At 44.4% G+C, this 142,473-nt stretch overlaps 5 protein-coding genes across 7 annotated transcripts; 2 read left to right on the top strand and 3 right to left on the bottom strand.

Annotated features, from left to right (window-relative positions):
- The first annotated feature begins 1,141 nt into the window (after positions 1–1,141).
- On the top strand, positions 1,142–23,156 carry PCBP2 (poly(rC) binding protein 2). Its single transcript, XM_044915392.1, has 15 exons — positions 1,142–1,219; positions 3,569–3,711; positions 4,291–4,314; positions 4,406–4,438; positions 4,798–4,914; positions 6,896–7,027; positions 8,229–8,393; positions 9,414–9,476; positions 11,330–11,422; positions 12,577–12,618; positions 13,868–13,940; positions 14,441–14,479; positions 15,416–15,471; positions 16,375–16,544; positions 22,736–23,156. Exons 2-15 carry the CDS (start codon positions 3,643–3,645, stop codon positions 22,770–22,772), a joined length of 1,113 nt encoding a protein of 370 aa, XP_044771327.1. The 5' UTR covers positions 1,142–1,219; positions 3,569–3,642; the 3' UTR covers positions 22,773–23,156.
- Positions 23,157–24,447: 1,291 nt separating this feature from the next.
- MAP3K12 (mitogen-activated protein kinase kinase kinase 12) lies at positions 24,448–30,121 on the bottom strand. Of its 2 annotated transcripts, XM_021686720.2 has the most exons (14): positions 29,985–30,121; positions 29,677–29,885; positions 29,184–29,367; positions 28,807–28,998; positions 28,373–28,531; positions 28,101–28,259; positions 27,365–27,473; positions 27,045–27,154; positions 26,798–26,914; positions 26,514–26,651; positions 25,679–26,303; positions 25,416–25,486; positions 25,053–25,326; positions 24,508–24,618 (listed from the first exon to the last, which is right to left on the bottom strand). In XM_021686720.2, exons 1-14 carry the CDS (start codon positions 30,119–30,121, stop codon positions 24,520–24,522), a joined length of 2,583 nt encoding a protein of 860 aa, XP_021542395.1. In that variant the 3' UTR covers positions 24,508–24,519. The 2 variants fall into 2 exon arrangements, with proteins under 2 accessions (XP_021542394.1, XP_021542395.1); XM_021686719.1 differs by having other exon boundaries at positions 24,448–24,618; positions 29,677–30,121.
- A 10,704-nt stretch (positions 30,122–40,825) lies between these two features.
- On the top strand, positions 40,826–46,113 carry TARBP2 (TARBP2 subunit of RISC loading complex). The gene is made up of 9 exons (XM_021686774.1): positions 40,826–41,166; positions 41,726–41,895; positions 42,710–42,812; positions 43,390–43,485; positions 44,058–44,130; positions 44,349–44,466; positions 44,773–44,900; positions 45,318–45,519; positions 45,681–46,113. Exons 1-9 carry the CDS (start codon positions 41,114–41,116, stop codon positions 45,836–45,838), a joined length of 1,101 nt encoding a protein of 366 aa, XP_021542449.1. The 5' UTR covers positions 40,826–41,113; the 3' UTR covers positions 45,839–46,113.
- A 257-nt stretch (positions 46,114–46,370) lies between these two features.
- Positions 46,371–47,271, bottom strand: NPFF (neuropeptide FF-amide peptide precursor). Its single transcript, XM_021686775.2, is given in 4 exon segments — positions 46,371–46,561; positions 46,563–46,575; positions 46,682–46,803; positions 47,252–47,271. Coding segments are annotated over 4 exon segments (243 nt in total). The 5' UTR covers positions 47,255–47,271; the 3' UTR covers positions 46,371–46,456.
- A 4,256-nt stretch (positions 47,272–51,527) lies between these two features.
- LOC110577398 (cyclic AMP-dependent transcription factor ATF-7) lies at positions 51,528–141,802 on the bottom strand. 2 transcript variants are annotated; one of them, XM_021686721.2, is made up of 12 exons: positions 141,684–141,802; positions 120,400–120,468; positions 78,306–78,402; positions 73,413–73,531; positions 70,440–70,577; positions 67,379–67,536; positions 66,236–66,335; positions 65,593–65,706; positions 64,827–64,979; positions 62,339–62,536; positions 60,816–60,924; positions 51,528–57,388 (listed from the first exon to the last, which is right to left on the bottom strand). In XM_021686721.2, exons 2-12 carry the CDS (start codon positions 120,445–120,447, stop codon positions 57,171–57,173), a joined length of 1,452 nt encoding a protein of 483 aa, XP_021542396.1. In that variant the 5' UTR covers positions 120,448–120,468; positions 141,684–141,802; the 3' UTR covers positions 51,528–57,170. The 2 variants fall into 2 exon arrangements, with proteins under 2 accessions (XP_021542396.1, XP_044771326.1); XM_044915391.1 differs by lacking the exon at positions 141,684–141,802 and having other exon boundaries at positions 70,503–70,577; positions 120,400–120,469.
- Positions 141,803–142,473: the final 671 nt, after the last annotated feature.

The following is a 142,473-nucleotide window of genomic DNA, read 5'->3' as shown; positions in this document are numbered from 1 at the left end:
AGGTCTAAAGGTTGATAAGATTAAGATTAAACACTTTTGACAAGAATACTTAATAGACAATGCTATGTATTTATTTTATCTCATCAGGGACCACATAATGTCAAACTTGTCCTGCTATTAGTGTTGCAACGTTTGATCACTTGGGTACGGTGGTGATTATCAGATCTCTCCATTTTAGATTACCTTTTTTTTTTTCCTGTGCAATTTGCCAGTAATGTGTGTGGTGATATTTGGCCCTATGATAATATCCTCTCCCCCATCAACCTTTCACTTAAAGCTTTGATGACTGATGCCACCGGCCTGAATGAATTATTTCATTTTGGATTGCAGAATGGATGGTGATTTTCTCACTCTTTCATTCTTTTTACATTTATTAGATGGAAATCTTTTAAAAAAGAGTTTTCCTTTAACGGATGAACTACGGTTCTTCCTAAGAGGAGTAAATGCTTAATTCTTTCCTTTTGATCACTAATTTTCAGAGTAAGGAGTTGGTGTAAAAGTTGCCTTCAATGTGGCAAATTAGGTTTTTTTATCTTTCTTTCTTTCTTTTATTTTTTTATGAGTATTACTATAGACTACTGGGTTTTTCCCGTTTCTTTTCTTCTCACCCATCCCTTTTCCCTCTTGTCTCCTTTATCCATGGCGACTGCCAACTCTCTCCGCACTCACGCCTGATCTTTCCAATCAGCCCGCTAGGGGCCACTAGCTTCTTCCCTGTCCCCACGCTGCCGCTCTATCTTAAGACTTGGCCATTCGCTACCAGGTGTTGTCTCATTGGTGCCGACGCTGTCCATGGAGCCGCTCTAGGCTGTTGGGAGGCCGTCCGCATTGCGTGGGGAAGGTTTGGGCGACGCAGTCGCCTCGCCGGCCCCCGGGGCGGTTAGCGCTTCCGGGGTCGGAGGGTGCGCGGGGTTGAAAGCGGGCCGCTCCGCCCCGTCCCCCTCCCAGACCAGCAGAGGCAGCAGCCGGAGCAGCCGCAGCCTGCGCCCTCTCCCGCCCGCCCGCCCTCCGCCCGCCCGCCCGCCCTCCGCCGCCCTCCACCCGCCCCGGGGTCTCTTTCCCCCTTCCTCCTCCTCCTCCTCCACCCCCCCCTTCCTCCTCCGCCCGCCCGCGGGGCCCCCCTCGCCTTCCCGCCCGCCCCTATTGTTCCGCCCCCGGCCTCCCGCCCTTCCCCTTCCCGCCCGCTCCCCTTTTCCCCTCAGTCGCCTCGCGCCTGCAGGTAAGCTTCAAAATTCTCCCTCCGCCCCCAGCTATAGCTCTGTTTCCACTCTTGCCATCTTTCTCAGCGTGCTCCGGTTCTCGTCACGAGCCCCGGCCTTGCGTAGTACCGCGTGAGGGCCTACCCCCTCACTCTGGCTCGCCGGCCATTCACGCGAGGCCCTGGCTCAGGCGCGGCCTAGTAGGCCTCGCGCAAGGCCTACCCCCCTCCCCCCGCCTTTTCCCGGTGGCGGCTGCGCAGGAGTCAAGGAGGGCGCGCGCGCGGTAGGGGGGGCGGCGGTGGATTTGTTGGTTGAAGGGGGTGGGGGGAGGCGATGGCCGGCTTGCTGGCCGGGCGGGTGAGCGCGGCTCCCCGCGGGGGTCAGGCGCTGGCGCAGGCACACGAGGAGGCGCTACTAGTCCGGCCCCTCCCCCTGGATCGCAGCGCCCCCCCCCGACCGAACCGTTTATTTTTTTTTCCCCTTCTCTTCTGGTGGAGGGATGGGGGGGGCATTTTTTAATTGGAAAATGTTTGGATGACCGAGGGGAGGGGGGCTGCGGAGTTAAAGAAAGGGTAAACGGGCTCTCAGTTACCGAGTTATTCAGGACGTTCTCTCGGGGTAACGAATTTTGAAATTACAAAATGCCTGCCGATATAGACCCAGGCCGAGCTATTTATAGGAGAAGGGGTAATGGACTGTAGGATTAACAGCTGGATTCCTGGGATTGGGTACACTTATATTGACCTAGTCAGAACATGACAGGGATTTCTTGGATGTTTGGAGTTAGAAATGCAGCTTTGTGCCTTAATCACGAAATGGCCTTCTAAAAGATTTTCAGTGTTCTTGCCCTTTCGTACTTGCGTTGTTGTAGTGTTTGTAAAGTGTTTCCTGTTACATTTGAGTGGAGATAAGGAGCTAAACTGCCAATATTTTACCGTATCTTATTTTAAAAAACAAAGTCATTCTTACAGACGTAACTCTGTCTCTCCCTTTCCACTCAGCCTCCCTCCCCCCCCCAGCACTGTTGTTTTTCTATGAGTGAAAAGTGTTGAATTTTGGGATTTTGCCAGCAGTTAATTCTATTTTGAAGATGGGGGAATGAGGTGCCTTGGGGATGCAAAGCCCATCTTTTAAATCATGCTCTGGAGGTAACCACGGGGAAGCTTGCCATAAACAGAATGATCTGGCAGCAACTTAAAAACACTTTTTAAATGTTTAGGGATGGGCTTTATGTTAGAGCAAAGTTAAAACAGTGTCTGGTTTGTGAGGGGGGAAAACTAGTAGAGTTCATTGATGTTGAGTTTTGAAGGGATGGTTGCTAAAAATGTCACTGGAGAAATTTATCAACTTGGGAGAACCTTTTAAAGCTAATGCTGTTAGGTCCTCAGGAGGTATCCTAGGAAAAGGTATATCCAAAAAACAAATTCTCTTTCTGCATGTAATTTGTTACTTCAAAACAGAAATATTGGGAACATTGTTTCAGAGGACAGATGGGGAAAGACCTTTCTCTGTAGGAAGGGTTCATTACTGTTGCTTAAAACAACTATACAATAAATTTTTAGCAATACCAGTTTTTTCATTGTTTTCTTTGGAAGAAAATTTAAGATTTAATAGATTTGAATAAAGATGAAGTGGTAACAAAGGTTAATACAGAAGCAAGGAAAATTTTCAAATCCGAATGATTATCAAGTTGGGTTGGGAAAGGGAATAGAAGAAAGGACTCAGGCTGTGCTTAATGTACTGAGTGTTTTCCCAAAGGAGAATATGGAATCCCAGCCTTTGTAGAAGGCTTTCAGATAATGCCTTTTTCAGTGAGGCTGTTGATTTAAATCTTATTAAAATTATTCGGTGTCATCTGTCAAGATTAGAAATTTTAATGTGTGATACAGCTCAATTTTTTACCTAGAAATTGCTGCAAGTAAGAAAACTTTGTGTCCTTTCTAGCTTTCAACCTGAACTGCTACCTAACAGGGAAGCAAAAGGTCATCTGCCTCTCTGTAATTGGTTAGAGGTTTGGCCTCATGATTTCCAGGTGTTTCTGTATCCTGTCAAAGCTTATTCTGCTGAAGGACAAGTGCACTTTCAGCAGTTCCTTTACAACCATTGCCAATTGAAGGAATCTTCCTCATCCTGAGAGTCAGCGGGAACCCTACCATTAAGGAGAGTAGACTGAAAAGTCTTCTTCCATACTCTTAACAGAACCTGAGCTGTAAATAGTTGTCATTAGTGTAGTTGTGCTGGATATATACAAGCTTGCCAAGTGATAGACTGTGATTTAAGGAAAAGAATCAGAACATTGATAATGGTGAAAATGATTTTAGGAACTATTTCTCCTGTTGTTTCTGATTTTGATCATGTTTGCATTTCAGTTTTTGGCTTTCACCCCCACCAGTGACCAAAGACTTGACCACTCAAAGTCCAGCTCCCCAAAACACTGCTCGACATGGACACCGGTGTGATTGAAGGTGGATTAAATGTCACTCTCACCATCCGGCTACTTATGCATGGAAAGGTATGCACCAGCTTGGGAAATTGGGTCATAGTAACTGCTCAGGGAGAGGCCAGGAAGAGAGGGCATGCATCTTGGAGCTCATCAGATTAGCACTGTGGGGCATCTGGCTTTAGCACTCTTCTCTATCAGAGTAGATGAGAGTGTAGTGGGAAAATGGACAGACTTTAGTAGGAAGCTCCACTGAGCAGGAAAGGCTTAACTGGAAGATGGAGCCAAAGACTGTCACATATCTGGATAATAAGATTTTGCCTCTGGAGGTTGCTATAGCTTGTGATAAGTAGATTTCCTCTGCCCAGACAATTTTGGGAAACTTTTAGGGTGGGGGTGGAGGGTGATGTATTTGGTACTTTAAAAAATAACATACTAAGCACAATAGCATTAAATCATTCCTGCATCATCATTCCTTCAAAATTCTTGGATATCTTCATTTATGTTTTGAGCAAAGCAAAGAAAAAGCCCACCCAATCCCCTTCCCTATAAATCTTAGTTTTCCCATTGTTTTGGACCGTTAAAAATTCCTTTTCATGATAACGAACACTTTGAGTTTCCTCTTATTGACGCTGGTTTTCTCCGTTGCAGGAAGTTGGCAGTATCATCGGAAAGGTAAGACAGTTTCACTTCAACTCTAATTACTGTTTAGTCAGTCTGGGTTGAAATAGCAGTTGGAACTCACTCTTGACTTTTCCTCTTACAGAAAGGAGAATCAGTTAAGAAGATGCGTGAGGAGGTGAGTTATGTGGGGGGAGTTTGAGGGACTGTTAAATCCTTAAAGGAAAATTTTTCTTTAATGAGTGTTTACGGGGGGGAATGTCTCAAAAGGAAAATGTGGTATTTTTCTGGCTTGGTTATTTGTAATGACGTATAGTATGCTGGGAAATGTAGTTCCTGTGTCTCAGTTCATTCAAGCATTAAGGCAGCTTCTGTAGTCTGAGGACAAAAATGAGCAATGTTTGAAATGATGCTGAAATTGCCTTCTGTCAAGATAATGTATGTAGGCAGTTCCTGGCTTATCTTATGGGGGGGGGCTGTTTATATATGCTCAGATCTTCTTGTCTTATTTAACTCTTGGCTTTGTTTTTTATCCAGAGTGGTGCACGTATCAACATCTCAGAAGGGAATTGTCCTGAGAGAATTATCACTTTGGCTGGACCCACTAACGCCATCTTCAAAGCCTTCGCTATGATCATTGACAAACTGGAAGAGGTTTGTTGTTCTTTCATTCTGCACTTAGTCTTTGTTTTATTTTACTTTCGGGTGTTTTTTAAGTTTCATTTTTATTTTATTTATTTAGAGAGTGTTTGTGTGTGCCCTCATGAGAGAGGGAGAGGCAGAGACTCCTCAAGTAGACTCCTGCTGAGCGTAGAGCCTGACGCAGGGCTCAATCCCAGGACCCTGAGATCATGACCTGAACCAAAATCAAGAGTTGGCCGCTCAAATAACTGAGCCACCCAGACACCCCTCTCCATTTAGTCTTCCTTTTAAAGTGCTTCTAGATAACTTAGTGATTTTCTGAGAACTTTTAATTAATTTTTAAGATTTTATTTATTTGACAGACACAGTGAGAGAGGGAACACAAGCAGGGGGAGTGGGAGAGGGAGAAGCAGGCTTCCCGCCAAGCGGGGAGTCCGATGCGGGGCTCGATCCCAGGACCCCAGGATCATGACCTGAGCCGAAGGCAGACGCTTAACGACTGAGCCACCCAGGCACCCCTTCTGAGAACTTTTTAAATTCAAGAACAGAATGGATCATAAATATCTACGAATGGGTCCTTTGCGCCCCCCCCACCTTCAGTGTCCCCAAAATTTGACCATTAAGTCACTTGAATCATTAAAACAAATAGCTTGACTATTACCAGGGACTCAGTATTAAAAAATGTGTGAAAAACTAGCATCTTTTCATTTTTTGACTGACAGTTTTGAAGGTATGACAGTACTTCATTACTAAACGTTATGTCCCCTGATTTATAGTTGAGTGAGCCTAAATGTGCTTTTTTTAGGTGCCTTGGTGAAACTACTATGTACTATAAATACAGGTGCCTTTCAACCTTGGATATAGTTAGATTTTTTAAAAAAAATCTGTCTGAAATGTGTCAGACCGATACTTGAAGGGAGGGAATGTTTATAAGTTATCAGAAGCAAAATATCAGTGCCAGAGGTTTTTTGGCAGAGGGAAGCTTTTTTTTTGTTCACCAAGGTACCTCAGCCTTCAGACACTGAACAGTCTTTGCCCTAGGTCTTGTCTTCTTCAGCCTCCTCCCCCTCTTCAGTAATGCTGCTAATCACGCATTTGACACTACAGGCAGAGGAGAGCTGTTGGCTGCTGCTTGGGTTGGTGATTGGATAGTTAATGGTGCCTGAAATTTTATCATGGCCAAGATCAGAAATGTTATCTTTTGACCTGCAAGGCCCTGCTAATCCAGAGTCTGAAGCTTAAAAAACATTCAGAAGATCTGTTCATAGTTTAACATGTCCTTGACTTTAAAGACTTATGTTTAAGCACTTTCCAGGTCCAGCTATTGCATAGAGATTAGGCTGAGAAGTGATGTTTAAACCACTTAATCCTCAGGAGGCTAAATTTAACTAGGCTAAAACCATGACTTTTGGATGTAGCATATTGTTACGGGAAAGATGGTGGACTTTGGAGCCAATACAGTCTTTTAATTTCAAATCTACAGCTTTTTAGATGTGATTGGGGTGAGTACTCGGCCTCAATTTCGTTATCTGTGTGATGGTGATATTAGCAAGAAATTAAAATAATGATACAAAGAAGCACACAACTTAATCTTACAGTTTTCTAAGAGGACAGGATTGGTTCTTTGAATATTGGGTTGCGTTGTTTCATCTTTCTCTTAATATTTTATTTAATTTTGACTTCAAGATTGTTTTACTTTGCAGTCAGCTCTAATTTCCAAAACTAATAATATCACTTTTCTTCCTACAACACCCCCCCCCTCCATGAAGGCAACTGTATTTAGGGCTAATTCTGAGGAAATTTGTAGGTATTTTTTTATCTTTTCAGAAATAGTTGTTTTGGGGCGGGGGAGGCAATATTTGAACTTTCGCTGATGGTAGATCATGACATCATATGTCCCTTATAAGGTTAAAACAGTTCTGTTATAGCAGTTATGGGTCCCAGGCATCTGCTTAAACTTAATTCTTCTGTTCTGATGAATTTCTTTTTGAAGGACATTAGCAGCTCTATGACCAATAGTACAGCTGCCAGTAGACCCCCAGTTACCCTGAGGCTGGTGGTCCCTGCTAGTCAGTGTGGCTCTCTCATCGGGAAAGGTGGTTGCAAGATCAAAGAAATACGAGAGGTTGGTAACTTTTGTTGTCTTCACAATGTTTATTCTAAATATGGCTTCCCCTATTAATAGCTCTTAGTATGGCTAGGAAAAGTTTATATTTGAGATGAAGATTATTAAAGTAACAGTCCTAGATGATTACAATTTGATTGTGTATTGGGAAGAAAAGGATTGTACCATTGATGAATACCTAAAAATGTGTAGGTTTTTTTTTTTAAACAATTCATATGTCATAACAAGTCAGAAGGTTAACCAGAATTTCTAACTATTGAATATGACCGGTTTCCTTTTTTTCCTTATTTCCTTTTTATTTTAGAGAGCACTGTGCTGGGGAGTTGGGGGGACGGAGGGGGAGAGAGAATCCTAGGCAGGCTCCTTGCCCAGCACGGAGCCCAACATGAGGCTTGGTCCCACTACCCTGAGATCATGATCTGAACTGAAATCAAGAGTCGGACACCTGACTGAGCCACCCAGGCGCCCCCTGTTTCCATTTTTTTTATTTGGCAACTTTTCCATGAGACTACATACTTTTTTTTTTATGTCTAAGAAGATTACAGTTTGATATATAATAGGATATATTTTCCTTGACCAAACTCCTAAATAGCAAGGGGAAAACAGGAAGGTGTATTAGGTTGTAGTTGTAATTGTGCTCCCTTTTAAACTGTGGCATTTACATTGAATTATGGAAGCTTTTAATAGGAGTTACTGAATTGGATGTTGGAATGAAATTTGAGTGGCTCCTAAAGGAGTTTTCAGGAGCTTATTGTATATGCCATGAGAGCAAGGATTTTGGTTTTGTTTGATGTATTCCAAGCAACCGGAATGGTGCCTGACACATAGAATGGGTTTAATACAAAAATTTGTTCAATAAGAGAATGAAAAGTGGGTGATACTTGCGGAGATTTTGTTTGATGGCCCATGAAGCTATCATTAGCTAGCTATCATTTCTAGAAGGGCCTTTTTCTTGAGAACAGCTTAAATTTAGGCTGTTATTCAGGTTTATTCTTGACTTTCAGAGGCTAATTTATTTATAACTGTGATTAAACAGTCATATCTGGAATAAGGGGAGAGTGGGAAGGGAGGATAAAAAGGGTAGAATAGGAGATGGGATAAGTATCTCTACTGAGTGTTAGACTCTAAAATCGCTGATTGGGGAATTGGAAGAGTATGAGCTGTTTTTATCTGATTTTTAAAATTTCTTTTTACCCCAAAGAGTACAGGGGCTCAGGTCCAGGTGGCGGGGGATATGCTCCCCAACTCAACTGAGCGGGCCATCACTATTGCTGGCATTCCGCAATCCATCATTGAGTGTGTGAAACAGATCTGCGTGGTCATGTTGGAGGTAAGCCCTCAGGCTCATGCTGAGAATGGGGGGAGGGTGATTCTAGGGAAACAGACTGATCTATATTTAGTAAGACTAGAATTAGGTGAAGCTGTTAGAAGCTTCCAGTGGGGGTGGGGAAGAGGTTCCCTGAGTTCATATTTTCCTCCCCCCAGCTTTGACTTTTCTTATAGTCTGAGCAAAAATAGAAACTGTTAAGCAGCAGTCATCTTTTGGTTTATAGCAATTCTAGTAGGGTTGGTAGGGGAAGATTCACTACTTGGACTGAGTGGACAAAAGATGTAACTGGGTTCCTGAGAAGCTGAGTTAAGTTGACTTGGATTACAGTATTTTAGCTATGTGCAACTTTGACACATTCTTCAAATTAATTTGTTTTAAGGCAGGATTATATTCAAGGTATTTATATAAGAGAAGATTTATCCGTAACGGTGTTTTTGAATGATTTATGAGGTCCTGGTAGCATATGTTATTCAGTTAAAATAAGAGTAGCAAAATTAAAGGAAAATAAACCTTTTTAGAATTGTTACGGAATTGGTCCCATGTTGCATGAGAAAGGAAAGTAGGATTTTCAAGTAGAGTTTAGGAAAATGTTGACTGAACCTTTGAACTATTTTTCTTGACAGAGTCTGTATTATCCTAGGCATAATACTGGGGTACTTTATTTCCTATTTTGGCTTCGTTTTTTTATATAGGCCAAAATGTAAGATCCTAAATTGCCAACTATATACGTACGCATAGAGGTTTGTCATGTTCATTAGGTTTATTTGAAAACGTGGAAATAATGCGTAAATTATTACAGGGGAATCTACCTTGATGAGAATTAGTGTGAGCTGTGTAGTCCACGGACCCATCTTAACTGCTTTAAAGGCAAATAACTGCAGATGATTTGAGATTAGATCTAGCCAGAGACAACGTTGGTAGGTGAGGGGATGGAAATTAATACAGTTTTAATTTAACTGATCTGTGTGAGCTTAAGCCACACAGCTGAAGCAGCTTTGAAACCTTATCTCTTTTTGTTTTTTTCCCCTCTGACTCTCTCCCAGTCCCCCCCCGAAGGGCGTGACCATCCCGTACCGGCCCAAGCCGTCCAGTTCTCCAGTCATCTTTGCAGGTGGTCAGGTAAGAAAGTTCTTATTGGTGGGCTAGAATGAACAAGGATTATATTTGAAATGTCAACTTTGCCAGCAGCACACCAGGCCACTCTGCATGCTTGCTGAAACCTGTACTCTGGCCATTAGTTTGACCTGCTTTTAGTTTTATTTTTTTGTACTGGAGAAAGCTATGAATGCCAAGCCCTTACTTAATTTTTAGCAGACAATGGGAGTTTTGTAGGCACTCGGAAGGGGGAATTTACTTGGTAATTTAAGATGGGTTGGGTTAGAAGAAAGGGTAAAATGGCCTTGGTGTCACTACTTCTCTCTCTCTCCCACCACCCCATCCATGCTTTTTTATGTGTGGGGTGTTCTTTAGAGGTCTGAATAAAAGTAGCAAAGAACTGGACCTCTGAAGGAGATTCTGGATGGTGGTCTCAAAATTGGGGGGTCCTAAACTTGAGTGTCCTACAAACTTCCCCTTCCCCCCCACCTCACCTCCCCTACTCCTACCCCTTCACTCCCAAACTCCAGTGAATTGTTCCCCCAGGCTCTTAACCTCATAAACGCTGGTTTGAACCCACATGGCATAACTGAAACCAGCCGGGGTAAGGGTTCAGTGTATGAGAATAGAAGGGGGAGAGCATGTTGGGCTGTGGTGCTATGATCTTTGGTGTTAGAGTAAGAACACCAAAGCACCCCCTTGGCCTCTTTCTACTTCACCCACCTAAACTCTTGATCCTTGGCACATGGTTTATTCTGAAGTTAGATTTGTATGACAAGAGCATGGAATAGAATGATAGTTTTATGCTTCGTTGGTTAGTATTTAAGGAGTAGGTAGGTAGGTTAGTTTTGTAAATGTTGGGCTTCAGGTTGGAATAGTGACCTTCATTTTGGTGGTTGCCTAAGCAAGTGCATTGCTCAGAATGCCTTTTCCCAATGAGGGGCTGGCCTGTTACAAGCACACTTAACTCAATTAGTTCCATCTTGTGTTTGAATTGGGGGAAGCAAAAACTTAAAGTCCATTTCATTCACATTCTATTTTGAGTTGGCATAAAACTGAACAAGATTTTGGAGACTTAGTTTGTCATGTGCTTTTGGGAGCTTTCACAAGAAATCATGTCGCAGTGCTACCTTGAGACAGTTTAGTACCTTGCCTTGTTTAAACCAGATTGGTTAAAGGGTTCTGTCAGTCTGGATAGGCAGGATAAACAAAGGCCCAGAGTCAGTATAGCAAGGAGGCTTAGCCTTAGGAGTTTTCCCTTCTCCCCAGAAACTCTAGGTTCCTGCTCTTCTGGATTCTTCCACTGCCATTTGGGATTATAAAGAGTCCCATGCTGTGCAGCAGCAATCCTATCTATAATTCTTCATTTCCCTTTCCTTTCCTCCTTTTTCCACTTCCCCCTTCTTACCTCTTTGCTTCCCCACCTCCCTCCCACCCTCCCCCCCCCTTTATTCAGTTGACCACCCTCTAAAGTCTTGAAGCTTCTTTCATGAGTGGCCCTGATTATTCCCATGGGCCTTTTTAAATGGACTGGTTCATGCAACGTCCACAGATGGACCTGTATCTTTTGTTCCTTTGTGACAAAAGTGGGCTCTCTAGGGGTTCAACTTAATCCCACACTGACCAGTAGCTGGCATCAGCTCTGTTGCCTCATCCCTTCATTCTTACTGAAAATAGCCCAATTGTGCGGTGTGATACCTGCCACAAGGTAACTTTTTTTTTTAAACTCACTGATTGCAGCTCGTTTCAAATTGTGTCGTGAGCTCCTTTTTAAAGGAAAAGAAAAAATTAAACAACTTTTTTTGTGTGAATTTCATGCTGGTGACAAGGTGCCGGATTGACAGCCCTGGAGACTGAAATCCTCTATTTATCCACAGGACAGGTACAGCACAGGCAGCGACAGTGCGAGCTTTCCCCACACCACCCCGTCCATGTGCCTCAACCCTGACCTGGAGGGACCACCTCTAGAGGTGAGAGGGGATGTTCAGTCTCCAAGGCTCACTCAATCCTTCCGCCTCAGCCGAGACTGCCAACACGCGGGGGGCCAGTGGCGCTGGTGATTTTTATGCTGTGGACACCACCTGTCCACGGGGACCTGGACTGACCCCCCCCACCTCATTTCACACAGGCCGCGTAGCCCACCAGATGGTAACACCAACTCTCTTTTTTTTTCTTTTTTTTTTCCTTTTTTCCTTTTTTTTCCTTTTTTTTCTTTTTTTTTTTTTTTTTTTTGTTGTTCAACCCCTCTTCCCCATCTCCCACTCTTCCTATCCCATTTTCACCTTCCTACCCCCACCTGGGTGCACTTTTGGGGGGGTACTGGCCACTGTGATGTGAAAAGCTTCACATCCTGTTAACCAGCCACTCCTTCCCCTCCCTTCCTGTCCTCCTCCTTGTCCCCCTCCCCATTGCCCTGAAGACCCAGCTCCCTTTTTGGAGGTTATGGTGTGGGGGGAGGAGGGTGTAGTGGGAGCTGCAAGTACCTTTTATGGAGGGGGAGGTGGGAGAAGGTGCAGGGTTTAGAACACAGTAATTTGTTTTATTTATTTATTTATTTTGCATTCCTGAGGTCAGCTCCCTAGTGTTAGGTACTCTGCTAGCTTCCAGTGCATTTAACGTCTTTAGGCAGATGTAGAGAAAAACAAGATAGGGATAGGGAAAGGGAAGTGTTTCAAAACATGCCACGTAGGTTTGTGCAAATACAAATCATTCATGTCACCATGACCGGTATATAAGGGTTGGGGTGGTTGAGGGAAGAGAACATTTTTCCTCCTAGGCTGTCTTGTATATAGGGAAAAAGAAGGGGGTTTGGTCAATCGAGGCATTGCTTAATCCCACTTCCCACCTTTCCATTAAGAAACAAATGTGTATTTTGCCTTTGATTGCAGGGAACATGGCTCCCTTCATAGGCTTCCTGGAATAAGGCATCATATTTAGGTTTCAAAGAAGGCCAACTCAGGTCTGACTGTGTTTGTGAGATACCATCTACTGCCTCAATCTCTGGCCTCCCCCATCTCTAGTTCAACTCTGGCTTCCTGGCTAGTTGAAATCTGTCTCCCCTTCTCCCACTGGGTGGCTGTCCGTGATTGGTTTTTTAATAGGAACTGTTTTCCTCCTTTTGTAGGCCTATACCATTCAAGGACAGTATGCCATTCCACAGCCAGATGTAAGTTTTGTTTTCACTTCTTGTTTTGAAAAGCTCCCTCTCCCATCCAAAATTGTTTCATTCTTTCTTCCCCATAGGCAGAAGTGAGTTGGGTCTTAAACATTTATAGTATTTTCCTCACAAGGTGAACCTCATATTTTGGGCCTTAAATCTTTAATCAGGGCCACAGTAGCACCTTGTTTGCTTTTTGACGTAATCATTGGAAATTTGAATTCAGATTATTAGATTCTGCTTTCCCCATATTCCAGATTATTCTATCTAAAAGAGAGAAGTGTTCCACGGTATATTGTGATTTATTATTCCAGGGCACAGTTTAAATTGACAGTGGACTGACTGTGCATCTCTTCATAGAGTCCTTTCCATGGGTGGGGGGGGTGTGGGAGGTTGGGTTTGTCTCTGGGTACGCCTCAATTTGAGGTGACAATTTAAAAAGCATCTGGGCGGGTGGGAAAGGGGCTTATTTTGCACAGGGAGGGATAAGCTGAATATTTGGGGATTCGACTCAATAAAACCTTTCTTGCCACTAAACACTCTATTTAAAAGCACTGGTATTCAGACTTCGTGTAAGGGCATTTCTCTCTGCACTTTCCTCTGTCATTACTAACCCTTTCAGGTGCTGAGCATTAGACTTGGGAAGTTGGGTTTGGTTCTTGGCTTGGCCCAGGAGGGGAAGTAGCCTTGAGGAGGGATTGTTTTACAACAGCCAGGAGAGTTTATATAGGTGAAGAAAAATAGCTGTAGAAATCCATTGGGAGGGGGTGGGGCTGAGCCCAGTTTGGTTTCATCCTAATCTCTCTTCTCCTCGCAGTTTCCCTGCCCCCTCATCTCCTTCCCTTCTCCCAGTACTGGAAGAACCCTGCATGGTGTGTTTCCCCTAGCACCACTGCACAGTTTGTTTACCTAGCCTGTCTGTGCTTGTCCCGGGGGCAACTGTTGCAATGGCTGCAAACACCTTCATTAAGGAAGCCCACAAGGGGATGGTTGTCGGGCAGGTGCTGCTGCTTTTCTTTTCACACACACAAAATGCATTCATTCTCTTGTACTGATGCCCTTTCTATTTCTAACTCTTACCTTCATATTCTACCCATCTCCAGGATTGTGGTTTAAGTCCCATCTTTACCCTGTGTTGTAGTTTGAGTAGTAGAGTCAACTTTGGGGATCAGGAGCTCTGCATTTTCAAATTTGAATATGCTTGAGCCCTGACTCTGTTACTCTTCTAATGCCAACCTCTCCTGTTTCCTCCCTGCAGTTGACCAAGCTGCACCAGTTGGCAATGCAACAGTCTCATTTTCCCATGACGCATGGCAACACCGGATTCAGTGGTATGGATACCTCAGTGTTTATTTCTGTAAAGTGTAGTGCAAGACAGAGGCCAGCCCCAAGGTCTCAGTTTGACATCTGTTTAAAACATACTTCATTATCCAGCATCCTGCTGGTTTAAACTTGCCTGTCTTCTATCGCTAAACCGAAGGAGGTAATGTGTTTGTTAACTTGGTTTTCATTTGGGGTGAGTTATTCTTTTTTTTAAAAAAAAAAAAGGCCCTGGAAGGTTTGGGGTGAGGTCTGGGGATGCTTGTCAGGCAAAGGGTAGGCTAATATTTCTTCCCATCCTCACTGCTGCCCCTTTGATCTGATTGGCACCCCCTTTCTCTCCACCAGCTATTCACAGATCTGGGTAGAAAATCCATTTGTGCCAAATTGTGTAGTGGTTTTTGATTTTGTTTTGTTTTGTTTTTGGGGCTTTTTTTTCTGTATAAGGAATAACTTGTCCGATAGGGTTAGGATGAGACCACCAAACTCATTTTCACTTGTATCTTAACAGGCATTGAATCCAGCTCTCCAGAGGTGAAAGGCTATTGGGGTAATGATTAAAAAAAAAAATCTGTAGTATTCTACTGTTATATTAATAAACTGGTGGGAGTCTTGTTTCACTGCCCATGACATACCAGCAAGATGCACATGGCAGAAAGGAGCTGAGAGAGCAAAGGGGTGGGCCTGGTGCCCCTGAGGGTCCCTTGATGGATCTGGCCAACCCCCTTCTAAAAATGTGGAGTTTAGAGGCCACAGCTGAGAGCAGGACTAGCTTTGAGAATTAGCCAGCCAGCCTGGTCCTTTCCAGGTGTCAGTATTATTTTGATGGGTATGGGTGTTTGCTGATGGGATTTTTTTTTTTTCTTTTTCTTTGGAAAGCAAAATAAAAACGAGAACAAATTACTGAGCAATTGAGGAAAAGACAGTAAATCTGGAGAAATGAACTTCCCTCACCTGGGTGCCATTTCATTCTATTTGACCTTCAAGTGTAGGTTAGGATTGGGGGAGGTGTTAATCTGATACAGGTATATTTAAAGCAACTCTGCATGTCTGCCAAAAGTCCATGGTACCCAGTAACAGGCATGATATTGGCACTGGTGCTAGTGAGCATCAGGTGAGATAAAATTGGAACACAACAGCAGCAGGAAATCCTAAGCAGAAAAGGGGAGCAGTGCAGAAGGATTTGGTTAGATTTTGGTCCTACCACATTCCCTTGCCCCTGGCTTCCATCCACTTACACCCTAATAGGCTGGGCTTTGCAGGAAATGGCATGAAATCAGCTTTTCTGAGTTTACAGAGGAACCTTTCCAGCATTATTTCTGTACCCCTTTCCCCCTCTTTCCTCCTTGGAGGCTTCCAAGTTAGTGATGAATCCCAACAGCCAATGCTGGGTTTCCAGTTTGTTTCCTTCTGTTAGGTTAATGTGCAAATCAGTGGGGGTTTGTTTGCTATGCATTGAACTTCCTTGCTCTCTTCTGTCTTTTAGCAGGTTTGGATGCATCTGCTCAGACTACTTCTCATGAACTCACCATTCCAAATGATGTGAGTATAATTAATAGGGTGCATGGGATAAAAATAAGAGTTGATGCAGTGTCATGCCATTCTTAAGGCCTAGGGAAAGAAATGGGGTTTTTTTAAGATCCCAAATTACAATTTTAAAAGTATGTAGAATCATAAATAAAAACTGATGGAGAAAATAGGTAAAACTATTGTGTTGAGGTATCGTGAGGGAGAAAACCATTTTTGTCTCAGATATAAATTCCCATTGGCCTTAGTTTCTTGGATGATCTGAAGCCTTATCCTTAAAGCAGAGGCCATTGAATGTTACGTCCAACATGGTAGTCACTAACCACATGTGGCTATTTAAATTGTGAGAATAATAAAATAATCTCAATTTCTCAGTCTCACTAGCTACACTAAAGGTTTTCAATAATCACGTGTTATTAGTGTCTACAGTATTGGACAATATGAATGTAGACCAATTTTTTATTTTTTCCAGAGGCAACAGCATTATAAATTAGGCAGAATTCTTATCAGTATATTAAAATGGTAATCATAGCAGGGTGAGTTTAGGCATCTTTGTTGCCAAAAACCAGAGACCTTTATTATCCCTAGCCATGAGAAACTGGTTTGTTAGCCTGTTGGCTCTGATTTATTTTGTCTTTGGATTGGGACTCTAGGAAATGAGCTAATGCTCCTCGGAGTCAGTCCACTGAGAGTTGGCTCTGATCTGTGGTAGACAAAATAGGGGAAGAGTGGAGATGCAATCTAGAATCAAGTTTTTTAATCAGGAGTATGTGAGTAGGGTGTGTAGGATGCGGATAGTAGTTTCCATTGCCATTATTGTGGATCCAAGCTATAGAAGACTGGAAGGGTGGGATGGAATTCTTGGATCTAGCCATGCAACACTTAATTTTGGTATGCCTTGTTGTTTTTTTTCTTAAGTTGATTGGCTGCATAATCGGGCGTCAAGGCGCCAAAATCAATGAGATCCGTCAGATGTCTGGGGCGCAGATCAAAATTGCGAACCCAGTGGAAGGATCTACTGATAGGCAGGTTACCATCACTGGATCTGCTGCCAGCATTAGCCTGGCTCAATATCTAATCAATGTCAGGTAAGGGTTCCCTCTCTACCTTTTGTATTATTGTTGGCAACACAAGTAATGTGTGTGTTGGGGAAAGCTACAGTGTATTACTAAATGTGGGAATATTTGGGGGATGGGAGTGGGGATGGGTGGAGATGGCAGTAAAGTTAAAGTCTAGCCCTGCTTTGATCCATTCTTAAGTGTAGCAAGCAGGAAAAGTAACAAGATTGTAATAAATTTGTATGGGGGAGGGGAATAGAATGCTTGCATTTGACTTGATGGTTTTAGGCTTGGAAAGAGTAGAGCAGGTTTTCACTAGTAGGACAGTGCTCTGGCTGGAGCATCCATACTGACTAAGAAGCAAATGTGGGTCTCTTGCTGTACGTGTCATAGGCCAGTATTTCATGGATGGGGTCTAGTCTCCAAAGCGCCCTAATTGGAGTAAGGATAATGAAGTAATGTGACGGCAAGGCAGTTTCTTGGAAGCAGCGATTACCATTTATTTTGAAAACATCCATTTTTCTCAAATTGCAAATTGCTCCATTGTTCAGAGCTTGTGGGAAAGGGGAGGCACAGGTTTTGGACTATTTCAGAAATGCCTAGCCTCTTTCTTTTTTTTGCCACCATCTCATACCATAATGGCTTCCTGAGGTTTTATTCTCCTCACCCAAACCTAGCTGATGTTACTGCGCACAGTAGCCATAGTGGGGTTATTCGGGGTCTGGTGGACATCCTACAAGGCATTTGTATTTCTTGCTTTCTCAGCACATGTGCTTTAGTCACGTTCTTAATTGCTTACTCACATGCTAAGCCGGGGTTAGCATTCTATTTCCCAAGGGGCTTAGCCATCCTTTTCATGTAGATTTTTGTCTAGTCACTTACCTCTGTCATAACTGTTCATTTTTTGTTGTGCATAAAAGGTGTTCTGAGTTCCTGAATCTAGTACAGGGGAAAGAAATTCTTAAGTATGAAGTCTATTTTGTTCTGCTTACACTGACCTTGTATTTATTCCATTGTCTTTTATCTCCTGGTTAAGAATTATCAGTTCCCCAGTGGTTTTGACTTTTGCCTTAAGCCTTTTAATGCCTTGAGGTATTTACTAGTATTTATGTAGAAAAGACTCCTCTGTGTGTAGATCTGCTTCAGCTACCAAGCACATCAGATTCTTCATGTTCAGTGGGAGATGGTAGTAAGCTTTGTGCAGAGGCTGTTTGTAAAGGTTTTTCTTGTTTCTAACTGGGGTATGGGGAAGGGCGGGTGTTAAGTGGTAAGATTCATGTTCTTGGAAGCTGGGGATTGTTTTCTTCTGCTTGGGTAGGCTTGCCCTAAATATTGTCAGGTAGTGCTTATTAAATGGAAGTGGTTTGACCTTAGGACAGTGTCAACATTGTAAGGAAGCGGAATATCTCCACCTGAGTTTCCTGATTCAGTCACTTTTTTCAGGATCCTCCTTATAGGATGGCTGGCCATTTAGGGTCATCCCATTTCATGAAATTGTCCAAACTATGGATTTGTGTCACAACTTTGTGACGCTTCATTTAACACCAAAGCAGAGATCATACATGCACAAAGCTTACTCTTCACTCTCCCATCTTGGCCCAGTTTGAATGTAAAAGCGAACTGGTTTTATTACTACCAGGCAGGAGAGATTTCTCTGCTTTCGGTAATGGATTCTGAGCATTTCTGCTCTTACTCTGTCAGCCTGAGTCCTTTCTTTATTCCCTGCTTTATAGATTGTAATTTCCCTGGACTTAGGTAAACAAGATGGAATCTTAAGAGGAGGGTCCCTGCCCTTGAAGAGTCAATCTTGTGGGGTAGGTTGTCTGGACAGTTTTCGACAAATACTGCAGTTCTGGGTTAGAAGCGTGGGCATTTGGGAGTTGCTGATCATTAGGGCTATTTGGACGTTATTTTAGGCGTAGAGGCGGTATTTTTACATTTTTAAACTAATTTTTCGGGAGTGCTTGAGTATCTTCCATTTCTGTGAGGTCTGTATTAGAAGTATGTTCAATCAAAAACAAAGGGCTTTTTATCCTCAACCCCACCTCTCACCAGAAATGAAGCTTTCTTAGTTGTTATCTATACTTTTGTTCTCAGCATTTTTCTTTGAAAATACTACATTCTTTGAAGTTTTGAAATAAGTGACCTGCTTTGGTTTCTTGTCCTTTCCCATCCTGATATATTGGTTAGTTTGTTGTATAAGATGGAAGCACACTTCAGCATTGGGGGGAAGGTTTCTAATTCTATAGAATAACATTCTACACCTTCACAAGGCATTGGTGGGTGTGAGACCTTTGTTCCTTGTTTGGAGATTGCTATGAATACTCTTTCATTTTCTACTTTGAAATCATTTCTTTCTGACTCCTGGGTTGGATCCCATGTCCGATACGTGGAAGTGTGCTCTGTATGATTTCTTTTCTCAGTCCATCAGCTTTTTCTTCACCATAGCAGTTTTAAATAGTGTTGTGGAATGGGATTTGGTAAAGTATACATTTTTTAGAGGGTGGGACACAGACTGAAAGAGGGGCAGCTTATCACAAGTTGGTATTAGGTCTTCCTAATTTGCAGCCAGAGGCACTTAACTGATAACAAGCGGTTTTTGTCCTGTACTTTTTCCCTTTTGTGGTCTTCCCTTCCACCCACCCTTTTTTTTTTGTTCCTTTTTTCCTCTGTTACAGTTTAGAAAACGCTAAACCCTCCTCCCAGGCAGCCTCCGTCACGATCCCTGATCACCTCAGCATCAACCTCTCTCAACCCTCCACCCCTTCTTCTTCTTCTTCCTCCTCCACCACCACCCCCTCGCTCGCCACAGCGGGGACCTCCGACGCACCCTCCAGCCTCCCCAACCCTCTTCCGACCGCCCCTTGTGTCTCCAGTCTGCTTGGCATGAAACCCATCCCTCTCCTGGCTCTAAATGTTGTGTCTGCTGCTAAGGGTACCGGGGCTTCAGCTACCGCCACCACCACCTCTGCCGTGCCATGTGTAACTAACAAACTGAAAGGCGAGAAACAGAGATTCTCCCCCTACTGATTGAATATCTTGAGGCACCCCCTCAAGCACTCTTGGTTCATTTTGGTTTTCTTTGTTAACATTGGTGAGAACCGAACAATTGTGAGCTTGTGACCGTTTCCTTTTTACTATTTGGGGGCATAACAGGGTGGGGGTGGGGGTAACGGTAACCTGGGGTTAGGGTTAGGCCATTTCATCTGAGTGCCTGTTTCAGAGTTTGACTTGTTGAATTCTTTATCTAGAGCCACATCTTGCTCTTCCTTTTCATTCTGTTACTTTTTTGTAGCTTTATTCTGCATTGCAATATAACAATGTGTTAGGCTCTGTGTTAATGAATAAAAGCTTCTCCATTAATCCTTTTTTTTTTTAAATTATTTAATGGTTAAGTTATCAGCAGGCCGTCTTGGCCAGATTTGTGTTTCTAGTTGTAATAAAGTTGCCACAGTAAGAACTTTAGTTGACTGTGTGCTGTGAAGGGCAAAGGGGTGGGAACTTGTGACCTGTGGCTACTCAACTAGGGAGTCTGTAAGACTGACTCGGGCCTGCTGTGTCCCTGGTGAATTTAGTAGTAGTCCTTGGTCATTCCCCACAAAAGAAGATGAGCCTGTAGCAGGTTACATCCTGAGGGTCTTCTTCATTGGCATTAAGATGCTTTAGTGAAGACCAATTTCTCTGACTTCTCAGATCCGTTGCCTTGCAACAGCAGCAGGTAACAAGGGTGTCCATCCCAAGATTGTTTCCTCTGGTGAGTGGTTACTGTGAGGATCTTCTACAGAGCATACATATAAAGAAGTTACTTCTTGACCTAGAATGGGGAGGCAAGTTGGGAAAAGTCTAATAAAGTTTGCTGGCTTTTGTCTGCATTTCTCTGAATGAGAAGTATCCCTCTTCCTGTGACACTGGGTAAATCTTGAACAACCAACCTGTAACATCACCCAAAATTTGACAGGATTCTCCAGTCATCCTAAAGCCACCCTGATTACTAAGTCCCTTTACCCTTCCTTCCATTCCCTGCCCCCCCTCCTTCTGTCTCCCACCAACCCTGTCATGAGTAGAAATTATAAACTTAGATTTAGAAGGAACCTTTAAGATCAACTGCAATTTACCAGTCCACTCATTTATCAGATTAAAAAAAAAAAGCCTTGGAGAATTTAAATTCACAGATCACGTGAGTGACTAATCAGCACTAACAACTTGTGCTTTACTTTTACTCAAGTGTACTTTATCTCCTTGAAGCCTTATTTTCCTTATACTAAGACCACAGCTCTCTCTCCATTAAAGACTAGAAATGGTGTAGGTATGATGGCAGAAGGCCTTTGATGGTCTTCTATTCAACCTGAAAGCATATGGCTCTTCCTTAGAGCATTAGAGAATTAGTGTAGAGATTTTTTTTCTTGTTGATCTTTTCCCACATCTCATTTGGTTTATAGTATTAAAAAAAAAAATTGCTGATAAGTATTGCAGTGTGTTGTCTCATGGCGTTGTGGTCCCTCAATCCTAGATTTGGCCTATGAAACTAGTGTTAACATGTCCCAAGTCTGCACGAAGGACTAGAGGAGCAGCCTTCTTTTCGCTGTCCAGATAGTTTCCTCTTGTTAGTTGCTGGTTGCTCCCTTGTCATATGGTCCAGCTGTCCCTTAATAAGCTCGCTCTAGGACTTAAATTTTGCTGGTACCAGCTCCCCCCAGAGACCAGGTTTTATTTTATCTAGTTCTTGATTAGAAGGAATCTTTACCTAATGAGTACTCCCTAACGGAGGAGTGCAGGGAAGGAGGCAGATGTTTAAGATGCAGCTGCCACCACAACTTGGTGTTAACTTTTTAAAAATTTTTTGGGTCCCCCATGTCCTATTATAGAGTCCTTAGCATGATACTTCGGTTGGGTTTTCCCTTCTTGCCCTCTCTCCACCCCGTGCCTCAATCACTGTTTAGGCTGTATATAAATTCTGGATAGTTCTTTTTGTTGCCAGAGTGCCATCACCTTCTTGCATGAACTTAATTTTCTTTAGGTAGGTCCTACATCTAAACTGTTTACAGCAGCTCCTTCCTGAACCTTCACTCCCCACTAAACTCTTAGGTTTGGCTTACTGCTTATATTGCCCTAGGTCATCCTATTTTGAGATTGGCAAGAATCTGCCCCCTTTAAAAGAACTAATTATATTCCCCTTTATGTTGAGGTAGAAATACCATTTCAGACTGAAATACAGTTTGTAGTTGAAGGACCTATTTCCTGGTTCTTGGGTGTCGTCTTTTCCGCCCCTCCGGCTTTGCATTGTTGTGGAAGGCATAGAGATGGCAAAGTACCATTCATTTTCTCTTGACTAGATACCACAAATAGGTTATGCCAGTCAGTTGGAAATCCTAATGAAATAAATTTATGAATTGAAACTGAGTCTTACACATTTAGTTCTATTCAAAGCGAGAGCTAAGATTTGCTGGGTATGTAATACTCAGTGAAGCAGGCTATAAATACCTAAATAATTTTCCTTCAGAGTTCAGAATTGGGTTCCAGGACCTCAAATGATACATTTGAGACAGAAAGGCATTGTAGCTGGCTGGGTATGTTTGAATGGAGAGTTAGCTTAAGGATTCCAAGGTTTGGGAGCTTCTGGAAGGAACCAGGGAATTGTTGAAACATGTGGCTTCTGCTTTTGAAGTCTGAAGACGATAGGTTGGGTGTAATTCTTGACTATACTTACTATACCTGCTGTTCCCTTTTTAACATCCCCTAGCGTTTAAAAACTATGTATTATCTCTGAATAGGAATAGTTTTCATGATGCTAGAGAACGCCAGAGCTGAAGCCTTTGTTGCTCTGTCTCAACATTAGCTTCATGAGGCTACTTTCAGATAAAGGGTTCCTAAACTGCTTTCTCTCAGTAGCTTGGGAGGAGCTAAAATAAGCTTAACAGTAAAGAAAAGGTACTTCTGTGTAGTAGGATCCTGTAAGAGGTTTTAGTGTGTGGCATACTTTTGGAAAGCATTTAACATCTCCCACAAATTAGAGGAACACCCACTGTTGGTAACCAGAGTCTGTTTCCTTCAGTTCTGGGATAATTTTCCTCAGAAAGCTTGGGTTATAGGGGTTATGAGATCATGGCACCAGTTAATCCAAGAAATCTTAAAATGCCCCCCTTGACATTGAAAGTTTCGGAGGTGAGGTACAGCTGGGCATTCAGAAAACTAACTTTGAGTTTTTATTTTTTGTGTTACAGGCTTTCCTCGGAGACGGGTGGCATGGGGAGCAGCTAGAACAATGCAGATTCATCCATAATCCCTTTCTGCTGTTCACCACCACCCATGATCCATCTGTGTAGTTTCTGAACAGTCAGCGATTCCAGGTTTTAAATAGTTTGTAAATTTTCAGTTTCTACACACTTTATCATCCACTCGTGATTTTTTAATTAAAGCGTTTTAATTCCTTTCTCTGTTCAGCTGTTAATGCTGAGATCCATATTTAGTTTTATAAGCTTCTCCCCCCCCCCTTTTTTTTGGCTCATGAATTTTTTTTTCTGTTTGTCATGGAAATGTAAGAGTGGAATATTAATACATTTCAGTTTAGTTCTGTAATGTCAGGAATTTTTCAAAAAAATTAAAAGATGGACTGGAGCTTTTTCTTTGTGAATAGAAACTGGATGCCACAGTGATTCATGTGGGTTTTATTCCTGTTGTCTTGCTGTTCTTTTTGCACCTTTTATGCCTCAAAGGACAAGGACCCTGCTTGGGTTTTGAATATAAGCCTTTATTCCATTAAGATGTTACCTTCTATTTTACCACTCCATCTTTTTTTTTTGTAGTCCTTGAACTAATTTTCCCTTTATCGTGCCTTGCAGAGTAACCAAATAGCTGTTGCAAGCTAGCTGTGTGCCCTTTGTCCGAAAGTGCGGGGGTCAGGTTTACCTCATTTTCCTAGGACTGGTCTGCAAAGACCAAGATAGCACCTCCACTGGGTGGGCAGGGCCTGGGGAGGGATGCACGTGCATACTGTGGAAGCAGTTGGATGCGTTGCCGGGCATGTCTGACCCATCCTTGGCCAAGCTGAAAACCAGTCTCTTGTTTGGAATAACTGTTCATTTACAGTTCTCTCCATAAGAAGAATGTGTGTTTTGACATTTTCTGTTTTCCTTCTAAAGTCCTTCCAGAAAGATGTACCTGCTACCATTTATGCAGATCATTTTAGAAGGTTGGAACTTTAAGCGATGTTCATTTAACATAAAAGGGGAAAAACATAAAAGGAAGGAAGAACTTGTCCAGAGTCCTCAGATAATGTCTGGAGCCCAAGGCTCCTACTTTGACCATGTGTACTACCCCATACATTCGCCAAGAAAACCCTCAACAGCTGGGCCTGCATGGAGTGGTTATATTTTAAGATTTTTTCACAGGGGTTACAATATGACAGTCCCCACCCCAGTCAGGCGCCAGGATAAAAGCAGGGACTTAAAACATCATCCCCTTTCTTCAGCCTGAGCCATCACATGCTTTCACAATCTCCTAAGCTCCCCCTAGGCCCTAAGCCAGGGCTTGGGCAGAGAAATGGAGGGACAAAGAAATTAGTTACATCGCCACCTGAGAAACCTCAGAGGGGAGGACCCAGCCTTCGCCTCCCTCCTCCCAAGTGCAAAATGTGTAAACAGAGTAAACGGAAAACAAAAAAGTGCAGTCTAAGTGGCTCCCTTTCCTCCTCCCCAGGGTTAGGGGGAAAAGAGTATAGAGGAACATAAGAGGCAAGTCTGGCTTTTCTATTGCCTTACCGCTCGCTGAACATAATGGGGTGAAGCAGGAAGGGGCCAGTTTGCCCGTACCCACAGCTCTAGGGTAATACTTGTCCATTTCCACAGCTGCCGGTAGCCCTAGAATTTATCAGGTGAATTGGTCAGGGGTCAGACTCCCTTGAGCCTGACTTAAGGCTGGGACAGCCCCATCTTTCTCTGTTGATTATGTGGCGCTTATATATTATTTATATAAATAATTTCTCTATGTACAGGAATAAGAGTGGCTTTCATGGAGGGAGGGAGGCTGGAGGCTGCAAGGCTTCACCACTGTTGGAGTTGTCCAGTTCAGTGCTGTCACAGTCTGAGTCCTCGTTATTGGGAGGGTCCTGTGAAGAAGAGTAGAAGTGCAGTGAGGTGAGGCTCGGTAGCTCTTGGCGTTATGGATGGATTCCTTCAGGATCCTTCACTGAGGTCTTTGTAATAGCCAGCAGCTCGCTGATTTCACGGTCTTCGGATTTCAGTGGCTGAGGCCATGAAATGCCAAGGCACCAGGTTCCCGGTGTCAGGATTTGTCCTGGCTGGGATTTAGAGCTACCGTACAAGCAACACTGCTAACCTATGAACCATACTATATGCTCTATACCATGGGCCTCTCAAAGTCTACCCTGTGGATATTTGTTCCTTGGTACGGGAGGAACTGGGCTCACATACTGAGTGACTTGGAGGCTAAATACCTGTCTTTCTGGTGTCCATCTATCCGTTAGGTCCTAAATAACTAAGCATTTGCTCCTTAAAGTATCTAGTTGTCTCTGTGACTCACCTGCTCCCCTCTGGGTAGGTCCTGGTGTGGGATGGGTTGGGAGCTGGGTTCGGGGCCAGGAACCACCTCTGATGCAGGTGGGTCCAGTGGGATTTCTGAGCCCTGGGAACACATGTCATCGGACCGCTCATCTGGCCGCTCGTCGGTGTTGGTACTGCCAACTTCAGGTGTGCCACTGGGGGAGGGCTCACTGGCCGTGCCCTCCTCCCCATCAGATGGATTCTCTGAGCTGAAGGTGGACAGTGACTGGCGCATGTTCAGGCCTTGAGGCCACCTGTGTGTTGGAGAGGCCGGGGTCACAGTTGGCACACCGCAGCCCCCAAAGCAAAACACTGTCATCCCCTCCTGTGCTGTGTCACTCACCTCTGGCTTGAGGGCAGCTCTACCTCACTGTCCACCTCTCCTTCCTCTTCCTCTGATGAGATGCCACGTTTCTGCAGGAGAGAGGAGTGGACTGTGGTCAAAAGTGGAAAGAGGTCAGCAAGGGCCCAAGAGAAGGGAACATAGTCAAGGGGTAAGTAGGGAATGGCTTCAGATGAAGACCTGATAACAGGAGATGGGTTATGGATGAGGGCCCCAGGGAGAGGAGGAAAGGGCAAGAGCTTAGGCACCGCCCCGTACTTTACCTGGCTCCGGGTGACGGCAGCCCTGTACAGCAGCGCGGCTGGGGTCAAGTGCTGGGACCCAGCCCGGCTTCCTCCCCGTCCCGCCGTCCCTTCCCTTCCAGTTCCCAGCAGCCCCACAATGTCACCAGGCCCTGCTGGTGGAGGTGGCTCCCCTTTGGCTCCCCCAGGTGAATCTGGGCTGGTGGAGCCAGGTGCTGAGCCCTCACTTGGCGGGGTGTCTCCCCGGGCTGGAGGCGGTGAGCCAGGATCCCCAGCTCCCCCTGTGGCCCCGCGGCCCCGGGTTCCCAGTGCTGCTGACAGCAGATCCGGGGACGATGAAGACATCTTTCGGAGCAGGAGGTCATGGTGGAGCCCACGCAGGGCCGGAGGGCAGGCTTCCCAGGCTGAGGGTCCCCCTCCTAGCCCCCCTGGGCTTCCTAGTCCCCCAGGTTCATGGGGTGGCAAAGCTGCACGAAGCCCAGGCAGGTCTCCACAGCTGCCCTTGGCGCTGGCCTTGCGGTGACGAGTCTTGCCACGACGACTCCGTCCTGGTGAGGGGGGGCCCTTAGGACACCCGGGAAGCCCCACCCCACTCAGGGCAGCATCAAGTTTAGGTAGCAAAGATTCAGTCTTGAGAATATCTGGCCTGGTAGGGGAGGGAAAGTACAAGTCTGAGATGTGCAAAGTTACCAACCTGAAAGCCCTCCCTAACCTTGGGTAGTACAAAGTCCTTCCCCACCCCACCCCCACACCCCCAACCCCAGCTCAGTCTTCTGGGCATCCTTGCTCTCCATCCCTGCTTCTAGCACTCCCCCTGCCATTCTTAAACCTCAACACTTCTAAACTCTGGTCCCACCTTTTACTGTGGGGTGACAGTTTCTGTGGGACATTCCTCTTCTTGATGAGCTTCTCCATCGTGTTCCCATGCAGGAGGCCTCGGGAAGGGTGTGACTTAAGCAGACCTGGGCATCTCCGCTCTAAAGCTTGTTCTCTCCTAAAGACAACATAACCTCAATTCTAAAGACAACATAACCTCAATTGGGCATGTGATCAGACAGAAAGGGGAACCCAGGCTCAGTAGGTTCTTTGTGTCACAGCTCCATGAACACAAGATTTGGTGCACAGGGCGCATACGATTACCTGAGCAGCTCCCGCTCCTTGAGCTCCAGCTGCAACATGAGGGCATTAAGTTCCATGTACAAGTTGTTGGCTCTCTCCAGCTTCCGTTCATAGTGCTCCCTGATGTCCAAGGCGTGTCTGAAACAGGCAGAAGGGTCTCTTTGAGGTGAGCTAGCATCACCTGGTGCTGTAATTGGTCCCAGTCTCTGGGAACTGGTCCACGGTCCCTGCTGTTGACGAAATCCCCTTCCCAGACACAGGCCCACACCTGAGCTCCTCCCTCCTCCGCATCACCAGCTCCTCTTCTAGGCGGTGCAGACAGGTCCCTTCTGACTTAATTTTTTCAAAGTGCAGCTTTACCTCTTCACGCCACTCTGCCTAGGGGGTGAAGAGACAGGGGTGAGGGACCTCCCTTGAGCTGCAGACAGGGAGCCAAGTAGGAGCAGGCACGGGACTGGTCAGGACGGGGTCTCGGCCCTTAAGAGTGAACCTACCACTCTGTCCGCCCCTCCCCACCTCCCCTCAGAGGGCCTCGTCCTCTCTGCAGACGGGGGAGTCGGGGTATGCCTTTTCCCGCCCACAGCACACCTGGGACTTAAAGTAAGTCTCCTGGGGCGTGGAGAGGACGTCGGCCGAGGCGATGTCCAGGTGCAGCAGGATCTGGCGGAACGACGGACGATTTCTTGGTTTGCTGTTCCTGGAGGGCATGGAGTTTGGGGGAGACAGAAATTTTAGGGACGACCAGAAAGGAACTAGAGCATCCTTTCCCAAAGTGGGCCCTGCAGAACAGCATCCTGGAATGTGCTCTGTGACCGAAGCCCCTTGTCCACTAGCTTTACTATCCGTTAGTACATCGAAGCCTGCAGTAGGGAGACTTATTTAATCCTATTTTCCAGACACCTTTTTCTGATTAACTCCATTCAAAGAAACACCCTTTGGGAAATGGTTAACCAAAGATTAGAAATCTAGTCAACCTCTCCTCAAGTCTAGGTTCCAAGCAAGGCTCGAGGACCCTCCTTCCTGTGTTCTAAGGCAGCCAACTCGAGGCTCCAGCCGCCATGCTCGGGGGTTGTGCCGGCCCTTCACAGGTGCACCCCAGTTGCTCTGGCTAGCTGGGACTGGTGTCCCCCTTTTACACACCAGGAAACAGGCTCAGGGAGGATGGCACTTGCCCAAGGCTGCACAGAGTTTTGTCTCAATCATACGAGGGAGTTCTGTCCCTCTTGCCCTGTTCAGGATTCTGGGCCTGGAGGCCTAGGTCCTAGGTGCCGTCTAACCGCCAGAAACCAGCCCTGGCTTTCCAGTTTTGCCAGGCCGTCCTTACCAACACTGGCGAAGCAGGATTTTGAAGCCGTCTGGGCAGCTGGAGGGCACAGGCAGATGGAGACTGTTGCTTCCCACACCCCAGATGATGGCTGAGGAGTCTACGTCTTTGTAGGGGATCTCACCAGTCAGCAGTTCCCATAGCACCACACCAAAGGACCTGGGGATGAGAGGGGACATCCCTTGGGAGGGGCTCCCTCCAGAGGCCCTGGAAGCCCCCTCCTTCCCTGGGGTTGGCCACCTGCCCGTCTCCGTCCTCAACCTGGCCCTCACCAGATGTCGACCTTCTCGGACACGGGCTCGTTGCGGATCACCTCAGGGGCCATCCAGGCTACCGTCCCTGCAAAGGACATCTTGGTGCTCTTGTCACTCAGCTCCTTGGAAGTGCCAAAATCGGAGATCTTCACCACATCGTCGTACGTGATTAGCATGCTGGTAAAGATTGTAGTCAGCTGGGGGCCAGGCCCCTCCACACCTCATCTAGCTGCAGCAACTCTAACTTTCTCTTTTAAGTCATTTGGGACACCCAGAGGCCGGGGGCTTGCCACAGCCCTCCCGAAATAGGACTGTCATTTGGGAGGGGTTTTTGAGATGGCCACACGGACTTAGGACAGGGTCTGGAAGCAGGGAGATGGCTACACTGACAGGTGAGGTCACCTGCAGGAGACCATGCACATCAGCTTCTCTGTGCTTGCTGGCTTACTCACTTGGGGGACTTGAGGTCTCTATGGATAATCTTGTGCAGGTGCAGGTAGTTCATGCCACCGGCGATGCCCATGGACCAGTCAACCAGCAATGAGGGGGTGACAGGGCGGCCAGCCCGCAGTACCTCATACAGCTGGCCCTGGGCGCAGAACTCCATGAGGATGCAGTAGCAGGGAGCCTGGGTGCACACGCCCCTGGGGGCCAAACAGTGGCATCAGGGCCTGGGCCAGCCTCGTGTGCCCCTGATTCACACTTGGAACCCCCGTTCCCACCCAGCCCCTTTGGGCATCGCCTTTAGGGAAGGCGGGGGGCCTGACCCCTGCCGCCCAAGCAGCTCCCTGCCCACAGCCCCGGCTCCAGCCCCTGCCCTGGACCTTACTTGAAGGTGATGATGTTGGGGTGCTTCAGCTTCCGCAGGTGCTTGATGTCCGTCTCCTTCAGGTCCCGTACCTTCTTCACAGCCACCTCCTCCCCGTGGAAGCGCCCCAGGAAGACAGCGCCCTGGGCCCCTGAGCCCACCCACTGCAGGTCCAGGATCTCCTCAAAGGGGACCTCCCAAAGGTCTGTGAACAGGAGACGCAGTGCCACAAGGCTCAGAGAGAGCCACGCGCAGGCTCTCAGGATGGTCAGGCACGGGAGAGCACTGGGCTGGCTGATAGGACTCGGCGGCCGAGGCCGGAAATGAGCCACAAGAGGCCAAGAAGGCGAGGTCTGAGGAACAGGTGAGGAAATGAGCGGGCGCCCTACGGAGCAGGGAAGTCCAGGGCTCATGGGCGGAGGAGGGGCCACGGCTGCGCTCTAGGGGGACAGGGTGCTCGGGGGATGAGATGGGGCTGTCCGACAGATGTCGGGGAGACGAGGGCTCGGCCTACCTTCCTGCTGCTGTTTGTGCTCTGTGGAGTAGGCTTTGCCGATCATGGTCCAGACGGGGCGCAGGCAGCCGAAGAGCCCCTCCAGGAAGCCGCTGCCGCTCTGACACTGCAGCCGCACCTCGTCGGCTCGGGCGCGGGACGCGCGGCTCTCAGGCGACCCCGTGGCTCCCCCGGGGCCCCCCGCATCCTGCTCGTGCAACTGCAGGACACTATTGGCAAAAGGCTCAGGGGGCGGCTCTCCACCTGGGGAGGGGCTGGGGCCGCCCCCACCCTGCCCACTGAGCGGCACCACATCTCGAAGTACACACTGGGTAGGCGTCAGGTCCTTCTCCGGGGTGCAGTCGGAAGTGTCCGGGTCGAGCTTGCGCATTGACGCCTCGCTTAGGGTGGACACGAAACCCCCGAAGGAAGGGGAGGGCGTACGGGTCTCATGGAGGCAGGCCATGGCCTCTGGGCCCGGGGGCGGTGGCGAGCGCTGGGCCCTGTGGGAACAGAGCAAGGCCGGGTGGTCAGCCTGGGGTGCGCCAGTTTGGAGTGCCCCACCTTGGAGGCAGAAGCCTGGTGGGGGAGCTGGGCTCACAACGGCCCTACTGGAAATAGCACTTGATCTTCACTCGCCCTCAGGCACCCGTCGCTCTCCACGTCTCACCTGGGACCCATCTTAGTCACCTGATACACAGGATTCCTCTCCAGCGTCTATTAGTAACATACCTGAGGGTCATCCTCACGTAGACACGGGGAACAGCCCTGCTCAGCTACATACCGGTAAGATCGGTCTGAAACTCGAGTACTGTGGTAAACAGGCTCGTCCCCTTCTCCTTGTAAGATGACTGTAATTCACCTCTGGAGCTCATATTTCTGTCACTTGAAGCTCCCATGCACACGCAGAGGGCACACAAGCGTCTCTCAGACACACACCATTTACTCAGCCTTAGGCACACAATAGTAACACCGCTAGGTCTCCCTCACCCTGAAGCACACACAGGTGACAGGCAGGCACTCTGAGCTGACGTTCCTGGGCCTCCCACATGCTAGGGAGGCACCTGGGGCTCCCCCTCGTGTACTTACACGTGAGACGGCCGAGGCCTCCCAGGAGCACTAACCTCACGTGAGAGTCATCCTAAGGCACACTCGGGGCTCTCATCTGGGTCTCCCTCTCCAGTGCTCACAGGCACACACCTGGGCCTCGCCAAGGTAAGTGAAGCCTGCAACCCATCAGCTCTCCTATCCCCCAGCACAGTCGGGGGTGGGGGAGGGGGAAACAAGGCAGAACCATCCAGTGGGGGATGCAGAAGCTGTGTCAGGACACGCGGGAGCCTACTGCTTCATCCCCCTCTGCCCTGACATTTGTTCTGCTATTCCCCCAGGGGGTCAGTTACAGAGGCCCTGTCTCCTTTCCTCTTCTCCACTGCCCCATCCCCAGCTTCCAAACCAAGTACCAGCTTTCCAGACAATGGAGAATTGTCCCAATTCTCGTAACTAGGTGCTATTTAAAAAGTAACCATTAAAAAAATCTGAATTCTAGGGACGCCTGGGTGGCTCAGTTGGTTAAGCATCTGACTTCAGCTCAGGTCATGATCTCAGGGTCCTGGGAGCAAGCCCAGCATCAGGGCTCCTCACTCAGCGGGGAGTCTGCTTCTCCCTCTTTTTTTTTTTTTTTTTTTTTAAGATTTTATTTATTTGACAGAGAGAGGGAGAGTGAGCGAGAGAAAGCACAAGCGGGGGTGTAGGAGAGGGAGAAGCAGGCTCCTCACTGAGCATGGAGCCTGATGCGGGGCTCAATCCCAGGACCTTGGGATCATGACTTGAACTAAAGGTAGATGCTTAACCAGCTGAGCCACCCAGGTGCCCCTCAAATAAGTAATTTTTTTTAAAGATTTTATTTATTTGACAGAGACACAGCGAGAGAGGGAACACAAGCAGGGGGAGAGGGAGAAGTAGGCTCCTGGCTGAGCAGGGAGCTCAACGTGGGGGTCGATCCCAGGACCCCGGGATCATGACCCGAGCCGAAGGTAGACGCTTAACGACTGAGCCACCCAGGCGCCCCAATAAGATTTTTTTTTTTTTTTGACAGAGTGCACACAAGCAGGGGGAAGTGGCAGGCACAGGGAGAGGGAGAAGCAGGCTTCCTGCTGAGCAAGGAGCCAGACTGGGACTTGATCCCAGGATGCTGGGATCATGACCTGAGCCGACTGAGCCACCCAGGCGCCCCCAAATAAATAAAATCTTAAAGAAAAATCTGGGTGCGCCTGGGTAGCTCAGTCGATTAAGCATCCAACTCTTGATTTTGGCTCAGGGTCTGAGATTGAGCCCTGTGTCGGGCTCCATGCTTAGAGGAGTTTGCTTCTCTCCCTCTCCCTGTGCGCTCTGTCTCTTTCAAATAAATAAATGTTTAAAAACAGGATCTCAATTCTAGCCTTGCCTCTTACCACATACTGGCTGTGTGACCTCGGGCAAACCGGATCTGGGCCTCAATTTCTCCATCTGTACAAAGGGAGAAACTAGCTGTCACTCAGGCACAGCGAACTCTTCAGTCTATACCAAACTTGTCCAGAGCTTGGCATCTGGAGTCATTCTAGCCTTCTATCTCCCTCCACATCTCGTCAGCTAACAAATCATGAGATATGAGGATTCCTGAGGACAGTGATGCTCTAACTGTTCCTCATAATAGGGTCCTTCCTGAACGCCTGCCATCAGAGTCTCCGAATCACCGCGGGAGAGGAGTGACAGGAATCTACACATAAAAAGGGGGTCACCGGATGATGACACAGACCGACACAGAGGTTTGGCACTTCTGATGGTATCAGCTCTTTTAAGACATTTTCCAGGCTTCTCAAGGATTTTTCAGTGGCTCTGGGTGGGCCTGAAATCTGCATATTTAACAAGCACCTCAGGTAATTCCTACTTGAATTTGGTCCATTTGAAAAGCTCTGACCCAATGCTGGTCTGTTCTCTCCAGTCCCATCTTACTGTCTTAATTCAGGCCTCTTCATCTGTGTCAGCTAGCCCAGGACTGCCTCTTAGTCTCCCAATACTTACACAGCCCCCCCCCACCTCCATTTTCCACCATCCTTTAGAAGGATCTTCCTAAAACACAAATTGGCCAGCACCCCCTCTTCTGCTTCAAACCCTTTAATAACCCCCTACTGCCCTTGGTCCAGCAGCCTTATCTCCATGCTCTGGTCGCTCCCCAGCCTCGTCTCCCACCGCTGTTGGTACCCGGGCCACACAGAACTGACATCAGGCTACAACAGGCTTTGTGCCAGGGCACCTAATGAGAATGGCTAACTCTTAGGGAAGGCTTACTATGTACGTTAGCCTCTGTCCATAGGCGCATTAGCTCATTTAATCCTCAAAACGAAACTCACCCCAAGAGACAGGTATTGGATAATCTGCCCAGGGTGCCCTCTCCTAGGAAAAGGCTCAAGCTCCGCCCCTGGGCGTTCTCTGCATGGAAGGCGCCTCTCATGCCCTAGGTCTCCAAATCTCACTTCATCCTGCAAGTCTTCCTCTCTGCGCATCCCCCCCCCCCCCCCCCGCCCTGAGCTGATGTCCCTTGTGGGCTGGCACGGCCCCCTGTACCTCCTCCGTCATGGCTCCCATTATCCTGGAGGCACTGTGTGCTCAGGCGTCCGGCCCCTCTGACAGCCTGCACTCCCTGAGACCCCGACGCTCCCGCAGGGATCCCAGGCTTCGCACAACACGCGCGCGCAGGCAGGACGGTCGTCTTAAAGGCCGCCCCTGCACTACGGACGCAGTAGCTCCTTGGCTCTTCACCACCACCCAGGGAAGGAGCTGTTACCGTCGGTCCCTTTATATTCTTGAGGAAACTGAGGCTCAGAAAGCTTAAGTCACAGTCAGATCCAGCCTCTGAATCCTCAAAATAGCCTACGAGATATCGGCGCCGTGGAGGGATTGGATGTACACCGTAAGGCCAATGACAAACACAGGCAAAGAATTTACTCTGCAGGATCCTAGGGCTTTCGCCTGCGCCCCCAAGCCGGGCCTCGCGGGCGCTCCCGCCGGGCTGGCCGGCCAAGAGGGCAAGCTGGATCGGGCCGTCCGCGGGTCCCGCGGGAAGCCCCAGCAAGGGCCCTTCGAGGCGGGGAGGAAGGGGTTACGGCCCCAGCGCCCCCTCCCCCTTCCCGACCTCCTTCCCGGCCGTCACGTGGCGCGGGGCGCGTGGCTGGAACCGGGGCGGGGGCCCGGCTGCGGAAGGAGGGGTCCGGGTGGGGAAGGGGAGGGGACTCAGCGAGTTGGGGGAAGCGCTGGGCGCTGCGGCGTAACCATGACGACTGGGCCCGAGGCGGCATGTGAAGTCACCAGGACAAGATTAGCCCAGAGTCACGTGAGCGGCGACGGCGGGGGCGGGGCTGCACCTGAGCCCCGCCCCTGACCCGGGCTGGCCCAGGCGCTGGTGGCCGGGATGGCTGCGGGGGTCGCAGGCGTGGACCCCCTGCCCCTTCATCCGGCCGCCTGTGTGCTGCCCGCCTTCGCATACCTCCCTCGACCCCTCATGCAGACAAATCTTGGGCCCGGGCACCGAGCGGAGGGAGAGCGATAGGTGTTGGAGAGAGGGGACTTGGGTTGGCCTTGGGGCAGCAGTGCCAGAGAGAAAGCAGGAGATGGGGAGATAGGGAGACGACACAGAAAGGGCGACAGGCACACCCAGAAAGCGGAGGGGGTGAAGGGGGGGGCGCAGCGGAGAGATTCAGAGACGGAAACAGTAAAGAGCAGGGAGAATCAAATGGGAAAAGGATGGATGGAACACCTGAATTTGAAAAGCAGAGAGGAAACAGAAAAAGTAGCCGAGAAAGAACCGGAAAACGCGAGAACATCTGTGCCCTTCCCAGTTCTTTCCTATTTAGAAGCTGAGCCTTGACTAGGCACAACACCTGGATTTTTAAAGGAAGTTCTCAGTCCTCATGTGGTGTTTGGCAACTAGGAGTTTTAGGCAGAGAGAGGATGACATGCTCAGGCACTTGCCGCCAAGCCTCCCTCCAGTTCACCAGGCTTCCCCAGAGGCCTCGCTGGTATCCAGGGCTAGCAGCTAGGGAGACAGGGAGAGAAGCCATTTCACCTGTTTGTCTTTTAGGGGATTGGGAGTACCTGAAGAAGTAGGAGATGTGATCTGGGGAAAGGGAGGGAATCTAGCCAGGCTCCTCAGGCCACCCCCATCCTGTTCTTAGGCTAATACAGCTCCTCCAGATTGACCTGAGAGAGTCGGGGAAAGCCAGGCCCCAGGGAGCTACAGTCAACTGGAGATTCCTCTCCCAACACACAGCCCCTCTCAGTTTCCTTTATCTCTGACCTGCCAGCTGTGTCCCACTGCCCCCCAGCTGGGCCCTGGCGCCGGGGCTTTGGGGGCATATCATGCTACGAGCCCCTGGCCTAGACATTCGGTCACCCTGGGGGAGGGGAACTGTCTCCCTGGCCATCAATTATGCAGAACATGGAGGAAGGGCAGAGATGTGACAGGAGGGGGTGGATATCGCCATCATTCTGTCAACCATATTTACCAAGTGCTTACTGTGCAGAATTCCAGATTGGGTGAGGGGACAGCGTGGTCCCTAAACTATACATCTGCCAGGGAAAGAGGCTCTCTGGACATCCTGGGAGGTCCTAACTCAGTTTCAGCTACCTGATTCTCTGCTGGTGATTCCCAGAGTGCCCCTTCAGGAGCCTGTGGTGGAGTGGGGACAGGGAGGTCCCCCTGTTTATTCCTCCTCCTGGGTTCTCCTGCCTGAGGTGCTGGAAGCTTATGGCAAGGGAACCCTCTGAATTCTTTCTCCTACTGTCCTGTTCTAACAGCGGGATCTCAAGGCCGAGTTGCATGTCTGGCAGTCGTGGGGGCTCAGCTGAGAGGCCAGGCCATCTGTCTAAATTGTGGGTTCTCACACTGAGCACTCACCACTGTCCTGGACCTCAGTTTGCACTCAGGAAAAAGAGGAAGATTGCCCTTTTCTCTTGAGTGACGGTGGCAAGGAAAGTCTTCACAGGGAAAGGAAACCCAAAATTCTGGGGGGATGCTAGTTCCACCTCTACAGGCTTTGAGATCCTGACAGGACAAAGGACCGTGACCCCTCCTGACCTTGCCTCCTGGCCACTGGCTGTAGCTGTTTTTCTTTTTGGACACAGGATTCTTCTCAGATGGAAAGCACTACAGCTTTCTCAGTGCCTTCATCAGGGGGAAATGTCTTCCCCTGAGAACTTGGGGTAAACTGGAGATCACCCGTAAATCCAGCTCCCCCCCACCTCACACAGGTCAAGCCCTGAGACGCCCCTCACCACCACCACCTCTTCTTCCCATCAGCTGGGCAGTGACAGGGGGTGATGCTAATTAGGGAAAAAGCAAAACTTTGGATTTGGAGAGAGCTGTTTTGCCACGAGTTAAAGAATGTTACCCCTCCAAGTCTCCCAAGCCTACCTTCTGGGGTGGGGACAGTTAAGATGATGTGGGGAATGCCGTGAGCACAATGGCTGGCTCCTGGCTCTGTCCTCCTGGTTGGCTGGACACCAGGTCTGTCTTTGTGGATTCTGGAGAGGCCATCTCTTCTGTCTGACCAGAAAAAGGGAGACTGGGTCTCTGACCTTCTACTTCCACAGGACATTTCTCAGTCTCGGGTTCCAGGGAAACCAGGTCACAGTGGCAGTGGGGCGCTGGAGTCCCCAGTCACTACTCTCTTTGCTTCCAGACCCTCAGTCCTTCCTCTGCAGATCCTACCATTCCACCTCCTCCGGACGAAGGGAGAAGGCCTGCACTACATACTCACCCCCTGGCCAACATGGCCCAGGGTCATCCCTCAGCCCTACCCTTTAAGGTCAGAATGAAAGGGAAGGGAAAGGAGGGGGTAGGAGCAAGGTATGAAGGGCCACAGCATCCCTCCTACTAAGGCCCTCAGGTGGACCTGAAAGAAATTCAGCACAATTAAGCAAATAGTTCCTGAGGTGGATGTGCATTTAAAAAGATGTGGAAGACAAAAAATCATAAAGAAATAAAAATATAAAAAAATCTGGAAAGACAGATACCAAAGTGTAACAGTTTCTAGGTAGGTGGAATTGTGGGTATTTTTATTTTCTTCCTGTGGCTTATCTATATTTTCTAATATTTCAGTAATAACTTTGAATTGCTTTTAAAATAATAATAAATCGATTTTGAACTGAAAATGAGGAAATAAAAATTAGCGTGCCCATCCGTTCCTGTCACCTGGCTTGGGACAGTGGGTGAGTGGGTAGCCTGGGAATCAGAGAGGCTTGGTTGATGTCCTGTCTCTGCTCCTGACGAGGCAGGCAACCTGGAGTAAGAGACTTCTGAACAAACCTGTCTCTTCTTTCTGAACTGGAACTGAGGTACCCCTGTCATACAGTGGTTGTACAGTCTAGAACACGGTGGCTCTGGATCAGACGGGCCTGGGTTCAAGACCTAAGCTCTTCCCCCAAACTGCTTTTCTGACTTTGAACAGATTACTTCTTTAAGTTTCCGTTTCCTCATCCCTAAGACAGAGATGATGAGAACACTCCTCAACTCTTAGTCTTGTTGTAACACTAGTGAGATAATCCCAGTAAAGTTCCTGGCCCAGGACCTGGCACACAGGAAGCTCCCTAGAAACACGAACCATGCTGAAAGTGCCTAACAAGCAGGAGCAGGGTTTCTTTTATAAATATGATTCCCCTCCCTTCTTCCCCTTTTCCTCGTCTGCAGTAGAGAGGGTACAGGTGGAAAGGGAGGTGGGCAAACACAAGGGGGAAAAAGGAGAGCAAAGAAAGAAGGAACCCAAGGCCAAGGGCTCTTTGTCCTGGGTGATCCTTAGGCTCCTCTGCCATGGTGTCCCTGCCTCATCACCTTCCCCCAACACAAAGATGACCCTGGTCCTTCTAGAAGCAAATGAGACAGAGAGACCAGTCGCTGTGGCCAACCTCTCATGAAGCCCACGTGTCACCTGCTGGCCCGTCTCCACGGTATCCTCCTTCCGCCCCAGGAGGGACTCCTAGTCCCTTCCTCCTCCCCAGGCCAGGCGGGGGGGGGGTGTTGGGGGGGCCTGCATGTGAGATGCCACTGGGTGAGTCTGGGGTGGTGGGTACTAGGATTTAGGGTCCTCTTCTTGGCAAAGCCAGATGACCACATTATCACCTCCAGGAGAAGGACGGGGAACCAGCCGTTGGTTTTGAGAGGGGTCCTGCCATTCTTAGCTGTGGGGACACACAGGACGTCCAAACCCAGTCCTTACTTAAACTTCTTGCCTCCTCTGCCCATAACTGGGTTTAATTCGGGGATGGGTATTTAGTTGTGGTTCATGGGGGCTGGAGGTGGGGTATCACACCTTTGGTCTCCCCAGCATCACCTCAGTTCCCACTGGGAGAATGGGTGAGTGGCAGGCTCGAGAAGGCAAGCACTTTTGGCCACCCTGAAGTGTGAGATGGGAGAGAGCAGGCCCTGATGAAGCTCTAGGAAACTTCGCTGTCTGGACAGGAAGGCCAGGGAGTGCTTGAGCCCTTTCCTTCCAGAATCCCTTGTGCTTGCCTTCCCTTGGTGTTACCCTTGGGCTGACAATCAGAGCTCCCAGAGCCACGAAGTCCATCCTGCGAGTTGGAAGGGAAATGTCATTTGGAGGGAGGCACTGGTTGTGGCTGAGAGGACTCTGGGTGGGGGAGAGACCTCAGGCACATGCCTTCTTGGTTGAGAGCCACCCACCCACTCTTCTCCCAAGAGGGAGCAGGTGTGGAGTTAAAGTCCCCAAAGGTGGGACTCCTCCTTCTATGTTAAGGGACACCCCACCAATTTCCTTCCACTGTGTACAGAGCCTCTGACCCCTTCTCTTCCCTTCCCTCAGCCAAGGCCATAGTTATCAGGAGTCACAACTGTGTGGAACAGATTCTTTCTTATTTTTCAGCCAAGGAGTTTGAGAAATGTGTGGGGGAAAGGGAGGAGGTTCCTGAAAGGCCTGGGCTGGGGAATTGGGTTAGGGGAGCCAGAGGAGATGGAGAGAAAGAGGGAGAAAACCACAAATGAATGGGGGAGGGGAAGAAGCAACAGCTGGATGGAGAAGGTGAATACCACAGCTGGAGGGGATTAGGGGCATCAGAGGGAAGGGGAAGAGGGCCATCACCTGGGCATCCAGGAACAGGTGCTCTCAGCCCATAATCCTCAGGTGCAGCGGGCTGGGTAGGGGAGAGGGGCTGGTGGTGAGGAGGACGGTGGGCACATCAGGCCCTGTCCTTCCTTTCCTTCCCTGAGGGGGCCCAAACTCTTCCTCCTCCTTCTCTCTCCCCCTTCTGGAGGATGAGTGGGAGGAGAGGAGGATGTTCTCTTGCCCGCTGTCCTTTAAGTCTGTCCCCCAGTCATCCCCCCCCCCCCCCCCCCCCCCCCCGCCACATCTGCATCCCGACCCTCCCTCCGTACCCGGATCCCTGGACCCGGACCCATCCCTGCCCCCCACCCCCCCAACTCGGCCAGGCTCTCACCTCAGGGGCTCCGCGGCCGCAGCACAAAAGGCGGCGCTGCTGCAGCTCGGCTCCGGATGCTGCTCCCGCCTCCTCCTCCTTCTCCTCCTCCTTCTCTCCTCCCCCCGCTGCCCTCGACCGGACCCGGGGCGCTGTCACAGGCGAGGCTCGTGCGGTGTCCGGGTGCACGGGTGTCAGCCCCAGCTTTCTCCCCCCACCCCCCCACCCCTAGCCCCGTCCCCCCCCCGGCTGGAACTCCCGCTCCTTCCAAGGCCCCCGCCCCTGGCCCCCCGGGACGGACACGCCCTGAGCGGGGGATGCTGCGCTGGAGCCGCCGGCCTCTTAAAGGAGCCTGCTGCTGCCATCCGGCGCGCTCCAGGCTCGTCGCTGGCCCTTCGGGGCCCCTCACCTCCCTGCAAGCGGTGTCCTGTGGCAGTCGCACCTCGGGCCTTACGCTGATTCCGCAGGAGCCCCCTATGACCAGTCTTACAAACTCCCTCCTATACCCTGAGACAGAAGCCCCTCAACATGGGACCCCCCCCCTGCCGCCCAGCGCTCTTGCCTTGCTCCCCCTGTCATGCCGGTCTTGCCAGATTTCCTTCCCCTAATTGTCACCACTCCCGTTCTACCCAATTGGAATCCACTCAGCTCAATGCCCCGTCCCCCTCCAGTGTTCCTCATTATCATTACAAGATTCCCCTGGACCCCCACTACCTGACCCATTCTGGAACACTCATTAGAACCAGGCATTTTCGTGATCTCTCTCCAAGGTCACAAGATTTTCCTACATCTCTTAACCCAGTGGTCGTGAGACTTTGGGGAGGAGGGACTGGAGCTCTGGGACCCAAACATGTGTTCTGCTCTGCACCCAGATTAGTGGATTCGTTTTAAGAGGCCAGAATCCTCTGTTGCTGTGTCTTCGGCTGAGACTCCCAAGACCCACGGCAGAGGGAATGAGACCACGACTTGCGTTAGTCCTTCTAATCCTGTCGTCCCGCTATAGCCTGATTCTCAGGCTCCAGAGGGGGTCTCCTGGGCAGCTACAGAAAGGTTCAGAACTAGGGTCATCCTAAAAAAGGCTTTAGAAAAGAACTGAAACCAGACAGGCTGCGGACCAGAATTAAGGGGAAGGGAAGTGAAGGGCAGCCTAGGAAGGAAGCAGGGGCTGTGAGACGAAGGCCCAAGGGCCAGGAGTTTAAGCCGAGGGCTGAGGGGCAACTGCCTGAGACGGACTTCCCTTGCTCCAGCGCTTGAGGGGCAAAGAACAGTCTCCTCCCGCGTACAGGTAAGGCCCACCCTCCCAGCCTGCAAAGAGCCAGGATCCGACAGCCGCCTCGTCCCTGGACCAATCACAACATTTCCTCAATAAAGAGGCGGAGCTAAAGGGGGGCTGACTCTTTCCTTGTCCCTGCCCCTCTCGGTAAAGTAACCAATCGCTATCTGCCGACAGCAAGTAAGCGCAATCGGAAATAACCAATTATACCGCGAAGCTTTCTGTGCATGCCTGACCCTGCCTCTCCAGCTGCGACAAAGATGATGCGCGAGCTCCTGGGTTCTGTAGTTTTCTCGCGAGTCAAAGGACCGGGTGCTCGAATTAGCCCTTACCGCCCCGCCCCCAGCCGCTTCCACTCTGCTACTACGCATGCCCACTCCGGGGAGCCGAGACGCATAAAAAAGGAGGCGGGACGCTATTAACCTCCCCACCCCCCAAAACGGCCCTCAGTTCGGGAAGCGACAGTGGAGGAGGGCTCTGCTCCTCCCTGAAGGCGGTGCTGCATGCCAGAGCAAACCACGCGGAGGGTTGTGGGGCGGATAGCTCCCCTCCCGATGGAGACTCATGGAGTCGGGTGGGCGGGGGACTCCATGTCCCAGCATGCCCCGCGGCGGGCCCGACCGGCCGCGACTCGGGGCTTGGCCCCGGCCCTAGCTCGTCGGCGGTGTATTGGGGCGCGTAGAGGCTGTAGTCACGGTGGCGCCCGCGGGGACGGAGGTGGGAATGAGTGAAGAGGAGCAGGGCTCCGGTACTACCACGGGCTGCGGGCTGCCCAGGTGAGCCGCTTCGTACCGATCCCTGCCGGGCGAAAAGCGTGACGCGGTGCGGAGGAGGTAGCGGTGCGGCCCCAGCATGCACCTGGCCTGAGGGTTGTTCCCGGCAAGCACTGGGGTAGTGGGCCGTGGTTCCCGGCATGCATCCCGGCAGTGGCTACTGCCTCCTGCTCTAAATAGTTTGGGGTTGGCCCGGTTCCCAGACTGCACTTGGGGCACTGGGCTTTATGCTCTCGACGTTCAGTGCATTTGGTGGGTACCGGGTCCCTGGCCTGCACTGTGTCAGGGGACGTGCACTTCCTAACTGCACTGGGGTACAGGATCCTCCTTCTTAACTGAGACAGGAACAGTGCATTCCCCGCTTGCTCTGGGGGCAGTGGACCCTGCTTTCCCAGTCTGAATCTCTACTCCACATTGAATCCAGCCAATGTCTGCTGTACTGTCCGGGGTCCCCTGGACCCTATGTCCCCCATAGTGTGCCTGGGTCTGATATGACAGTGCTTGGCCAGGTGGGTGCAGAGTTGGAGGTGTGATAAGGGTCTGTGCCCCCCGCCTCCCCCAGTATAGAGCAAATGCTGGCGGCCAACCCGGGCAAGACCCCGATCAGCCTTCTGCAGGAGTATGGGACCAGAATAGGGAAGACGCCCGTGTACGACCTTCTCAAAGCCGAGGGCCAAGCCCACCAGCCTAATTTCACCTTCCGGGTCACCGTTGGCGACACCAGCTGCACCGGTGAGGAAGGCTTGGGCAGCCTGGCAGGGGTGTGCATTCACAGGGCCCTGTTGGCTTTGTTTCTTGGAGTCTCTTCCCAGTCCTTTTCTCCAAGGCCGGTGAGGGAAGGAGAGATTTCAGGGGAAAAGCCACTAACTGGTTTGGGAAAACGGGACTTTGAGGAGGTGGGTAGGACTTGGGAGAGTTAGAGGAGCAAGCAGGACTGCCACAGTGATCTGGCAATTGTCATCATCCTGGAGGAGAAAGAAGAGATAAACCGAATTCTCAGTGAAGTATTTGGGGGAGTCAGTGCCCGCTGCACTGGGCTCTGTTCCAGGTGCTTGATCAAATTCCTAGTTAACCTTAAACCACAGTCTAATCCAGTGACGTAGATGGTAGTATCCTCATGGTGAATATGAGGGAACTGAGGCTCAGAGGGATTCAGTGAGTGGTGTAAGGTCACGTGCCTGGGGGGAGTGGCAGAGCCAGGCCTTGACGCTAGAGCCTACCCTCTTTCTAACTTTCCCAGCCATCTCTATTTATTGAGAGAAAAGAAAGTGCTTCCCAGAGGAAAGTAAGGCAAAGAAAGAATCTCCACCCAAGATATCTGAGCTCAGGGACAGTTCTGCCTGGCATGGCTTGATTTGGGGAGCTCTGGGGAAGATAAAAGCTCCCCCCTTCCAGTAATTAGTGTAACGCTTCCAGTCTTGGGCAGGGGCAATTGGTGAGAGGGGCTTGGTTGACTCCCTCCAGCTATGAGGAGAGAAGCTGTGGGATGCTGGTTTTTCTTCTGTCCTCCCAGTGACCTCCAGTATTGCCCACGCCCCTCTCTCAGGTCAGGGCCCCAGCAAGAAGGCAGCCAAGCACAAGGCAGCTGAGGTGGCCCTCAAACACCTCAAAGGGGGGAGCATGCTGGAGCCGGCCCTGGAGGACAGCAGGTGAGGGAGGAACAGCCGAGGCTTCCTAGAGGCCCTGCCAGGAACCCAGGCCCCTGCGCCACCTCCTCTGCCCAGTAGGCCTGGCCTGGTGACACTTAGCCACCTTGACCTGGCCCCTTCCTGAGAGTTTCCTCTGGACAGAGCAGGATGCTGCCAAGGCCCCTGCTGCTGTGAAGGATCCTTTGGGGGGACTGTCAAGGGGTTGTGGCTGTGGTTTGGGCCCAGGCTAGGGAGGGAAAGGGGTGGAGGCTGAGGCTAGAGGGGTTGCACCCCAACATGCCTCCTCTCTCTAGCAGGTTGCCCTTCCCTCTTCCACACTCACATTGGAATTTGTTGCCTCCGTGTTTCTGGGTAGGAAGAGACCCTCCTTCCCCTTTTCTCAGTCTTTTTGATCCAGTGTTTGGCAGCAAAGGCTCCGAGGAGGAAAAGCTGGTGATTAAGCTTCCCTGAGCCTTTGGCTCCAGTGGGAAGGAGTTTTCTTAGAGAGTGGGCAGGTCAGGAGGACCTGGGTCCCCACCCTCTACGCCCCCCACCCCCAACATGGGTGTGAATCAAAGGCCCCCTTCCCCTCGGGAAGTTCTTTTTCTCCCCTAGACTCTTCGCTGCCTGAGGACATTCCAGTTTTTACTGCTGCAGCGGCTGCCACTCCGGGTCCATCTGCTGTTCCAACCAGGTATCTTGTATTTCCTGCCTGCCTGAAGGGGGGAAGAGGGGGTCCTGGCTCCTGGCCCCCCAGCCCTTGGACCCAGGCTGGTCAGGCCAGGAGGAAGTCTGAGAGTAAACAGAGGATGGAATAGTTGGGGACCAGAAAGTGAAGAATTTACACCAGTTGGTAAGCTCTTGGGACAGGAGGTAATTTATGATTTTTAAATAGCCACAGGGATGATGTTTGACCATGTTGAAGGGTCTTGCAGGCCCCATTTTCTTCTGAGTTGGTCACATGATGGTCCTGTGTGTGCCTCCCATCAGGTGCTTCCAGGGACTGGATATACAGCCCCTCTCCCACTGTCCTGGCAAGGTGATGATCCTGTGTTTCCAGAAAATCTCAATGGGCCTGGGCCCTGGAAGAGACCTCACTTGGGGGGGGAAAGGGAGGAAGCAGCCTGGATGTTTGGATAGACAGCTCCCTGCCTGGCAGGGACTAGGGAGATGGTAGTGGGGACACCAGAGCAGGGCTTAGGATTCATGGGCAGCCACAAAAGGGACAGTCCCATCAGCTTTGGCCCTGGATGCTTGTTCCTTCAGGAGCCCCCCCATGGAGGTGCAGCCCCCCGTCTCCCCTCAGCAGTCTGAGTGCAATCCTGTTGGCGCTCTGCAGGTGTGCCCCCATCCTCATTTCCTGTGCATGCCTGTCTTCCCTTGAACCTGGGGCTGTGAGGGACGGTTATGTGGGGCTCTTACCCTGTTCTGAGGGCTTTTCCCAGCCCCCTTCATTCCTCCTCTAACCTGGAATCTGAGACTCCCAGGGTAGCGGGGAGAGGATATGAGGAGTCGTTTCTCACTCTGCCTTGTGCACCCGTGTTTCTCCCTCCCAAGGAGCTGGTGGTGCAGAAAGGCTGGCGGTTGCCTGAGTACACGGTGACCCAAGAGTCTGGGCCAGCCCACCGCAAAGAGTTTACCATGACCTGCCGAGTGGAGCGTTTCATTGAGATTGGTAACTGGGCCGAGGGGAGTTCTTACAGCTACTCCAGCCCTGGCCACAGGCAGCTCCTAGCCTCTCTCTGCTATGGCCCCACTCTCCTGGCTGAGACCCCCGGCTCGGCTCCTTACTCCTAGCTCCTTCCTTGTGCTGGCCGCCCCCCACCCTCACTGGCTGACCAGGTTCTTAGCTGCATGGCAGGTCCTGAGTTCCTCTTTCCAATTGACATCCCATGGGGGACCCTCAATCCAAGTTCGAGCTGGGTGGAAAGCACTGGGCCTGTTGGGAATCATAATCCAGCAATCCTCTCCCCACACGCAGGCAGCGGCACTTCCAAAAAGCTGGCAAAGCGTAACGCGGCTGCCAAAATGCTGCTTCGGGTGCACACGGTGCCTCTGGATGCCCGGGATGGGAATGAGGCAGAGCCCGATGACGACCACTTCTCCATTGTGAGTGGCTTGTGTGGGCCAGGCCCTGTGGTCCATCCTCCATGCCAGGCAGGGCACTGGGGACTTGGGCCTGTCACTCGGGAGTGAGCCTCTCCAGATCCCAGGCCAGCTCCTGCCCATTTTCCTACCAGACCCAGAGTTCCTTGGGCCCCCTGTCAGCCTCAGCTTTGGCCTGCCGGGTGAGTGCTGTGGGGAGCTGGCCCCGGGCGGGGGCCGTGGGGCCTGCTGTTGCTGGAATGAGGAAGGCTGCCTGGACACCTGGTCCAGACTCTAGTGGTTAGAGGGGGCCAACTAGGGGAAGGCGAGCTGGACGAAGCATTCATTCTGTGGGCTTTTCTCTCCTTGGCCTCGAATGTCTGTTATAGGCCTGGGTCTCGGCTCACGGCTGCATCTTTCTCACTGTCCCCATCTTGTCAGGGTGTGGGCTCCCGCCTGGATGGACTTCGGAACCGGGGCCCAGGCTGCACCTGGGATTCTCTGCGAAATTCAGTGGGAGAGAAGATCCTGTCCCTCCGCAGCTGCTCCTTGGGCGCCTTAGGTGCTCTGGGCCCTGCCTGCTGCAGTGTCCTTAGTGAGCTCTCTGAGGAACAGGCCTTCCATGTCAGCTACCTGGATATTGGTATGGCTAGTTGGGAGGCCGGGGGATGGTGGGGACTGAGCCAGAGCAAGTACAGACGGGCCTGAAGGGGGTTGGGGAGGGCACGATGATGATGTGGATGCACCCGTTCCGGTGCTGCATTCCCGCCCAACCCTGCCTCCGTCCTCTCTTTTGGTCTCCAGAGGAACTGAGCCTGAGTGGGCTCTGCCAGTGCCTGGTGGAGCTGTCCACACAGCCGGCGACCGTGTGTCATGGCTCTGCAACGACCAGGGAGGCAGCCCGTGGTGAGGCTGCTCGCCGTGCCCTGCAGTACCTCAAGATCATGGCGGGCAGCAAGTAAAGCCCCAGCTGGACTCACGGACACACGTCCTTGCTCCCTGCTCTTCTTCCCCCAGCCCTTGAGTCTGTTCAGCTCTGGTACCCCTGGAGGTGCCATCTCTACCTCTGACACAGACTGCCTGCCTGCAGGCTGAGGAGGACACTGGCCCAGGAGCCAGGGACCACGGGGCTTTGGCTGGCCCAAGATCCGTTCTCATGTCACTGGTCGTGATGAGTGGGAATGAAACCAGGGGGCTCTCCCTTAGAGCCCAGAATAAATGCGCTGCCTCTTGGATTCTGAAACCCTGCTCTTTCTGTTCCCTTGCCTAGTGCTGATGGCAGGGGAGATTAGCACCAGGTCACCTCCCCTGTTGTGCCTCCCCACCTTGTTCCCCACCTTATCTGGTGGCGGGAAGCTGGGTGCAGTGAGCTCCAGGAACCCCATCACCTGAGTCTCTGCAGAGCTTGGTTTGGTGGAGACAGAGGGGTTGTGGCTCTTGCCCTGGGGCTCTCTCCCCAAGTCTCAGACAGACACGTGGATTCAGAAGCCAGACAACTTTATTGGGGCGGGGGGTGGCCAGGGGAGGCATGGCACTTTTAGTTGTGAGCCTTGCATGCAAACATATCAAGGGATGACGTGTCATTTCTTCCCAAAGCGTTGAGGGGCAGGCAGGCTCCAGAAGGGGGAGCTGAGCCCCTCTCCAGCTCGGGGACTCAGCTGTTCGCTGCTCCAGGAGCCCCGGGAGGTTGTTGCCAAACCTTGGGAGAGATTCATCTTCAACTGTAGTTCCTTTCGGCACCTCCCTTCTCGAGCCCCCACCCTCCCCTTTGGCTCCTGCCTTGCCCATGTCCCTCTTAGACTCACCTCTGGGGCTGAAACAGAAAGACTGGGCTCTGGCTGGGTCTCTGCATGGCCTGGAGCAGGGAGCGCAAGAGTGACCCAGGGATCTGGGCCTCCTGCAGTGGGTGGGGTCCACTATCTTCCTCCTGTGGTTCAGGGGCATTGGGGAGGGAAGATGGGCAAAGGCCTTCATTTAGTTCACAAGGGCAAAGGACTGACTTCCAGAGGCCAGTTGTAGGAGGCTGAGGAGCCACTTCCTCGGATGTGCGGACCCACTGAAGATCCTGGCAGCCAGAGTATTTGAACTGAGAGCACAAGTCTCAAGCCGAGATAAAAAAAATGGTGACGTGGGGGTGGGGGGGAGCGCCTGGTTGGCGCAGTCGGGTAAGCGGCCAACTCTTGGTTTCGGCTCAGGTCATGATCTCAGGGTTGTGGGATCGAGCCCCACGTCAGGCTCTGCACCCGGCGTGGAGCCTGCTGGAGATTCTCTTCCTGCCCTCTGCCCCTCCTCTCACTCTCTTTCTCTCTAAATAAAATCTTTTAAAAAATAAAAACAAAGAGAAATGGTGACACGGGGATGGGGTGGTAACTTACCATGAAGACCTGGTCTCCGCCTCCGTGCCCTGGTCCCCTGGCACAGCCCCAGTGTGTTCGCAGCAGCACCAGCAGCAGCACTGCGGCCCGCCCGGACTCCCTGCTGCCATCCGCCTTCCCGCAGCCATACGCGCCTCTTATCCCTGCTGTGGCCCGGTCCCCCCACCCCCCCGCAGCAGCCTGAGGGGGAGTCTGGAGCAGGCAATGGAAAGGCACCGCTCCATCAGGAGCCGCCTGGGATCCCCTCCCATGGCACTCCCGGGACTTCCTGCTCCCAGCCTCCAGCCTCCAGCCCCCAGCCCCTAAGCCTGGAGTTATAGACTTTATTAGATGCATAAATCCTGTCTCCAGAGCTCAAGAAGCATCATTAATTGCGGACGCTTTGTCAGAGCCAGGCCCTGGGGGCCTTCAAGAACCCCCAATCCCTCAACAGGTTGGAGAGCTCCAATTGATCACCTCCTCTCTTTCCTAACTTGGAGAATAAAAGCATAGAGGAAGTCCTGTCAAGAAGGTCTAGGCACTATGTCTTGGAACAGAGGGAAGGTAGGAAGAGCCACAGGGTTAGAGCGAGCCAGGATGACCCAACCTGGTCCCTCTCGTGACTGTGGCTGCAGTCAGGGTCACCCAGACCATTCACACCCTTGCCGATGTCTGTCTTGGGGGGGTTAAAAAATGGAATCACTCCTCAGATTTGCCTGTGGATAGAAAAGTGGGATGTAGGAGGAGACCAAAAGGTTTCAGAGCTCACAGAAAGTGGGGATCGCTTCCAATCTTTGTAGACAAACCCCGTGTTCACGGGAGAGCCCTGCTCAGGATCTGCCTCCCCCGGGGCTTCTGGAGCCAGCCTCTGCGGCTGAAGCACTGCTGCCACCCTGTGGCCACAGCTCTGCACTGTCAGAGCCCGCCATTTCCTTTTTCTGCTCTGTGAAGGGTGAGGGTAGATGGAGGTTCTTAACGCCCTGACTCTAAGGGGTCCCCGAAAGGCAGGGGCAGGATCTGGGGTTGGTATCTGGTTTCGTCCACCTCCTTCTAGTCACCCTGCCTGGTTCTGACCCGTTAGGGCAGGCGACAAGAATCTTGGCTTTTTAGGAAAAAATCATTTTCCCTCAAGAGAGGAGGTTTTCCTTCTGATCCTAGAATCCCTTCCTCAGCCATCACTGCCCCCCCACCCCCTGCCCTGCCACCCCCTGTGTGGTTCTTTAGCCTATGCTGGAGAGGTGCCATGGCATCAAGAGCCTGTGGATCAGTCTTGGGCAAGCAAGCTCTCTAAACTGCAGTTTCTTCACCTAAAACATGGCAACATTAAAAGGAACTACTTTCTAGGGTAAAGCATTATTTGAGATACTTTTTGTAATCCACTCAGCACAAGATATGGCACAGAGCAAGCGTCCTCAAAACATTAGCAGTGCTGATCCTTGCACACATGAGCCCCAGCGAACTTTCCATCTGCTGAGACAGTGATCGGGCAGATTTATCCGGGCACCAAGCTGGCTTCCATCTCCTGTGGCCTCCACCATGGGATTCAGTTTGCCCCATTAAGTCACGGAACATTGCACATCTTTCATGTGTGCAAGCCTTTCACATATTTGAAGACAGATGTCCCTCTTCCACTCTAGTCTTTTCTTGTTAAGGGGATCCCTGCTCCCTTTAAAGCAAGGCATCTAGAAACCAATTTATAACTTTGGATAGGTAGGTTAGAGTGGCTTTCCATCTGGATGTTTTAGATACTAATCCGGCCTAAGCTAGGGTGAACCCTTCTGAATGCTTTGTCCCCCAGCTGGTCCCAAGCACAGAACCTGACGCTCCTCATCACTAAATCTTGGAATTTCACTGCTTCTTAAAAGGGACGATCCAGTCCATGGGCAGATGGTTTTTCTGTGGGAAATGGATCCTGTACCACTTCTCTGTTCTCCCCTGACAGAAATCCAGAGGAGCAGGGTTGTGAAGGGGTGTGGGCCTCTAGATTGCACAGAGTGGCTCTGGACTCAGAGCTGTTTTCATCCCAGCTCCTGCACGTCACCGTGTGCCTCGGGCAAATGTCTCAAACTAAACCTCAGTTCATCTTAAATGAGGCAACTATTCCTGTTTATCAAGAGGTTGCTGCGAACAGTAAATGACTTAATGAATACAAAGCATCTAGTGTTCCATCTAGCAGAGCAGCTAATAAATGTTTGCCACCCTGACTCTCCTAGTATCTCTGATCATCAATTACAAGTGGACCTGAGCTGAGGCTCAATTCAGCAAGGGTCTGGTCTAGCTAACTTCCTATGTCCAGGAGGGAGGGGACCACTCTCTCCTTTGGTAGGTATAGGCACACCTTGGAGATATTGCTGGTTCAGTTCCAGACTACCACAATAAAGCAAGTAACACAATAAGGAGAGTCAAATAAAACTTTTGTTTCCTAGTGTATATAAAAGTTATGTTTACACTATACTATAGCCTATTAAGTGTGCAATAGCATTTTATCTGAAAATAAAAACACAATAATGTGCATACCTTAATTTAAAAATACTGCTTAGGGGCGCCTGGGTGGCTCAGTCAGTTAAGCGTCGGCCTTCGGCTCAGGTTGGGATCGCAGGGTTCTGGGACCGAGCCCCACGTCGGGCTCCCTGCTCTACGGGGAGCCTGCTTCTCCCTCTCCCTCTGCCACTCCCCCTGCTCTCTCTTGCTCGCTCTCTCAAATAAAATCGTAAAATAAAATATTACTTAAAAAATGCTATCATCTGAGCTTTTAGCAAGTCGTTATTTAAAAAAAACTTTTTTAGGGGCGCCTGGGTGGCTCAGTTGGTTAAGCGACTGCCTTCGGCTCAGGTCATGATCCTGGAGTCCCGGGATCGAGTCCCACGTCGGGCTCCCTGCTCGGCAGGGAGCCTGCTTCTCCCTCTGACCCTCCCCCTCTCATGTGCTCTCTGTCTCTCTCATTCTCTCTGTCTCAAATAAATAAATAAAATCTTTAAAAAAAAAAATTTTTTTTTTTAAAGTAAGCTCTACACCCAATGTGGGGCTTGAACTCAGGACTCTGAGATCAAGAGTCCCATGTTCTACCGACTGAGCCAGCCAGGCACCCTGCAAGTCATAATCTTTTTGCTGGTGGAGGTTCTGGCCTTGATGTTGCTCACTGCTGAGCGATCAGATTGGTGGGTTACTAAAGGGTGGGGTGGCTGTGGCAGTTTCTTAAAATTGACAGTGAAGTTGGGTACATCAATTGGCTCTTCCTTTCACAAACGATTTCTTTGTAGTGTGTGATACTGTTTGACAGCTTTAACACACAGAATTTTCAAAATTGGAGTCAAACTTCTCAAACTCAGCCGCTGCTTTATCAACTAAGTTTCTGTAATACTTTTTTTTTTTTTTTTAATTTTAAGTCATCCCTACACCCAACGTGGGGTTGGAACTCACAACTGTGAGATCAAGAGTCGTGTGCTCTTCTGACTGAACCAGCCAGGGCCCCTATAATATTCTAAATCCTTTGTCATTTCTAGTCTTCACAGCATCTTCACTAGGAATAGATTCCATCTCAAGAAACCACTTTCTTTGCTCATCCATAAGAAGCAACTCATTTGTTCAAGTTTTATCATGAGATTGCAGCAATTCAGTCCCATCTTCAGGCTCTACTTCTAAATCTAGTTCTCTTGCTATTTCCACAACTACAGTTACTTCCTCCACTGAAGTCTTGTACCTTCAATTTGTAAAAACAACAAAACACACACACACACACGCACGCTATCTGCAAAGCATAATAAGGCGATGTTGCAATAAAACAAGATAGGCCTGCAGTGGGAATGGGTTAATTATTCTAGAACTTGGGAAACTACCCTACCTTCAGTCTCCTCTCTTCCAAAACATCTCAATCTTGGCTTTGGTATTTGGCTTTCAGCAAATACCAAAGAAATACTTACTTTCTTACCCTTCTCTGGAACCCCATGTGCTCCTGACCACAACACAGTGAAGATCACCACTCCCTTTCCCACTGTCCTCCAGAGACTCAGTTTCCCTACTTGTGTCAATTATTGCAAACACCAACCGCAAACAGCTTCCGTATCACTCCTCTTCTACTGAGAAAAATTCAGAGGCACCTGCTACCTCCTGGTCAAATTCTTCAGCCTGGCTCACTCTTCTCACCTGTGCTAATTATCTAAGGATACAGATTGCCCTACCCCTCGCCATAGTTCCTGACCATTACCTGTTTTTCTTGTGACTCCTACCTGCTTCTAAACAAGCTCCACCCCTCATTTCCAGAGCAAGCTCTTCCCCACATCCACAGAACTGACAGAATCATAGAATGCTTCACTTTCTCTCTGTTGTCTATGTGTGCACTCCCCCAGTCATGCCAGAAACTTCCTGAGAGTAGGGCTTGTTTTGGTTTTTATTGTTGGGAAGAAGGAGGGGACAAAACACTGAAAGAGAAGAGGCCGCTTGCCTTCAGACACCCTACCATCCCCTATCCACATAAAGCGCAAGAGTTCTGCAGTGAGGCTCCCAGGATGCCGAGGGCCCTTGTCCCCAGGGCAGTGCACAAATCTGAGCCCTGGTCTCTGTGCCTTTTTTCAAGTTCTGTAATTTATATAAACCACCTACCTTCTTTAGGCTGTGTCTTCCCTGCATACGGAGGGATAAGAATCCCTGCTCCTTCTGTCCTCAGAAATGGGAGAGCAAGGAAGAGCACAGACATGAAAGCCCAATGAGTTCCCAGAAAGAGCGGCCAATGGGACTTGTAGATGAGAGTACTGAAGCATTAGACATAACAGTGGTTCTCTTGATAGTTTAATGTTATGTTTGCAGCATAAATAAGGCACAATATATGTCAGGGCGAGGGGGAGCGGGAGAAGGCATGGCTGGGGGGATAACTGCTGGGTGGTAAGGGGGATGGGGGGGGGAGGAGGAGGGAGAAGAGAGTGAAGCCTCTGCCTCAGCCCGTCCCAGGAGACTGTGAGAGCCTGCTCACAGGGATCATGCTGAGTTGGGTGGCAGGGAAAGGGACAAGACAGTTTTGTAACAAAACAGCCTGTAGCACTACATCCTCGCACATGTCAAAGTCCACCACTGGGGACTGGAGGAGACCCAGACCCAGAGTCGAGTTTCTTGATGAGATGGAGAGGCGTTGCTACATGTCAGAGATATACAGATGAACAGAGATATAACCATAGATACACACGGCTTTCTTTCAACAGATACTATGTAAGGAGGCAGCAGCCTCAACTGTTGGGGCTGGAGGCTCATGTCCCTGCCGGAAAGGGGTGTGTAGATGTGTGTGTGTGTGTGTGTGTGTGTGTACAGGACAGCTGTGTGTGTGTGTGTGTGTGTGTGTGTGTACAGGACAGCTAGAGCTCCAGCCGGTCCTTCCTGTAACAAAGAATGTGGAGTGACCAGTCTGCAAGGGAATATGGGACAATTCCTGTCCAGACCAAGGCAGGACAGGTTTTAGGAGGAAGTAGAAGGAAGACAAACCTAGATTTTGAGATGAATGACGTGGTTGTTGTTTTAATGGGGGTGGAGAGAGGGACTGGAGGAAATGGAAAAATGTGTTAGTGCTCAGGCAGAGGATGGTACTTAAAATATCCCTGACACCCTACAAGGATGTCCCAGCTTGCCCCTAAGGAAATGGTTCTCACACTTCAGTGTGCATTAGAATCACGTGGAGTGCTTGTTAGAGCCCAGCCCGAGTCTCTGATTCAAGAGGTGTGTGCTGGGGCCAAATGCGATGTCTAACAAGCTCCCAGATGCTGGTGCTGCTGGTGCTCTACTGGTCCTGGACCGCATCCTGAGAACCACCCCCTAAGGGAAAGCCAACGGAACTAGTGCTCCTAGCCATTTCTTACAGCTGAAACAGCACTCACCAGTAGCTAATGGTGGTGAGACAGCTCTGTGCTACCAGCTCCCCATTAAAAAAATAAAATAAACCCTAGCAGCTAAATACAAACCTGCACCTACAGAGGACATAGCCGCCTTAACCTGCCCTACTCTCCCCAGCTTCTTCTCAATCTGGGGTAGCATTTTACCCCAAAGAGCGACGAACGACCTGGTAACAGGGGGCGGGAATGGTGGCCAGCAGCTGATGCTCATTCCTGCTGGGTCACCACTCAGGGGTGGGTGGGTGGGTGGGGATTTATGTCTGTGTACATGCATGTGTGCAAACACAAACAGAGAGAAATCAGTTCTAAACTATGAGAGGGATGGTTAGGGTTGTGGGAGGCTGAAGTAGGAAGGGGGATCCTCTACTCTGCCTTAGGATCCTCGCCTGTCCTGTTCCTCCCTCCGCCCCTGTCAAACAAAGTCTAAAGAAAGCAGAAAGAGCATATCAACAAAGGCATATGTGATATAACTAGGAGGACTGGATTCTAAACGGACTGGTTATGAAATTAAAGAAAAAAAAGAATACATTTCCTTCCTGTGTATACAATGTACAATATTAATGAAAAATAATGATTTGGGGATGGGAAGGAAGTCATGAAAGAAAGAGGGAGCTTTCGGGGGGAAGGGCGGTCTCAGGGCTAGCACCTTTAAAGGAGCCTCTCAGTGTGGAGCACGGGAGCCTCAGAAACCACAGGAGGAATATTTTGGTGTCTGCTTGGTGGTTCAGGCTATAGACAGGGCATGGTTATAGTTAAGTACCCCGTCAACCAGGATGGGTGGTGCTGGAGGGCAGTGAATCAGGATAGGAGCCAAGAACAACAGAACAGGCACAGGGAAGGCGGCAAGGTGAAAGAGGTTCAGTGAGGCCATCTCCTTGTTTACCGCTACCAGGAGTATATGGTCTAGTGCTCAGGGCCAAGGAGAGGAGTGGAGGCTGAAGGAAGCCAGATTTGGGGCATACAACCAACAGGGAAAGAGTAAGGGAGGGCCTATTTTTCTAGCTTTCTTTAGCAGTGAGGGAAGCTTTCCCAGACTTTTCAATTCCGAGCAAGCTTTCTTTGAAAGGACTAGGACAAAGTCTGCAAGACTGCAAACCTGGTCTGGTATCTTTCTCTATGGCCTTGGTTATCTACCAGCTGTCTCTCTCAGATGAGGCGGGAGGCCGGAGTCTTGTGTTCACTCAGAAGAGTCCCAAGGCATCCATACTCCCAGCTCCTTTCAGAAAGTATCTTCCCTTAGGCCCCTAGAAAGGCCATGGTCAGTAAGAAGGGCTAAGTGACACCCTCCATGATGTTTGGTTCTGGTCCAGATGAGTTTGGAAAGCAGAGGGGAAGGGGAGTGGCCACAGGGCTGGCAGCAGTAACAAGGTACGTGACATTCCCCTTAACTATGACAGAGTCTCAGGATAAGCAATAGTCACGGACCAACTAAAGAGTGATCTAGGAGGTTCTGTCCTGCCCCTTCCTACTGCTTTACTACTTAGGTTCTGGCGATGCCCCTCATTTAGGTCCCCAATAACTTCCTACCAATGAAAATGAAGTAAGGACTCAAGAGATGAGACGTGGGGACTAAGAAACTAAATAAGACCCTCTAAATAAATTAGCTATCCTACCCAGGGACAGACAGACAGACAGGACTCAAACTTCCTCCAAGGCCAAGCAGTAAGGCAGGGCATGTGTGCAGTGACAGAAGGATTCTTATCTTGGAAAACACTTGACTAAAGTGGGAAGAAAAATAGTCAAGGGTCTTACGAAGGCTCCTTAGGAGCCATAAACTCAGTCAAGCTTTAGGGCAAGGCTGCTGGTGGGAAATCAAGAAAGTAAAAAATGAAACACAACTAAAGCAGAAGTCCCAGGGCACAGCCGTCTAGCGGAAAAGTCCTGAGTACAAGTTATGGCTGTGAAATGTTAAAGGCAAATGAAGTCCCTGGAGGTGGTAAGTGGCATCCTGACCATCTGCCATGCCATTTGCTAGACTGAGTCACCTCAGGGGCTGTTCCTGTTGGGTCCCGGGTGGTAGAGGATGAGAAAATCATGTTTTCTCTCCTTTCTCTTCACCAGGTGTGTCTTGCTCAGCACCGGCTCTGAAAAGCGGAGGGGAAATTAAAACAGACGCAATAGAACATGTCCTCTGCCTGGCTCACCAGTGTATCATCTATGAAGATGGGAATCTTGCAGCTTAGAACATTCCCTCATTCCCCCATGTCAGCCAATTCTGGAAGACAAACTAAGAAAGGAAGCTGGCAGTTATTCTGTATGTAAATTTAAGATGGAGGTAGGAGAGAGGGAGAAAAGGACATTCTTGGCTTGGGCAGATGGCAGAAGGTGGCTCTGGGACAACTGGAAGGGATTCATACTGACAGGCTATTAAAGCTGACCTATCTATCCACAGGCCTCTGGCTTTGGATTGCTTCCTATGGCCCTGGTAGAAACTGCATAGTTCAGAGCCAAAGGAAGATGAGAAGTCTTAATGGGGAAGAAAGAGGGACAAGAGGGATGAATTTCTCCCCCCTGTAACCTAACTCCTCACAGTAAGAATGGCTGAGAGCAATAGTCACCAATTTCCCAGGCAGGCCAGACCTTCACCAAACAGGGGTCTTCTGCTGAGATCAGTACTGCACCTCCTCTTTCCTGCCTCTTCCCATCCTACCTCATCCTCAAGAAAACCCACTCAGGACCCTGGCTCTGATGCCTCAGAGTCCTGGGGCCAGCCTCTGGGGACACACTGCAGCTAGGGGGGCAGAAAGCAGAGGAGAGCTGAAGAAATACTACAGGAGCAGAGAGACCTAGCGGCTAGCCTAGGAGCCTGGTGAACGAGAGAAGGGAGATCCAGGGTGAGGGACACTTGCGAACAGAAGACCCTAGCCCGGAAAAGAAGACAGCTGGGTGAGGCTGGGAGATGGGAGAAGAGCAGGGAAGTGCAGGAGTGCCCTACACAACAGCTCCAGAGGGCTGCACCTGGAGAGAGACAGAGGCAGTGACCCGGGCAGGGGAACAAAGAGGGAGAGGCAGGTGCGGACAGACGACCAAAAGGAGTTATGTATGCTTTGGCCAGTAAACTCTTTTAAGACATAAAGAATCAATCCAGTAACCTGACAGAACGAGCGTCAAACTCTCCTGTTCCTTCCTGCCTGCCCTAATGATCACTGCAAGAGGGTGGACTGCGGAGGAGGTGGGTCAGCCAGTCACACCCGGGGCACTTTCCCTTTTCACCAACAAGCAAGAGCTAATAAGGCCACAAGATGATCTTGCTAAGGCTTAGTGGTAGGTGGAAAGGGCCCCACCAGTAGACTGAGAAAACTCAAGACACAAAACGAGAGACCCAAATAGCTCTGGAAATAGCTGAAAAAGGACTAAAATTCTTGGGGTTTTGTTTCTTTCTTTTTGCTTTGTTTTTTTGTTTGTTTTTGGGTTTTTTTGGTGGCAGGTAGGGAGAAGGACTAAAGTTTATGGAAGAGCTGGAAAATACTGCTAATTCATACATCAAGGGTAATTTTACATTCGCCATAAGTGAATGTTTGAACTAGACTTCAGGAAGGGGGTAAAGGGATAAAATAAGCAATTAATGGGAGACCAAGTCCTGAGCCCACTGGGTGGCTGGGGCGGGCCAGCGGGTGACCTGCCATCAATACTAGCCTCCCTCTACCTAGCAGGAAGTGGCGTGCTGCTAAGGAACAGGAAGGTAATAGCCATGGCTTAGTGGGAAGAGAGGGAACTGAGAAACCCAAAATCTAGCAGTGCAAGGGTTAGTGTTAAAAGAGACAGGTACACATGCATGGGCAGGGGTGATTGTTCGGACCATCTGGAAAGGCCTTTGGCTGTGGGTGCATCAGAAACTGCCCCCGTAGGGGATGATCTATGTGGCTCTGGGGCTGGGAGGCTCCTAGTACAGGTATTAATGTACATGACCATGTGGCTGAAAAGCCCCGCATCTGTCCGTTACTCACAACACACAATTTCCCCCCCATGTTGCCATGTCCAAGGCAGACGGGAGGCGATAAGATGACATCTCTCTTGGCTCTCGGGCGGGCGAGCTCTGACTGGGGACCTCTCCACCAGGGGAGGCATCATCTGCCCGCAGACTGGGACTGTGGGGTCATGATCACATGCGACTGTATCGGCATGCTCAGTTCTGTCCTTTGGCTGGCCATCTGAGTGAGGACCGAGGTAGCTACAGCTTCAGCCGCCGAGCGAACACTGAGGCCATTGCTAGGGGCTGTTGCTGAGCTGTGCTGAATCACAGGGGCTGGAGAACCCGTCGGCTCTGAGCTTTCTTTGGGGCTTTCTGCCAGGAAGGAAGACAGAGAGCAGAGAGCAAGTGATTAGAAAAGAGAATGGGGAAACAAGCAAGATCACCTTGTGCCATTAATTCTAAAGAAGCCCAAAAGGAAAAGGAAGCCCCCATCATTCTGGGGGGAAAACTTCCCAGAATCTTAGCTTCTAAGCCACGAAGGGGCTAGGAAACAGGAAGTTGTGAGAAGGGACGCAAGAATTAAGCCCAAATTAATCTATCTATCTCAGTAAAGTAACCCCCCAGCATGTTAATTATACCGTCTGGTTTCTGCGTCTTTGTGTAGTTCATTACCCCTACTGGAACACTCTTCCTTTCAGTCATGTCTTAAAAGGTGATTTATTTAAAATAGATTTTTTTTTTTTAAGCTATCCTCTCTGATTAATTCCCACAAGAATTTAATCATTCTGTTATTTTTTATGTTCTTTTAGCATGCACTTGCACCCCAGGGAAGCCTGGTAAATATCAAGCTCACTCAGATGAGGTTATGAATGACCAGTCCTTGGCCAAGGTTCAGTTAATACAACAAACTACAAAGAGGCCTGTTGGATCCTCCTGACTATCAATTAGCTAGGCATTAATGATTGAAAACATTTATTATGGGCTACGCCACTTCACCTAAAGTGATGATAACACTTTACTGATAAACACAAATATCTGAGCTGCATACAAAGGTAACTCCATGTGGCTCTGCAGTCAAGTTTTATGAAACATCACACAGCCTCCACGGCTGCTTAAACAGAGATGTGTGGAATAAATAAGGGCCAACAACCAGTGGTTGTATTTTTCATTCTCTCCTGATGAATGTCTGAGTCTCCTTTCAGGATTCAAATATAACCTCTTCTGTGAAACCTTCTTTGTTATGCTCATGAAATTAACTACCTCATTGCTGGTGCTTTCAGAGCACACGTTCATCTATTCATCATTTTACTGAGCATATTCCATGTGCCAGCACTGCGGTATATAATGAATAAAACAGGAGCCCTGTCCTCAGGAAGCTCCCACTCCAGGGGCTCTTTGACTGGGCTATCTGTGCATACCTTATTCACAGGCTGACATGTTTATCTCCTCATAACTCTGAGTCTCTCAGAGGTACAGTGTGTCATTGGCCTGAGTCAAATACCTACCACAGTGTCTACACCACACAGCAGGAACCAAATACATCTTTGATGTAACAAATAAGTAGCTTAATGGATTGCCTGCCCCTCAAAAGTTCTTGAAGGGATTGAGCAGAAAACTTACTGTATATCAATATCATACTGATGAATACTCAATCCTTGCCTTCCTTTCCCCATCAAAAGGATTTGAAATGTTGATCACTAAACTCCTGGAAACACTTTCTTATCCTGATTTCCAGAATGCCACACTCACTACTCAGCTTATTTTCCTCCTGCCTTCTTGGTGGCTCATTCCGCCTCATTTGTGGGTTTCTTCTCCTTTCTCTGACCACTAAATGTTGGAGTACCCCAGAGCTCGGTCCTGCGACTACCTTTCTTCTTTCTGTCTGTGCTCTTTCAATAACGAAACCATTTCATCTGGTTTTGTGGCTTTAAAAACTAACTACATGCTGCTGACTCCCAAAGTTGTATCTTCAGCCTTTTCTCTGAACTGCAGGACCATATAACCAGCCTCCACTTGATACCTCCGCCTGCAAGCTTCTTAAGTTCAGCTTGTCCAAATCTGAGCTGCAGACACACCTCCTAATCTATTTGCTTCTACACTTTCCTCTACTTCAACTAATGGCAATTCCACTCTTGCAGTTGCTCAGGCCAAAAACTTTGGTGCAGCTTTTGATTCTTTTCTCATATATACCACCCCATCTGGCCCGTCATCAGACCCTGTCACTCTAACTTCAAAATATACCCTGAATTCAACCCCTTCTCCCCATTTTCACTACCACCATCCTGGCTCAAGGCTCCACCACCTCTTGCTCACATGATTGCCACAGACTCCTAAATGGACTGCTTGCTTCTGCTGTGCACTCCTGCACTCTCTAACAGAGTGATTCTGTTCAAATGTAAGTCAGACCAGTCATGTCACTCTTCCTCTAAAAACCCTCTAATGGCCCCCCATGTAGAGTAAAAGCCGAGGTCCTTACTAGGACTGATGAGGGCCTATATAAAAATGTTCCTGTTAGCTCCCTTACCTCATCTCCAACTACTCTCCATCCCCGGTTCTCTCCAATCCAGCCTTGATGCTCCCAGAATGTGCCAGGTGCATCCCACTTTGGGTCTTTGCATTTGCTGTTCTTCCCGTTGGCAGTACTTTTCCTCCCATATAAATGCATAGCCAGCTCCGTCACTTCCTTAAAGTCTTTATTCAAAAGCCACCTCATCTAAAATTTCAACCCTGCTGCCAACATTTCATATTCCTCTTTCCTGTTTTATTTTTTCTTCCAAGCATTTACTCTTATCTAATAGACCATATATTATACCTATTTATCTTGCTTATTGTCTGTCTCACCTACTAAAATATAAGCCCCTCAAGGGCAGGGATTTTAATCTAATCTATCTGGCTTCCTATTATATCCTCAGCATATAAAACAGTGCTTGGCAAAGAAGCAGCTCAATCAATATCTGCTTAATGAATGAATGTATCCTGAAGTACATATTAAAATTAAAATTTAAATAGAGATGTTTAAAATGAGTGATGTGGTTACTCTTTTTCTATGCGAACACATCTCTGAAATGATAAAAACAGTTAGTGGAAAAATAATATATCAAAATTTGATAGCCAAAATTTCTAGGAATTTATTAAATCTGTAAAGGAAAATGTTTTATTAGCTTTCACTGTCCATAAGCAAATTATTCACAGTAATTTTAATTTCAGGACTGTGCTTGTCCCGAGCACGACTCTATGACCATCTCTTTCTAGCACTATTTTATGTGTGCACATAGGTTACAAATTAAAACCACCATGGGTCCATCATTAGAAAGATAAAATATACCCCCATAGCACAATGCTTAACAAACGCCAATGTATCATCTATTGTTTATATTCTCTTGAGGCCAAGATAGCGTCTTTGGAATAAGAAAGACCTAGATGGGAATCTTGGCTCTGCTACTTCACCAACTGTGTAACTTCAGGTACATGACTATTCTGAGTGGTTTTACTGTATATAAATGGAGGCAATATCTATTTCATGAGAGAATTGGGCAGATGGTAGAGGGCCTAACACAAAGTAGGCACCTGATAAATATTGCTACCCTTTATCTTCCATGATAGATAATTAGGATAACTCTATATGGTTCTGAAAACAAAATTATTTTGTAGGACTGGCTGTTCCAGAAAGGCTGCTCATTCATCAGTGTGGATCCCTCCAGAACATTCAGAATGGGATTATAAAATTATAAATAGTTGAGACAGTCGGTACATGCAGTTTACTGACTGACTACCCTTGCTTAGGTTGTGAGCCACTCACCTAAATAGCCTTGGGTCTTTTTCTGTAGTGCAGTAACCGGGCAGTCTTTATGAGCTAACAGTAGCTGTTTCAACTGAGCCACCTCATTGCGTAGCAACGTGACTTCGTTCTGAAGAGGGAGGGAAGAAAAGAGTATCAAGAAAATGCACCCTCCACCCCTGTGCCCCCAGTGGCTGTCCCCACGGTGAGGACAGAATGCTGCCTGGATTTTCTCCCCTGAATCTGGGAGACTCCTCATCCTGCAAGGCTTCAGACAGCTCAGGGCCAGTACAGTCATGAATTCACTGACAGGAGCTGCTTACAGTGAAAAGGAGGGATTTATAACAGAAACATTATTCCTATTTAGGATAAACATAATCATACCAAAATTAATAATGCATATGTCCTCCGACTAAGAAAGCCTACTTCAGTGGCACCTGGGTGGCTCAGTTGGTTAAGCGACTGCCTTCGGCTCAGGTCATGATCCTGGAGTCCCTGGATCGAGTCCCGCATCGGGCTCCCTGCTCGGCAGGGAGTCTGCTTCTCCCTCTGACCCTCCCCACTCTCATGTGCTCTCTCATTCTCTGTCCAATAAATAAATAAAATCTTAAAAAAAAAAAGAAAGCCTACTTCCAGGAATCTATTTAACAAAGCTACCTACTCAAGTGCATACAATGTTAACTATAGCACTGCTGTTCTGGCAAAAAATTAGAAACACTGTAAATACCCATACCTTATAATATAACCACGCTACAGAATATACTACCATAGAGCTATTAAAAAAAATGAAGTAGATTCTCTAGACAGATGGCCAGATCTCCAGGAGGAGATACTATCAACGTAGTTATGTTAAAACACACAGTCCCTCCCTGACTATCCCACAAAAAGTATAAATGAAAAAAATATTTAGAAATACATGTATGTCTGGTAGGTACACACCAAACTCATCCACAGGAAAGAATAAGACTGGGAAAGGCATATTGAAGAAGAACTTTGGTTTTGTTCTATACACTTGTGTGTGCATGTAGGTATACATATGTTATATACATAAATATATTCATATATACCTTTGAAGTGAAATCTTATAATAAGTTATCAAAAGAAGGGAAAATAATATTCAAGAAAATATCTGGATTATAATTTTTCTATTTGTGCTTGTGTGGTTTTTTCTTTCTTTCATTAAGCTGCATTATCCGGGGCAAATACATTTCCCTTTGGGTGCTCCACGACCCCAGTTGGATTCGACTGATGACCTAAAAGAGTACCCTGGGACAATTAATCTAATTTCTTCCATCCAAATGGGTCTGTGGATGATTCAGACTCTAGCAACAGGTTTGGGAGTAGATGGTGAGTCTTTTCCAACCCCTGGGGAAGAGATTTCAATTTTGACAGTTAAGAGTTTCTTTCTGCATTCTTCCTGGCACATCTTCTGGAACAGTCCTAATTTAGAGTTATCATCTTCTTTTATACTGTTTCACTTTTTTCTGATTCAATCTCAGTTTCCAGATTCATCAATCCCAATAACCACCCAGGGACCCACTCACACTCAGCTGAATGTTCTGAGAAGTGAGTTCCTCTGCCTTCTTCTCGAGGGAGGACACCCAGAGCTTCCGCTTTTGACGGCAGCGGGAGGCTGCAGCCCGGTTGCGCTCCAGAAAACGCTGCCGCCGTTCATCAGGATCTTCATCCACTGTGCGTCGCCGTCGCCCTCCCGTGCTGGGAGTGGGCTGGGCTGGTGAGACCTGGGGCCCAGAAAGAGGAGTTACTTGAAGGGAACATCAACCCTTTGCAAATTAAGCCTGATGTCAGGTAGGTTAGTAAGCTCTGGTAAAGATCTGGTAAAGGGATGTACCAGTCTCTGCAACCAGAGCGTGTCTCATCACCATGCCCCTGAGTTTCTCTTTTCTCTGCCTCCCCATTTCCTTCCAGTCTTCTCAGCCCCAAACTTAGATAAACCACAGCTCAGGTGGAAATTGATTATTTCTGAGACAGACAGACAAGATGTAACTAGCGTCACTTTTTGTTTCTTAACAACAGGGAATCTTCCTGTAGGAGGGGAAACCGTAATGGGGGCTGGGTGTCGGGGGAATTTTTAGGGAGACAGGAATAAAGATATTTGAGAATCACTGATTTGGACAAGCAATATATACAAACAATTGAATGCTACAAGTTTCAGAAAAGGAGGAAAGACTTTACTACTGGTGAGATACTGGCTATCATGGAGAGATATGGATTAGTACATTCTTATTTATAGCCCGTTATTAATCATCCTCAGCAATCACCCTCCCCACCTTGTTTGTCCTGTTTGTTTTTATGCAAAAAAAACATTTTTAATCCCTTTACACACTGGTGATATAGGACAGCCTTTTGTCTTTAAACTTTAGGCTGACGTCCTCTGTCACTACAGTACTTCTGGATCATCTTCCCTTTCTATTAGCTGGTATGTGTTCAGAGAAGATAGACCAACTTTATAAGAGCAGGCAAAATTAAAATGTAGAGAGGTCAGCCATCTGTATAAAAGAAACTATATAAATGTAAAAACAATGCCAAAAACAAATTCTTCCTGGATCTGTTGCTCTTAGAAAATATCTATATTAGTAGTTCCCAAGGGCCAGAGCTCACATCAGTTGCATGAGACTAAGCATGAGCTTATAAAAAACAGAATCTTATACTCCACTTCAGGCCCTACTAATTCATGTTCTCCATTAATATAGATAATCAAGAGGTAATTTTATTTATTCACACTAATATTATCTCTCCCAAAAGAAAAAATGGAGAAGAAATTTAAAACTCAATTTAACGAGATGGAGGCCTTGGGTCATTGCTTCTCACTGTACTATGGAAGTTTATACTAATTCTCTTGAGACTTCAATTTCCTTTTTGTCCTGAGCTTGGTGGAGCACATGGGAAGACCGGCACTTTAGGGGGATGAGGAAAAGAAACGGTAGGTTCTGATTCTCTCACAGTAACTCAGCAGCTCATGCAGGGAAGAGAACTGCAAGAACACCAAGGGAAAGAAGGGAAGAATGAGAAAGAAAGGGATCAGCGGTGACTAAAAAGGAAGTCACGTCATTTTCTTGAGAGGGCAGCAGCACAACTCAGGCAAGGTGGCTACTGCTTTGCCATTTCCAGGGACTGGCATCGGAAGGGGTTCTAGGAGGGAGGGCCAGCTCAGCTTCCAACAAGAAAACTCAAATGAAGGCTTTAGTTGTTGGCCAAGCTTTAAGGTGGCATATGGCCATTAAATGTTAGGACATGTGGTGGTAACTGACAAAGCAGGTGGTGACATCAGAAAAAGGGGCTGGACAAAGATGTAATTCTAGAAACCCTTCTCAGGTTGTTGTCACCTGTCCAGTGCAGATACTACAAAAACTAAGGCCTATTCAGTTTTCAAAGAAACTTATTAAAACTGAGGCTTCCTTGGGAAAAGAACGGGGCATACAAAAGGGACTATTCTAGCTTTAGTAAGACTTTCATTTCTCCGTGATAAAAAGGGATTAAATTGATAAGGAAAAGGTGTTCTATTATGTCTATTTACTAAGCCATCTTAGTACTGTGACACCCCATTTTACTCATATATTGTTATTACCTAATTTTGCCTACAAAACCTAATCAGGTAAGTTTTTTTGGTTCTTGTTTTTGTCTTTGTTTTGGTTTATTTATTTTCTGTAAGACTTAACACATGGGAAAGAGACTAGGGGAGCCTCCTTTGGTGCACAAAGTGGTTTGAGTCAGGTTCTGTCACATTTTAGAGGGTTTTGCAGATACATCATTCACATATAGAAAAAACCGAAAACCAAACATTGAGAACTCTTCTGTGCCAGCTCTGCATTCTCCAGCTTGTCTGATGTAAATATAACAGAAGAGTAGATAAAGACTGGTGCATTCTGCTACTGTCGAACTGTTAACAAGAACCAAAGCACAAGAAGATGCCGAGAAGACTGAAACCCGTTCTTTCTGCTCCTCGAAAACCAGACGTAACATAAAGTAACGGTGACACAGCAGGCTCCCCTGTCCAAGGGCCCAACTGACCTGTGGCTGGGCAGGGGATGGGGCATCAGGGTGTTGGATGAGGAGCTGGCTCTGCTCAGGACGGGCCGTCACCATGGTGCTGGCAGTACCCACCACCATTCCACATCCACCATTGATTGAGGAGACTTGGTGGGTTAGGGTGGCTTTTAGTCTCTGTAGGGAACAATAATAAAAAATTGCTTGTCAAGGGTAAGATTCTATCAAGGGTGAGAAGAGAGGGCTTAGATTTTAATACTGACCTTATAGATCACTAAAATTTCCACACCAATTTGCCCTTACCAGAGGAATTAAAAGAAAATGACAGGGAGAATGTGCACCTGGATCCCTAACATGCCTACTCTGTTCCTTGGCTATCATCCTGGGCACAGTTGGAGGGTGGGGGTTGTTGAAGTAATAGAGTCCAGATGAAAGCTCTCTCCTGGAACCTGGCCAGGTGCTGGTTACGCAGCTATTCACCTCTTGGCCAGCTCTCCTGCCCACTCATCCACCCTCCATCTGTCACCCTGGAACTGAAACAGCAAGCATTCCACTCCAAACAATCTGTGCTGCCTCTTTTCACTGCCATGGTCTATGTACCAGGCTCTAAAGGTAGAAGAGAGGAGAGAGGAGTCATGAATCAGGGTCTTTTCTTTTCCAGACCCCACCGCAGGGTATCTTCAGCTTTGCAAGCCCCAGAAGGTTTCTTTGCCTGGCTCACTTGAAAAACCTAGGCTGGTAACACTTCTTTCGAAAGGGCCAACACTGCCCCAAGCTGGGATGTACTCACCATCTTGGCTTCTGATGGCATAGGGTGGCCAGAGGGAGAAATGGAACCACTGCTGTTAACTGGTGGGCCAGGGATACCAGGAATGTTGGGCACCATAGACACAGGTCTGGCCAGCTGGATCAAGAGGAGGAGAAAAAACCAGAAGGGAACATAATACTAGTGGTGGGGCAACAGCTCCAAAATGAAGTGCTTTGGAGACTGGCGTGTCAGGGCCTGTTCTGTGCAGCCTGTCCAGAGGGCACAGAGGGACAGCCTGGGAAACACCTTTCCCCACGGAGCACCACAGGGTAGGGAATCGAATCCTTCAGTGCTGTGACAATTTCCATGGGAACGGCTGGGGCTGTATCTTGAGGCAAGTGGTGGGCAATGTGGGAGGCGCTAAGCGCCAAGTGATATCAACCAATCAGCAGGCTGGCAAGATCAATTCCTAGACCAGGAGCCAATTGTCCAGATGAGTCTTTGTCTAGTGTTCCGCAGTGCTGGATTGGCAGAGGTTAACAGAGAGTTTAGGCAGGCTGCCACGCTCAACTAATACAGACCAGAGCCCCCGTTTCCCTGGGGCGCATGTGTGTTTATGAGCATTCAGGTGGAAGGGAGGGATTAGTGTGTCGGCAGGGCTGGCTGCGCCAACGACAGAGCTCACCGATATAACAGAAGGCATCTGTACCGGAGGCCCTGGCAGCACAGGCATAGTCTGTCCATTCGCAAGATGCATGACGAGAGGGAGGGAGCCAGTGGGAGACCTGAGGAGACACGAAGTGAAATGCTCATCATACAGACCCTTTTGTCTATGGATCTTCCTCCTATAATTACAGCAGACTGCCCAGGCTTCTCTAGTTAGGGAAGCTACAGGGCAACACTATAAAATCTTGACACTCTCATGAACGTGGAAGAACCAGGGAATGCCTCTTACCTTACCTTACAGATGGGCAGATGGCCAGAAATGGGAAGATCTTTACACCTTGCAAATTAAGCAAACACCACTGAATTCAAACGGGTGGGAAGCTAATCCTATTAAGATTTCAGAACAACGAAACAAACATCCCTACCACTGGCATGTATAAATTCTGTCTTGCCTTAGCTGGGACTTGGGCCAAAGTTGTCATTTTGCAAAGCTGAATTATGTCATATGATAGCCAAATATGAGTAAGTTTCTCCTGTTCCTTTGCATGTACTGCTCTACCTTGTCCCCAAAAGATGTCACTTTGTATTTTTCCTTGTGGGTCCAGAGAACAATAAGCTTTAAGAGGCTGAATCCTGACAACAACCTCTAAACCCATGGGTACCTGGGGACAGGAGCTCAAGTCACCTCATTAGGAAGTCTGTATGGACCACGCCAGGACTGAAGACAGACAAACAAAATTAGGGGTAGCAAAGACCAAGAACCCCAGACTGAGGGGGAACACCAGACTCAAAAAGATGACAAAGGGTTTCAGCCCATCATTCAGTAATGCCCTCCAAACCTTGTACAGATCGAGGCCAAGAAGTAAATATACTTCCCTGTGTGGCTTCCACCATTATGATGAACTTCCTAAAGTTTTAAAGATTCTTCTTTTAGATCAAAGAAGTATTAAACCTCCAAATTCAGGAAGTATTATCCCCAAATAAATACTTGCTTGTTTACTAATAAGGTAAAGGAGATGTCTGCTTATGGGGGGATATTTTATTCTGAGAGACAATCTCACTGACTCCTTTTCTTTGAGTATTCAAAAACAGTCCCTGTTTTTTTTTTTTTTACCAAGTACAAAAAGGTTCAGGCTCCACTGTTTCTCCCTGCTTTACTTACCCCAGCTGCCTGTTAGATGGTGGAGCCTGTGTGATGACAGAAGTTGGGGAGGGAAGGGTCGGGTGAAGTGGATCATAGCCCAAGTGGAGAGGTAGGGAGCCAGGGCGCACGATGGTAGGTGTGGGGGTAGAGATCACGACAGGCTTTGGGGCCACCTCCTGAGGAGAAGAGACCAACAGAACACAAAATGCTATAAGGGGCTGCTTATAGGAAAACATGTAGCTGGTTAAATGTAGTACACATTTACTGGAAAGAGCACTACAGTGACTCATGTAAATCATGCCCTAACTCTATCATGATCATGGACCCATACTTCACTCGCCCATTCAATAGGAATGCTGAGTTAAAGCTTTTTGGCTATCTCCCTTTCAGGGATGAGTGCTATATGAATGAGATGAGAGTTGGAAAATCACTTGAAATCTTTATAGAAGCACTGTAGTGCCATATAACTTCCAAGGACTGTCATAATTTTTCACTCTTTATTCCAAATCTGATGGCTGAGTGTTCTCTGATCTCTAATGAAAAAAAGGCAGGGTGTTAAGACTGGTGAGAAGGCAACCTGGTATCTCCTACAGACATATACCCCCACTCCCACCTTTTTATTTTAGGTAAGCTCTATGCCCAATGTGCGGCTTGAACTCACGACCCTGGGATCAAGAGTTGCACGCTTTACTGACTGAGCCAGCCAGGCACCCCGAGATGGATCCCTTCAAAAAAGGCTATGGAAGAAAAGGCTATGCAAGTTTAAGGGTCATGTTGTAATAAAACAAACTGCTTCTCACTGTTAACTTGTTTGGGACCTCAGTTAGTAGTGGCTACACTGGCCCTCACACATCTCCCGACAACCTCTAGGACCTGGTTGCTAATGAAAAGGGGAGGGAGGAGGGACAACTGTAATGTTTATGGAAGAGGTAGTTTGGAGAAGTTATCAAACCAAATTTGGAGGGAGGTAAAATGAGGTACAGATGCTCTACCCACAGGGAACATTAAAATTAATAACCCCTGGTAGAGCAGTAGAGATTGGAAAGAGGCATGAGGGGGCTTCTGAGGTTCTGATAATATCTGGGTGCTGGTTACACAGGCTGTAAACTTCATGAAAATTCAGTGAGCTATATACTCACAATTCATTCACTTTTCTGTATGTATGCTATACTTCAATAAATTTATGAAAAATACTACCTCATAAAAAGTTTCCTTTAAAAAAATAATACTCAGGGGCGCCTGGGTGGCTCAGTCGTTAAGCGTCTGCCTTCGGCTCAGGTCATGATCCCAGGATCCTGGGATCGAGCCCCACATCGGGCTCCCTGCTCTGTGGGAAGCCTGCTTCTCCCTCTCCCACTCCCCCTGCTTGTGTCCCCTCTCTCGCTGTCTCTCTCTGTCAAACAAATAAATAAAATCTTTAAAAATAAATAATAAAATAAAATAATACTCAGAATTCTAGCAGATTTTCTCTTTGAGTCACTAGAAGCCTTCCTTCTAAAAGATTTTTTTCCGGGGCGCCTGGGTGGCTCAGTCATTAGGCATCTGCCTTCAGCTCAGGTCATGATCCCAGTGTCCTGGGATCAAGCCCCACATCGGGCTCCCTGCTGCACAGGAAGCCTGCTTCTTCCTCTCCTACTCCCCCTGCTTGTGTTCCCCCTCACTGTGTCTCTCTCTGTCAAATAAATAAATAAAATCCTGGAGGAAAAAAAAGATTTTTTTCCAAAATCATTTAATGTCCAATTTATGCATTACATAATTTTTCTTTCCCACTTAATAACTGAAGTACAGGGGCACCTGCGTGGTGCAGTTGGTTGGGTGGTCGACTCTTGGTTTCAGCTCAGGTCATGATCTCAGGGTCGTGAGACTGAGCCCCATGTTGGGCTCCACGCCCAGCGTGGAGCCTGCTTGGGATTCTCTCTCTCCCTCTGCCCCTCCCCACTCCTCTCTCTCCTTGTCTTAAAAAAAAAAACCAACCCCCCCCCACCAAAAAAACCCAAAATAACTGAAGTCAACATACATAAAGTACATTAATCTAAAGGATATAAATAAATGACTATATATGTAACATCAAGACAGAGCCCATTTCCAGCACCCCAGAAGGTGTCCCTTCCCAATCCATACCTTCTCTCATGAAAGTTAAACATTTACTTTGAGTTCTATCATCAAATAGTTTTGCCTCTTCTTGAACCTAATGTAAATGGAGTCATGTGTGTACTTTTGTGTCTGAATTTTGTTGTTGTTCAATATAACTTTTGTGGGATTTACCACATTGCTGTGCATGTCATTAGTTCATTCTTTTTTAATGCCATGTGGTATTCCATTTTATTTCATTTATTTATTTTTAGAGAGAGGGGGTGGGGGAAGCAAAGGGCAAAGGGAGATGGAGAGAGAGAATCTTAAGCAGGCTCAATGACCAGCATGAAGCCCGACATGGGGCTTGAACTCATGACCCTGAGATCATGACGAGCCGAAACCAAGAGTCAGGTGCTTAACTGAGCCACCCAGGTACCCTTACTATTCCATTTTAGAAATATACCACAATTTATTTATTTATTCATTCTCTTATTGATGGACATTTGGACTACTTCAGTTCTTTGACTATTATGAATACAACTGTTATGAGCATTCTTATATACTTTTATATAGTCGACATATACACTAATTTCACTTCCATATAGACTCAGAAGTGGAACTGCTGGGTCAGAGAATAGGTGTAATTTATACAAATCTTCTAAACAATGAACATTATTTAAGTATAATCAATCCTGTATCACACATTATTTATACAACTAATGAATCAAAACTTAATCTACCTACCAACTAACATTTGGGATAATTTTTTCTTTTTAAGATTTTATTTATTTTAGAGAGAGAGCGAGCGTGCACTCAAGTGGGCAGGGGGAGGAACAGAGGGGGAAGGAGAGAGAATCTGAAGCAGACTCTCCACTGAGTGCAGAGCTGGACACGGGAGTTGATCCCACACCCTGAGATCATGACCTAAGCCGAAACCAAGAGTTGGGACACTCAACCAACTGAGCCAACCAGGCACACCTGGGATAATTCTTGGTAGAGAATTTACCTTTTCCTTGAGTGGCGGGGAGCAGGGACTAGAAGCAGGGCTATCAGGTGGGGATGAGTCTACCTCCACTGGCTCTTCTTCTTTGATTTTGATGTCTGGTGTAGAAGGCAAAGACATGTCAAGGGGCCCAGCAGCAGCCTGTTGAAAGAGAGAATAAGCAAAGTTCAACCCCATGATTCCCTACAGGCTGAATCAAAATCTTTCCAGGTTCTTTTCTTTTTTTTTTTAAGTAGGCTCCACACCTAATGTAGGGCTTGAACTCACAACCCTGAGATCAAGAGTCGCATGTTCTACTGACTGAGCCAGCCAAGAGCCCCAAGAAAATATACTTCTAAGTTCAGCCCTTGGTCAAAGAACTGAACTGTAAGTCAAAGAAATATGAAACCTAGGTTTTATGTACAACTCTGGCCAGATCATTTTAACTTCTCAGAACTTCTGTTTTTCTAACTGTAAAATAGAAATAATTCCTGCTTCACCATGGGTGAACACTTATAAAGATTCTGAAAGGAAAGAAAAATACTTATAAATGTTTATAAAGACCCTGAAAGGAAAAAAAAAAAAAGATGTCATTTAAATCCATGCAAATATCATAATTATGTAACTTTTCATGAAAGTAAAATGATTCCTGAATCCAGTGCTTGCCTATTTCCAACCAGCTCTGCTGGCCACTGGAGAACTGTGAGCACTTTTTCTGCCAACCAGAAGGACTAGATTACCCAAGTATCAAAAGCAAACAAAGGCAAATTAGCTATTGAAGTACTACAAACAAGATAGGAAAGATCTTTTCCAGGGAACTTCCCATGCTCGATGGTGATTTCATCCCAACATCTGATGTTAGAGGCCAGAAGTCAGGAAGCTAGGGTTTGGGGGTAATAAGGAAAGGAAAGGCTGGCTATTTGATCAGTTAAAGAAATTAGAACTTGATCCTAGAAGTAGGACTGGAGAAAACCAGAAAGGAAAGAGAGTACTTTTCTGGCAGTGGTGAATCACTTCACAGAACCATGGAGCTGTAAATGGCTTTGCAGGGATCCATAAACCATCTGAGAGGGTGGCCCAGACACTGCACCATGCCAGGAGGGCTGCCACTGCAGTCCAGTTTCATGACAAAATAGATCCTTTGTTCTATTCTTCCCATATCTTAAGCTTCTTGGTCAAAGAGGAGCTTGTTTCTAACTCTTCCCTTGCTACCTTAATCCTAGAAATCTTGGTAGTTGAGCACACTGAAGATAATCTGGCGTCTACCACATTAGAGAAAGTGGTAATGGTTCTTTCTCTCCAATCTGATGGGGGTGAGCAATAGCAAAGATGCTTTCATTTCTGCCCTCATTTTTTTCTACATTGTGAAGATGTTGGGCCCAATTCAGCTAATTCTGGGATCCCTGAAGTCAGAGGGTGGTGGGAAGGAGAGGCCTCTAAGTAAATAGAACCAAGGGTTTAAAATCCCTTTGAGGCATCTCCTAGAAAAGCTGTGGTTCAGTGAAATTTTAGACTCAGTCAACATTCCTGGATACAATCTTCTACTGAGTCTGTTCTTCTCATCAAGGGGAGGTAAAGACCACCCCTGTATAGACAGGAAGAAATACTGAGATGCCCAACGGATAAAAGCCTGACCAACTATGAATGGCCTCCCAGAAGTGTCAACTGAGTTAAAATGGCAGTACAAAAGACTTCACACTTTTAAAGGGAGGTTAATTTTCTTGAATTTGCCTATAATGAGTTTGATTTTAAATCGCTCACATCCTGGTGGAAACAATTTGACTGACTTGTCTTGGGAGAAGGAGAAATGATGGTGGTGGGGGGGATGAGGTAGGGAAGCTGTAAAATAAAAGTATACCACGTAGGTTGAAGCCACAGAGAGATGAGAGACTGGAGTCTCTAAAGAAAAACAACGAGAAGACTGTGGCTAGTCCAGCCATTTGAAAGTAGAACTACAAATATATGCCATTGGAGTTCCCTGCTTTCTTTCGGTTTGAGGGAGACAGCAGGAAAAGAAGCTCAGAGGAAGCTACGGAAGTTGGAAAAAACTCCAGTGATAAGGACACCTTATCTTGCATTCTTACAATTACATTTTAAGCTGGATGAAAAAAAATCATGCACAACTCTCTTGATTTACCTGCTCTCTTCTTCTTAGAGGGAAAGAACTCAGAATAAGGGATTCCAACATTCTAATCCTCTCTACAGTACTAAGTGGCCTACATCTAATTGCACACACTTTGCGACAGCGTCCACCTGCTGGTCCTATTTCTACCTCTAGGCCACACAGAGTAAGTTTAACCACTCTTTTACATGAAAGCTCTTCACATATTTGAAGACTACAATTTTTTTCACCTTAAAACTTCTCTTTTCCAAGCAAAACTTCCTCAGTTTCTTTTTATGTTCCTAAAGTGACATAATTTTTAGTTCTTTCACCATCCTGGTTGATCTCCTTTGGAAGGCATTAAAAACACCCTTCTTGAAGTTTAATGTCTTGAATATTACGAGAAAGCTACCTGAAGGTAAGAGCTGCATATATTGAAACAAAGAAGTGTCAAGATTCAATAAATGTTTGTTGATTGGCTGACTGAATGATAACAGTCCAGGTGAGAAGTCTGATTAGCTCAGAAAAGAGTGAGAGATCTAACCCCCAAAAATGTTATCTCACAGAATCTGAGTAATTTATAATCTTTTAACATCCTTAACATATTCAGAAGAGAAATAATTAAAAAAAAAAAAAAAAAAAGGATTACTGAACTAATGCTCCACTGAAAGGGCAAGGAGCCTAATTTTTGGTAAAGACAGACTTGTGCTGATCCATCACATCTGGAACCCCTGAAGACGTGGAAGGCTGACTTGGATTAGTGGGTATTATCTGGTTCTAAAGAATGAAGCCCATAATTTTGTGCTTTAACCAACTAAGCAAATTATCCCAGGGCACATTGAAAATAGCCTCCATCTGAACACTGCCAGTTTGTCAGCAAAAGTCCCGCCTCTTGCCTTTTTTTCCTCCTCATCTGCAGCTTTCTTGAATTCATGTTCAAAGGAGCTAGCTAATTCATTGAAGAGCCCCACCTCCTCACAATTCTTCAGGAATCTAGTCGGAGTAGGAGTCTGATCTGCAGACATGGGAAAAAAAAAAAGGAAACTTTATTTTAGTTTTGACCTGAAATTAAAACTTGACAGTATATAGAGAACACATTTTTATTCTTCTATTTGGAAAGAGTCTCTGTGTTAGGGCAAGTTTGCTTTTACGGAGCGAGAGCAGGTGAAGGCCAGTGCTAGGCCACCAGAGGGTGTCTGTGCTGTGCGGCCTCGAGGCCGGCAGAGGGAAGACAGGATGATGTTTTGTTGTGTGACTATCCCTGTAACCCCCTTTCTCCCAGAGGCTGGTTTCACCTCCCTCACCCCCAAACGAAACAGAACCACCCACCCAGGTGGAGTCTGTGAAACCTCCAGATCTGAAAATCAAGAACAGTTAAGTGACATTTTCTCTTTAAACTTACTCCCTGCTAGGTTTGAAGTGAGCAGGTATAAGCAGATGGACGTTAAAATCTGATGAGGAGAAGAAACTGAGGATCAGATGGTTGACTTTGCTTGCTAAAGCTACCAAATAAGAAATGGTGCCTTGTCTTTCAGTGGTCACTGAGGTAAGGGTCTGTTACCTTCTGAAGGCATTCCAGGCAAATCTAGGGGCTGGGGAACAAGACAGCAAGATCATGAGCTAGAAAAGGAAACTGCAAACAATAGAGCTCATTTTACAGAGACCTGGGCCCAGAGCAAATTCCGGAAACCAGGATATTTGGATTTAGATTTGCCAGCCAAAATATCCTCTCAGGGGCTGCACAAATCTTTCCTCAACAGTGCCTCTGCCCTTGGGAAGAGGAAGGCAATCAGTAACCCATGGGAACTTTTTAAGCAACTTGAATTTTAGATTTGAGCTCCTCTCTCCCCATTCTGGTTTTCTAGTTTTTCTCTCTTAGGTCAGTTCACTTCTGTTCCCGGATCTAAACTTCTATTATGATGGTTTTCTTTGACATGCTAGTCACCTCAGGGACTCATTCATACCCCAAACCACTAAATTGAATGACAGAAATAGAACAATGTTTAAATGACGTTTTAAGGAGACCTGGGATTAAAATCGTTCCCTTTAGCATGATCGATTGGAAATAGTCCACTGGGATTTTCCAAGGAACAGCATAATTTCTTTTTTTTTTAAATTTAAACAAAACCTCTTCTGAATCAGAGTGTTTGGAAAAGTTACCACTACCTCCCAAAATAGTTTTAAAAGGTCCTCTGGAAGCTTTGGTTGGCCAATGATGAAGCCACTTTTCGTCCATCCCCGGGTGAGTAGAGGTAATATCATCCTTTATGCTCAAGAGTTCTTTAGTAAGGGCACACACAGATCACAACTCAAGTGAAACAGGACGGGGCAGCTAAGGGCATGGTGATGGCAGAAGAGGGCCTTTGGCTTCTCTGACCTGAGACCCATACAAACTGCTCCCAAACAACCAGCCAGAAAATATATAGGAAAACCTTTAGTGTGCTCTGATGATTCTAAAGAAATCAACAAGTGTTCACTGAATACTTTCTACATGTTTTGATGCTATATGCATATATACTTGTGGGTAAATTTGGGGGAGGACAGGGATAGGAGTATAGGAGTTTTGCCCAAATATATAAGACATGGCTCTTGCCCTATGGAACAATGAAAATGTTTTCTAGTTGAGGAAATAAACCAGTATACATAGACAGCATCATAGTATACAAAAAAATAGGTGCCATGTGTAGTAGAGAATAAATTTGTTAGAGTAATTAAATAAAGACAAATTAATGACAGAAGAGTTAGGAAGTTTCAAGAAGTGGGACTTGAGCTGGGCCTTCAAGAATGGTTTTCACCAGGAGAAAGATGAGAAGATTTGGAGGGTAAGAGGAGTAAGGCAGGTAAAGGCATAGAGAGAGGCAGGGTATGGGGACCCACATATAGGTGAGGAGGAAAAGGTATGCCTAGCGTAAAGATAATCAAGTCAGGGGGAGCCTGGCTGGCTCAGTCGGTAAAGCCTGTGACTCTTGATCTTAAGGTCATGAGTCCAAGCCCCACGTTGGGTGTGGAGCCTACTTAAAAAAAAAAGAAAAAGATAATCAAGTCAGGTATATAAGTTGTATACAAAGTTGGGTAGGTAGATTATAGAATTATAGATTATAGAAAGCCTGAGAGTCCAAGTATAAATAGCCTTGAAAGTAAAAGAAAATAGGAAGATTAGGACAGATTTTTAAAATTTAAATTCAATTAATTAACATATATCATTAATTTCAGAGCTAGAATTCAGTGATTCATCAGTTGCATATAACACCCAAAGCTCATTACATCACATGCCCTCCTTAATGCCCATCACCCACCCCCCTTCCCTCCAGCAACCCTCAGTTTGTTTCCTATGATTAAGAAGAGTCTCTTATGGTTTGAGCTTTTTTTTTTTTTTAAATCTAAGAGCATTTTATTTAGAGGGAGATGGTTTTTAGTTTTTTTTTTTTTTTTAAGTAAACTTTATCCCCAAGGTGGGGTCTGAACTCATGGCCCTGAGATCAAGAGTCTCATGTTCTATCAACTGAGCCAGAGAGCCAGGTACCCCAGATTAGGACAGATTTTGAGCAAAGCAGAAGAGTTTAGGGAAGACTGGCTTTCCTTTCTTTTTTTAAAAGATTTTATTTATTTGAGTGAGAGAGAGAGAGAGAGAGTGAGAGAGAGCACAATGGGGGGGGGGTAGAGAGGGAGAAGCGGGCTCAGGAAGCCCAATGCAAGCCTCAATCCCAGGACCCTGGGATCAGGACCTGAGCCAAAGGCAGACACTTAACCAACTGAGCCACCCAGGCGCCCCAAGACTGGCTTTTCAAGAGAATGCAAGATTAGAATAACAAACCAGTCAAGGTGGCCAGCTAGGAGACTTTGGAGAAACCCAAGCGTAATGAAGGTGGTGGAAGTAACAGAACAGAGAGAATGTGAAGAAAGAATAAAATAACTCAAGATTTTTTTTTTTTTAGGGGCGCCTGGGTGGCTCAGTTGGTTAAGCGTCTGCCTTCGGCTCAGGTCATGATCTCAGGGTCCTGGGATCGAGCCCCGCATCGGGCTCCCTGCTCAGTGGGGAGCCTGCTTCTCCCTCTCCCACTCCCCTTGCTTGTGTTCCCTCTCTCACTGTGTGTGTCTCTCTCTGTCAAATAAATAAATAAAATCTTAAAAAAAAAAAAAAGATTTTTTTTTTTTTAAACAACTCAAGATTTTGAGAATACTGATACCACTGAATAACAAGGAGAAGGAGAAGGTTTCGGGGACAAGGAGAGAAGTTCAGAAATGGGGCATGGGGGGCAGGAAGATCTGAATGACAGAAAGTCAAGTAAGTGTTCAATAAGGGATTGGAATACATGTCGGACACAAAGTCTCAATTTAGAGAAATGAGAATTACCAGCCTCGATAGGATAACTGGAGTCATGTGCAATGGGATGAGCACTCCAGAACAGAATGCAAAGAATAACAGGAAAATACTTTCTCTCCTTGGGACTATCCTGTATTGATTTCTCTCATCACTCTTGGAGACTTGGCATAGACCTTTCCACCTTGGAAATAACCTTTCCAACTTGATAACCTTGCCTCAAATGTATCTCTTTCATGAACTCTCTGATTAATTCAACTTAATATTCATTCTCTTAGTATTTATATTGTTTGAATTATTCACTTGTACTAAAAATTTTTTCACGTATATATGCCTTGACTTAATAAATTTAAGTATGTACTACCAACATATATTTTTATACCATATCCATTCTTCCCTAAGGATTTCCTACAGGTTTTCTTAAGGATCATCGATGACAATGTCCCCACTCATGTCCTTTTCCAGGAATTATAATCTACAAGCTCCCAGCAAAGTGGCTGGTGCACACAGTAGCTATTCAATAAATATTTGCTGAATTAATAAGGATTAGGAGATCTGTAAAGGCAAGTTCCTTTCTTCACACAGAAAAGTATGGAGAAGGAGGTTCTCTCTTTCCTTCACTATATCTTGGGTTGCATTTTGGCTAGTAATACTTAGAAAAATTGTGTCTTATCTGAGTTATTAACTGGTGTAATAACTATCAACTAAATCCCCTATTGGCTAAATACTGCAGTAAGCCTGCTTAACTCAGGCTAAATCAGAACCCCTCATAGTATCAAAAGAAAAGACCCACTTTGTTTTGTACGTCTGTCTAGTTAAAAATGGCACGACAGAAGTGCTGCATGATTTGAGAGCAGTTTCTGAGAATGCTCTCTCGAGAATGGCATATGTAAGCATGACAGTATCTAAACAACCAGCAAGAGGTTCCAGGTCACCCAAATTGGCTTAGAAAGTCCCATTGACTAAATGTCTTGTTTGAGCTTTGGAAATGCGCCCTCAATGCTGTCTGGGTTCACAAGGCAAGACGAATTTACAAACTGACAATCTGCCTGCTTGGGGGAAATTGATACCCAGTGGAAGAGAAGCAGCCAGGCTAGGTCGGCTTTCTTGCTTTCTTTTGTTCACCCCTTCACTGTGGGTAGAGAGAAATGTCAAAGGCGTCTTTTGTCTATAAATCTTCCAAAGTCTTAATAAAAAGAAGGCAAGGAGGGAATAGACTGAAAAAGCCAAGACAAAACCTCAACACACCCACCTCAAAAACTGCAGAACACAATCTTGTATTAAAACAGAATGGAGGGCACAACTGAAACTTGGGGGCTTGTAGTGTTCCTTTTTCCTGATTAAATGCAGATCACATAAGGGCTCTTAATGGGAAAAGGGGAGTAGAGCTCCCAGTACATCTGGTCCCTGGTATTAATCTTAACTGTCTGGTGATATCAAGGCACGTGGCTTTTGGGGCAGCAAATACCTGCAATGATGACTGAGTCAGTTCGGGCTGGGCCAAATTTCAATGTCATCTCATGCTTGTGTTTATGAACTGCCAGGTGGTCCTCGTTTGTAAATCTCTGAAACGAAACAGAAACAGAGATGTGAAAAAAAAAAAAAAGCGATTCAGTGCCCTTTTATAATGTCCTACCAAACATCCTGCAATAAGGATGGTCCCTGGACAGAGGGGCTGGAGAGGGAATGGAAAGGAGAAAAAACTGAAAGTGATGGAAAAGGAGAGGAGATGGATTAAAGGAGAAAATGGGGAAGGAGAAAAAGAGGCACTAGAAAGCTGTGAGGAGAGGAAAAGAGGAGGGCCGCAGCACCAACTGCTCTGTGATATCAGGTCCAAACGAGAGAAGTGGACAGATTGCTGGTGAAGTGGGGTCCAGGCAGGAGGCTCCAAATGAAAAAAACGTTTAGGCAAGGCTCGTAGCGAACAAGGGGAAAATAATTTTTAATAATAATAATAAAGAGAGAAGAAGGGAAAGGCTGGACACTCGGTCATCACAAAAATAGGAAATTCAGAATGAAGCTCTCCATGGTAGGGCTGAATTGGACTATTTATGAGGGGGCTAACAGGGAGATAAATTATGCAGGATTAGGAGAACCATTTAACTTCCTGGCCCCCACAGTGCTGCAGCAGGAGCCTGCCCAGCTATTTGGCTCAGGGTTTTAATGAGCCAGGATGGAGCTGTAGAGGACAGAGGCCCAATGGCCAGCAGTAATGGCACACACCAGCCCTATCGGCCAAATGCTGTCTTCCCTCATCGGGCAGCCCGACTGGGCTCTGTCAGCCATAAAGGGGCCAGTAAAATGCTGCTGGCTATATAATGACAGAATAAAAATGCAAGCAAATTTTTTTTTGTTCGGGTAGGGAGAAGCCTGTAGGCAGGATGAGGGAAGGGAAAAGGAGATGGTATAGAGGTTTTATTTGTTAGGGGTTTGGGTGAAAGGACAATGAAAAGGTGAGGCTAGGTCGGCCTCAGTTTATGACATCTAAGACAGGGATACTGGACAGTAGTTTATGCTCCCACCCCTTCTTTAGGGCGGGGGAGGTGAAGAGAACAGATGAACAGCAGTAATTCAAAAGAATGATACCCTCAAAATTCCCTTTGAGGCTGGCTGGCCTGGTTCCTTCATTAAAACATGCCTGCAACACAGGAACAGCTTGGATGCCGCAGCTTCCCACAGCTCCCTCACCAGCCAGCCTCTGAAACATGCTTCTGTTTGTCTTTTTGTTTCTAAAAATAATGACTGGTTAGTCCCCTCTTTTTACTTTCCTTATTAGATACACACACTAAATACCTTTAGCTCTTTTTTCCACAGTGCTTCCTGACTGCAAACCAAATAGACAGGAGCTAGCCCCACCCATCCCAGCTCCTATCCAGTCAAGAAAGTGACACTGAACTTCAGTTTAAGTTCCTTTATTTTACCTGGAAGTAGATACTTTCCCCAAATTTGCTGTGAGCCCTATCACCACTAAAGCTAGCTTAAGGTGTAAAATCCTTCCAGGCTAGGCCTACAGGCCTGAAGGGAAAACTGAATTTTCAATTAAAAGTATGAAGAATCAAAAAGTAAAACTGTCAAAAGACTGCATGAGTGGTTTCTGATGGATCCAGGATAAAACTGATAAAGTATGGGGGAATTTAGCCAAAAATTTTAGTTTTCTCTATTGCTGGTTAACCCTAGGCATCAATTGTTTCCTTCACAGATTTCTCCCTAAGGAAAAAAGGGTGGGGCTGGGGGGTGAAGAAAGGAAGAGAATAGTCTGTTAACCAGGGGTATGATATCTGTAGGTTAAATAAGTCACTCTTGAGGTTCTGGGATTGCCAGGTATTTGGTAAAAGGAAGTGAGCAGAATCTAGTCTACAACAAAGAAAAACCATCATTTTAGGGGAAGAGGAAGAGTAGTGGATTAGACAGAGGTATAAAATTTCAAAACATATTGGTAATGTTCTAACAATCTTTTTCAAAAAGATGCTTGTTAAGTATATTTCAGGGAAATTTCATATAGGTAGCTTGAAAAATTTTGCACAATGTTCTAGAATCTATAAGAATGACTTTCAAGCAAAAGTCCTTTTCTAATATCAAAAATCAAGTCTGCTCAAAACTGAGCTGAGAGAAAGACTTGAAACCTCCATCAGGTTTTACTCTAGTTAGGAGCACTTAATATTTTACTTCACATAGGGGCTCCTGGGTGGCACAGTCGGTTAAGTGGCGGACTCTTGGTTTCGGCTCAGGTCGTGCTCTCTCTGGGTCATGAGATTGAGCCTCATGCAGGGCTCCATGCTCATCATGGAGTCTGCTTGAGTTTCTCTCTCCCTCTCCTACTCGTGCTCTCTCTCAAATAAATAAACCTGGGGCGCCTGTGTGGCTCAGTTGGTTAAGCGACTGCCTTCGGCTCAGGTCATGGTCCTGGAGTCCCAGGATAGACTCCCACACTGGGCTCCCTGCTCAGTGGGGAGTCTGCTTCTCCCTCTGACCCTACCCCCTCTCGTGCACTCTCTCTCTCTCTCAAATAAATACAATCTAAAAATAAATAAATAAACCTTTAAAAAAATTTTTTAAAAAGGCAACTCCCCTTCTGTTATAATTTTGCTACATAGTCCCGACTTGTTTTATCTGTCCTCTAGTTCTGGTTCCTCTCTGCTGCACACCCCAGCCTGCACTCCCTTCCCTGCTGCCCTGTTCTCCCCCTTGAGCTATTCATTTTTTCCCAATCAAAAGCTGGGCTCTGAAAAGAACTGAAGGTGGCCAAAGGGATTTCCCACCCATCGGCATCTCAGAGGGCCTGATAGCCGTGAACATGGATAGGAAAAAAATTACATCTTTATTCTCACTAAATTCTGAAGTTTAACATTCCTAACTCGTAATAGAAATCACACATATCTTCTTATCACATATATCAAAATATCCTTTATACTCACCACTACTTTGAAACTATGGGAATCACAAGACCTACCTCTAGAACTTGTTACCTAATGCATTAATTAAAAAGCACACATATGACATTATCAAATTTTTTAAAAAGATTTTATTTATTTATTTGATAGAGAGACACAGCGAGAGAAGGAACACAAGCGGGGGAGTGGGAGAGGGAGAAGCAGGCTTCCCGCTGAGCAGGGAGCTTGATGTAGGGCTCGATCCCAGCACCCTGGGATCATGACCTGAGCCAAAGGCAGACACTTAACGACTGAGCCACCCAGGCGCCCCTGACGTTCTCAAATTTTTAAAAAAGATTTTATTTATTAGAGAGCGTGCATGCGAGCACATGCACACATGAGCGAGGGGAGGGGCAGGGGAGGAGGGACAAGGAGACTCCCCACTGAGTGGGGAGCCAATGTGGGGCTCGATCCCAGGATCCTGAGATCATGACCTGAGCTGAAGTCAGGAGCCTCCCAGGCACCCCTACATTATCAAATATTTTAAAAACATTTTTGGTAACTGTATTTCAAAATAATTGGTTTCCTTTATAATCAATCCTATGTATTTTACTTTATTAATTTAAAAACAATATTCTGAAAAAAAAATAATAAAAATAAAAACAATATCCTGAAAGGGGTTCACAGGCTTCATCAAACTACCAGTGGGGGTCATGACATCACAAAAGTTAAGAATCCCTGACTAAACTAGGTAGTGAGCTTCTGAGGAGACAAATGGGCAGAATTTTAAGAAGCAGAGCTCTGGCCTGGTCTTGGCTCCAGTCATCTCTAATAATTTCTTTTTTTTTTTTAAGAGTTTATTTATTTATTTTGAGAGAAAGAGAGAGAGAGAGCGAGCGTGAGCAAGCAGGGGAAGGGGCAGAGGGAGAGAGAATCTCAAGCAGACTCCACACTGAGCGTAGAGCTCGACTTGGGGCTCGATCCCATGACTGTGAGATCATGACCTGAGTCAAAATCAGAAGTCAGAAGCTCAACCCACTAAGCCACCCATGTGCCCCTCTCCTTATAATTTCTAATACAATTTTATATGGCTAGAGTAGGAAGGGGGAGAATAAAAGTATACTAAAGTTTTTATCAAACTGAATGTTGATCTGGCTATTATTTTCATTGTTCCTTATAGTCTTTCTCATTTATTAAAAGTTAATGCTCAGGGACGCCTGGGTGGTTCAGTCGGTTAAGCATCTGCCTTTGGTTCAGGTCATGATTCCAGGGTCCTGGGATCGAGTCCCACGTCAGGCTCCCTGCTCAGCGGGGAGTCTGCTTCTCCCTCTGCCTGCCATTCCCCTTGCTTGTGCGCTCTGACACATAAACAAAATCTTGAAAAAAAAAAAAAAAGTTAACTGATAAGGGGGAGCCTGACTGGCTCAGTTGGTGGAGCGTGCAACTGTTGATCTCTGGGTTATAGGTTTGAGCTCCATGTTGGGTGTAGAGATTACATTAAGGAAAAAAAATTAATAAAACCCTTAAAATTGCTTTAAAAATTAAAAAAAGTTAACCCTTAAGAATTCTCTAAATCAGTCTTGAAATGTGTGCCCAGTAAACCATCCCTCTAAAAGCAATTTCTCAGTTAAAATATCTAACATCATTAAGTGATAAAAATTTTTACCTTATTAGATAGATTATTCTATAGAATTAAAATGGGTGGAGAGGCTCCCAAAAGGATTTCCTCTTTGAATTATTGCCCATTTAAAAATCTAACCCTCCTGGGGCGCCTGGGTGGCTCAGTCATTAAGTGTCTGCCTTGGGCTCAGGTCATGATCCCAGGGTCCTGGGATCGAGCCCCGCATTGGGCTCCCTGCTCAGCAGGAAGCCTGCTTCTCCCTCTCCCTCTCCCCCTGCTTGTGTTCCCTCTCTTGCTGTGTCTCTCTCTGTCAAATAAATAAATAAAATCTTTTAAAAAAACAAAAAATAAAAATCTAACTCTTCCATTTGTTAATACCCTTAAAGGGTCTTCCTTTGTTCTTTGGTCTTACCTATGACTAAGGTTTTGGCAAAGAGCCACTCAGGAACACTAACTCTGGTTGTAGGGTAAATAATGATAATTTTCAAGGAATATGTAGATATTAGCCATCTCCAAGATAACAGAGGGCTGATTATCATTCAAAATGGAGACTAAAGAATATAAGTCATACTGAATCAAGAAGACAATTTCTATGCCTTGGGAGAAGATCTGTATAGTGACTATGGTTTAGCATCTAATTTGCTCAAGTAAATGAATCAGGGCAGTTTCTTGGCATAATGGGTGAGGTGAAGTATTATGTGGTAATGAGCACCCTATAGACCAAGATGATTCAGATGTGCCCTATCCAATATGGGAGCCACTAGCCACACATGGCTAATGAGCACTTTAAATGTGGCTAGTCTGAATTGAGATGTACTATAAGTCAAAACACACACTGGATTTCAAAGATGTAGTACAAAAAAAGAAAAAAAAAGAATGTAAAATATCTAATTAATTTCATGTTGATTACATGTTGAAATAATATTTTAGATATACTGGGTTAAATAAACTATTATTAAAATTAATTTTACTTGTTTACTTTTACTTTTTAATGTGGCTACTAGAAAATTTTAAATTACATATGTGGTTTGCGTTACATTTCTTTTAGACAGCTCTGGTCTGGATAATATTCTCAAAGATCTGATGGGAATTTTAATCATGTGCCAATCTTGAATCTTGCCCCCCAAACCCATTTTCTCTAAGTACAGTTTATACTATATGGCAGTGGTTCTCAACCAGGGACAACTCTGACCTCCAGGGGACATTTTAGCAATGTCTGGAGACATTATTGCTTATCACAACCAGGGGATGCTACTAGCCTCTACAGGATAGATGCATGGGATGCTGATAAATATGCCGAAATGCACAGGACAGTGCCCTAAAACAAAGCATTATCTGACTCAAAATGTGAACTGTATCTTTGTTGAGAAATTCTGTTACACGGTAACAGGGAAAGAGAAAAAGAAACAAGGGGGGAAAAAAGGCTGTTTTTTAGTTTCCCTTGCCAAACTGCCAACACATGTTTTTGGATCTAAAACTTGGAAGGAAAAAAACACAGGCAGAAAACTCCCAACCTCATTTTATAAAATGGCTGATGTACTACAGATCTGCAAATACTTAAGATAGAGAAATTAGGAAGACAGAGACAGAAAGCACTATAATTGGGAGAAGAACAAATTAAGTGGAATTCTCACACATTGCCCTGTTACAAAGAGATAATACAGAAGAAGCAAATCAAAACAATTTGGCTACTTTTGATTTTTACTCCCCAATGGAAATTTTCTTGGTTTAAGAAATGTTAAGAAACCTAAAATGGAATGTCAGGGGCATGAGGATCAATCTGAAAACTGGCATCAGTTGCAGAATGGGCAGGGAAAGTATTGTTTTTCATTAACAATTTTCCACAGGAGATCTTTGGTAAAAATCCTTTCTGTTTCTAGGCAGTTTCATTCTCACCTATCCTTCTGTGATAGAAGCCAGAATCCTATCTACTAGCAAACTGACTAAATGAACAGAGCTAAATCAAGAGTTAGGAATGGCCAGAAGAATAAAGATGGTGGGAACTGTAAATCAGGAATACATCTCAGTGAATGAAGTCTTAAGATTTAAAATTTTTTTTAAATTGATATATAACATGCATCAAAAAAACGTATTAAGTATACAGCTCAATGAATTTTTTTTTTAAAGATTTTATTTATTTATTTGAGAGAGAGAGAGAATGAGAGACAGAGAGCATGAGAGGGAGGAGGGTCAGAGGGAGAAGCAGACTCCCTGCCGAGCAGGGAGCCCGATGCGGGACTCCATCCCGGGACTCCAGGATCATGACCTGAGCCGAAGGCAGTTGCTTAACCAACTGAGCCACCCAGGCGCCCGAATTTTTTTTTTTTAAGATTTTATTTATTTGACAGAGAGAGCACAAGCAGAGGGAGAGAGAGGGAGAAGCAGGCTCCCTGCTGAGCAAGGAGCCCGATGTGGGACTTGATACCAGGGCCCCGAGATCATGACCTGAGCTGAAACCAAGAGCCAGCTGCTCAACTGACTGAGCCACCCACGTGTCCCATCAATGAATTTTTATATAAGTAAATGCTGATGTAATGACAACTTAGATCAAGACATGACATATTTCAGGTACCCCAAAAGGCTTCCTCATACCCCTCTTCTCTTAAGCTTTTAAATGAAATAATTACATAAAACAGTATAGTACCTGGCATACAGCATGTATGTCTAGTTCTCTACATTTTTTCTTTTTTTAAGATTTTATTTATTTTGACAGAGAGAGGGAACACAAGCAGGGGGAGTGGGAGAGGGAGAGCAGGCTTCCCGCTGAGCAGGGAGCCCGATGCGGGGCTCGATCCCAGGACCCTGGGATCATGACCTGAGCCGAAGGCAGACGCCCAATGACTGAGCCACCCAGGCGCCCCTAGTTCTCTACATTTTTAATCTCAAGGTAGACAAGACAGGTATTGTAGTAAAACTTAGTTTTTCTTTGCAGAATAACTCTAAATAAGTCAACGTTTAGAGAGTTCTTTTCTTAATCCCATTAAACTAGTCTACTAGAAACTTTTTGAAATAACAGCACTAAAGAGAACTGAAGAGAAGGCTCAGGGCAAAGGAGAGCTCAAGCCAAACTAGAGCTAAATTTCTGCCTGTTGACTCTGAGCCAGGCACAAGCATATGGGCATTAGAAATGTAATAATTTCAAGCTAAATCCTTGGTAAAGCATTGTGACCAATGAAATTTCTGTGCAATATGCATTCAAACCCTAGCCAAATTCATTCCTGAAATGTTATTTTTGGCCACCATAGCTCCAGTTTCCATGTGGATTTGCCTCATATTTAAAAATGCTCTAATGCCTTGACCTATGATTAATACATGTCCCTTTCCTTGTTTTAGAAGAGCAGACTGGGGGAAGGAGACAACTTAGAACTCTTTGGTTATTAGGAAATGAGCCCTGAATGCCTAAACTATCAGGGAACAATACAAGGAACTGAGTTCATATTTGTGATACTCTGAAAGTTCATTTATGCTGAAACCTAACTATCCCCTTCTCCAAAGTCTCTGGGTCTGACAGCACTTCATGAACAGAATAGCTTTCTTTTATTAAAGTATCTACACATGGACATATTTGATGAAAAGAAAATTGCATGAAAAAGCCATAGCAAGCCTGAACACTATGGGGAACAAGCTCTAAAATACAGTGATGTCAATGCTAAACAGGGTGGAAAAGAATATCCCACCTTTTTATGAACATTATTTAATCTCTTCAGTTGATCACATATTCTGAAAGGAGAAACCAGGAGATCTGCAACAGTCCTAATAATGCTTCCCACCCTCATTGCAGTGCTTCTTTTCCCAATGCAAGAGACTGTTTGTTTGGGAAAGTAGGGAATGGGAGAAGAAGGCAAAGGACTAAATAAACATACCTCAAAGCCAACATAACTTTCATTTGTACCTTAGTCAATCCTAGGTTCCTGTTCTCTACTTCCCAAGATGCTGCTATTTACTAAATGAGTCACACATCCTGCTTTGAATGCTTCATGGCTCTTGAATGAATCATTTCAAAGTACAGAATTGTTCAACAAATAAATACAACCACAGCAGTGGCAGTTCATAGGCTGTATGTGTGAGCAAGGTAATTTATAGAGGAAAATTAAGAACAGGAAACTTCTTCCCAAAATACTCCAAGAGAAAATGTTGTCAGGGCAGTGAAGGAGAAGGACAAACTAAAGACGGGAAGAGAAAAACCCATCAAATTATACCTAGGGTAAATTCCTCTGTCTATGGAGTAAGGGATTTTCTGTTTGGAGAAGGCTGTTTGAGAGTCTTAAAGATTCTGTCAGCTAAATTAGTCCACTGTAAAAAGAAGTAATTTTAAGAGCAAAGACATTATTTGATAGCTGGTTTAGCAATGAAGCCATCCAGTAGAATATAAGTTCTTCAAGAGCAAGGATCCTCTTCATTTATTTGTTCGTGGAAGCATCCCAAGCACCTAGAACAGGACCTGCACACAGTAGGTACTTAACATTTGCTGAATAAATGCCAATTAGCATATATCACTAAAGTGCTACAAAGCATCCCCAACTTATAAAACTCTAGTGCATGTTATAATGGTGGCAGAATTTTCATTATATCCAAAAGAAGAGTGGGTATTTTTTTTTTTAAGATTTTATTTATTTATTCGACAGAGAGAGACATAGCAAGAGAGGAAACACAAGCAGGCGGAGTGGGAGAGGGAGAAGCAGACTTCCCGCTGAGCAGGGAGCCCGATGCGGGGCTCAATCCCAGGACCCTGGGATCATGACCTGAGCCGAAGGCAGACACTTAATGACTGAGCCACCCAGGCGCCCTTGAAGAGTGGGTATTTTAAATACCCAATCTTTCCAATGGAACTAGAGGCTGGGTCCATACAGGACTGTGAATATTCTAATGTGAGGTGCTTAGAATAAGACACAAATACAATTTCAAAAATTAAGACAACAAGAAAAAGTCAAAATGGCAACAAAGGGGATTTATATCACTGAAAATCTTGCTGATGAGAAGGGTGTTGAAAGGAGTTTTTATTTATTTTTTTTAAGGTTTTATTTTATTTTATTTTATTTTAAAGATTTTATTTATTTATTTGACAGAGAGAGGCACAGCGAGAGAGGGAACACAAGCAGGGGGAGAGGGAGAGGGAGAAGCAGGCTTCCCGCCGAGCAGGGAGCCCGATGTGGGGCTCGATCCCAGGACCCTGGGATCATGACCTGAGCCGAAGGTAGACGCTTAATGACTGAGCCACCCAGGCGCCCCCTAAGGTTTTATTTTTATTTATTTGACAGAGAGATGGCGAGAGAGGAAACACAAGTAGGGGGAGTAGGAGAGGGAGAAGTGGGCTTCCTGCTGAGCAGGGAGCCCGATGCGGGGCTCGATCCCAGGACCCTGGGATCATGACCCAAGCTGAAGGCAGACGCTTAACAACTGAGCCACCCAGGCGCCCCTGAAAGGAGATTTTAAAGGAATATAAAATGCATTAGTTTTCTGGTCCTCTTGTATTTTTAGGGCTTAGTTTTTCCTATTCTTTCACTGGTGCTTTCTATGTAGGTCACTCTCTCTACTGATCTGCAAAGTCTACCTGTTCTCAGTTTGGTGCCCCGACACAATTTGCCTATTCTCAGCCATGTCTTCCTCTCTCCCCTCTGTTCATTCAAATCCTACCATTTTTCCAAGGCCCAGCTGAAATTCAATTGGTTTTTGAGAACTTCTTTCATGCCTCTTTAGTAATCTCTCTCTCCTAAACTTGTATGGTACTTCAATGGTTCGTACCACATAATTCAGAATTTTGGTCTATGTAGTCTCATATTTTTATCCTTTAAAGTACACTGTAAACCTGTAGAGGGTTAAAAATGTATCCTACACTTATTCTCTACCCTCCCACTTGCCCCATCTTGGGGCTTGGCCTAGTGGTGAGCACACAGTAGGTGCTCAGTAAATTCCTGTTGGAGTGGTTGGGTCAAGTTTTATATAGTGGTATGAAAATAACTGTTCAAAAACTGTATCACCTTTGGGTCTTCAGACTTTCTGAATGATCTGATGCCTTTCCATCTCCATTTCCAAAGTATACTTTATTACTCGAGTAAATGAGAATTTGTGTATCCTCTCCACTACTTTGTTAGACACCAGATCCCCTTTATTACAGAAAGGCATCTATGGCAATTTCAGCATGCTGGAGTTATACTGCTGCAGTATCAAAGGATATTGATACCATGTCTTATGGGTCAATTCACTTTTTTTTTTTTTTAAGATTTTATTTATTTATTTGACAGGGAGACAGCGAGAGAGGGAACACAAGCAGGGGGAGTGGGAGAGGGAGAAGCAGGCTTCCCGCCAAGCAGGGAGCCCGATGCGAGGCTCGATACCAGGACCCTGGCATCATGACCTGAGCCGAAGGCAGACGCTTAATGACTGAGCCACCCAGGCGCCCCTGGTCAATTCACTTTCTTCAGGTAACTGAGTCCATTGCTGAACTTTTACTACCAACTAAAATGCTCTGTGCAAAAGATGTCAATTCAGAAACAGCAACCTTTTCTTTCTTCACTCCCCAAATCATTAGTGGTAATTTTAACCACATCCTTTTAAGCACTGTCTTTTAGGATCCCAATTACTTGAATTTTATAGGGCACAATATCAGCATCCCACAGGAGTCAAAGCAGTGTGAAGAACTGGATTCTTGGGCGCCTGGGTGGCTCAGTTGGTTAAGCGACTGCCTTCGGCTCAGGTCATGATCCCAGGGTCCTGGGATCGAGTCCCACATCGGGCTCCCAGCTCAGCAGGAAGCCTGCTTCTCCCTCTCCCACTCCCCCTGCTTGTGTTCCTGCTCTCGCTGTCTCTCTGTCAAATAAATAAATAAAATCTTAAAAAAAAAAAAAAAAAAAGAACTGGATTCTTCCTTTTATAAAGTGTACCTTGGAGTATCTGACAAGAGGAAAAGGTATATTACAATCTAGTCAACAAATCAGTTGGTGGAAGGAAGAATATTAAAACCATAATTGACATTGAATTGCTAGATCTCCATTGTTAAGATCTGAGATTAATATCAATGCTTATTCTACATAATTAAGACTAATGACACAACTATTCCTTTAAGTAGCAGAAGTTTTAAACACTACGCCATACCTGATCATTCACTTTAATTTTGGTTCCTTGTTCCTTCCTTTTGTTTATGACAATGTGAAAACTCATGACCCCTTACTTGTGCCAAGTAAGTTGCAGGTACCCAATAGATCACAGCAAAATGGAAACTGAGTTCCAAAGGTCATATAGGCCCACTCCAACAGGGATTGAGCAGTATAGGAAAGAGAGTGGCAAATATAATTTCTTATTGGTTTAAGTTGGGAAAGGTTGGGCATTTTGTTTTTAAATTCTGCTTGTTGGGGCGCCTGGGTGGCTCGGTCGTTAGGGGTCTGCCTTCTGCTCAGGTCATGATCCCAGGGTCCTGGGACTGAGTCCCGCATCGTGCTCTCTGCTCTGTGGGAAGCCTGCTTCTCCCTCTCCCACTCCACCTGCTTGTCTTCCCTCTCTCACTGTGTCTCTCTCTGTCAAATAAATAAATAAAATCTTAAAAAAAAAATTTTGCTTGTTGCTCAGTGCAACTGAGAAATATAATCTTATATCAAGTATCAAGATACTTAGCCAAAGTCCTAGTCATCTCAACTTCTTTTTCTCTGGGATTCCCTAGTACCATAGTAAACCAGTAAGCATAAATCTTCTTTCCTCTTCTCTTTTTAAATTTTTTATTGTGGTAAAATGCACATAAGTTACCACTGTAACCATTTTTAAGTGTACAGTTCAGTGGTATTAAATACATTCACACGGTTGTACAACCATCACTACCATCCATCCCTGTAACTCTTTTCATTTTGTAAAGCTGAACTCTAAACCTACTAAACAATAACTTCCCATTGCCCTTTCCCCCAGCCCCTGTTAACCACCATGATACTTTGTCTTTATGAGTCTGACTACACTAAATACCTCATATAAGTGGAGTATTTGTCTTTTTGTGACTTACTTCACTTAGCAGGTCTTCAAAGTTCATCTATGTTGTAGTATACTGCAGAATTTCCTTCCTTTCTAAGGCTGAATAATATCCCATTGTATGTATATACCACATTCTGTTTATCCATTCATCAATGATGGACATTTGGGTTGTTTCCACATTTTAGCTATTGTGAATAATGCTGCTATAAATATGGGTGTACAAATATCTCTTCAAGGCCCTGCTTTCAATTCTTTTGGGTATATACCCAGAAGTAGAATTGCTGGATCATATGGTAATTCTATTTTTAATTTGTTGAGTAATCACCATACTGTTTTCCACATTGGCTATACCATTTTATATTCCCATCAACAGTGCACAAGGGTTCCAATTTCTCCACAGCCTCGTCAATGCTTGTTCTTTTCTGTTTGTTTTAAAGTAGCCATCTTAATGGGTGTGAAGTGGTATTTCATTGTAGTTTTGGTTTGCATTTCCCTAATGATTAGTAATGTTTAGCATCTTTTCATGTGTTTATTAGCCATCAGCATATCTTTTTAGGAAAAAATGTCTATTCAAGGGGCACCTGGGTGGCTCAGTCATTAAGCGTCTGCCTTGGGCTCAGGTCATGATCCCAGGGTCCTGGGATCGAGCCCCGCATTGGGCTCCCTGCTCCGTGGGAAGCCTGCTTCTCCCTCTCCCTCTCCCCCTGCTTGTGATCCTGCTCTCACTGTGTCTCTGTCAAATAAATAAATAAAATCTTAAAAAAAAAAAAATGTCTATTCAAGTCCTTTACCCATTTTTCAATCAAGTTGTTTTGCTGTTTAGTTTTAGAGTTCTCTATATATTCTGGGTATTCATTCCAGATATATGATTTATAAATATTTTCTCCAATTGTGTGGGTTGTTTTTTTATACTGTGGACGGTGTCTTTTTTTTTAAGATATATCATTTTATTTATTTTTTATTTGTATGTAATTTACGCATTTTATTTTATTTTATTTTATTTTTTTTTAAGATTTTTTTTATTTATTTATTTGAGAGAGAGAGAATGAGAGACAGAGAGCATGAGAGGGAGGAGGGTCAGAGGGAGAAGCAGACTCCCTGCCGAGCAGGGAGCCCGATGCGGGACTCGATCCCGGGACTCCAGGATCATGACCTGAGCCGAAGGCAGTCGCTCAACCAACTGAGCCACCCAGGCGCCCCTATTTTATTTTTTTATTATTATTTTTTTAAAGATTTTATTTATTTTTTATTTTTATTTTTTTTATTTTTATTTATTTTTTTTTTTAAAGATTTTATTTATTTATTTGAGAGAGAGAATGAGATAGAGAGAGAGCATGAGAGGGGGGAGGGTCAGAGGGAGAAGCAGGCTCCCCGCTGAGCCAGGAGCCCGATGTGGGACTCGATCCCAGGACCCTGGGATCATGACCTGAGCCGAAGGCAGACGCTTAACCATCTGAGCCACCCAGGCGCCCCGCATTTTATTTTTTTAAGTTTTTATTCAAATTCCAGTTGGGTAACATAGAGCGTAATATTAGTTTCACGTGTAGTGTTTCAATACTTCACTAAAACAACCAGTGCTCACCACAACAAGGGCCCTCCTTAATCCCCATCAGCTATTTAACCCATCTACCCACCCACCTCTGACAGTGTCTTTTTAAAAAAATTTTATTAGTATTATCTTATTATTTTTTAAGTAGGCTCCATGCCCAACATGTGGCTCAAACTCATGACCCCAAGATCAAGAGTCGCATGCTCTACCAGCTGAGCCAGTCAGACGCCCCTGACAGTATCTTTTAATGCACAAAATTTTTAAATTTTAATGAAGTTCAATGTGTCTTTTTCTTTTCCAAGAAATCATTGCCAAATCCAATGTCATGAAGCTTTTGTCCTATGTTTTCTTCTAAGAGTTTATTGTTTTAGGTCTTACATTTAAGTACCTGATCCATTTTGAGTTAATTTTTATATATGGTGTTAGGGAGGGATCCAACTTTCTTCCCCCCCCCCTTTTTTTTTTTTAAGATTTTATTTATTTGACAGAATGAGAGAGCAGGAGAGCACAAGCAGTGGGAGCGGCAGAGGGAGAGGTTAGAAGCAGACTTCCTACTGAGCAGGGAGCCTGACGTGGGACTCAATCCCAGGACCCTGGGATCACGACCTGAGCCAAAGTTATTCGCTCAACCAACTGAACCAGCCAGGCACCCCTCCAACTTTATTCTTTTGCATGTGGAGATCCATGTTTCCCAGCACTGTTTATTGAAAAGACTGTTCTTTCCCCACTGAATGGTCCTGACACCCTCGTCAAAAATCATTTGACCGTATATGTGAGAAATTATTTTTGGCATCTCTATTCTATTACCATTGGCCTATATGTCTGTTTTTATGCCAATACCACAATGTTTGATTACTGTAGCTTTGTAGTAAGTTTTGAAATCAGGAAGTGTGAGTCCTCCAATTTTGTTCTTTTTCAAGATTGCTTTGGTTATTCAGGGTCCCTTGAGATTATATCCGAATTTTAGGATAGGTTTTCTATTAATAAAAAGTGTTATTGGGGTTTTGATAGATATTGCATTGAACCTTATTGTTCTGGGTAGTATTGATATTTTAACAATATTAAGTCTCCCAATCCATGAACATGGGATGTGTTTCTATTTTTTTTTTTTTAAGATTTTATTTATTTGAGAGAGAGAGAGAACAAGCAGGGGGAGCAGCAGACAGAGGAGGGGGAGCAGCAGACAGAGGGAGAGGGAGAAGCAGGCTCCCCACCAAGCAGAGAGCCCGACATGGGGCTGGATCCTAGGACCCTGGGATCATAATCTGAGCCAAAGGCAGACACTTAACCGACTGAGTCACCCAGGCGCCCTGGGTGCTCCATTTATTTACATCTTCTTTAAATTCTTTCAGCACTTTTGGGGCGCCTGGGTGGCTCAGTTGGTTAAGCGACTGCCTTCGGCTCAGGTCATGATCCTGGAGTCCCTGGATCGAGTCCCGCATCGGGCTCTCTGCTCAGCAGGGAGTCTGCTTCTCCTTCTGACCCTCCCCCCTCTCATGTGCTCTCTCTCTCTCAAATAAATAAATAAAATCTTTAAAAATAAATAAATAAATAAATAAATTCTTTCAGCACTCTTGCAGTTTTCATTGTCCAAGTCTTTTACCTCCTTAAGTTAATTCCTAAGTATTTTATTCTTTTTCATGCAATTGTAAATGGAATTTTTTCTAATTTGGGTTAGTGACTAGAATCCTTCCACCTTTCAGGACTCCCTCAAGCATTTCTTTTGGGGCAGGTCTAGTGGTCATGACCTCCCTCAGTCTCTGTTTATCTGAGAATACTGTAATTTTTCCCTCATTTTTGTTTTTTGTTTTTAAAGATTTTATTTTTAAGTAATCTCTACACCCAACATGGGGTTGGAGCTCACATCCACAAGATCAAGAGTCATGCACTCCACTGACTGAACCAGCCAGGCACCCCTCCCTCACTTTTAAAGGGCAGTTTTGCTGGATATAGGATTTTTGATTGGCAGTTGTTTTCTTTTAGCACTTTGCATATATCAGTCCAGTGTCTTCTGGCTTCCAAAGTTTCTGATCATAAATCTAATAACAGGGGCACCTGGGTGGCTCAGTCAGTTAAGCGTCTGCCTTCGGTCCAGGTCATGATCCCAGAGTCCCAGGATCGAGCCCCTCATTGGACCACCTGCTCAGCAGGGAGTCTGCTTCTCCTTCTGTTCCTCCCTCCGCTTGTGCTCTCTCTCTTGCTCACTCTCTCTCAAATAAATAAATAAAATCTTAAAAAAAAAAAGAAATCTGATAATAATATGGAGGATCCTTTGTATGTGATGATTCACTTCCTTTTTGCTGCTCTCAAGATTCTCTCTGTCTTTGTCTTTTCAAAGTTTATTTATAATGTGTCTTGGTCTGAGTCTCTTTGAGTTCATCTTACCTGTAGTTTGTTGAGCTTCTTGGATGTTTATAAGTCATGTCTTTCATCAGAGTCAGAAAGTGTTCAGCCATTATTTCCTCAAATATTCTCCCTGCCCCTTTCTTTCCCTCTTCTTCCAGGACCACCACAATGTGTATGTTAATTGTATCATATAGGTCCTCTAGCTCTGTTTGCTTTTCTTCATTTTACTTCCTGTTCCTCACACTTGATAATTTCCATTCTCTTATCTTCAGGTTTGCGGATTCTTTCTTCTGCCTGCTCAAATCTACCTTCAAATCCCTCTAGTAAATTTTTCATTTCAGTTATTGTAGTTTTTAATTCCAGAATTTCTTTTTGGTTTTACGTTTTCTATCTCCTTGTTGGTATTTCCATTTTGTTCACACACTGTTTTTCTTAACTTTTGCTTCATCTTCCTTTAGTTCTTTGACTATCTTTAAGACAGTTGTTTTAAAGTCTTTGTCCAGTGGATCTGCCAATAGGTCTTTTTCAGGGAGTTTCTGTTAATTTATTTTTTCCTTTAAATAGGCTATACTTTGCTGTTCCTTTGTATGCCTTGTGATTTTTGTTGTTGTTGTTGTTTTTGAACACTGGGAATTATTTTTTTAAGATTTTATTTATTTTTATTTATTTATTTTTAAAGATTTTATTTATTTATTTGAGAGAGAGAATGAGATAGAGAGAGAGAGCATGAGAGGGGGGAGGGTCAGAGAGAGAGGCAGACTCCCTGATGAGCAGGGAGCCCGACGTGGGACTCGATCCCGGGACTCCAGGATCATGACCTGAGCCAAAGGCAGTCGCTTAACCAACTGAGCCACCCAGGTGCCCAAGATTTTATTTTTAAGTAATCTCTACACCCAACATGGGGCTCAAACTTACAACCTTGAGATCGAGTTGCATGCTCCACTGACTGAGCCAACCAGGTGCCCTGAACACTGGGCATTTGCATCTATTTAATAAAGTAGTAACTATGGAAATCAGATTCTACCCCTTCCCCAAGCCTTGCTGATTTTTATTACTGTTTTTTGTGTTTTTGATTGATGTAGGGTGTCTCTGTGCTGAGGATCAGACTGAGGCATAAACTTATTATTTTCTTAGGTCTTTTCTGAGCCTTTCCCTGAGCTCACACAGTCACTTTCTAATTTTCTTATACATGCAGTTGTTTTTGAGGGCCCTAGTATTTAATGTCTGGCTCCCAAATGGGGGGAAAGTGAAGACTAAAGGGGTGGGGGGTAAGGTGCTGGCCTTTTAAACCCCCTAGAAATCACTTCAGCCAGATGGAGAGGTGTTCTACAATGAGGGGAGGTGCAACAAAAATGGCTACCTACCTCTCTGTCACCTCTGAGATCAGAAGCAACAATGAACAATCAGAGCAGCAATCTGATTATTTGGAAGACAGGTCTTTTCTGCCCATCCTAGCTCCCATATGCTGTGTATAAGCTGCTCCAGGAACACATGCACAGCTGGCTCCTGGCTGGGGGTAGAGGAGAGTAGCTACTACAGTGCTGAGCTGAAATTGACTAAAATTAATCACAATTTACTTTCTAATCCTTTCCCCCTATAAGCTGCAAGTGCTTTAACAGACTCCAGAATTCCCAAATAGTTATATCAGACAGATTCTGCCCGTGTAATTGTTGTCTAGGTGGGGAGACCAATTCCTGGTGCTTCCTACTCTGCCACCTTCCCAGAACCCCTGTCCTCTCAATAATAGTCCCTGTGTTTTTTTTTCCAATAAGGCCATAAACTAAATTCTGGATCCAATGACTTTAAAACTGGAAATCTGTATGGCTTATCAGGCTCTCTGGTCCTGAAAAGATGTTGTCAATTATTGCCTTACATACTGGGTTGTCTGGGGAAAGGGAGTGGTAGTGGAGCAGGGACAGGGAAGAGGTAATAGGTTTGAGGAAGATGCTATTGTTTTTTTTAACCCAACCTCCATTCCCAACCGTTCTCCCTTGTTTGCCTCCCACTATAAACGCTGAAAAGCCAGATACTCACTTCCTCAGCTTTCCATGCAGCTAAGATTAAATAAAGCTGTCACACACTTTAGGCCATAGAAATCCGCTGGGGGCTGGGATAAAAGACTGCACTTCTGGGAAAGCTTTTGTTTCCTTATAAAGGGGAAACTAGAAGAGGAAAGTTCCTGGTGCTACTTCTTTTCTTTTCTTGCTCATCCTCGGATTGTGAGGCAACAAATTTGAGACTAAAAGGTAAATGCTAAAAAGGTGGAGCAGAAAGGCAGAAAGAACCCAGGTCCTCAATAACCTTGTTTAGCTGCCCAAACAGTCCTAATTCTAGACTTCTTATGTTACAAGCGTTCACAAAGTTTTAAGCTACAGGAAGTAGTTGCAGCTGAAACCATTCCTAACCAATACACAATGAATTTCAGGACATATAGATTCCTCCTCATTTTCTATTTAAGGAACTTGAAAATGGAATACAGCAGACAGTATCTCATTCTACATCTTCATGAATATTTATCAGTTGTACCTTAATGCAGAATTCCATTTTCACTTTCACATAGTATACCAAATAAATTACTTCATCTCATCATCACCTACTGCCACAGGGTTCTTACAAACAATGGCTATACACGTTCTGGCTTTAGGGAAGGACAAAATGGTAAGAGAGAGGCACCTTGTCATGCTGCTCTTGAACCTGAGGCAGTTAAAGATCCTCTTCAGTAACATACAGAGTTTTAGGCTGACCCACATCTTCTTTTATTCCTGCTGCCTTCTCCCTCAAATACCTAATGGCTGGCTCTGCATTAAACTCCAGGGTACTCTTGGGAACTGTGCTTAAGCATGAACAACAACAGACCCATTACCTTTCTTTAGATAGTGTGAGTCACTTGGATGGATTAAATGTTCAACAACTTTACCTTTTTTTTTTTTTTTCCTTCAATGTGGGGCTTGAATTCACAACCCTGAGATCAAGACCTGAGCTAAGATCAAGAGATACTTAACCACTTAATCAACCTTAACCAGCAGAGCCACCCAGGTGCCCCTTATGTTCAACAAACTTTAAAGGACCAGTGCCTAGGAGCGGAAAAATCCCAGCAGCAATTCAGCAGGGCTTGGAACTGTGTCAGTTACATGGCTAATTGCTTTCTCCATAGCCCCTGCCTAATGGTAGACCTTTTAGTATTCTACTTTTCAAATGTATCTACTTAGTTGGGGTATTATTAAAGTTCCCAAAGGGATAACTTTAGTTCTTAACAAAGCAAGGAAAGCTTTTTGGGTCAAAATGATTATCACACAGTCCTATTAAGTTCTTTCGGACATTATACATTTATGTTTTTCAATCTCATCTCTCTTCCCAAATTTTTATCAGGATATTATGAGGTACAGAGCCCTTGAATAAGACATCACTTTTTTTTTTTTAAAGATTTTATTTATTTATTTGCCAGAGGGAGAGAGAGAGGGAGAGTACAAGCAGGGGGAGTGGCAGGCAGAGGGAGAAGCAGACTCCCTGCTGAGCAGGGAGCCCGATGTGGGACTCGATCCCAGGACCCTGGGATCATGACCTGAGCCGAAGGCAGACGCTTAACCATCTGAGCCACCCAGGCGCCCCTAAGACATCACTTTTATTTTGAGTAAGACATCACATCTATTTTGCCACACTGTAAGTGTTGTTGTGCCTGATCTTACATATGGGTGGGAAAGACAAAAATACAGTGTGAACAGTGTGGCTCTTAACATTCAAAGTTGGGATAATTTACTACATTGTGTTTTTCTCTTGGGCTGATGAAAATTTCATTATGCAAAAAGAATACTCTAAACACTTCTTGGTAATATGGGAGATTCTGAATGCTTACAATGAGCTGAGCAGAGCATGTACTATGAATCACACTACAAAGCCTACAATAGCTAAAAATTCTGCCCCTTTAAGGACTTGTACAATTTGGTAATGTAACAGTTCAGCCAAAAGAAAAATCGAACCTGAAAGAGAGAAAGTGGGACAGAGAAAAAGAGAGGGAGAAAGGGAGGAAAGGACAAGGGTAGAAGAGCAAGGGAAGGAGAAAGATAGAAAGATATAGATACCTCAGTCTCCAAAACTCAAAACGGTGTTTCAATGGTTGGGGAAAGCTTACAAGATTATACTCATTCACTCACTCACAAATAATTCCAAAATGCAGCAATATGTTTTTGTTTCAAACAAACCATCAAAGCTTAACTGTCCAGAGCCTTAGCAACTACAGAAGAAGTTACAGGCTAGTAAAGAAATAGACAAAGATTCAAATGGTTCGGCAAGTCTCTTGAATAAGCCAGAAGCTTGTAAGACGCACTGATTCTGCCTTGCCACCTTAATTTGATGAAGAATTCTTACCCTGACTTACTGATACATTCAGCTGATTATCTTTGTGTCTAACTTGGAAAGCTCTGAAATAAAACCAAGCAAATAGGAAACTCCTTATATTCTGGATGGTTTTTTTTTAGCCATACAAGGTATATTTTTGGAATGCTGGCCACTGAATAGAGGTCTACATTAAAAGAATGCAGGCAGGCAGGGGGAAAGAATGGAGCCTATGCTGCCTAAAAGTAACACTTCTCCACATGCTTCTTGACTCTCACAGTGATCCACTACAGCAGCAACATCAGGTGCCGGGGAAACTGCCCCTGCTAACCTTTCCAGCCTCATCTCCTGCTGCTCTCTATCACAATCTGTGCTCCATCAATATCAAGCTACTTGTCTGAACACACCATGCTGTTTCATTCTTTTGTGTCTGCTGTTCTCTTATGTGTGGAATATTCTTCTCTAATGTTCATCTCTACCTTCTCTGTCTGGCAAAAAAAATTTTCTTGGCAAATTTTTATTTATTTTCCTAAACTGGTTAAAACATCACCTCTTCCAGGAAACCTTCCCTGATGTCTACCAGCCTTCTCTGAACTTGCAAATACTTACATTATTACATTTATCATGTTACAATGTAATTACATTTTTATGTGTCTGACTCCCTTATGAGACAGTGAATACTTTGATGTCTTACACATCTTTCTGTCACTGGTATCTAGCATGGTGTCTAGCACATTGCAGATATTCAAGTTTTGTTTTGTTTTGTTTTGTTTTGTTTTATTAAACTGAACCCACAAAAGCTAACAGGAGTCCGACTGAACTGAGAAAATTATTCATGGGCTAATTTCTGGAAACTGTCTCCAGTCTTACTCAAGGTTAGAGATACCTGGCAAAATACACAAAGGGAAATGCCTTGATTTTATTCTTACAACAGATCCTTTGTGTGCACCAAGTCTCTCACTAGAGACATTTGTGAAAATCCATATTCAATTTTTGACTGTGGTCTAAAATGATAACAAATTGTTCCAATTATATAGAACCTCCCATCCTATTATATCAGAATGTAGACAAACCATGAGGTGCTAATGGGATCCTATTAACCTTCATATCACACTACAACAGCCCCATCTGTTAAGGAAAAAGAGGAGAGAAAGGATAAATAAAAAGGCCATTAAGCATACTGATGGATGTCAGGGATGAATGAAGACTCTGGTACTCCTTGTCCTCACTTCTTGGTAACAACTCACTATAGCAAATAACAGATTTCAAGCATAGTGTGGTAGGCTGATAATGGTTCCTATTTTAGTTTGCTAGAGCTGACCTGAAACAACAAATTTATTGTCTCACAATTCTATAGGTCAGAAGTCTGAAACCAAGATGTCAGCAGGGCTGGTTCCTTCTGAAGATGTGAGGGAAAATCTGTTCCATGCTCACCTCCTAGCTTCTGATGGTTTGCTAGCTATCTCTGGTGTTCCTTGGTTTGTGGTAGCATAACTCCAATCTTTACATGGTGTCCTCCCTGGGTACACATCTGTGTCTAGTTTCCTCTATAAGTACACCAGTTATATTGGATTAGGGGCCCAATCTACTCTAATATGATCTCATATTAACTAATTGTATCTACAACAATCCTATTTCCAAATAAGGCCACATTCTAAGGTATTTGGGGCTAGGACTTCAACATGTAAATTTTAGGGAACACAATTCAACCCATAACAGCTCCCAAAGATATGTCCATGTACTAATTCCTAGATCCCACATTACCTATATGATGATTAAACTGAGGATTTTGACATGAAGAGGTTATCCTGGATGATGCAGCTAGGCCCTCAGTGCCATCACAGGCATCCTTGTAAGAGAAAGGCAAAGGAAGATACACACCAAGAGGAGAAAGTAATGTGAAGACAAAAGCAGAGATTGGAGTGATGTGGCCATAACCCAAAAAATGCCAGCAGCCACCAGAAGCTGGAAGAGGGAAGGAAAGGATTCTCATGAGTGCCTCCACAGAGACTATCACTCTACTCACACCCTGATTTCAGACTTCTGGCCAGGAACAGTATCAGGAATAAAAAGGAGCATTACATAATAATAAAGGGGTCAAGGGCACCTGGGTGGCTCAGCTGGTCAAGTGTCCGACTCTTGATTTCAGCTCAGGTCATGATCTCAGGGTCCTGGGATCGAGCCTCTCTCCCTCTGCTCCTCCCCCTGCTCGAGCACTCTCTCTCAAATAAATAAATAAAATATTTTTTAAAAATTAAATTTAAAAAAAAAAGAAAAGAGGGGCGCCTGAGTGGCTCAGTTCATTGAGTGTCTGCCTTCGGCTTGGGTTGTGATTCCAGGGTCCTGGAATCGAGCCCTGCATTGGGGTCCCTGCTTGGTGGGGAGCCTGCTTCTCCCTCTCCCGCTCCCCCTGCTTGTGCACGTATGCTCCCTGTCAAATAAATAAAATCTTAATTAAAAGAAAAGAAGAGAAGAGAAAAGAAAAGAAATGAAACCACAGACCAATGTCACTCATGAACATGAATGCAAAAATCCTCAACATCATGGCACCTGGGTGGCTCAGCTGGTTGAGCATCTAACTCTTGATTTCGGCTCAGGTCACGATCTCAGGATCCTGGGATGAAGCCCCACACTGGCTCTACACTCAATGGGGAGTCTGCTTGAGGATTCTCTCTCCCTCTCCCTAAGCCTCTCCCCCGACTCATGCATGCGCATGCATGCTCTGTCTTTAAAATAAATAAATAAATCTTAAAAAAAAAATCCTGAACAAAGTAAGTAAATAAAATCCAACAATGTATAAAAAGAATTACACATCACAACCAAGTGAGATTTATCCCAAGTATGCAAGGATGGTTCAACATTCAAAAATTAGTTAATGTAATCTGTCACATCAGCAGGCTAAAGAAAAATCACATGATCATATCAGTGGATGCAGAAAAAACATTTGATAAAATCCTACACTGATGATAAAAACTGTCAGCAAACTAAGAATATAGAAGAACTTCCTCAAATTGATAAAAGAACATCTCCAAAAAAAAAGCTGATGTTACAGCTAACATCATTTTTTTTTTTTTTAAGATTTTATTTATTGACAGAGAGAGATAGCGAGAGGGAACATAAGCAGGGGGAGCTGGAGAGGGAGAAGCAGGCTCCCCACCGAGCAGGGAGCCTGACATGGCGCTCGATCCCAGGACTCTGGGACCATGACCTGAGCCGAAGGCAGACGCTTAACGACTGAGCCATCCAGGCGCCCTTAGAGCTAACATCATACTTAATGTTGAGAAATCCCACTAAGATCAGGTACAAGGCAAGGATGCTTCCTCTCACTACTCCTTTTCAACACTGTACTGGATGTCCTAGCTAATGCAATAAGACAAGAAAAGAAGTAAAAGGTATGCAGATTGGGAAGGAAGAAATAAGACTGTCTTTATTGGCAGATGGCATAATCATCTATGTAGAAAATCCAAAAGAATAATAATAAAAAAAAAACCACCTCCTGAAATTAATAAGTGATTACAGTAAAGTTGCAGGATACAAGGTTACTATACAAAAGTCAACTGCTTTTTAAAAAGATTTATTTATTTTGACAGAGAGATAGAGAGAGCACAAGTAGGGGGAGCGGCAGGCAGAGGGAGAAGCAGGCTCCCCACTGAGCAGGGAGCCCGACGCAGGGCTGGATCCCAAGGCCCTGGGATCATGACCTGAGCCAAAGGCAGACACTCAACTGACTGAGCCACCCAGGTGCCCCAAGATTTATTTATTTTAGAGAGAGAGAAAAAGAGAGCAAGCATGAGTGGGGGGAGGAGGAGAGGGAGAAGGAGAGGGAGAGAATCCCAAGCAAACTCCCCGCTGAGCAAGGAGCGCAACATGGGGCTCAATCCCATGACCCTGAGATTGTGATCTGAGCCAAAATCAAGAGTCAGACACCCAAATGACTCAGTCACCCAGGTGCCCCTCAACTTTTTTTTTTTTTTGAGAGAGAGAGAGAGTGAGCAGGGGGATGGGCAGAGGGAGAGGAAGAAGCAGACCCGCTGCTGAGTAGGGAGCCAGACATAGGGCTCCATCCCAGAACCCTGAGATCATGACCCGAGCTGAAGGTGGTGGCTTAACCGACTGAGCCACCCAGGTGCCCTCAACTTTTTTTTTTATATTTATATACCATCAATGAACAAGTAGAATTTGAAATTAAAAACACAATGCCATTTACATTAGCATCCCCCAAAATGAAATACTTAGGTATAAATCTAACAAAATATGTACAAGATCTCTATGAGGAAAATTACAAAACTCCAATGACTGAAATCATAGAAAAACTAAATAAATGGAGAGATATTCCATGTTCATGGATAGGTATACTCAATATTTTCAAGATGTCAGTTCTTCCCAACTTGATCTATGGATTCAATGCACTCTCAATCAAAATCCCAGTGAATTATTCGTGGATGTCAACAAACTGATTCTAAAGCTTAAATGGAGAGGCAAAAGACGCAGAATACCCAACACAATATTGAAAGAACAATGTTGATGGACTGACACTACCTAACTTCAAGATATACTCTAAAGCTACAGTAATCAAGACAATGTAGCACTGGTGAAAGAAGAGACAAAAAGATCAACAGACAGGACGGAGAGCCCAGAAGCAGACCCTCATAAATATAGTTAACTGATCTTTAACAAAGGAGCAAAGGCAATACAATGGAGCAAAGATAATCATTTCAACAAATGGTGCTGAGACAACTGGACATACACATGCAAAAAAACAAAACAAAACCCTAAACACAGACCTTACACTCTCCACAAAAATTAACTCAAAATGTATCATAGACATAAATGTAAAAGCCAAACTATAAAACCCCTAGAAGTTAGCGATGCCTGGGTGGCTCAGTCTATTAAGTATCAGACTCTTGTTAACAGCTTAGGTCTTGATCTCAGGGTTGTGAGTTCAAGCTCCTTGTTCGGCTCCATGCTGGGTGTGGAACCTTTACTTAAAACAAAACAAAACAAAAAAAACTCCTAGAAGGTAAATTAGAAGAAAACTTAGATAATCTTGGGTTTGGTGATAAACTTTTTAGATACAATACCAAAGGCACACAATTCATTAAAGAAATAATTAATAAGCTGGACTTGTTAAAATTAAAAACTTCTGCTCTGTGAAAGTCAGTATCAAGGGAATGAGAAGGCAAGCCACAGACTGGAGAAAATATTTGCAAAAGACATCTGATAAAGCAAAATACAGGGGCGCCTGGGTGGCTCAGTCGTTAAGCGTCTGCCTTCGGCTCAGGTCATGATCCCAGAGTCCTGGGATCGAGCCCCACATTGGGCTCCCTGCTCTGCAGGGAGGCTGCTTCTCCCTCTCCCACTCCCCCTGCTTGTGTTCCCTCTCTGTCTCTCTCTCTGTCAAATAAATAAATAAAATCTTTAAAATAAAAAAATTTTTAAAAAGCAAAATATATATCCAAAAAACTCTGAAAACTCAATAAAAAGAAAACAAACAAACCAATTAAAAAATGGGCCAAAGGGGCACCTGTGTGACTCAGTTGACTGAGCGTCCAACTCATGATTTTGGCTTAGGTCATGATCTCATGGGTCGTGGGAGTCTGCTTGAGATCCTCTCCCTCTGCCCCTCTCTTCACTCATGCTTGCTCGCTTGCTCTCTCTCTCTCTCAAATAAATAAATGAATTTTTAAAAATGGACCAAAGACCTTAACAGACAGCCCACCCAAGAAGATATACAGATGGATACAGATACACAAATGAAAAGATGCTCCAGATCACATGTCATCAGGAAAACACAAATTAAAACAACAATGACATACCACTACATACTTATTCAAATGGTCAACCTGCAGATCACTGAACATCGAATGCTGATGGGGGTGTGAAAGAATAGGAACTCTCTCATTCATTGCCGGTAGGAATGCAAAATGGTACAGCCACTTTGGGAGACAGTTTGGCAGTTTCTTACAAAAGTAAACACAATCTTACCATATGATCTAGCAATCACGCTGTTTAGTATTTATCCAAAGCAACTGAAAATTTATGTCCACACAAAAACCTGCACATGAATTTTTATAGCAGCTTTACTCATAATTGCTAAAACCTGGAAGCAATCAAGATATCCTTCAGTAGGTGGATGGATAAACTGTGGTATGTCCAGACAATGGACTATTATTCATCACTAAAAATAAATGAGGTATCAAGCCAAGAAAAAACATGGAGGAACCTTAAATGCATATTACTAATGCATATTAAGTGAAAGATAACAATCTGAAAAGGCTACATACTGTATGATTCCAACCAAATCGCTTTCTGAAAAAGGCAAAATGGTAAAGAGAGTAAAAAGATCAGTTGCTGCCAGGGGACAGGAGAATAGCACAGAGGATTTTTAGGGCAGTGAAAATATTCTATGATAATATAATGATGGATACATGTCATTATACATTTTTCCAAACCCATTAAAGGTACAACACCAAGAGTGAACCCTAAAGTAAACTATGGACTCTGGGTGATGATGATGTGTCAGTGTAGGTTCATCAGTTACAGTAAATGCACCACTCCAGTGGGGGATGCTGATAATGGCAGAGGCTATGTACCTGTTGGGGCAGGGGAATCTCTATACCTTCCTCTCAACTTTGCTGTGAAACTAGATAGCTCTAAAAATATAAAGCCTTAAAAAAAGTTGAAAATGACTAAGTAAAAATAAATAGCTTGAGTGCTCAGACAAGAGCCTGAAAAATTAAGCCTAGAGTACTACTCATTGCTTATTATTCTAAGACAGAAAAGCATAGCAAAGCAGAAAGTCCCGCTTCCAAGCAAGAACTGTTGTCTGTTTGACAGAGCTCCAATCCAATTATGCTCTAGCCGCTGATTTTTCTATCACTACTTCCCCTGTTTCAGAGACTGCATCCATGACCTTCTGTTCATGTGGTGGAGGAAGAAATTGCTTCCCAGAAAGCTTAGCCCACTGCATTTTACTAGATAAAGAAAAAACAAAAAGTCATTCGACTCTGACAAGCCGATTACTGTCTATGGAGGAGCAAAATGCCTGCCTTAGGACTAAGGAAATAGCCAACAAGGTACAATATGTTCAAACCTTTAACCACTGCTCTGCCAAGAGCTGCTACATATGTGCACACTACTCTCCTCTGAGCAGTCACATGCACATAACTGAAAAGTACAAGCCTCCATAAGGACGCTGTCTGGCTGTAGTTTCAAATGCATATAAAGTGAAAGTATGCTGAAACAAGTCTCCTCTTCCCACTTTTGCATTGCCTTATCTAGTAAAAATTAGAAGAAAAGGAAAGGCTGAAGAGGGAATAGCTAAACTGTTGAATCTAATACGGTGCCTTATAAAACAAACTTAGAGGGCGCCTGGGTGGCTCAGTTGGTTAAGCGACTGCCTTCGGCTCAGGTCATGATCCTGGAGTCCCGGGATCGAGTCCCGCATCGGGCTCCCTGCTCGGCGGGGGGTCTGCTTCGACCCTATCCCCTCTCATGTGTTCTCTCTCTCTCATTCTCTCTCTCTCAAAAAAAAAAAAAAAAACTTTTAAAAAAAAAAAAAAAAAAAAAAAAAACAAACTTAGACACCTAGACCCCTGAAAATTTTAGAGTAACTACTTTTATTGTCCCCTCCCAATACAGCCTAAGTGTACTAGAGTCTCTTCCTCAGTCCTAAGAAATACCTGAAACTGAAGTAAAATGACAAATGTCTGATGTTATGAACATATTAACAGTATAAAAAATTAATGTACACAGATTGTCACCGTGTAAAAAAACGATGCTCACTGAAGTGACAAGTGTCTGTAATACTATCTGCTCACTCTGGTATTCTAAAGATTTTATTTATTTATTTGAGAGAGAGAGAGAGAGCAGGAACGGGGAGAGGGGCAGAGGGAGAAGGAGAGAGAGAGAATCCCAAGCAGACTCTGCACTGAGCCTGATGTGGGGCTTGATCTCAGGACTCTGAGATCATGACCTGAGCTGAAATCAAGAGTCGGATGCTTAACTGACTGGGTCGCCCAGGTGCCCCTCACTCTGGTATTCTAGAGCAAAGTCCACCTATACGCCACACCTGAGATCTTTACAACTCCAGTGAAAACTCTTTTCACTTGATTCAAATAACTCATGCCAGTAAAAGGATTTGTTACTTGGTTTTTGTTTTTTTTCCCTGGTCAGTGATCTTGAGAACAGAGACACAAAAAGGAGGTAACTGAGGTTTAGTATTAAAATGCAGGCCTTGGGTGGCTCAGTCGGTTAAGTGTTTGCCTTAGGCTCAGGTATCATCCCAGAGTCCTGGGATCAAGCCCCATGTCGGGCTCCTTGCTCAGCTGGGAGCCTGCTTCTTCCTCTCCGTCTGCCTGCCGCTCCCCGCCCGCTTGTGCTTTCTCTCTATCAAATAAATAAAACCTTTAAAAAGTAAAAAAAAACTGTTTAAATTAAAAAAAATGCAGGCCTTAAAAAAAAAAAATCATCCACCCTATTAAGCTGCCAATATCTATCTGATAACCTCTTATAAGTCAAGCTTGTAGTCTCTGATAGGTTGCTGCTTTGAATCACCTTTTCTCTGCAGTTACAGTTTTATAAGACGTCGTGGCAGGAGAGAAAGAGAGAGAGAGACACACACACACACACACACACACGGACATGCATGCATACGCACAACTAACTGGTGTCAGAGGCACCCAGCAAAATAAACAAATGGGATCTCTGACACCTAGAGTGATCACTTTGGTAGTCTGTGACCTTGCCCAATAAGGCGTTCTCAGCTCTGAAGCCAAGAATTTAACTTCTTGGTCAGAGGTAGAAAAGACAAGACTTCAGTCAGATATTTCCTGCAGTTGAATGCAGTTAGTTTCACATAGTCCACAGTTATACAATGAATCATTATCAGAATCAAGAAGGAAAATATATATTTTAAGCAGCCATGCAATAAAATATAAAGACAGACAAAACATACAAAGAACACTTGTACTATAAATATCAACCACGAGACTCTCCAATCTCTTTCAATCCTGTGTACTTCCACATATTTTTATCACAAATTATTTCACGTAAATATTTCCATATATCTATTAAGCCACAGATTTTCACTTCTAATGATAAATGAGAGGTCCACAGCATTAATACACCACAAGGGAAAAGGAAGACCAGACATGTGGAAGTGCTATCAAATCAAAGAAGAGGATGTAAGATCTGAGTAGAGAAGAATTTTATTATTCAACAGGTAAGACCTTCCACGCAGTTGTACGCTCAGAACTTCAGGGGATAAACAAGCTAGCAATCACCAGGCAGAATACACATCTCACTACACCGTTAACCAACTTCTAGCCATACCCTAATCCCACCTTAGCTATATGTCCTCTTGTTAATAAACAGTATGGCAGACACTAATAACCAAAGCCCCACTACTACGTGACTCTACACAAAGCAAGATACCATTTGCATCTGGGGGCTTACAGGCATAAAACTAAGAATGGGAAGAAGGGAATGTGAATCAGGAAGTAACCCAGTCTAGAATTCACAAAGATGACACCACAATGCTTCTTTGGGCCTATGAGTGGAGGATGCTAAAGTCAAGATTTTTAGGTCCCAGTTTTCTGGTTCTGTCTACCTTTCTGGTTGGTCAAGAATTCATTTTCTTTCTCATCTTAAAATCATGTCCCTGCTACAAAAGGGTTTGTTTACCTCAGAGAGAGCTAGCCACATCTCAGCAGCATTCCCAGGCAGATAAAAAACCATTCCAGATTAAGGCTGAGGCAGTTGCAGAGAGGTCCCTTCATGTGAGTAAGAATTCTTATCTTTTTGTACAGGTCAAGCTCAGTTATAGATCCAGCTCTCTCTGGTATAGCAGCCAAGTGCCTAGATCAGTAATAAACTGTAGCCAGGACTTACTTAACTGATTGCACTGGGACCATTTACCAAAAAACTACTTACTTTTTTTTACCCCCTATGCTAGATGAGAATATTTACATGTATAGGGAGAATAGTAAGAAACCAATTTAGCCTAGTAGTTAAGAGTGCTAATCTGGAATCTATCTGGGTTTGCGTAATAGCTCCATCACAAAATATTGTGTGGCCTTGTGCAAGTTAATTCAGTCTCTCTGAGCCTTAGCTTTCTCATCTGTACAACAGGGATAATATTATACCCTCCCTCAGGGGATTTCTAGGATTAAATAAAATAGTATCTATAAAGCACTTTTGTACAGTACATAAGAGCTCAGTTAGCTGTTGTATTACTGCTGTTGCTGTTATTATTCCATTAATAAAGTTAAACAATTTTCTTTGTATTTTGTTCTCTCCCATTCCCCCCATCTGATCATTGGGTGGAATATAATTTTTCACATTATATTAACATAACATTTCCTCTAAGTTGTATGTGTATGTATGTATACCTGAGCTGTTGGTCTGCACTAATTGATATTAATCCTGAACATCATGTTATAGAGCCTTCTGTAGGCTAATGTTCATTTTACCAGAGTCAATTCAGCTCAACAAGAGGTAAACTAAATTAGCTTTGAGGCCAAGACTGGACCCAAGTCTAGAAGGTGACGAATGACTATCTCTATGAAAAGAAATCTTACCCAATACTAGGGAGTTAGAATTCTAAGTAGATAGGAAGCTTGAATCCTAGAACTAGAGAAATCAGTTCACTCTCCTTCCCTCATATTTTATCAATATAAATTTTCCAGGGCAGGAAAAAGAGGAAATATCTTTCTATCCAAAAAGAATTAAGTTGCTTCCAGCGTTTATTAGGGCCCTTCTTAAGATTTGTACCTCTCAACTAGCTTCTAATAGAAGGAAGTTGAAATAGCCCAATACAAAACTAAGAAATAAATTTGTTTATCTTTGACATCCTCATAAGTTGCCATGTCTCCTTTGCTCAGGAACCATTTCACCTAAGCCAGTCCTCATCTACTATCCCCTAACCCAAATACAAACTTCTACTCCTTTATGTAGCCAATATTACATCTGTGGATAAGCTGATTTATACTAAAGTGTGAATGACAGCTCCAATACTTTTCTAGCAACTTATTAGTTTACATGAATCTTTAATGTAGAAGTACAGAGAATTACTTTAAGATAGGGAATCTTTCTTCCTTACCTTTAAATTGCACTGACTTTTTTCAGTCACATATAAGGCTGACGATGGGAGGAATGGAAAGGACACTTTATTGTACCCAACCTCATCAAAGGAAAAGGGATCATGGGCTCTACTTCTTGCTTTGCTCAGCTCTAATACCTTCACTCCCCAGATATAGCCCATTCAATATTCATCCTACCCTTGCTCCCAACACCTAGAACAGGTAAAACTGTCTCTAGGCAAGCCAAATCTTTTAACATCAGAGAGACTCCCAGAAGACAAGAAAAGCTGCCACCTTAATATCCCTGGAGGGATTCTTGGGACTTTTAGAGGGACCTTGGAGCTGTGACCTTACATGTTTAATTTTCTCTCCCCCTTTCTCCAGCTATTCCTAATCACATGGTTATCTGCTCACAACTTTAAAGAATTAGAGGACTGCATGATTCTAACTATATGACGTTCTGGAAAAGGCAAACTATGGAGACAGTAAAAAGATCAGTGGTGGGGTGCCTGGGTGGCTCAGTAGGTTAAGCATCCAACTCTTGATTTAAGCTCAGGTCATAATCTCAGGGCTGTGAGATTGGGCCCTGCATAGGACTCTGCACTCAGTAGGGAGTCGGCTTGGGATTCTCTCTCTCCCTCTGCCCCTCCCCCCACTCACACTCTCTCTCAAATAAATACATCTTAAATATATATATATATAAAAAAAGATCAGTGGTTACCAAGTGTTGGGGGTAGGAGTGGGGAGGGATGAGTAAGTGGAACACAGGATTTTTTAGAGCAGTGAAACTATTCTATATGATACAATAATGGTGGGTACATGTTATTATACACTTGTCAAGACCCATAGAATGGGGGTGCCTGGGTGGCTCAGTCGTTAAGCGTCTGCCTTCAGCTCAGGTCATGATCCCAGGGTCCTGGGATCAAGCCCCGCATCAGGCTCTCTGCTAGGCGGGAAGCCTGCTTCTCCCTCTCCTACTCCCCCTGCTTGTGTTCCCTCTCTTGCTGTCTCTATCAAATGAATAAATAAAATCTTAAAAAAAAAAAAAAGACCCACAGAATGTACAACAAAGATTAAACCCTAATGTAGCTTATGGACTTCAGTTATATTAATGTATCAATATTGGCTCATCAGTTATAACAAATGTACCACACTAACATAAGATACAATAGCAGGGGGGGGCGCCTGGGTGGCTCAGTCTGTTAAACGTCTGCCTTCAGCTCAGGTCATGATCCCAGCACCCTGGGGATCAACCCCCGCATCAGGGTCCCTGCTCAGTGGGAAACTTGCTTCTCCCTCTCCCTCTGCTGCTCCCCCTGCTTGTGCGCTCATAAACAAACAAACTAACTAACAAAATCCTTAAAAAAACAAGATAAAGTAGCAGGGGAGAATAAGGAGGGTATATGGGAACTCTCAGAACTTTCTACTCAACTTTTAAGATTTTATTTATTTACTTGAAAGAGAGAGCACAAGCGAGGGAGATGGGCAGAGGGAGAGGGAGAAGCAGACTCCCCGTTGAGCAGGGAGCCCAAAGCGGGGCTCGATCCCAGGACCCAGGACCATGACCTGAGCCGAAGGCAGATGCTTAACCGACTGAGCCACCTAGGCAACCCTCCACTCAATTTTTCTGTAAGTGTAAAACTGATATAAAGAACAGTGTATTATTTTTAATTAGAGGAAACACTGGTTAATAATCCCCACCAGGTACAATGACTAATAAGAACCAAGATAAGCGGTACAAGAAGAAGGCAAACAGTAAAAAATGAGACTATAGCGCTTAATCACAAACTAGACAGGATGATAACTAAAGACAAGGAAAGAGGCTTGAGGAAGTGAGGGAAGGAGAGAGAGAGACAATTCTCACATCATTTTTATAGTGACTGGTGTGCAAAAAAACTAAAGCAAATATTACCTCCCTCAGAGAAAGAGAAGCTTATAAGGGGTACTGAGATACCTGGCAGAAAAATTACCACCATTAAGCCTCTGGCATACTTACAAGTGTCACCCTGATGCCTCTCCCTGTGGCTAAGAAATCAGAGCTTGTCATTGTAACCAAGTCTGCAACCTGTGCTGGTGCCAATCTTTATGGTAAATTGAGGCATTTTTCAGGAAAATCAAGGGATAATTGCCTAGTATCAAAAGCAGATCTGACCCTTGGGAGGAGAAAGGAGGTGTTCCTTTTGCCACAGGATGATTTCTCTCTGGAATAACATAAATGGCTCTTCAAGAGACTACGTCTTTGATAAGCGGAGCTGCAATTCTGACAGCCAATCTGCCGAATGCCGAACAGAGCACTCAGCTTTCCACAATGACTCAAAGGACACGGCAAGACTGCAGATTTATTCTGCTGACTTTCCCTGCAGAGCTACCTAAGTTTTTCAAAGGCAAAAAGGAAGAACTCTTTCCTTCAACCCAGGGACTTGCAACTTCCACCTGGGATCTAAAGACAGAACTATGTTTGCTCAAAATCTGACATCATCGATGTGAGCAAGGAGATTTAAAAGCTGGAATGATGGCTGGCAATTTTGGTCTTTAGAGCAGAAGTTGGTTCGGCTCTTCAATCTGCTGGCAGAATCAGCAGCCACACAGGGCACATGGTGTGCCAGACTGGGAATGGGCTAATTTCAAAATTCATTCTCATTTCTCTCTGTACTTTCACATGGCGATTGCAAATAGTCCAGATTCTTACCAAAGCACAATCTTAGGTGGTGTATTTCACTGCACAAAGAAATTTCAAAGTAAAAACACAATTACAAAGAGATAAACCCCAGGGGCGCCTGTTTGGCTCAGTTGTTAAGCGTCTGCCTTCGGCTCAGGTCATGATCCCAGGGTCCTGGGATTGAGCCCCGTATCAGGCTCCCTGCTCAGAGGGAAGCCTGCTTCCCCCTCTCCCACTCACTGGCTTGTGTTCCCTCTCTCACTGTGTCTCTCTCTGTCAAATAAATTTTAAAAAAATCTTAAAAAAAAAAAAAAAAAGAGATAAACCCCAAACCTTCCATCTTTTCTCCACAATGTTTTCCTTCTTGAAATCTTATCCTTCAACTGATAATTTTTGACGGATTTAAAAGCAAATTCTAGCGACAATAAACTATTAATAGCAGCATTTCTCCCTCACAATTTGTATGTCATTTCTTCAAGATGAGATTTTGAAAGAGAAAAGCTCTCTACATATCCTAAGTCAAAAGTAACAGCCACATGCTATGATTTATAGGACAGTCCCTCTATGGTTAAATAGATTCAACCCTCAACAGACAAAAGAAAACTAGGCTTGAGAGTTAAGATATGCCATTTGTTTGAAATCTTTTTCATCTTATAATAAACAACTATTTTAAAACACTAAAATTTAGAGATAATCAGTTCTATTTTGATTTTTAAAAATATTCATTGCTGTACTGAGCAAATACCCTGGAACAGGAACTGGAGCATGGGCAGTAGTAATAGCAAAATATAGCACAGAAAATTATAAGCAGAAAATCAGAATAAGATTTTTTTCCCAAAAAACAAAACATATAACCCCTTTTACAAAAACAAATGAAAAGAGGACAAAAATAAAGACATTCTGCGTTATAAATAACACTGGCAAACAATAAATATCTTAAATTTTTAGACAAAACCAAAAGTCTAAAGATCTGGCTAAGTGAAATTTAGCTAAGTGTTTACTAATGTTTGCAACTGTAACCCTTTCAAAGGGGTTTATCATTTGGTTATAGAGACTCAATTAAGATCAAAACCTGGCTCTTCCCTAACTCCAAATGAAGGGGCTTCCCTTATACTGTAAAGCCAATTTAAAAAGGACACTGTGTTTTAATATAAGTCACCAGCATATGGCTAAAAAGCTTAAGTTTGTCCGGTTACATCCTTTGACAGAACATTGAAGTTCTCTTTCCTCTCCTATGAAAGAGCTTCCAGAGAGCATCACTTACACCTTGTTCATAATGCACAATTTATCGGCATTTTGTTTCCTTTCTAAATGGCCGGGAGGGAAGAAGAGCTCCATAGCCACTGTGTGTGGTTAGTAATGGCGCTTTTACTTGTCATTGTACAAAGCCTGTTAAATATTTACAACACAGACAGCAATATCTAGTCCTAAACACCCAGTTGTGAGTTTGAATTTTTTTAGAAATAAATCTATGACAAGTTTTCCCCAGCAAAACGCCAGAAGACTTTACTAACAGCTTCAAAAGACCCAGCGGGTCCAGAGGAGCAGTTATAGGCCATCTGGTGATTACTTATTATTATTTATACAGCACTGTAGATGTACACACAGATGTGTTATGAATCCACATACAGAGCAGGCCCTAACAAGAGCTTCAGACAAAATGCGACTGCTGAGCAAGTCAATCTGCATTAAAGAAACACGCTAACCAGAAAGAGGGAACACATCGGCTGTTCTTCAATCTGCCGCATTAGCTGGAAGAGTATTTGATAAGAGAACGATGAATTCTACATAATGATGACAATATATTGTAAGTTAACAACCTAGCTATATGTGGTTTTGCAGGGGAGGCAAAAGAGGGACTAATGAAGGACAGGCTCTCAGATCCAGAAGGCACTTTATTAATTCGGCATTTTATAAAAGAAGGGACTAGGAAACAGCCTCTCTCCTGAGTTAGGAAGAACTGAGATACAAAGATACAGGATTTTTTTTTTCCTACCAGGAATGCTCTGAGAACAGTTTCTGGGCTCCCATTCCAAATATTAAGTCATACCCAAGGAAAACAAGGGTGAATAAATGAAAAATTTCATCTTAATTTCTTGGGTATAGCTCTAATTAGGTTCATACAGCCTCCCCGCCTCCCCCCCCCCCCCGCCATCCTCACTCCTCGGCAGACTGGGGCAGGGATGCTTTTAATCTACTATGTTCTTAGTAACATAATAATAACGGTAACATAAAAAGCTAAAATCACCAACCACATGTTTCTAAAGGCAAGTGTCAAGAGTGCCAGATCGGACATTAAAAACAGGTTTAATTCCTTGCTCTTAATACATTTACATTTTTTAAAATCTTAGTCCCAATTCTGTCCACACGATGCATAACAGTGGTCTACTTCCATCACAAGGGTTCATAAAACTGTACATACTCTGAATGGACTGAAAGTTACTGCAAAATCAACATATTATTACAAAAAACAAGGTTAGCATTTGGCCTAATTGTGTATAATGCAGTGTATTTTCAGCTGCCTGACAGCATGCAGGCACTCTTACCAGATGGGAACTGGATGAATTATTGAATGAAATATGAATTATTAAATAAAAATTTGAATTTTTTTAAACTCTTCGCAGGGGGTGAGGAAGAAAGGCTTATTTGTTTGCCTGAAATTGCCCTCACCTGTCGAAGCGTGTAAAGATGGCATACACCACCATAAATGGCATTTACCTATCAGAGCCATTTCTTCCTGGTTATTCTCTAATTCAAGATGCTCTCTTGACATAAAGAATTAGTCATCGGCACCAACGCATTCTTCCTTCTTTTCTTTTGTGCTAATGCCAGGTAAGAGGGAAACTTGCCAAAGGGACAGAATTAAAAATCCAGAGTCCCATAGTACCAGTATGGCCCACTTAAAGGGAGGGCTGGGATAACAGAAAAAAATCTCTATAGACTTGTGTTACATAGGCAATAAAACATATACCTTTGTAGCATGCCAGCATTTAACCAATCATAGAAGCTATTTGTTGCCTCATATACTACAAAGCAATAGAGATTTAAGGGATAATGTTCATGGAGGCAGAGGATACGAAGCAATAAACAGCACTGGAGGTTGGTTAAATGCCAAGTGAAGCCAGGACTACAGCACCATAAACATTATTCCTATTATATGACAAGATAAGGAGGTACAAGAAGCTGCCCTCAAACCCACCACAACTAGAGCTCTACTGCTATTCTTGGCCTCAGAAAGGGAAAGCAGGCCCTGGAGGTCTATGAGCTAGTTATGTGTTTCACGTCTCAGATAGATATGAGCAGAACTTCAACCTGTACCTAAATGTCCTCTGGGAAAAGAAAAGATCCAGTAGTGGATATCCTTAGGGAGAAAAAAAAGAGTTAACAGCCCCTCAGGTCACACTGGACAGAGAAACAATCAAAGGGTTTTTTCTTAAAAGGACAGAGTGGATACAGAGTGGTTATGACCAAAACCTTCCTCAATGGCTAATGATGGGGTGATCCTGTTCATTAGAAGTATCTCCTCAGAGGAACTGTGTTCCTGCTCTTAAAGAAACAGATATTCTAGGTAATAAGCTTATATGATCAGCTTCTGCTCAAAGGCTTAGTTATGGTAACCAGAAGGACTACTTAAATCTGCATGATTTGTACTGCAAAACAGTGTCATGTTCCCGAGAGGGAGGTACAGGAATATGGAATTTGTTGACTCCTAGTAATAAAAACTGGGCAAAAAGTGTCCAAAAGGTAAGTTATCTAACCGCATTTACAAATTCAAGATTACTGTCGAAACATAGACCAGTTGACCCTTGAACAACATGGGTTTGAACTGCATAGGTCCACCTATACGTGGATTTTTTTTTTTTTTGATAAATATAGCACAGTACCATAAATTTTCTCTTCCTTACAATTTTCTTTCTTTTTTTTTTTTAAAGATTTTATTTATTTATTTGAGAGAGAGAGAGAATGAGAGACAGAGAGCACGAGAGGGAAGAGGGCAGAGGGAGAAGCAGACCCCCTGCTGAGCAGGGAGCCCGATGTGGGACTCGATCCTGGGACTCCAGGATCATGACCTGAGCTGAAGGCAGTCGCTTAACCAACTGAGCCACCCAGGCGCCCTCTTCCTTACAATTTTCTTAACGTTTTCTTTTCTCTGGCTTACTCCAAAGTGAGAATACAGTATATAGTACATATAACACACAAAATATGGGTTAATCAACTGTTTATGTTTTATTGGTAAGGCTTCAGGTCAACAGTAGGCTATTAGTAGTTAAGTTTTTGGGGAGTCAAAAGTTATATGCAGATTTTTAACTCCCCCGTGTGCTCCTAATCCTTCCATTGGTCAAGGGTCAACTATAGTTTTTCCTGTTTCCACAAACAACAGAACAATTTTACAATCCACCTTTAAATAAAAATGTTCCCCAAAGCATCAAAAACAAAAGACTACCTAAATTCAGCACCAAACTAATTTTAATAACACAGAAGGAAAGCCATTTTATAGTCACAATGGTTTTAATTAGATGCTATCTTATAAACATTTCAAAAACCCAAACCACTCAAATTCAACCCAACCCTTTGCCACAGGGTATCTGGGGTACTGTTGCCTTAACAACGTTAACCCATTCTCTGGAGGCAGCTCTATTAACTATTCCTGCTACCACATTCCATAGAGAGGTATTAGCAAGAATATTGCTTTCCCTAAGTTCCTCTTCATGAGAGTGATGAGGCCTCAAGAGAAACAGGGTCTCAACAGGAGAATAGGGATGAGAGGGCTCAAAACACCCTATCATCTGTCTTTTCAGATAAGAATGCAAAGAATACAACGTTCAGCAGCCATCTTTCTTTTAAAAAAGTGCATGCAGCATATTTAGAATTCAGCTGTGTCACATCAGACTTACTGTTGGGAAGTAGATCATGAACAGAATCCAAAAATAACAGCCATTAAAGACCTAGCAACCAAAACATGTTTACGTATCCATTGAAAGCCCTGTGGTTTTGATTATATGGTGGACAGCATAATCCACTAGTCTATTTTAGGTGAATTTTCCTTTCACCTTCCCTTAATATTAAGGCGTAAGATGATTTCTGAGTTTAGGGGTACATAGGGTAAAGTCTGAGCAGAGAACAGATACTGAAATAATGCAAGATTCCTATACTTTTTCTCTGCTGGTTGGTTTTTTTAAGGATCAGTCTCTTGAATTCTAATTTGCTTTCATTCCTTCTTCCTCTAAGTGGTAGAAACCACTGATTTTTGAGGCTTCTACGGCAATAAGTTCTAAACCATGTCTTGTAAAAATTATCATGGTCCTTATTACCACTACTGGGATTTACGTAGCTTTTTAAAAAAATTATTCTACCGTGTCTGGAATAAAAATTTTGAATCAATGACAGTGGATCATAAATAGCTTGAAGGCCTCAAGTGGCTCCAGGATGAAACCATTTTCAAGGGATATAAGAAAGCTGGATGACAGGCCAAGGGTAGTTTTGCTTTCCCAAATTTATCTTCCCTGCCAGATTTCTACTATTTCATATAATGGAAAGCAATCACAGTAAAGTAAATCTTGTAGAGATCCCACTTTAGAGTTAATTGTCACTAGATATTGGGAGAAACTTGGAAGGTGACTAAATATAACTAAAGAACTACAATTTTTACCTGACCATAAAGTCCTGACATGCAAAGGAGGAAAAGGGACGAATGAATGATGCTACTTTCAATCCTTTTCTATGAAACAAGTAACTTGAATCCAAAAGAAGGTAGCAATCTCCCTGAGTTCCATATCCGCTGAGGGGGAGAAAAGCCTTCAGGACCAACACTAGAGGTTGTAAGGAATCTGAACAACCAAAACACCAGCAAACAATTCAGAAATGGGAGGAAGAAGTAGGGGAAGGAAGAAGCTTATGATAAACAGTATCCAACAATACAAAAGGAACCAAAGTAAAAAGGCCCTACTGTTTTTACCACCTCTAGTCCAAAAAATGCAAAACAAAAAGAAACAAACACAAAATCCTCTGGGATCTCACAAATTTCAGTGAAAATTACTCTTTTCTGATGAGAGGGCCTAAAGAAACCCATTTATACCTTTCTTCCTCAGGGAGCTTAAGAGATGCTTTCCCGGTTTATTCCTTTAATTTTATAATCCATTTTAATTTCTTTAAGTCCTTGTCTAGGTGGTTTTAGGCATAAAACATAAGAGGGGCACTGAGAAGCTTAAACAGTAAATGAAGAAAAATAAATATAAGTATGAGAAAAATAAATCTTTTCACCCAAAATGCAGATTTTAAAATGGAGATAAGTGAAAAGGGTCCCAGGTATCAATTATGGAAATCACAGTAAATAGTATTATCAACAAATCTACACACAAAAATTTGGAGGGATCAAGTTCAGATATGTATTCTAATACAGCTGTCTGAAAAATGAAACAAATTTACCCTAATTTCCCAAGCGGCTTCTATTGTAAAATAAAACACAAATCACATGGGGGGAAACAGTCAACAATAACGTTGAAAATTCTGACAAGAAAGGAAATATACCCTACAATGCTGAGTACTTCAGAATGCAATGGCTTTTTTAGACTTTTCTGAAATTTTCAGTGTTTACTGGAATTTGGAATCCTCCTTCTGCTTATTCCTTGTCACTACTCTCATCTCATTCACCTCTCAAATTCCAATTCTTAGGAATCTCTGGAACTTAACTCTCTTCTTTCTGCTTAAGTATTTACAATGTTTAATAGAACTAGTCTGCAATTTCACATACCACCAGTAAGTGTCACTGGGCAGTCAAATGGCATATTCCTAACTGAACAGAAACTCAACCCTCAGTTCCATAAAATCAATTCATGAAGGCTGATAAAACTTCCTTTGTATGCTTTTCTTCATCGTTTGTGGAACATGGCAGTAGGGGAGGGTCTAGGAAGAAGAGTTAAGAAGGTACAAAATGGAGGGGGGGGTGTAAAAAGGCAGTTTCAACAAAATTACTTTATTAAAAAAGCATATAATGAAAAATATCTGACACATAATGTACACATATGCAAACAATAACATGGCAGCTGACACACAACAAGGCATTTCATGGTGTCAGAAAGGGAAGATGGTTGAGAAATCTTGTAGTTTATATACTGCTGTGAGATCTCAGGTTCTACGCTGGATTTGTATTTCCTAGATAGAAAGATATCTGCCTTACCTACCAACGATTTTCTGGATCCACAGTCCAAAGAAACTTTTTTCTTATGTAAAAAATCCAATAGACTCCAACAAATTGGGGTTCACGATGAACGGGTACATTCTCAGCTGCCTACTCTAAATATGTTAAGCACACTTTTATATCCACGAAGGCTGAGGAAAAGATATTTCTAAACTTGTTTTATATTTAGATGGATAGCTTTAGAAAGCAGGAGAGAGCAACATGTATTCCTCAACACTGTGTGTTGGGAAACAAACACTGGTAGAATAACAATATGAAAGAGAGCAAGGCAGATTTCATTACGGTAGAGTGCCTACACTTCCTCATAACATGGATTTACACACTGCAAATCCTCTGATCTGATTACCTCCAGTGATCACGTAAAATACCGGCTTTAAACTCTTTGCCTTAGTGATAAAACAGCCACTTTGATTCACAACGAGACATTCACAATAAAGTATATTGTAAACGTACCTGTCCACAGCCCGGGGCATTGCACACAAATGGTCTGTCGTCTCCCATATTTCATATAGCAGAGCGGAGCTGAGGAGGGGGAGGCAGGGGGAAAAGTTATGTTAAATACTCTGGAGTTAAAAAAAAAAAGTGCTTCAAAAATATCAAGGCTAGAAACAGGTGTTCCAAGAATGCTGTCTATGAAAGCTAAAACACAGGCTACTTTGGGGAGACCCATTAGACAGGTGGCATATGATCTACTGCGCCTCAACTGAAACTTTTAATTAGAAAAATTGAGACCTAAATAGTGAAGGAATTTCAAACCTTTGGTAGATTTTCCCTCTTTCTTCTACAGTATATAACACACTCCTCTAGTCTGCTGAATTACAATCAGTGCAGTTCCCCATGTCAATAAATCCACTGAACATTCGATGCGGAAGCCATATTTCTGAACTAGAGAAGACCAAAATTTGTCATTTAATTAATTAAGGGATTATAGGAGGGGTGCTCCATTTTACAGGGCTATAATCTGGCTCCCTGGTGTATAAACTACGAGACTGTTGGCAAGGGCTGTTTATCCCAGATTATTGCCAAAGAAAACAAAGCACCCATCCCATTGGGCTGCACGGGAAATGATTTTCATTAATAAAAAAATAAAAATAAAAACCTTCTCTCCCCACTGGGAGCCTCCTTCTCCCCCCACCAATCGTCTGTGGCAAATGGAGAAATATCGGTGCCCTTCCCCCTCTAATTCTATTTATGGCTAGGTTTTTAAAAGCAGCAATAAAACAAATGTCGACTCTTTGGGGGTTTACTGGGTGAATATGTTCCGGCTGTTTGTGCCGCTCTCGGCCAGAGTTCTTGGGCTGCTCTGTTGCAGCCAACAGATGTGTGCTGCTGCAGGGGATAAAAGAAATGGCACTAAAAAAACAAAAAAAAAAAAAAAAAGAAATGGCACTAAAAGGCATCACCATCCATCCTCTATTTCTCTGAAGAATTTAACAGGGTTTATACTGTTGTTGTTCTTTAAGTATTGAAGCTAAACTTGAAATGTTGATCGAAATTCTTTGTCAAAGAACAATTAATTCCAATACAAATGTGTTGGGGAAATATCTCATTTCCCAACTAGGAATAAAAATAGAGGTGGAGATGGATAAGGATGAGAAATGCAAATCATAGTAAAAATATTCCTAAAAGATAAACAGGGTTTTGAAAGGGGGGGGGGGCACAAAAATAGTCTTCATAGGAAAAACTCCTAAAGGATATTTTCGAACATCCTTCTACAAGAAAGGAAGGTGTAGAAAACAGTATTAACAAGGGAAGATGAAAGAGGAAGAACTAGAATTTGAATATGCCTAGAAACAACTTCAGAACTGTAACTAAACTCAAATTTTTATCTTGGAGATAAATCAAAATATCAGGTTAACCTCAGTCAGGTCTGCATTAAAATAAAATGTTAAAGTGCTAGACTGAATTTGGTAATCAGAAAACCCTGCTTAAAACTCAGAGGGGAGCTAGGTAGCATCTCTCCTACTCTCTTAAGACTCACTCTGGGGTTGGAAACCAGTATATCTGGTGCTCTGATCAGTAATTCCACAACTAATCAGTGTTTAAAATTGTGGGGTGCCCCCCAAAACAGAAAGGGCTTCTTAGTCATCTTTCAGTGTGCTAGGAACAGGGTCTAACTATGAAGGAAACTGATGCTGCAGCATTGCTGTAATGGAAGAGAGCCTGTATGTACATAGGTATACACAGATTTATATCACATTTAGCCAGGATAAATTGCTTCAATAAATTCTATTCCTAGGAGAAGCCAGCTGAAGCTGATGATTGGGTACTGGGAAAATGAGAGCTTTATTCTTCTTCACACAGCCCCAGGACAAGAGGTTTTCTGGTTTGTTTGTTTTAAATACATGATGATTTTTTAGCACTTTCTGGAACTATGACATAGCGCAAAAAATAAACATAAAGTAAATAAAAGTAAATAAATGCAAAGACCATGGCCATTATGACTGAAAATTCAGGACATTTCTGGAAAACAGTTCATTTCTGGAAAAATCCCTAACTGCTGTGCTGAAGATAATTTCACCTCCTAGTCCCAAACCCTGCTTTCCTAATATAATCAGGAAATGAGAATTTTATCTCAACAAGGTCCTGTAGCATATTTTCAACCAGGAAGTAAACTACAAGGACTAGAGCAGACATAACATAAGGACCAGGTGGAACTCCTTCCTTTTACCTTGTTTCTGTTATTTGAGGCTAAATTTTCTGTTTTCTACCTAGTTAGAGGAGAAAAAGAGGGCTTGCTGGCTGAGCAGTAGGGCAGCACTGGCATAGGAAGTGACTGAACAAACTCTGGAATGGTTTCCCTCCAACCACAAAATTCAAAATGTAACTTGGTTTTGTACAATCATATCACAATATATGGCTTCCAAATTTTATTTAACTGTATCCTTACTAGGAAATAGAAATGAAAAATCATGATTTTCTAAAGAAAACAAAAGGCAAAACCAAGTTGGGGGAAAAGTATTAAATGTAAAAGAAGCAAGCATTTTCATGGCTCTTAAATACTCAAATCTGACGATCACTAACTAGGATTTCCTGCTTCCTTCCCACTTTACTGGCTTTTTGTTTTCCCATTTTCACCAAAAGGAGGATCACAATGGGAGGAAGAAGGCCCTCTTTCTTAAATACCCAGAATTATTTTGAAATCATTCCTCAGTCTCTTGCTCCTTTTCATTTCCATCATTCTTGCTTTTTCACTTTAGGGTGATTTGTCTTTTTTAAGAATTAAATATATAACAACAATAAATAATGATCTGTTCTCCTACTTAAAAAAAAAAAAATCCAGGGGCGCCTGGGTGGCTCAGTCGTTAAGCATCTGCCTTCGGCTCAGGTCATGATCCCAGGGTCCTGGGATCGAGCCCCGCATCGAGCCCCGCATCGAGCCCGGCATCGAGCCCCGCATCGGGCTCCCTGCTCAGCAGGAAGTCTGCTTCTCCCTCTCCCGCTCCCCCTCCTTGTGTTCCTGCTCTCGCTGTCTCTCTCTCTGTCAAATAAATAAATAAATAAAATCTTTAAAAAAAAAAAATCCAGCTTACATCTTTTTAAATTCCCAGTCAGCTTAATCAATAGCTACATATAAGGAATGCCATTGCTTATTTCTATTTGATACTTAAAACAAATCTCTAATTATGAGAGAGGTCAAACTGATGCCTTCTCAAGAACAAAAAGCAGCACATTTCTGTAGTATAAACAGGCTGAGACAAAGGTGAAATCTTGAATAAAGATGCTGCCATTCGCTAGAATTTAACTCATGGCCCATTTGTAACTGTACTACTTGACACGTAGATCACGTGTCTAGGCGTGACACTCATGTCTGTCACCTACTCCTCAATCTATTCCTCAGGATGAAACTCAGCATTTTACACAACTAACCAATAAATGACAGGCAAAGGATACACACATTAAGAGACATTTCCAGGGCGCCTGGGTGGCTCAGTTGGTTAAGCGACTGCCTTCGGCTCAGGTCATGATCCTGGAGTCCCGGGATTGAGTCCCGCATCGGGCTCCCTGCTCGGCAGGGAGTCTGCTTCTCCCTCTGACCCTCCCCCCTCTCATGCTCTCTCTATCTCAGTCTCTCTCTCAAATAAATAAATAAAATCCTAAAAAAAAAAAAAAGAGAGACATTTCCAGGAGGAAGTGAGATGCTTTCAGAGGAGATCTTAGAACAGGAAAACAAAGATGAAGAAAAAGGCCGTCCTATAGGCCAAGTCTGCAGAAGAAAAGGCTCATGTACTCGGGAGTCACCAGAATGCATAAATGATAAAAATTACTATTTACTCAAAAGAGAGAAAGTTATCTGAATGCTGGGAGAGAAGTGAAGAAAATCCAAAGTTTAGAGACTGATTTTTAATAACTGGGATAATTTCATAAAATCTATGTTAAACAGTTTTGTCAAAACCAGAAGTATATCCTAAAATGGTCAATGTGCAAATAAGAAAACTGATTTTCTATGTATATACATATATACATGTATATATACACACACACATATATATGCATATCTATCTTTTTTTTCTTTCTTCTTTTTTAATAGAATGAGGATGAAGTCTGTCACTGAGGACTACAAAGTCAATTCTCTGGACCCAGCTATAATGTGATTATCTCTTTAGTAACTAATTGCTGTTCATAAAATGGCCCAACTTTAGTAAGGAATAAAAGCCATGTACAAACACACCCAGGGGCCTGTTCTTAGGTTCCTAATAACAAAAAGCAGATACTGCTAAGTACAAAAAATGAGAAGGGCATATGCACCATTAATATCAAAAATTCATGAAATCTAGAAGGGGTTCAGACTAGCTATCATTCATTCATTCAAAAAACATTACTAAGGAACTAAGTGCCAGGCAAAGTGGACATAAAAATAAAAAGACAATAATCCTTTGCAAAAAAAAAGAATCTTTCACTCATCTTCAAAGAAAAACTAGAGTTGGACAGTAGTTAAAGCAGTAAAAAAACAGTTTTTAGTCAGAACTATTGCAATAGGGGAAAAGAGATCTCAGTACAGAACTGGGCTCAATTCTGAAAACATCAGGGGCAAATGGAAATTTATAGCCAAGGACCATGGTGGGGGCTAATGGATGGAAAAGTACTAAGAGGAAACATCAGGAGAAGGGGATTCTGACTAAACCGACCTAACAAGATTCTTGCTAAAGATAGGCCAGGATGGGGCGCCTGGGTGGCTCAGTTGGTTAAGCGACTGCCTTCAGCTCAGGTCATGATCCTGGAGTCCCAGGATCGAGTCCCGCATCGGGCTCCCTGCTCGGCAGGGAGTCTGCTTCTCCCTCTGACCCTCCCCCTTCTCATGTGCTCTCTCTCATTCTCTCTCTCTCAAATAAAAAAAAAAAAAAAAAAAAAAGATAGGCCAGGATGATGATACATAACCTAGGGGATGGTGAAAGATGAAGAACCTGATCAGATATGAGGGTGATCAGATACCGATGGTGAGGGATTCTTGCTAAAACTGGATCTTACAAGAAAGTACACTGATGGGCCTAAAAGAAGGTTCAGGAAACTGCCTAAAGTTTGGTCAAGGAATTTTTGTCATTTGGCATGAGAGATGCCAAGTAAGTGGTAAGAATGATGGCTTAATTTACAAGTTCAATTAGTCAAGAGACTGATCAGTATACACATTAGATCCCTTGCTATTTCTTATTATTTATGGTCATTTATCAAATTCCTTTGCTAGACAACTTCAGAGAGTACAGGCAAGAGCACAAAAAAGAGGGATTTAAAGTCTTGGTAAAAGATCTGACAAGGACAAAGTTTGAAACTAATAATCACAATTTACTCTGTGGATCAAAAAGTAAATATGGTCAGTTTTAAAATTCATCAATTTACTGGGGTGCCTAGGTGGCTCAATCAGTTAAGCATCTGACTCTTGGTCTCAGCCCAGGTCTTGATCTCAGGGTCGTGAGTTCAAGCCACGAGTTGTGTTCCATCCACACCGGGCATGGGGCCTACTTAAACACAAAACAAAACACCTTAAAATTCATCAATTCACTGAATACTTTATTCAGTGCCTACCCCACACTCTAGGCCCCGGAATTCAACAGTGACAAGGTTTCTACCCTTACAGTGCTTGTACTCTAAAAGGAAGAAATAAACACTAAGCAAGTAAACAAAATAATTTTAGATTAATAGCAGATAACTGCTATGAAAGAAATGAAATGGTGATGTTAGTGGCTACGAGCAGGCTATTTCAGTTTCATGAATAAAAAGGAAATGGCTGTATTATCTGTGACCAAAAAGGGAACGGGGTAGAATATAGAGATCTGGGTTAAAACTTCTGGACGCCTTTCCTCTCATAACACAGGTGATTTTTGGTAAATATTTTTTTATTTAATATGAAGCCAATATTCAAGTATACTCTGCTGAAATTCTACATTTATCTTCCTGTTTTTTTCAGAAAGCTGCCAGCTAGGTCCACAAAACAATTGCTACCCAGGTATTTGTGTATTTAAAGCTAAACATGTTTGACATATTTTAAATACATATTCTTCTTAAGACATATTTTAAGTACATACTTTACAACTACTTTGTGCCTAAAGCACTTGATGTGGCTACACCCAACCAACTCTGTGCTTTCCTTATCATCCAAATAACATAGAGGAGGATCCATAGCTTTTGATTAGAGTGTTAAAAAATGGGGAGAAGGAAGATTATTTGTCAAGTTAACCCTTCATTGGCCCTTGAAAACAAAACCGAGGCCAGAGCTGTTAAGATATATTTTCAACTATAAAAGAAATGTAGCAGAGGGGGGCCTAGCTGGCTTCATAGGTAGAGCATGCGACTCTTGATCTCGGGGTTGTGAGTTCAAGCCCCACATTGGGTGTGGAGCCTATTTAGAAAAATAAATGAAGTAAAATAAAATCTTAAATAAAAAAAGAAACATTAAAAAAAGAATGCCACAGACATTCTTATGCCTTCATATAAGACTTTTGGTAGTACATATTTGAACAATCTTTCTGGAAAGCAATCTGGCAATATTTATATTGTCTTAAAAATTTTTTTTTAGGGCGCCTGGGTGGCTCAGTTGGTTAAGCGACTGCCTTCGCCTCAGGTCATGATCCTGGAGTCCCTGGATCGAGTCCCGCGTCGGGCTCCCTGCTCGGCCGGGAGGCTGCTTCTGCTTCTGACCCTCCCCCCTCTCATGTGCTCTCTCTCTCTCATTCTCTCTGTCTCAAATAAATAAATAAAATCTTTTAAAAAAAATTTTATTTATTTATTTGACAGAGAGAGAGAGCACAAGCAGGGGAGTTAAAAAAAATTTTATTTATTTATTTGACAGAGAGAGAGAGCACAAGCAGGGGAGCAGCAGGCAGAGGGAGAGGGAGAAGCAGGCCCCTCTTGGAGCAGGGAGCCCGATGCAGGGACTAGATTCCAGGACCCTGGGATCACAACCTGAGCAGAAGGCAGACACTTAACCGACTGAGCCACCCAGGTGCCCTTGTCTTAAAATGTTTTGTATCCCTTGAACAAATCTTTTTTTTTTTAAAGATTTTATTTATTTATTTGACAGAGAGACACAGCAAGAGAGGGAACACAAGCAGGGGGAGTGGGAGAGGAAGAAGCAGACCACCTGCGGAGCAGGGAGCCCGATGCGGGGCTCGATCCCAGGACCCTGGGACCATGACCCGAGCAGAAGGCAGACGCCTAACAACTGAGCCACCCAGGCGCCCCTGAACAAATCATTCTTTTTTCAGGATTTTATTCTGAGGTTAAAGCCCAAAACATGGACCATTTATATATTAAAATGCTCATTATAGTCCTATTTATAACAATAAGAAAAAAAGAACAGGAATTAAATGTTTAAGAATGAATCAATGTAAGATACTGCCTGACAACAGGCTATATTTAAGTTAAGAATAACGTTTCTGAAAGCTGTTTAATGACATAAGAAAATGCTATACATTCTGTGGGGGGAAAAAAGCAGGATATAAAATTGCATATGCACCATAATTCCAAATCTATAAAAAAAGCAAACAAAATAGGGGTGCCTGGCTAGCTCAGTCAGTAGAACATGCAACTCTACGACTCTTGATCTTGGGGTCATGAGTTCAAGCCCCACACTGGGCGTAGAGCCTACTGAAAAAAAAAAAAAAAGCAAACAAATAATAAGCATATAAAAAGATAAGGGAATTGACATCAAATGTTAATAATGGTTATCTCTGGATAATGGTATTCCAGGTAATTTTGTTTTCTTCTTCGTACGTTCAGTATTTTCCAAAGTCTACAATGATCACAGATTGCTTTTAAAAAATAAAAATAATATAGTGTAATCTAATAAAAACAATGATCTGCATGACTTAAAAAAAATGTCTATGAGTTAAAAAAATGTCCACATCTGGTAGACTCTTCTAAAGCACTAAACAGTATATTTACAAATCATGCAAGGTTGTTCATTCTCTACTACAAAGCAACAAAACCAACTGACAAATTAAGTTCAAAATGGACTACCAAAAAATCTTTCTAAAATTATAAACTCGCAGCTTCATATAGAAACAGACACAGTGGAAACTGGTGGAAACTTAAACATATCGATACACAGGGTAATCAAGCAGTTCAAGATAGTTCCTCCTTTGTTACCTTCAAGGACCCATTTTCAAAATCCCATGAATGCTCCCTAACGAGTATTACTTGTATTAAACATTTAGAAATTTCCCCAGCCATTCATCACAAAGAGAATAAAGAGAGCCGAAACCAAGCTTAGCAGGTACTAAATGCCTTTCAGCTCAGCTATAAACAAGCTTAAAAATGTAGACAGGCACCCAAACAGAGCTCTATGGGCCCCATTCCCTTATGATATTAAAAAGAAAGAAATTATATACAAACAGTTCTCTTCCAAGAACATAACTTTGAATACCAAGTTTGACTTTAAGATAATTTAGCTGCTGCTAAGCAAAGAGTACAAACACCAAAGATCTCTACCACAGCAGTCTCAACATTTTATTCTCCATAGGATACTCAGTGTTGCTGTGATTTGCATTACATCTAGAAAATTGATTTAAGGAAAAGATACCAATAAACATATGAACTGTGAGACTATAATGCATATTATGTGAACCTCAGAAAACAAAGAAGACTCAGGTTTTAACCAGGTAGTAGATTATTTAGGAATTGAAATTTCTGTTCATAAATTCTGGGTTTGTTTTCCACTGTATTATTCAGCATAAAAACAGTTTAGCATATATTATTTCCCTAGTAGGTAAACCAATTGCCCCAAAGGGATTATAGAAAGCACATATATCACTGTAATCTTAAACTAACTTGCCTTACTGTTTTATATCAGCGTTTTTGTAAAGCACTTTGCTAACAGACTGGAAAACTGAGGTAGAGAGTTATTAAAAAAAAAAAAATAGACAAAAGATGAGTCAAGAGGTTGAGGCTGGCCTGAATCCCAGTTACCTATTCTCACACACCTCAAAAAAGATATAAAAATGGATAGCACATCTTTTTAGAACTCCTAAAAATTAGGGATGCCGGGGTGGCTCAGCAGGTTAAGTGTCTGCCTTCGGCTCAGGTCATGATCCCACGGTCCTGGGATCGAGTTCCGCATCAGGATCCTTGCTCAGCAGGGGGCCTGCTTATCCCTCTGCCTGCCACTCCCCCTGCTTGTGCTTTCTCTGACAAATAAATAAATAAAATCTTAAAAAACAAAAACAAAAACCTCCTAAGAGTTGTATGATAACCTGCATATTGTGTAACTATTTCCAACTGAACTGTGTTATTTCCAAAAATTTACACACAATAGGTGTTTCTTATATGTTTATTAGACAAATGAATGTCCAGAAATACAAACTGGAGGGACTACAAATTCTTGGAGCATTATTTTTGTCTAGGAAAATTAAATAATGTTCATAGTTTTAACATTAAGTGTGTGTGTGTATAATTTTGTGTGTGTGTGTGTGGTGGGCAGCAAAGCAAAGTTTATTGAGCAATAGTAAAAAGCTCTCAAAGAGGGAGGGGACCTGAGAGGGATACCCAACATTAAGTATATTTTATTACAATTTTTAAATTCATAATCCAGGGTGCCTGGGTGGCTCAGTTGGTTGAGCGACTGCCTTCGGCTCAGGTCATGATCCTGGAGTCCCCGGATCGAGTCCCGCATGGGGCTCCATGCTCGGCAGGGAGTCTGCTTCTCCCTCTGACCCTCCCCCCTCTCATGTGCTCTCTCTCTCTCATAAATAAATAAAATCTTTAAAAAAAAAAATTCACAACCCGTTATAGTATATGTCAAAGACTGGCAAACTTCAGTAAAGTTCAAATTTCAGTGTCCATAAAAAAGTTTTATGGGAATACAGCCATGCTTATCCTTTGCATGCTGTCTATGGCTTCTTAGGTGCTATAATGGCAGAGTTGAGTAGTTACAAACAGACCTCATGCCTCAAAGCCTTATTTACTATCTGGCCTTAGTTTGCAAACTCCTGATATTTATAAATAACTATTATTAAAACACATGGTTAATTAGGAGATTCCAATTATGACAAATGTCAGAGTGCGTTAATCATTTTTTTTAAAGATTTTATTTATTTATTTGACAGACACAGACATAGCAGGAGAAGGAACACAAGCAGGGGGAGCAGGAGAGGGAGAAGCAGGCTTCCTGAGGAGCAGGGAGCCCAGTGCGGGGGCTTGATCCCAGGACCCTGAGATCATGACCTGAGCCGAAGGCGGACGCCTAAGGACTGAGCCACCCAGGCGCCCCTGTGTTAATCATTAATAAGAGCTTTTATAATGTGACTATTCAAGTACTAATTTCTTTTTATTTGACTACAAATTTTAGAAATTAGGTTTTCTTTTTTTTTAAATAGGTTCCACACCCACATGGAGCCCAATGTGGGCCTCAAACTCACAACTGTGAGATCAAGCAAGACTTGAGCCATGATCAAGAGTCAGACACTTAACCGACCAAGCCACCCAGGCGCCCCTCTTTTTTTTTTTTTTTTTAATTTAAGTCATCTCTACACCCATTGTGGGGCTCAAGAGTAATATGCTCTTCTGACTCAGTCAGGTTCCTAAGAAATTAGGTCTTCTAAAAATAAGGTTAATTAAGCTAGCTCCATAGTTCTCAACCTTTAGCATATTCACTTGGGCACCTTGAAAAATACAGATTCCTATGCCTCCTGGATTTTCTTGGCTTTGGGGCCCAAGAATCTACACTTTATTTTTTTTATTTTTCTAAAGATTTTATTTATTTGACAGAGAGACAGCGAGAGAGGGAACACAAGCAGAGGGAGTGGGAGAGGGAGAAGCAGGCTTCCTACTGAGCAGGGAGCCTGATGCGGGGCTCGATCCCAGGACCCTGGGACCATGACCTGAGCCGAAGGCCGACACTTAATGACTGAGCCACCCAGGTACCCCAAGAATCTACACTTTAAAAAAACACCCTGGTGGCGCCTGGGTGGCTTAGTCGTTAAGTGTCTGCCTTTGGCTCAGGGGAATCGAGCCCGCATCAGGCTCCTTGCACAGCGGGAAGCCTGCTTCTCCCTCTCCCACTCCCCCTGCCTGTGTTCCTGCTCTCGCTTATCTCTCTGTCAAATAAATAAATAAAATCTTTTAAAAAATAAAATAAAAATAAAAAAACACCCTGGGTAATTCTGGTGCAAATGGTCAGTAACCCAGCCTTTGAGAGACACTAAAATGGTTGGAGAGCTTATAGTTCTTCCATATTGTAAACAGCTGTATTTTACCAATTTGGTACTATAAGACAGCAGTTCTCAAAGTGGGCTCCAGGGATCCCCATAGATTCCTAAGACCCCTTCAGAGTCTTCATGGGTGTTCAAGTCATACATGGATAAAAGATCTATTTAAAGGGCAAGATAGGCTGATTCATTTTAATGTAACAAAGTATTAAAAGTTCAGAGATGTGGTTTCAGATTTTACACAATAGCTAACCTTTAAGAAACTATCACATTTTGGATTCTGGTATAGTATCAAAGAAGAACGACTATCTACAATTAATTATCTGAAAAGAATCTTTCCTTTTCCTGGGCGCCTGGGTGGCTCAGTCGGTTGAGCATCGGACTCTTGGTTTCCACTCAGGTCATGATCTCATAGGTTGTGGGATCAAGTCCCACATCCAGCACCTTGCTCAGCACAGAGTCTGCTTGAAGATTCTCTCCCTCTGCCCCTTCCCTCCTCAAATAAATAAATCTTTAAAAATAAATCTTTCCTTTTCCTATTAGTATCTGCGTGTGAGCCCAGGTTATCTTCATATAGTTCAACCAAAACAACATATTGTAACAGACTGAATGCAGAAGCAGATATGAGAATCCAGCTGTTTTCTATTAAGCCAGACATTAAAAGGTTTAAAGCCCTGCCCCTAAATTTTTCTGACACTATAATAGTTATTTATGTTGTTATTTTATTTATTTTTTCAAAGATTTTATTTATTTATCTGACAGATAGCGAGAGAGGGAACACAAGCAGGGGGAGTGGGAGAGGGAGAAGCAGGCTTCCCGCCAAGCAGGGAGCCCAATGCGGGGCTCGATCCCAGGACCCTGGGATCATGACCTGAGCCGAAGGCAGACGCTTAACGACTGAGCCACCCAGGCGCCCCTATGTTGTTATTTTAAGGTAAATGTTTTTTCAATTTCTCCATTTTAATTTCTAAAATGCTCAATGTCAATAGATATAACCAAGACAAACCCTTTGGAGTCCCCAACAATTATGAAGAGTATAAAGGGGTAGGTACTGAGACCAAAAGCAGTTTGAGACCCACTGCTTTAAGAAATACACAAACAATAGAGTACCCTGGATTGATCAAAGAGAAAGTTAAAATTAATTTCTGGATTTTGAGCTCTGACATGCAGGGACAGGTTTCAAAAAAAGGAGCCAGCTTAAATAGACCAAATAGTTTTGTAGCAAATGACTGAAAACAGATGGGAGTGAGAATTAGGCTGAATCGTAAGTTAGGCAACAACACATGGCCAAAGCTTAGAACCTATCTGGGAACAGCTTCATATAGGCAACTACTTGACTAGAACTTTTTTTTAAGTCTCTCTAGGCTTTTGGAGGATTCAAGGAACTATTTTAAGCTATCCTCAGAAAGGTTAATAAAGTAAAAACAAAGAAGCAACAACTTGCTAAAGTGACAGCAGGAAGCAGAGTTAGAAATAACTAGAGAACATTATACCTATCTACGTTTGGCCTCAATGCATTTTAGAAGTTGAAAAATTCCTGGAAACTGGTAGGCTGTCAAAAATCTAATGCTGTGTTTTGGTTTTTTTCGGACTCATTTTCAGATAAAGTATCATCCCTAAAACAATACACCAATAGCAATCAACCACAAAACACTCTTTTTTTTTTTTTTTTTAAGATTTTTTATTTATTTGACAGGAGAGAGTACAAGCAAGGGTAGCGGCAGGCAGAGGTAGAGGGAAAAGCAGGCTCCCCGCTCAGCAGGGAACCCAATGTGGGGTTCAATCCCAGGACCTGGGATCATGACCTGAGCCGAAGGCAGACACTTAACGGTCTGAGCCACCCAGGTGCCCCCCAAAACTCTAATCTTTAAGGATAAATGTAAAATCTTCGTGGACTTAATTTCTTTTTTTTTTTTAAAGATTTTATTTATTTATTTGACAGAGAAAGACACAGCGAGAGAGGGAACACAAGCGGGGGGGGGGGGAGAGGGAGAAGCAGGCTCCCCGCCGAGCAGGGAGCCCGATACGGGACTCGATCCAGGGACTCGAGGATCATGACCTGAGCCGAAGGCAGTCGCTTAACCAAGTGAGCCACCCAGGCGCCCAATTCCTTTTTTTTTTTTTTAATGGACTTAATTTAAATAGACTGCTAACAACAGTAAACTTGATAGACTTTAATATTAAACCCTAGTATGAGTTCGGCCCTAGATAGGAAATTGCTACAACATCCCATAATGACAATCATGGAGATGCTTAGAAATTCTCAAGGAAAAAAAATCTATTTTCTAAGACTATCCACATACTGGCAACACAGTGATCTATTTGGAGTATTCTAATGCTCACTGAACTGACTTTCTTTTTTTTTTTAAGATTCCATTTATTTATTCATGAGAGACAGAGAGAGAGAGAGACAGAGGGAGAAGCAGGCTCCCAAGGAGCAGGGAGCCCGATGCGGGACTCGATCCCAGGACCCTGGGATCATGACCTGAGCCGAAGGCAGATGCTTAACCATCTGAGCCACCCAGGCGCCCTCACTGAACTGACTTTCAACAGTCCCAAACACAGATGTGTAAAATATCAGAAAACTACTGCTTGCCCAAAACTTAAAAAAATAAAGAAATAAAGAAATGGTGCTACAGGAGAGAAGTTACTACCAGAAATACCAGAAAAACCATGTTAAATAAAACCAACATGGTGTTACTCAAGGCTGATAAAGCTTAAATAAATGTTACTGGCAAGAGGGCGCCTGGGTGGCTCAGATGGTTAAGCGTCTGCCTTCAGCTCAGGTCATGATCCCAGCGTCCTGGGATCCAGCCCCGCATCGGGCTCCCTGCTCGGCGGGAAGCCTGCTTCTCCCTCTCCCTCTGCCTCTCTCCCTGCTCATGCTCTCTCTCTCTCTCTCTCTCTGTATCTCTGTGTCTCAAATGAATAAATAAAATCTCTAAAAAAAAAAAATGTTACTGGCAAGAAACTTGGTGCCAATACAAATCATTTACAGCAGTCATATGTTCTAATCAATAAACCATCCTGTTTTTATAATATAGTCAGGCACATTCCTTTTCAGAAAGAATGATTATGCTCTATTTTTTTAATTTGGAAAAAAAGTAATTTTTTTTACTGCATGGTAAATTATAAGCCCCAAATACAATCTGACCAATTTAGCATATAAATCTTCTTTGTCCACTATGTCAGCAAGAAGCACTATACCAGATAAAATAGGTAATTTCACTCAAAACAAGTTGGATTTAGTGAGAAGGTGGGGCAATGGCAGAACGACACAGTTCCACGGAGGCCCAAGCCACAAGCTCAGAAAGTGACTTTTTAAGTTAAATCTTAGCTCCTGTTATGCTTTCTTAAGTTGATATTTATTAAAGATAAATGCATTCTTGAATAGAGAAACTTTTTTTTTTAAACATATAACGTATTATTTGTTTCAGGGGTACAGGTCTGTGATTCATCAGTCTTACACAATTCACAGCGCTCACCATAGCACACACCCTCCCCAGTGTCCATCACCCAGCCACCCCATCCCTCCCACCCATCTCCACTCCAGCAACCCTCAGTTTGTTTCCTGAGATTAAGAGTCTCTTATGGTTTGTCTCCCTCTCTGGTTTCCTCTTGAAGAGAAACTTTTTTTTTTTTAAGTAAACTCTACACCCAATGTGGGGCTCGAACTCACAACCCAAGACCAAGAGTCGCATGCTCCACTGACTGACCCAGCCAGGCATCCTGAAAAGAGAAACTTTTTACATACTTGGGTTTCAAACATGAGAACATTTAGGATTAAAATTACCAAAAGATGAGAAAAAGCTAACAAAGTGAAGTCGTGACTTTGTAATGAGTTTTGTTCTCTGATTAAGTGTTCTTACATCCTTCATAAGATTACTGTAGTTAAAAAAAAAAAGATTGGGGCGCCTGGGTGGCTCAGTCGTTAAGCGTCTGCCTTCGGCTCAGGTCATGAGCCCAGGGTCCTGGGATCGAGCTCCGCATCGGGCTCCCTGCTCCGCGGAAAGCCTGCTTCTCCCTCTCCTGCTCCTGCTCCCCTTGCTTGTGTTCCCTCTCTCACTGTGTTTGTCAAATAAATAAAAATATCTTTAAAAAAAAAAGATTACTGCAGTAACTCACATTTGCCTTAATTGGGAATCTTTCCTAGATGTATGCCTACAAAGTTTTAAAAACTAGATAACCATCCTGTTTTTATAATATAGTCAGGCAAATTTGTCTTTCCATAAAATTTTTCCTGAAATATAACACTCATCCATCCTCTCTAAGGAAGCCAAGCAGTATATGTTTACTTTCAAAACTAAACTGAATTTTCTTCATTGTATACAAGCAGTGGGTATATTATTCAGACACCTTCCCCCCACCACGCCACACACACTTTCTAAACAAAAGGATAAACAAGAGAAACAAAGAAAACAAAATACTATGGCTTAAGGGTGGGGGGACAAACAAACATTATTTCAACACAAAGTGTCCACCAGGGAAATTCTGGAGAGACAATATCATGATGAAATATTTTAAGACATGAAATGACCCCAATGCAAAATTTTGTTGTTGTTGATTCTTGTTTGGTTTCTTGCTCAAAGGAGTTATTTCTTGACATTTATGTTCCTTACTTTCTGTTTAGCCATTCCCACTGGGTCAGTAGAACCACTTCAATTTCATTTTCTTTAATGTCTATTTTTCTTCCTGATTCTTCAATAGTAAGTTCTTTGATCTGAGTTTCTATTTATGAATGTTTGGACTGGAAAGGACCTTGAGGGGTCATCAAGTCCATCCTTCTGCTTTCCAGGAGAATTCATAACTAAACAATCTCAAATGGATGAGAAGCTATCAAAAGATGCATCCTGTCCCTAACAGCATGCTACTTCATTCCGCAGAGACATTTCCATTCACAATTTGCAATTTTCTAAAAGTGAAAGTAAAAATTAAAACCCCAAAAGAGGAAGGTGCTTTAAAAATGCATTTATCAGCTAAAATTGCTCAAACATAAGTTCAACTATCAAGTCTAAAATTAACACACAGGAAAGTTGTTGGCTGCCAACACAGTCTTTAGTCTCTAGAGACGTCTTCTGATGTTCTGGCTTATTTCTAGCACAATTTTACCTATAGCACAGAGCATGACAAACTTAGCCCACCACATCAATAAACTATAATTATAAAAGTCAATTATATGTGTGTGTGTATGTGTGTGTGGTGTTTTTTTTCTTACAGGTAGTGTAGGTTTTTATTCCAAACAAAACGAAAAGTTAGGTCTAGCCTGGAGATGTCAATATTATGGGGAAGCTATGATATAACTGTTACATGGACAATAGTTAATTTTTTAATATGTTACTTAAAATGCCAAAGATTCCAAAACAGAATTTCATCTGATGACACAAAATATGCAACTATGCAGAACCACTGTTAATCATTCTAGAATTATTTTAAAAATTAAAAATAAAGGAAACAGGACCAGCAATGTTGGAAAGGGGGGGGCAATTATACTTAAAAAAATAGGGGAATTATTATTATTTTTTTTTAAAGATTTTATTTATTTATTCATGAGAGACAGAGAGAGAGAGAGAGAGAGAGAGAGAAGCAGGCTCCCAAGGAGCAGGGAGCCCGATGCGGGACTCGATCCCAGGACCCTAGGATCATGACCTGAGCCGAAGGCAGATGCTTAACCATCTGAGCCACCCAGGCGCCCAAAAATAGGGGAATTATTAAATAGATGTCTTATAAACAACTGGCAAGTAATGCAGTGATTTATAAACACTAGCATGACCTAGCTAGGCAGCAACTAATGTCTAACCTCATTTCATTTTTTTTTTTTAAAGATTTTATTTATTTATTTGAGAGAGAGAGAATGAGAGACAGAGCACGAGAGGGAAGAGGGCAGAGGGAGAAGCAGACCCCCTGCTGAGCAGGGAGCCCGATGCGGGACTCGATCCTAGGACTCCAGGATCATGACCTGAGCCGAAGGCAGTTGCTTAACCAACTGAGCCACCCAGGCGCCCCTCATTTCATTTTTTAACAGGTCACTAGCCTAGGAGCTTAGGGATAGGTCAGAGACAATATATTTAGATTTCAACAGGATACCTCTTAATATTTCACAGGAAATATAAGTTAGATGATAAAACAGAAGGTTGATTCATAATTGAATTTTACCCAAAAGGTTGATAAGTGGATTAATATCAACCTAATGAGAGCATGCTGATGTTATATGGCACTGCTCCACCCTTATATATTTTTACCAGTGACCTAAACAAAAAACATAGGTATTTATGTCTCATTTATAAAATTTATCTATCAATGATACAAACATCAGGATATGATATGAGGAATGGCTAAGAGGCCAAATAACATTATTAAGCTAAAACAATAAGCCCAAATGAACAAGATGACAATTACAAGGATAAATGTAAGGTCATCAATTACATTTAAAAAATCAATTACACAAATTAACGTGATTTTAGGCTTTAAGAACAGAGGTACAGGGACGCCTGGGTGGCTCAGTCGGTTAAGCATCTGCCTTCAGCTCAGGTCATGATCCCGGGGTCCTGGGATCGAGTCCCGCATCGGGCTCCCTGCTCCGCGGGGAGCCTGCTTCTCCCTCTGCCTCTGCCTCTCTCTCTCTATCTCTCATGAATAAATAAATAAAATCTTTAAAAAAAAAAAAAAAGAACAGAGGTACAGAGCACAGCAGAAAAGAGGCCATACTCTCCCCTGTACTTTGTATTGATCAGATTATACCTGAGGTGTTATATTTCAGATCTAGAAAGAAACCCTAAATACAGGCAACCCAGTTCATGAGAAGCCTGAACTTTATTAAAAATGGTCACTTAAGGAATGCTGAAATAACTTGGGATATTTATCCCACTACATAACTGTCATCGAATACTTGAAGGGCTACCATGCTGACAAGGAATTAGGTTTATTTATTGTAGCTGCAAATGGCAGAACTAAAGAGCTTCAGCACAATGTAAAGAATGTTCTAAAAGCAGACCTCCAGTGCAGCACCTGGGTGGCTCAGTCGTTAAGCGTCTGCCTTCGGCTCAGGTCATGATCCCAGGGTCCTGGGATCAAGCCCTGCAGTGGGCTCCCTGCTCAGCGGGGAGTCTGCTTCTCCCTCTCCCACTCCCCCTGCGCGTGTTCCTGCTCTTGCTATCTCTGTGTCAAATAAATAAATAAAATCTTTAAAAAAAAAAAAGTCACATGCTCCACCGACTAAGCCAGCCAGGCACCCGATGGAAAACTTTTTCATGAACTCTAAAATCAGAGTACCATTTTCAGAGAAACCAACAACAAAAGAAATTAACGCTTTTGCTTTTTAAATGAATGCTGCATTTGTTTTTCTGAAAGAAACAACATCTGCACCTTAATTTTAGTACCTTTATCAAGGGATAAGGGACAATTATATGCCAGTCTGCCAACTAGTCTCAAGAAGAGAGCTGTCTTTGTTATACATTTACATGGCAATGCTATTTGCTCCACCTAAAACTTCCTTGCAAGGAGAAGGCTCCTCCTTATCAAACGTGGATGAGGCTGCTTAACACTGACTCCCTCCTACTGCAGGCTAGGAAAAACTCCGTCTTGACATGTACAAAACAGTAACTTGTGAGAACTTCAGAGCAGCTGTGTTCAGGCAGAGCCAGGGACTTTACTTGAGGCAAAGAAGCAGCTTAAGAGTTGGTTGAAAAAAAAACAATTTTCATTTTGAGTTGGAAGTGGGGAGAGGAAAGAAAAAGGAGGTACAGTAGCAGTATCCATTAACATTTAAAAGCCCTGGTAAACAAAAATGCTTAAAAATTACAACACTGAAACCATCATAGGATGCAACCTTTGATCCACAAGTTTAAAGATGCGCAGTGTTGCCACTCCCTAGCTTTCTGCTAGGTGTTAACACTGATGAGATTAAAAAAAAAAAAATCTTGCATTTAATAGTGCCCAAGTTAAAGCCATCACAATTCGAAAACGGAAGAATAAAACAAGGGGCTTTGCTCTTTCATTGGGTATTTTTTGTTCTGCTGCCAGGCAAACTGTGAAAATGTCTGAATGTCCAACAGCACTGCTCTGAATGTGAAATACTGGAATCCAATTCAGTAATTAATGCTAAAGGGTGTAGGGGCAACTTTCTCGCCAGGAGAAAAAGCTTCAAATGGTTGCTGAAAACCAAAGGTTAATACAAAGCAACACACTCTGGTTTCTCTTCATATAAGAGCTTTACCGGCATTTCAGACATTATTTTGCTTCTCAAAAGTAAAAGGAGCAGAGAAGGATGTAAAAGACAAATCTATGCAGTAGCAAACAAGTTCTTAATTAACTGGCCGTATTAGTTCAATTCATTATTAAGTAACACACAACTATCAAACAAAGGGCAAAGGCTTGTCCCTTTGCTGTACAGAATTAAGAACAAACTGGTAAGACTACTTAGTATAGCTGCCAAACTTTTCTTTAGCTTCTTTTCTTACAGACATGTTACATTTCGCAATAGTCTCCACTTACCTTACATCCTCCCATATTTAAGTACAAATTGTGTTTGATTTCCCCAACCCCTGCCCTAAGATATTATGACATATCTTTGGCTTCTGAGTTTAGACACAAAGGAAGAAACTGAAAGTTTTTCACTTTCCTGAAATATATGTCCATCTTATTTACACCATTTTAAAATATATAACATAAGCTAAGTAAAACTAACTGCAACCATCCATTTAACAAACTCCAAGAATATGAGTGGATAAGACACACATTTAACAAAACAAACTTCAGTTTAGTATATTTTTCTGTGCTTAAACCGTCTTTACAAGAATTCTTACACTACTGCAAAGTTTATAAATATAGGAATCGAGCTTGCCCAGAAAACTCTGTACACCCCCACAAACCTACACTTACTATGACACAACTTCTGGAGATACTGAAACACCCTCTGTTAAGTAGAAAACAAACTTTTAAAGTTAGGAAAGTAGCAACGCAGCAATCTAGGTAGGAGGTGCCCTGGGTAGTAAACGCCCCACTTAGAGAACATAACAAGCAATTCAGAGCAACATGACTCCCAATGGGGCTCCAACATGTACCGCTCAAGTCCCAAGCCCCCATCCCTGAGTTCAGGAAGAGATGAGTGTAGGAAGAGTAAGAGAGGGAGAAAGGAAATCAGAGTAGAAGCGATGAAAGCGTTCTATTTTTCTCCTCCTCTACTCCTACCCCACTATTCTTGCAAGCTGGTCACCAGACTAGGTGCCATATACAGCAAAAGCCCCAAATCAATATCCTAGGCTGCTTCTGATACCTAGGCCTGTATATTATCAGCTGTCTCCTTTCCAAACACCTCCTTTACCCCTCCGAATTCCCTTATACTCTTCCCAAAGTGATACCTTTTGGCTCGTAAGCCCACCTCTATTAAGTCTTTCTAAACCCATTCACTGAATTTTCTCCAAATTCATACTTTCTCTCTGAAATCATGTCCCTATTCTTTTTCATAATTCAATCGAAATGCCATGACTCTCATTTCCAATGATTTATCTCTACCTATCTTTCCAACCAAACCCAATGCCATGTTTTCACCTACTGTTCCCTACCTCCTACCTATTACCCTTAGCTCTTCAATGCCAAGCCCCTAACCCCACTTTGGTAAGCCTGAGTCTTCAACCAATTTAGTACCCCTCCCCTTCCTCCCATTCCACCCCATCCCATGATCCTCCCATTAGGCTCTACTAGACTTCCATTCCCTCAGGATTCAACTCCCCTCTCCTTGCCACGCCCTGTGCCCCCCCGGGGCTACTTACCCCAAGTTCTCCCCACACTTCAGGCCTCTGGCCCCGCCTTCTCCCCCAGAGGAAGGAGGCGGTAGGAGGCAGAGAAGAGGGGCGGCACTCCGCAAGGTAAAGACGATCTCTCATTAGTGTTCATCGCCGCCAATCGTAGCTTCCTTCTCTTTTATTGGTCGGCATTAGTCCATGCCCCACCCACTTCCTCAGACAGGGCCTGGCCACCGCCTCAGCGCCCCCGTCCAACACCGACTGGGAGGGGAGACCCCGGCCTGGGACACTGAGAGTGGCCAGAGTTGAAAGAGAGACTCCGCCAGATCATGGACTAGTTAATGTTAAAAGAACTCACCCGCTGGTAGCTCCGTCGCCTCCCGCCCGCCCGCGTTCGTTCCCACAATCTGTCTCCAGCTCCTTCTTTCCCCCCCTCAGAGGAGCAGATACTTTCTTCTCGTCCGGCCAGGGGCGCTCACCTCTCGCGAGATGTTCTGCGGCGGGGGGGGGGGGGGGGGGGGAAGGAAGGGCGAGATCCGTAGGCCCTAAGTTGGAAAGGGGCCGAAAGGCGGGGCTCGGGGAAAAAAGAAGGGGCCGGGCTTTTGGTGGGCTGGACTGGACTGGAGAGAGAGGCTGAGCGAATTGAGTACATACAGTTACACGTGTTTGGCTGTGGAATATAGGGGTAAAAGAAAAAGGAAAGGGAATCCGTTCGGGTGCCTGTAGTGGTGGACATCCAAAAGGTGAAGTAAAGGCACCTGGCCGGCTCAGTCGGAACAGCTTGTGATTCTTGATCTTGGGGCCATGAGTTCAAGCCCCACGTTGGGTATGGAGATTATTTAAATAAATAAACGAAAAGCTCATAAAAGTCAGGACACTCAAAAGGTGAAGTAAATATTCTAGGGAATGAGATTATTTCAAAGGAGTGCACTTTCCCCCCTCCCTGGTCTCCCTAAAGGAGCGCACTTTAGAAACAAGAGAAGATGGGGCGCCTGGGTGGCTCAGTCGTTAAGCGTCTGCCTTCCGCTCAGGTCATGATCCCAGAGTCCTGGGATCCAGCCCCGCGTTGGGCTCCCTGTTTGGCAGGAAGCCTGCTTCTCCCATTCCCCCTGCCTGTGTTCTCTCTCTCGCTGTGTCTGTCAAATAAA

This window comes from Neomonachus schauinslandi, chromosome 5 (assembly GCF_002201575.2).
Source record: "Neomonachus schauinslandi chromosome 5, ASM220157v2, whole genome shotgun sequence".
Lineage (NCBI taxonomy): Eukaryota > Metazoa > Chordata > Mammalia > Carnivora > Phocidae > Neomonachus > Neomonachus schauinslandi.
The sequence above is the reverse complement of the archived record's forward strand: the minus strand, read 5'-3'. Positions and strand labels throughout refer to the sequence as shown.

Coding starts and splice junctions, on each gene's coding strand:
- PCBP2 (XM_044915392.1), top strand. CDS start 3,643: ATGGACACCGGTGTGATTGAAGGTGGATTAAATGTCACTCTCACCATC. Junction 8,394..9,413: donor ATGCTGAGAATGGGGGGAGG/GTGATTCTAGGG, acceptor CCCCCCCCGAAG/GGCGTGACCATCCCGTACCG. Junction 13,941..14,440: donor TGGCAACACCGGATTCAGTG/GTATGGATACCT, acceptor GTATCTTAACAG/GCATTGAATCCAGCTCTCCA.
- MAP3K12 (XM_021686719.1), bottom strand. CDS start 30,121: ATGGCCTGCCTCCATGAGACCCGTACGCCCTCCCCTTCCTTCGGGGGT. Junction 28,999..29,183: donor CCCAACATCATCACCTTCAA/GTAAGGTCCAGG, acceptor TTTGGCCCCCAG/GGGCGTGTGCACCCAGGCTC. Junction 28,532..28,806: donor AGAGACCTCAAGTCCCCCAA/GTGAGTAAGCCA, acceptor AATCTTTACCAG/CATGCTAATCACGTACGACG.
- TARBP2 (XM_021686774.1), top strand. CDS start 41,114: ATGAGTGAAGAGGAGCAGGGCTCCGGTACTACCACGGGCTGCGGGCTG. Junction 44,901..45,317: donor ATGACGACCACTTCTCCATT/GTGAGTGGCTTG, acceptor CCATCTTGTCAG/GGTGTGGGCTCCCGCCTGGA. Junction 45,520..45,680: donor TGTCAGCTACCTGGATATTG/GTATGGCTAGTT, acceptor TTTGGTCTCCAG/AGGAACTGAGCCTGAGTGGG.
- LOC110577398 (XM_021686721.2), bottom strand. CDS start 120,447: ATGGGAGACGACAGACCATTTGTGTGCAATGCCCCGGGCTGTGGACAG. Junction 78,403..120,399: donor ATGCCCCGGGCTGTGGACAG/GTACGTTTACAA, acceptor GTTTCGTTTCAG/AGATTTACAAACGAGGACCA. Junction 67,537..70,439: donor CCCCGCCACTCAAGGAAAAG/GTAAATTCTCTA, acceptor TCTTCTCCTCAG/GAGGTGGCCCCAAAGCCTGT.